The sequence below is a fragment of the Akebia trifoliata genome, chromosome 4 (genome assembly GCF_017979445.1).
Source record: "Akebia trifoliata isolate Shusen 1 chromosome 4, ASM1797944v1, whole genome shotgun sequence".
NCBI classification, from domain to species: domain Eukaryota; kingdom Viridiplantae; phylum Streptophyta; class Magnoliopsida; order Ranunculales; family Lardizabalaceae; genus Akebia; species Akebia trifoliata.
The window spans coordinates 45399493-45543671 of NC_141378.1; the positions used below are offsets into that span (position 1 = coordinate 45399493).

The 144179-nt window shown below is 35.5% G+C and overlaps 5 protein-coding genes and 2 long non-coding RNA genes across 19 annotated transcripts in view; 4 read left to right on the plus strand and 3 right to left on the minus strand.

Moving 5' to 3' along the window:
- The first annotated feature begins 9346 nt into the window (after positions 1-9346).
- LOC147405270 (uncharacterized) lies at positions 9347-21192 on the plus strand. 4 transcript variants are annotated; one of them, XR_015178124.1, is made up of 4 exons: positions 9347-10112; positions 10213-10350; positions 10522-11314; positions 17542-21192. It is a non-coding gene; the product is annotated as an uncharacterized LOC147405270 (long non-coding RNA). The 4 variants fall into 4 exon arrangements; XR_015178125.1 differs by lacking the exon at positions 17542-21192 and having other exon boundaries at positions 9358-10112; positions 10522-10726; positions 11147-11928; XR_015178126.1 differs by lacking the exon at positions 17542-21192 and having other exon boundaries at positions 9360-9825; positions 10044-10112; positions 10522-11928.
- Positions 21193-21719: 527 nt separating this feature from the next.
- LOC147405271 (MATH domain and coiled-coil domain-containing protein At1g31390-like) lies at positions 21720-27546 on the plus strand. 2 transcript variants are annotated; one of them, XR_015178127.1, is made up of 5 exons: positions 21720-23805; positions 23918-24087; positions 24419-24480; positions 26221-26287; positions 26746-27546. XR_015178127.1 is itself a non-coding variant. In XM_086441511.1 (3 exons), the coding sequence occupies exons 1-3, from the start codon at positions 23552-23554 to the stop codon at positions 24421-24423; spliced, it is 429 nt and encodes a 142-aa protein (XP_086297637.1). In that variant the 5' UTR covers positions 21720-23551; the 3' UTR covers positions 24424-24738. The 2 variants fall into 2 exon arrangements, 1 of the variants encoding a protein (XP_086297637.1); XM_086441511.1 differs by lacking the exons at positions 26221-26287; positions 26746-27546 and having other exon boundaries at positions 24419-24738.
- A 17715-nt stretch (positions 27547-45261) lies between these two features.
- On the minus strand, positions 45262-57212 carry LOC147405272 (2-dehydro-3-deoxyphosphooctonate aldolase). Of its 5 annotated transcripts, none has more exons than XM_086441515.1 (15): positions 57006-57212; positions 56646-56787; positions 56457-56554; positions 56234-56330; positions 55741-55806; positions 54608-54667; positions 54362-54436; positions 52514-52598; positions 50435-50493; positions 49686-49730; positions 48844-48942; positions 47610-47657; positions 47414-47461; positions 46576-46653; positions 45262-45481 (listed from the first exon to the last, which is right to left on the minus strand). In XM_086441515.1, the coding sequence occupies exons 2-14, from the start codon at positions 56688-56690 to the stop codon at positions 46588-46590; spliced, it is 891 nt and encodes a 296-aa protein (XP_086297641.1). In that variant the 5' UTR covers positions 56691-56787; positions 57006-57212; the 3' UTR covers positions 45262-45481; positions 46576-46587. The 5 variants fall into 5 exon arrangements, with proteins under 5 accessions (XP_086297641.1, XP_086297642.1, XP_086297640.1 ...); XM_086441516.1 differs by lacking the exon at positions 45262-45481 and adding an exon at positions 46392-46450; XM_086441514.1 differs by lacking the exon at positions 45262-45481 and having other exon boundaries at positions 46392-46653; positions 56646-56782; positions 57019-57211.
- A 3808-nt stretch (positions 57213-61020) lies between these two features.
- LOC147405273 (ankyrin repeat protein SKIP35-like) lies at positions 61021-73122 on the minus strand. The gene is made up of 3 exons (XM_086441517.1): positions 71954-73122; positions 62360-62792; positions 61021-62148 (listed from the first exon to the last, which is right to left on the minus strand). The coding sequence occupies exons 1-3, from the start codon at positions 72610-72612 to the stop codon at positions 61333-61335; spliced, it is 1908 nt and encodes a 635-aa protein (XP_086297643.1). The 5' UTR covers positions 72613-73122; the 3' UTR covers positions 61021-61332.
- Positions 73123-76779: 3657 nt separating this feature from the next.
- On the minus strand, positions 76780-106534 carry LOC147405274 (MLO-like protein 1). Of its 2 annotated transcripts, XM_086441518.1 has the most exons (15): positions 106307-106534; positions 106104-106161; positions 105769-106004; positions 105519-105635; positions 105370-105430; positions 105105-105196; positions 102289-102363; positions 102080-102168; positions 101844-101893; positions 101389-101429; positions 87729-87938; positions 87567-87634; positions 87399-87459; positions 87110-87310; positions 76780-77061 (listed from the first exon to the last, which is right to left on the minus strand). In XM_086441518.1, exons 1-15 carry the CDS (start codon positions 106439-106441, stop codon positions 77020-77022), a joined length of 1536 nt encoding a protein of 511 aa, XP_086297644.1. In that variant the 5' UTR covers positions 106442-106534; the 3' UTR covers positions 76780-77019. The 2 variants fall into 2 exon arrangements, with proteins under 2 accessions (XP_086297644.1, XP_086297645.1); XM_086441519.1 differs by lacking the exons at positions 76780-77061; positions 87110-87310; positions 87399-87459 and having other exon boundaries at positions 87563-87634.
- Positions 106535-111671: 5137 nt separating this feature from the next.
- Positions 111672-118667, plus strand: LOC147405275 (BNR/Asp-box repeat family protein). Of its 2 annotated transcripts, none has more exons than XM_086441521.1 (9): positions 111672-112055; positions 112344-112512; positions 112605-112691; positions 113108-113235; positions 116954-117050; positions 117176-117253; positions 117381-117606; positions 117695-117918; positions 118417-118667. In XM_086441521.1, the coding sequence occupies exons 2-9, from the start codon at positions 112387-112389 to the stop codon at positions 118438-118440; spliced, it is 990 nt and encodes a 329-aa protein (XP_086297647.1). In that variant the 5' UTR covers positions 111672-112055; positions 112344-112386; the 3' UTR covers positions 118441-118667. The 2 variants fall into 2 exon arrangements, with proteins under 2 accessions (XP_086297647.1, XP_086297646.1); XM_086441520.1 differs by having other exon boundaries at positions 111676-112099.
- Positions 118668-134017: 15350 nt separating this feature from the next.
- Positions 134018-144179, plus strand: part of LOC147405276 (uncharacterized) — a 10570-nt gene continuing 408 nt past the window's right edge. Inside the window, exons 1-7 of one of the 3 annotated variants that reach the window (XR_015178131.1) lie at positions 134019-134295; positions 138182-138888; positions 139410-139572; positions 139696-139824; positions 141215-141364; positions 142562-142792; positions 143752-143859. This is a non-coding gene — a long non-coding RNA (uncharacterized LOC147405276). Of the gene's footprint in view, positions 134296-138181; positions 138889-139409; positions 139573-139695; positions 139825-141214; positions 141365-142561; positions 142793-143751; positions 143860-144179 lie in introns of all 3 variants that reach the window. The other 2 variants (XR_015178133.1, XR_015178132.1) reach the window with 2 other exon arrangements.

A 144179-nucleotide genomic window follows, 5' to 3' on the forward strand; every position in this document is an offset into this window, starting at 1 on the left:
ATTTTGCCTCAAACTCGTATAATTTTGAAAAAATATAAGTCTTGTGATTATGAGCCCATTTTCATGGAATGAGAATGACCCAATTATTGATAACTTCAAAATGGTTTTAGGTCAGTACTGAGTTCTCCAATAGAGATTCGGTAGGATTGTTACTAATATAACTAAAAGGACTCAATAAGTTTCTACAATTTCCCAATTGCTAAGATCCTATTAAGTCCTTTTATATATATGTAGATTTAATAAGATCCTAATGAGTCATAATGAAGATTTTTAGCAGTCTCTACACACTTTCCAATTGACAAGATCCTAAATAAAAAGTTTCTTTCAAGGTGGTGCATTCAATACAAACGGTGTATGTAAATAGTCACTCCCAAAATGGTGTATTTGGGAAACCTAATTTCATTGGAGTTTTTGTTTTGAGTTTTGACGTAAAACAAGTCAACCGTCAGAGATTGTAAAACACCTCTCCTTAGAATTCTCTCTTGTTGCGTATTTCTAATTCCAAAAGAATCCTATTATAATTCTACCTCTTTCAGTTTAAATTACATACGTCACTAAAGTTCTAGTTAGATTAGAGTTTCTAATATAAGGTTGAAAAACAAACATAAGGCGAAATATATATATATATATAACAAGAGAGGTAAAAAAATAAGAAACGAGGGGTGATTTAGGAAAATTGTATCTCACAACAAAAACCTAGTATAACAAGCAGTCGCCTTTAACACTTAAGAGCAAAGCAAAAGTAGGAGAGAAAGAGAGAGGATATCGTTGGGTTTCGCTCTTGCTCGTCTAGACTTGAAAATAAAAAAGAAAATTGCTCTGAGGCACATAATAATTTACGTTGTCTTATAAACAACAGATGACCCACTCCGATTGAACACAAAGATGCAGATTGATTGCTGGCGAACTTATCTTCAAAATACAACAAAACCCAATTTTATAACAACCATATACTTCTTCAAAATTTGCACTATTTTGAGAAAATATGTTACATAGTATCTCGGATACACAAATGTCATTTTTGTAAAAAGTTTGAATTAAAATTAATTTTTTTTAACAGAATTGATCTTTATAAATAGAGAACAATTTCAAAAGTCACATCCATTCATAAATGGATTAATGAACTCAATAGTTATGAAACCTACTAGAACCAATAGGCACATATTCGAATCAAAAAGTCCGTTAGGCACCCTGTGGGTTCATTCGATACCTTTATTTCTCTCTCTCTCTCTTTTCTTTCTTATAATAATAATAATAATAATAATAATAAAATTATTAAAATTTTCATATAGCTAAAAGCCATTAGGAGCTCTCAAGGAGAGAGACTTTGGAATGAAGAAAGAGTTGAGAATAAGTTCTTATTTATAGGTTTAAAAATCCCTCCAAAAAAATTAGAAAGCAATATGAGATTTACAAATTATTTGAAAAAAGATTCAAAAAGTATTTTTACAATCTTCAATCCTTGTGAAAAGATATCAACCAATAGAAATACTCTAAATAAAAAATACTTACTTACTTTAAAAAAAAAATACACCAATCCTAAAGTAACTTTTAAATATCATTTTAAAACAAACTAAATTAATTTTATTCGAATCAATTCTAAATAAATATTAATCAACATTTATTTTAACATTAGAACCTTTAATTTGGATAAAAGGCTTGAGTTTTGAAGACTTAGGCCTCGCGGCCCGTTGACGGTTTTTTGGGTAAAAATCCACTTTGTTTCCCTTTTCAAGTAGGGGGCATTCGAATTGGGGTGTCCACACATACACACCCATGCATATTTGATAAGTGGACGTTTTATTAGAATAGGGTAGACTAAAACATTTTTTTTCCTTTGTAATAAATTGTAACACACAAAATTACAACAATCATTATGACTACTATGTAAAGTGATTTTTTAATTGATAAGCCTACTTTATAATGAATCAATAACTCAGTGATGGTAGGAAAAGATCCTAGGTCCATGATATCATAACCCATGGACTTTATCAACTAAGCCACCACTCCCTTTCGTATTCACGAAATCATAGGACCAATGCAAGTATAACAAATCTTATTATTTTTCTAGTACGTTTGAACTAGTTTTTTTCATGATATGAGTATTTAATTATTATATGATTCATTAGAAACTACACCATTACTTCTTTTGTGATCCACAAGCGTGTGAAGGTGGGTTTTAAACAATAGTCTATGGTATGGTATTACCAATCAATGATTGTACTAACTAATGACTGATGTTACCATTGGTAACATGTTTTTAAGAAAATCAATAACTAAAAGGTACAGTTGGTTTGAAACCAGGTTTTTGATATACACACTCGCAAAAAATTACCTACTTATGATACATGGCACTATCAGTTTGTTGGCATAATGTATGAATTTTCAATTATCACGCTCAAATCATCCACGATATTAAGTAATTAGTAATGCTAGAAATTTATGATTTATTAATTCTAGGTTTTTAATGTTATCCCCGTTTAATAATTTCTAAAAATAATTGTCACCTTTACCTTATTTCTTCATTTCATACGAAAATTTTATATTTGCCTTTAATACATCTAGCATGATCCAAGTCTTCTCTTCCTCTAATTCATGTTAACTTGTTCCTAGTACACAATTTGTTACATAGTATTATATGTTCTACTCTTAATTTCACTAACTATTTTTCAAGTGGCAAGATGAAACCCATATTCACTGGACTAATTGTTTTTAATGCGATCATTGCAATTGTGCATCATTTTTTGACGATGTGCTGACTAACCCCGACGTAGTTCACACTACAATTAGGTTTTGTTGTAGTATCACCTTCGGACAATGCTTTAGCATGAATTGTTGAAATATATGTTTATGATTCATGTTGTTGTTGTCATTGATTGTTATACTAGCTGTAAACCTAATACTCCCCCCCTCTACATTGGCTCTCGAAGATGAATGTTCAAAAATATCATAAGTTTGTCAAAAAAAGAATATCATTTGGTGAACGAAACTGAGAGTATAATGTTTTATTTTCATATGAAAGTTAAAGTCTTAACTAGAAAATCAATTGTAGACATGAGATATTCATCTTTGAACCTCAATGCTACGTTGTTTAGAGTCGCCACTATTCTTTTTTTAGAATAGGTGTGAATGGGTACCCGAATCAAATTTTTAGAAAAATTATTTTTCATGACATTATAGTGACTTTCATTAATGAAAAATGTATGGTTTACCTAAGATTTATGTAAATAGATTCGATTAGAAAATGGGGAAGGTATTAAGCACCCCATTATATTAACTTAAGGTGATTATCTTTTAAATTTGACCATTTTTTGAAAAGATTAACATAACAATAAGAATGCATGAGATGTATGAGGTGGGTGTGTGCATATGGTGAGCATGTACCTCCTTGAAAGAGGTTTTAAGTTAGTGTTGACATGAGAAATATTTTATGGAAGAGGATATCATATGGAGTCATCACATTTTACATGGTTGAAATGTTGGTTTAGAATTTTAGAGAAATTTCATGGATGTACCTTAATGTATGCATGTTTAGTTAAAAACTTAGTGTTTCAACCCTATCAAGAGAGATATACTTTTTTTTATCATGGCCAAACATGTATGGTATGTGTGCATAGTGTACATATGCTGCATGAGAGAAAATGGGTTAAAAATGACTTCAACCTCCATCATTTTGACTAAACCACCTCAAGTATTCCATGTCCAAGGTTGAAGTTCAATCTACTCGGGATGAAAAAATGTTCTCCATTACATCCTAAGGCTTCTAAAAAGAAAAAAAGAGATTTTAGAAAAAGAAGATGCAAATGTTAAAAATAGAATTAAAAAAAAACATAATCTATACCCACCTTGTTCCTTTGGTAGTCTTGAATGAACTTGAGCTTTGAGAGATGAGCTTGAAAGTTGAATAATATAGTTGAGGATTGAGTGAGTTGAAGGTTGGAAGATGAGAAAATGAGTATGGATTTTGATAGAGTTTTAGATTAAGAGATAGCGGCTTGAAAGCATGAATTGTTCATAGAAAATGAGGGTATTTATAAAAATTTTGAAGAACTTTTAAGGATAAAGTGGTCCAATCTAAAAAATAAAGAGAATGTATATGAGGTTTAGGTTATTTCTTTTAGATTTTCATTTGTATGAGGGTAAATATGACATTTGTGAAAAAAACCCAAAAAATATTCGTTGATATTTGGTTTTTTGAAAAAATTGAGGTGAGAAAATAAAAAACACTTTTGGAATGATGAGTAGGGGAGTGACATGTGTAAAGGTGAAGTGGTAGGTCAAAGGTAGACATTGGTTTATTTGTAAATAAATAAGGGTGGATGTATATTTTTTAAATGGACTAATGGGAGAACTCCTGTATGTACTTGAAGATTCCCATTTTTTGAAGGTATGATTAGAAGTTTTCTAAACTTTTGGATTATTATCAAAGACCAAAGAACTTTTTTTGTTTAACCACCATTTTGAAAAGGGTATTTTTGAATTTTTACAAGGGAGACTTGACTATCTAATTAGATAAAACATTGGGTATTGAGGACTTATGGGAGATCAACGTATGTCATCCTTTGAGAGGGTGTGAGAGAATGACTTAGAATGGGCTTAGAGGATGGACTTGGACTATAATTTCTGAGTCATGAAATGGATTTGATTTATGAATAATAAGTATTAGGGCTATGGACTTTGTTTATGGATAGTGGGTTGGAAGATGGGTTAAGGTCTTAGGGTGACTTGGCTTGATTAGGATATGAACTTTATTTATGGACTTGGATTAGGATATGAGTGATGGATCGATTAATGGAGGATGGAGAATGGATGTGGATTCGGATTGGATCATGGAAGTAGTATGAAATTGGAGTCATCACGGGAAAATTTGGATTTTCAAAAAGGGATTCATGCAAATTGGGGTGTCTACATCAATAAAGGTACTAGAAAATAATTTAGAAAAGTATAGTTGAAATTGAAAGTGATATAGCTCTTTTCATCATCAACAACAAAATCATGGTTGAAGCCTTACTCTACTGATTTGCGATTGGGTGAATTAGTTTTGTTACTCGGTTCTTTAATATCCAAAGCAATTTCTTGTCTTGATAGTGTGTTCATATCTACTTTCACTTCCTCAATCCTCATTCATTTTACTCTTTTTCATTATCATTTAGAACCTTAAGTTATATATTCGTTCAAATTGGGGTAATAATAAGCTTTCGTTGAATGTGTCCAAACCATCTTTATCGACTTTTTCTTAGTTTATCACCTGTTGGAGCTACTATTGCATTTTCTTGAATGTGTTCATTTCTAATTTTATTTTCTATAGCCTTTCTATTGATCCATATCTTCATTGTTATCTTTGATAGTTCAATATATAAAACATGATTAGAAAATAAAAATAGTTAATTTTCTAACATACTTATAATAAATTGTATACATGCATTTGATGTTGGATTTCATTTGTAAGATTTGTTTATTTGCGACAATTAGTTTTCGTATAAAATGTTTTTAGTAAACAAGCAATAATTTTTTTATATATAGAAATTGATTTTAACTTTTTATTAATAAAAAGATGAAAAAATACAATACAATTGAATGTTTTTATAAAAAATTATAATTAATTTATATGCCCTTATTTTGATGTAGGAATTTATTCTTGATGAAGAAATTCTATTCAACTTGTGAAAAATAGTTTTCAAGAATATAAATTTTTGTTTGTTAAAAAGAAAATTATTTTCATTTTCACTCCTCTCAAAAGACTACATGTTGCAAACCAAATAAAGTTGTATAATGTAAAATGTACAACACACACCAATCTACTTCGATAAATAAAAAGTTATTTATCATCATTTGATTAATAAATAGTAATGTATAACATGGGAAAAAAAAAGAAAACTTGAAGATAATTGTTAAAATATTTTTAAAAATATTTATGATTTATTATGGATGCATACATTAGGATGGATGAATTCATTTTTTAGGCAAGAATTTTTATTTGGTTGGCAACATCTTGGACTCGTGAATCCAAAGATGGTGTTATTTTAGAAAAAAAATTGAGTTGGGAACTTACTCGAGCAATTTAAAATTAATTTAGTGCTTGGTTTATGATGAGAAGGTAGGGATGGTCCAGCCTAACACAGTCGATTCAAGCTTCATCTGACCCATGTTGAACCCATATATTCTTTGGGAACATTCATTAACACATGACTAACCATAGAATAAAAGCTTTTATTAACACAAAAGGAGAATATAGAAAGAATGAAAGCTTTTGCCAACACAAGGTAAAGCAAAAGCTTTCCATTTTCCTTATAAAAACAACAAAAACTATCTGATTGTGGTAATGTGCGGGAAGACTATGAAGAATTCTCAATTTATTTTTAATGATGAAGAAGGTATTTTTATTTTTTTGTTTAATTTTGTATGTGGTCTCAAGAACCAATTTTGGGATCGAGTCGCCTGATTTGAGCAATGCTTTTCCTCAAGAGTTACGTGAACCCATGCCATCTATATATATGTATGCTAATGTTCAATGTTTCCTGAATTTGTTAGCATTGTTAGCTATTTCTATTTTTCAAAAAGATACTTGTTATTTTATCTTTCAATGTATGAAATAATTGTATTTTGTAAAATGCAAGAAAATTAGACTCGAAAAGTTGCCAACAATCCGATGGTATACAATACCAAATATTTCTTCCTTTATTTTTTAAATTGAGATGTATGCGCCTCTTAGAGCACCCGACTAATCCTCGGGACATGTGTAGCCCCCCCACTCAGATGCGCACCAAGTAATTTTTGGGATAAAACTTTAAGGGTGGCCCCTAAGTGGGGATTCAAACTCAAGATTTCCTCATTCAAAATCAAGATGCAACTTACGCATCTAATTTAATACTTTGCAAGAGTAACAAAATCATTTAGAGTTGCTCTACCAGCTCACTACACACTCAAAATTTAGTCATTTTCCTTACTCTCAAAGGCTTCCATAAAGAGATATGCACGGCTATTTTTTATGTTGGTGGCTACAATTGGTATAGGTTCTTATGTTCTTCTCATTTGACAATGACTGCTGACTAGCTTGTAGAACAATGATAACTTGTACTTTAGGAACTTGAGTGGATACCCAACCCAAGATCTCTTTTATGTGCCCTGTGGTACAGTTCTCCTTGCTAGCTGATAGATAGTAGGGCTACAATTCGGGCGAGTTGGGCCAGGTTGGTGGTCAACCCGTGCTTACGCCTGACTTGACCTTAGCATGAAAGGCTCAAATTTCTTTTACCTGATCTCTAGCTAACCACCAGGTTTAGGTTTGGCCAATCCAAGTTGCAACCCTAAAAGATGGATGTTCAACCCATTTTTTAGTTGACTTGTGCACCAATCATTTGTAAACTGAAAATACTAGATTGTGCACATATATCACAAGGCAAAAAAAGGTAGAAAAGTTCAATCCAATAGCTCACCAATCAAAGTTAGATTTAGGTGTGTAGATCGATCAAAGATTGGGATAAAGACTTACGAGAACCTTCCCAATTATGCGTAAAGTAAAGAAGACAATCAACTAAATAAATAAAATAAAACTACCAAACCAATATAAATAATCAAAACTTTTATATGTAGCAATTTATCAAACAGATAGTTTGTAAACTACAATATCAAGATTTACGTGGAAAACCATTCTAATAAAAGAGGAAAAACTATGGGGCAACTCTGAAAATATTACATTATTCCAAAATAAAAATAAAAATTGTACAATGATTTCTAGCTTTTCAAGTTCTACCAAAATCTTGAGCTATTACAAAAAAGAATAGGGATTACTTCTTCTAACTTCAACAAGAAACAAAATCTCACAACTAGGCACTTTCCATTAAAGATAGAGAAGATCAATATCACCGAAGTGGAATCGAGTAGAGAAAATCTCTCACAAAACATTGTTATTCAATAGCAATGGAATCCCCAAAGAAAAGTCCTAACTCTTTTTTTTTTTTTTTTTTTTTCATTTTTGTTGTCTTGAGAATGCACTATAAGAGAGCTCTCTCTATTCTCTAGTGAATCCCACTCATTGGGGTCATGGGAGTTTGAACGTTACAAAGTGGACATGGGGTTGGCAAATACCTAGGTACATGATTCAGGTTTCTGCATAGGGTCGCTCTATTTGCATTTACCATTTGGCGTAAGTGCACCCCCTTAAACAAAATAAAATTCCTTCATGTCCCCCAAATTTCAATAAGTGCACCACCACTTTCAAACATAAAGCCTTAACCTCCCTAACGTGAATCCCATGTCGAAGACGAAATAAAAATCACAATTCTTACATTTTTGATCAATTCCTTCATTTTAAACACTCAAAAACCCAAATTTCAACAGATTGCATCAAAGTGTATGTGTCTTTTTCAAACTTTTTTTTAATGCATTCACCGTTGAACTCAATGATTTCAATAAAAATGGAATGATGAATTTAAATAACTCCAAACAAACTCAATTAACTAATGAGGTTAAAAAAAAACCCCACAGTCTAGAAAAGAAAAATGATCACTCAATGAAACTTTTTTTTTTTTTTTTTTGTCTCTTTCTACTTGTCAACACTAGTCTGTTGACATAAAATAGGCATGTACCAATATTGTGGATTCAGGTATAAGATCTGAAGAAGCTAAATAACACTTAGTTCGGTTATTGTGCTTAAATAATTTTTCTTATTTTTAAAATAAGAAATCAAATGAATGATGGAGAAACTTCATGAAAGAAACATTAATGATTCATATAAATCACTGCAGGGCAAATGCCTTGAATAAATCCAACATGACTTTATCTATATCGACATGGCCCGTATCGACACAATTAAAAACTTGACACTTCTCTATGTTGATAGCCTCCTGTTGACATGACTTGGTCCATGTTGATACGAGACATATAAAAAAACAATGAAAATTTTCAATTATTTTTTAAAACTGGTAAAATCGAAAGTAGTAGAGAGAAACAAGAAGGAAGAAGAGAAACCTTAAAATCTGATTTCAAATGAAAAGTGGCCATACTATGGCTTATCAACTGTCTGAACAGAACTCGGTGATTCATTACAAATCTCAAGGTTATGTAACAAATCTCGAGGTTCTGTTTCGAATGTGGATGAGCCTTAAGTAAGACAATTTTTCCTTTTTTCCTTAGCAAAGTCAGTAAGGTTAGTGGGACTCTTTCGTAATTAACGTGAACCTACAACCATTAAGTTAGTTATGCTAACCTGACTCGTAACGTTATTTGCCCGTTGAAGACAACATGATACATCTTGCGTATCTTACTTACAGCTGGCTCACAGATGTTACCGTTATTTGATCGTTTAAAGTTTAAAATGGTGTTTCTAGCTCTTGCGCACCCTCACATAAGCAAGTATTTATTATATGCGAGTGTGTCAGACTCTTTTCATTAATTTCTCAGAAACCTGTGTGTCTGGTTCACATCACAGGAGAGCGAACAGGGGAGGAGAGTGTTTCAGTGGTGAGGAAGAAATTATCAGAGGTTTGTAGAGAGTGAGTGAGGAGAGAAGGAAGGATAGATGAATGACTTTCCAAGCTATAATAGGGCTTCATCTTCAGAAGAGACGCTCTTGATCCATTTAGATACAATTTCTGTCGATGTTGAAGCAATTGTTACAAGCATTCTTGATTCTTTAGAAGAGGATTGTCCTTCTTATAGAGGGAGACACCGTCGATCCATTTGGGTTTAATTTCTGGATGTTGTGGTTATATTAGGCTTTTGGAATTCTCCCTTAGACTCTCTCACTCTATCCGATTGGTCTGTCAATGGTGATCTCTCTCTCTCTCTCTCTTCCTTAAGTCGTAACTCCCATGAGCCTCCCAGGTTTGTTTCCACAATTTTCCCATTTTCTCCCCTATTTTGATTGTTTGTGTCCACAATGTTATGGAAACCACTCTTTCACTGTGTGAATTTAATTGTAATTTAGGGCATTATCATCGTATTTTCAAAATTCGATCGTATTCTCTAATTTTAATTTTCACACATTGTCCTTTTCCCCCCCTGCTGTTTCATCCGAATTACCATTAACACCACCAACACAGTCTCTCCACTGGGTCTCATTCTTCCTTCATCTTCATCCAATCGAAGTAGTCCTGAATCCCTTCAAGGAGGTACCTCACCAACTTAATTCGATAACAATTAAGTTACCTAACATTGAATCAAGGGTCTTGAATTATGTAGTGTTTTTTGCTGTTTTGTGTTTATTTGTAGAAAATTATGTGAGTCCTGCCACAACTGTTTCTCTATAGCTTCAGCAGACAGTGAGTGTGAATGGCAACAACATAGAAAAGTTTAGTGGGGAAAATAATGGCAATGGGGGAATGGAGATGACTGCAACTTCCATAATAGGTAAGAATGGAAGGGATGTCACCCTTCTCTCACTCCAAAACAGTAAATGCTGGAAAACAGGGAGTTTTACCAGATATGGCAAACACCAGATGTTGCTTTAAATTTCCCATGTTAGTTTGTTTGTGTTCCTCTGCTTGATGATTTGTTTCCTCTAATTTTATCTATTAGCAGAGTTGAGCACCATCTTCCTGATAGTCCCTTTGCATCACCAACCAAATCTAGTGGAGACCCTTCTTCCTTCTTCACCAATATAGCACATGCCAAGAGGAGCGCCCCCACGGCTTCCATCTCTTCTTCATCATCATCTTCCTCCATTAGTAGTAACAATAATCTTGTTGCCAACCACTTCTACTCTGGACATTGCTTCTTTTACCAGGTATGATTATTCAATTTGTGTCTTTCTAGGTCTTGTGTCTGTTCTATATAAACAAGAGCCTCCTTCTGCCTTCTGGTACCTCTCTCTCTCTCTCTAATGGGAAGTTCAGGAGTTTAGGACAGCAATAACAAACCAAAATTGATTGTGAAAGCTTAATTTAGCTCATCCCACAATTATAACTAGGGAAGTATTTGGTATGGTGGACTCTACATCAACATAAACAACCAATTTCTGTTTAATGCGCATCAAGTTCAAGGTTACTGCAATAGCAGTTCCAAATGCTGCCCAAGTTATAATTGCTGTGACACTCATAGCTACATCTCTAGTTCAATTATTTTCTAATAATTGGTGTACCTCACAACAGTAGTTTGTTCATGTAGTTGATGTATAGCACTAGAATTATTTTGGGTCTCGTGGCAGATACCCAACCTACATTCAGTTGTGGCTGAAGCTTTTGAAGAAATCATTGCAAATGCAGGAGAGATGGGAGATGATGAAAGTGAATTCACTTTCAAGAACATGGAACGCATACATGTACTGGATGATGATTGTGCGGTATCTGGTTTATATCATCGAGAAGTACAGAGGGTGTGAGACTTCTAACTTGATAATATTTCTCAACTGATTAACTTGTATTCTCTGTTTAATTATAAATCTTAGGCACAATTTGGTTCTTAATTGTTTGTCTTTCTATTGAATCTAGGAAATTGTATAGGATTTGTTTCTTGATTTATGATTTATTAATTCTAGGTTTTTAGTGGACTAACTTCTTTTAACATGATCATCCAGTTTGATTCAAGAACCCTTGCCTACTTCTCACTGTCACTGCAATTGTGAATCATTTCTTGACGATACCCTGACTAACCCTAACGTTGTTCCCACTACAATTAGGCTTTGTTGCAACATCACCTTCGGGCAATGCCTTAGCATGAACTGTTGAAATATATGTTTATGATTCATGTTGTTGTGGTCATTGATTCATGTTGTGGTCATTGATTGTTGTACTAGCTGTAAGCCTAACACAATCCCCTCTACATTGGCTCTCAAAGATGTATGGAATTGGGTGTATTTGAATGTTCAAAAATATCATAAGTTTGTCAAAAAAGGTAGGTATCATTTGGAGATTGAAATCAAGGGTGTAGTGTTTTATTTTCATATGAAATTTGAAGCCCTTAACAAGAAAATCAATAAAGGTATTAGAAAATAATCATCATCATCAAAATCATGGTCGAAGCCTTACTCCACTGATTTGGGATTGGGTGAATGAGTTTCGTTCATCTATTCCTTAATATCCAAGGCAATTTCTAGTCTTGATAGTGTGTTCGTATCCACTTTCACTTTCTCCATCCTTATTCATTTTGCTCTTCTTCATGCTCATTTATAACCTTCAAGTTATATATTCGTTCAAATTGGCGTGATAATCAGCTTTCATTGAATGTTTCCAAACCATCTTTATCGACATTTTCCTAGTTTATCACCTATTGGAGCTGTTCTTGCATTTTCTTGAATATGTTCATTTCTAATTTTATTTTTTATAGTCTTTCAATATTGATCCATATCTTCATTGTTATCTTTGGTAGCTCAATCTATAAACTTGATTCTTATTGACCATCCAAGATTTAATTTCATAAAACATAATTAGAAAATAAGAATTAGTTAATTTGCGACAATTAGTTTCATATAAAATGTTTTTAGTAAGCGAACAAGAAAATAATTTTTTCATAGAACCAGTTTTAACTTTTGATTAATAAAAAAAATGAAAAAATTAGAACACAACAGAATATATATTTTTTAAATTTATAATTAATTTTATATGCCTTTATTTTGATGTAGTAGTTTATTCGTGAATAAACAAATTCTATTCAGTTTGTGGTAAATACTGTTCACAGATAGCAATTTTTGTATGTTAACAATAAATACTTTTCATTTTCACACTACTCTCAAAAGACTATATATTGCAAACCAAATAAAGTTAATGCAAAATGTAGAACACACACCAGTCCACTTTGATATATAAAAAGTTATTCATCATCATCATTTCATTAATAAATAGTAATGTATACATGGAAAAAAAAGAAAACTTGAAGATAATTGTTAAAATATTTATGATTAATTAAAGATGCATACAATATGATGGATGAATTCATCTTTTAGGCAAGAATTTTTATTTGGTTGGCAACATCTTGTTTGCATGGAAAGTCTTTTTTTAGGTGAACGGAATTTATTTTCTTATTTCACACTTTTCTTAAAAAAAAAAATCTACATGTTGCAAACCAAATAGAGTTCTATACTGCAAGATATACAACACATGTACACCAACTAGTTTAAGTGATTAACAGAACAAGTAAATTATTTTCCTATTTCACACTTCTCATAAAAACTTACATCGATAGGACAATACAATAGTAAATATATAACGGGGGGGGGGGGGGGGGGGATCATGGGATATAAGTTAAAAACATATGTAAAAACAATGATTTTTCAAAATATCGGTTAGAAGTTTCAGATTGAGATGATTTTTTGTGAGGATGAGAAATCGACGGTCCACATTCTAAATCCCTTTTGATGGGGTTAGAAATTTCAGATTGGGCTGATTTTTTTTAGGATGATCTTCTCATTGTAGAGATCACCCTCACAAAAAATCAGCCCAATCCGAAACTTCAAAATATCAGTTAGAAGTTTCAGATTGAGCTGATTTTTTGTGAGGATGAGAAATCGACGGTCCACATTCTAAATCCCTTTTGATGGGGTTAGAAATTTCAGATTGGGCTGATTTTTTTTAGGATGATCTTCTCATTGTAGAGATCACCCTCACAAAAAATCAGCCCAATCCGAAACTTCAAAATATCAGTTAGAAGTTTCAGATTGAGCTGATTTTTTGTGAGGATGAGAAATCAACGGTCCACATTCTAAATCCCTTTTGATGGGGTTAGAAATTTCAGATTGGGCTGATTTTTTTTAGGATGATCTTCTCATTGTAGAGGTCACCCTCACAAAAAATCAGCCCAATCCGAAACTTCTAACCCATATTTTGAAAAATTATTGTTATTACATTGTTTTTACTTATGTCCCATGATCCACCCCCATATATATAACACATACATAAAACCACTTGCGAAATATTAAACTTAAGTTTCATTATTTGATTAACAAAAATCTAGAAAATGTTAGTCCACTTTTTCTTAATCGTGAGTTGTGGAACAAATTTAACATAATCAGTTGAATGCAAATTAAAAATACAATTTATAAATCAGAATTTAAAATCTTAAATTTTTTTAAGTCATTGGCTCATTATAATTAGTGTTGAGATCATCCCTTGATATATGGGGTTGAAGATTCTCCTTTCTGATACTTGTTCCCTAAGGAAAATGAGCTTTAGTGATTTCGCCCATAGGTGAGTTAACACTTTCTCGATTCCGAGGTCGAATTATGTTATAAGAATCTAGAGCTGTTGAGTGTATGGGTTAAATCTCTTTGAATCTCAATTGATAGTCTCTTTACTACTCTTCAATTAGAGGGTGATTCAACTAGTAAGTCTTTGATGATCATAGTGCACCCCTGTCTATTGCAGTTTTTATCACTATAGGATCCTATATGCATCCTTTGATCGAACTTCCTTGATTATTTCCTTATGGGTTGAGATGTAGAAAAAATGATTGTTTATAATTAGTGTGAAAGTTGCCATTGGTATTAATGTGCCCTTGGAAAAGGCTGGTTTATTATCAGCTTTGGGTTGAAAAATGATTATACTTGAAGTTCAAAAGTATGAAGCCCATCACGTTGCATAAGGATTGAAAAAGCTTATCCCCCGAAAATCTTAATGCAAAATCATAAAAAGGAGGACGAGAAAAAAGTGAAAAAAAGAAAATGAAGCCCAAAAAGAAAAACAAAGAAATGATACATTAATGTGAAAGCTGCCATTGGAAAAGACTGCCACATAATCAATTTTAGGTTGAAAAATGATGATACCCTGAAGTTTAAAAGTGTGAAAGTATAAGAGGGCTAAAAATATATATATGCTCCGAAAATCTTAATGCAAAATCATAAAAAAAGGATATGAAAAAGAACCAACATGAGTGGTTGAACGGCTTGGGTTTGCTCCCCAAAGTCGTGAGATTGAGTCTCCCTACCCGTGATATTACTCTATAAAATAAAAAGGAATCACCCGAGTGGTGGAGCAATGGTTGAGCAACCTGGGTTTGCTCCCCAAGGTCATGAGATTATTGAGTCTACCCACTCGCGATTTTGTTTTGCAAAATTAAAATGAACCACCCGAATGGTGAAGCGGTGGTTGAGTGGCTTGGGTTTGCTCCCCAGGGTCGTAAGATTGAGTCTCCCTACCCGCGATTTTACATTATAAAATTAAAACAAACCACCCAAGTGGTGGAGTAGTGGTTGAGCGGCTTGGGGTTTCTTTCCAGGGTCGTGAGATTGAGTTTCCTTACCTATGATTTTACTTGATATGCCTGTTTTTGTGGTGGTAGGGCGTATCGCATCAAAGAAAGAAAAAAAGAGACGTCAAAAAAGATAAAATGCATCTCCTTTGGACACTGGCTAGGTTTTATCTTTCACCTAGTTGCATTTAGTTTTCATAGTGATCCAACTTGCATATTTGCCTTATATCTGAACCTAGTCTAGAATAGTCCAATTGACCATTTCACCAAATGATAAAAAACGTTGAATATTCTTCTAATGGATGAGTAATAAAAGTGTTTGTGTCAATTATTCATTGGCTTTAAAACATTCACTGTTGGTTTCATGGTCTTTTTTGCCTTTGTCTACTATTTCTTAGGGTAGTGTTATGATCCATACTCGTAAGGGATTTTTAAGTATGTTATATCATTTGTGTGGGTTTCATTGATAAGGAGAGATGTTATGTGAAAATTAGTGATTGAAAGAAGCTTCGTTAGGTTTTCTACAACTAGCTTTAGTTAATGAGAAGTATTTTTTTGTAGAAAACAAAATTATTCTCCTATTTCACATTTTTCTAAAATAAATCATAAACATTGCAAAGAAAACATAGCTAGTAAAATATTTGAATAATAGCTAAAATATAAATATTGCCAATGAAAATAAATAAAATTGGAACATAGTGATTAATTGGTTTTTAACTTGCTTATCGACATATCCAACCACAATCAATGCAAACTTTTGTATAATCGTTTGATGCATAAGTTGACATAAACAAACAAACACTAGTTGGTTTGCAAATGTAAGTTTTCATAGAAAATGCTTTACAAGCAAGGAAGAATGCATTAACTTAGAAAATTGTGAAAAACTAGCCTATATATTTTTTTAATTTACTTGTGATTTGTGAAAAAACTTTTACAAATTTCACAAATACAAATTCAATTTACAAATTTTAAATGTTAGAAAATTTTAAGTCGTTGTCCCACTATAATTGGTATTGTGTACTTGCTATGTACTCTTATCGATTGCAATATACTTTAATATGATCACCATCACTTGCATTGCCATCATTAAATGAATCATCAATTGCTTCAACATATTTTTGCTGTTCTATTTTTTTGTTATGGAATCTCATTTGTATAGCATCCGCATCTAATTGTTATGCTTCTTCTTGTATGTCCTCGTCTTCTAATGCTTGGTCTTGTCCGCCATTGGGCTTAGTTCGTCCTCCTTTGGCTTGAACTTTTTCTGGGTGACGACCAAATACTTCCTTACCAACTTCAGCCCATGTTAGGTTATGCACTTCGAACGCTTGTTGTTCACTAGGTTCTTTCTTGCTATGTTGTTCATATCAATTATTTCACTTTGGATTTAGGAGCAATTGTTGTGACTTGATTCTTGATCCCATCATATACATGATGTGTTGTGCCATGAAAGACTTGCCTGACTTACATAGCTACACAATTCACTAATAGAGGTTCCAAATACCATATTTTAGATTAGTAAACCATTTGCAGCATTGATATAAGTGAGGGTTTGGGATAAAGAGTTTGCGATTCTTGAATAAAGCCCTCCATAGGATATAGATGAGGAAAAACTATATCATTTGGGGATAAAACTTATTCTTTCAATGTATTGTAGTGGAGTTGCGTTCGACCCTTATGGATGAATTAAATATATAAAGACATCTTGTCTTGTAGTGATTTCTTGCTGCTGTAGAAGTGTTCTGGCAGCAACACAAATATAATTCCGTCATCTACTAAATTAAGAATTTATGTGTATAGGGATAGTTGTCCCCTTTTCTTGATCCTTTAACAAACTCAACTTGCTAATTTATGCAAAAGAAAAACTACTAGCTAAAATTTCCACTACATTGAAGTTCCTTCATTTAAGAAACTCTCTAAAGACTAGATTATTATGTTTTGACTAATTCCTTGCACTTATTGGGTGCAGTTCGTTGTAAGATCCACCTAGAGTTGTACAAGCAAAGAATCTCTCTCATATATAACATTTATTTGATTCCAATGCTGCATGGGGCCTTCGAAGAGGTTGAAAGTGGGTGGGAACATGGGCCTATTAATGCTATCATTGCCCCCTAGATGGGTTGGATATAATTTTCAAGTAACTGATTTCTTAGGAATGTCAAAAATAGTATAATATAAAAAGGTACTGATGAAAAAATTCTTTGCAATATTACCAGTTTCATGACATATTTGGCATTATTTAGACTTTTGCTAATTTAAGAACAGTATGAAATCCAAAAGACAAATTGATATTGATGACTCATTGCCTCTCAGTCTCTCACCTTTATTTCTCTTGGGAAGTTAACTAACGTTGGTGATCCCTGACTCCATGTTGATTAATAGCACTAACATTCATATTTTAATATATGCATCTCATGGCAGGAAAACAAGATACATTCAATTGTAGCTGAAAGTTTAGCAGCAATCACTGCACAGGCAAGAAGGATGGAAGATGATGATAGCAGATTCACTTTCATCTGTTGCAAAATCACAGGAACAGGTAATGCTTGCCGTTGTTTGCATACACATACCAAGGAGGATGGCCAGAAAAGGGTGGCAACCTATGTTTGTATAACATGGGATTAGCTAGGCCTTTTATCAATTTTGATGCGGTTCGAGTTTGTTTCTTCAAGAGGTACAAAGGGTGTAAGGTTTATACCTTGATTATATTTCTTAAATTGATTCACTTATATTCTAATTTTGGTTAGAGATTTTCTTTCTTGATTTATAATAGTTTACATGTCCAAGTTGTGTTTATTTTTTATTTTTTTTGTTAATCATGTTCCCCAAAACTAATAGGCTGGATTAGATTCTAAACTTCATATTCTTTTGGTGGAGACACTAATTGGGTTTTTAGGATATCTATATAAGCTGCAAACAATAAACAAATTGTGTTGGGTTACATGTCACTGTTGTTTATCTATATGAAACCATAGGAGTTAATTTTTGGATATTGCATTTAGTTACGACTTGCTGGGTGGATAGTCATAGTTTTGCTTTAATATTTGATATGCAAATGAAACTCAACCGGAAATTGATTGTTAGACATTATGGCTGAAAATTTGTCTTAGGATTTCTCTTAGTTCAAAATCAATTGAATGGTGGCTCAAACTCTGTTGATGTGCACCTTGTTGACATTTTTGATTTGGGTTGGGAATGGTTGTCATCTGACAAAGTCATAACTATGACACAATCAATCAAAGCTTTCAACAAGAATTGGCTCGAATCCACTTACAAGAAATCCTTGTATAATCATTTGCAGATTTAGGTCCACAAAAAAGTGAAGAACATTCAATGACTTGAGTCCCTCACTCACTACTTAACATTGTATTCCCTTTTAAGTTTGCTCTTTCTTCGTAAAATTTTCACTTATCAAAGAAAAAAATCATTCAATTATCTTGTTCCTTTACATCAAGAAAATGATAAATAATTAGTGCAAACCTATGTAACAAAGACATAGTCTCGTGTGTCTATCTAATGCTCTGATGCTATAGAACTACTAATCCTTGAACTAAAACAGCCATATATATGTGATGTAGTACTACCCCTACCATACTAACGAAACTAAATACAGAACTCACAAATAACCTGTTGGCCCACTATGAGCTATATGAACATGAAAAAATCCCATATGATAAGCTAGCTGTGGGGCTGGGCCCATCCGATTAACTTAGAGAGATGGTTCTCAATCTGGTTGGAAAGTTTTAGCCCCTTGGGCTGATTTTATATAGCTTTCCTGAACATGTATTAGGACGATGATAATTGATAAGAAACATGTGCCTAAATTTTTTGCACATCAGATCTTGGAAGTTTCCTCACTTATCCAAAATAAAAATAAAAATAAAAATCATAGAAGTTTCCTCACCATTTTTTGGGTATCCCTTAACTTTTCTTGGTCAAATATTGATGTTGTGTACTTGTGCTAAATTTTATAAAACTATAGTTAATATTGTTGGTTGTCATGGTTGTTATAGGGCGATTGCAAGCATAAAATCTATTGTATGTTTAGAAAAAATTTTCTTTCCAAGAAATTTGTCTCATGTATAACTAATTAACTATATTGGCTATATTGAGGATTCCAATCTTAGTCATATTCTTATATTATAACAATCCAAGCCCACAATAATACAATATTGTTTGCTTTGTGGTCTTGGGCATTACAAATGGAATCAGAGCCAAGGACGACCCTTCCTGGTTGGTGAGGAGGTTGTCATAGCCTCGCCGGTGCGCCACTGGTTGGACGTGGAAAGGGCTACGTAGACCGCGTGATCAAAATGGAGCCTTATGTTGCGAGGTGAAATGATAGGAAGGAGTGTGAAACTTAGTTCTAAATCGGGCAAGAGAATATTCAGATCCTGGTTTATAAGGAAAAATCAGATCCTACATAATGCAACGTGTTTTAAATTCATGTAGGGTTCAATCCAAAATGGAAAATATTGTACTATTGTGGGCCTATGTGTTACAAATAAAAAAATTGAAGAAGTTTATCAGACAACCGTACAACCATCTCAGACCACCAAGGTGAGCTAAGAATAATCTTCTACAGAGATGGTCCACGAATTGAATTAGGGGATCATCAATCTTAATCACGCTCTGATACCATTTGTAACTCCCTATATCCATAATAGCACAATATTGTCCACTTTAGGCCAAAGCCCGCACGACTTTAAAATGCGTTGTACGTAGGGTCTGATTTGTCCTCATAGACCAGGATTTGAATGTTCTCCTGTCCATTGTGGGACTAAGTGTCACACTTATCCCTGCTATTCCACCCCGTAACGTGACGGCTCCACTTTGACCATATGGTCTCCACAACCCTTTCGACATTTAGTTAGTGGCGCACCGTTGAGGTTGTAATAAACTCCCCAGCAAGCAGGAAGAATCGTCCTCGGCTCTGATACCATTTGTAAAGTTTTAGGACTACAAAGCGAACAATATTGTATTATTGTGGGCTTGGGGTATTACAAATTGTATCAAAGCCAAGGAAGACTCTTCTTGTTTGGTGGGGAGATTGTCACGGCCTTGCCGATGCACCATTGGTTGGACTTGGAAAGGCTTGCGGAGACTAAGGGGTCGAAGTGGAACCATCAAGTGGCAAAATGGAATGGCAGGGAGGAGTGTGATTACTCCCACATTGGATAGGAGAACATTCAGATCCTAGTCTAAAAGGACAAACCATATCTTACATAGTACAACGCGTTTTAAAGCCGTGCGGGCTTCGGCCCAAAGTGGACAATATTGTACAATTGTGGGCTTGGGGTGTTACAAATGATATCAAATCCGAGGACGACTCTTCTTGTTTAGTGGGGGGACGTTGCCACAACTTCGTTGGTGCACCACTGATTGGACATGGAAAGGACTGCGGAGATTGTGTGGTCGAAGTGGAGCTATCACGTTACGGAGTGAAATGATAGGGAGGAGTGTGAAACTTAGTCCCCACATCGGATATGAGAACGTTCAGATTCTGGTCTATATGGACAAACTGGACCTTACATATAGTACAACGCGTTTTAAAATAGTGCGAGCTTTTCAGCCCAAAGAGGCAATATTGTACTATTGTGGGCCTAGGTGTTATATATATCAACTTAGTAAGCAACTACTATCCTAATTTGAGTAGAATATTTGGATATGTGCTCAATTTTCGTGAAGAAAGTTTCAAGTGTAAAATTGACTCTGAGTCTAACTTGATCGTTTTGAGCTTTTTTGGAGGAATCAATAGAAAGATCCTCATCAAGATCCAATTAAAAATAAAGAAAATAAGTGAATGGTTGGGAATAATTAAAAGTTTGGGTGCTAATAGAAGCTCTCTTGTTTTTTTTTGCTACGTTTTTATTTTTTGGGTTTATGATTTTATATGCTATTGAAATTGTTTGAACAAAGTGTTATAATGTTTCGTAATGTTGAGATTATAATTTGAGCCAAACCTTGGTAATGCTTGAAGAGTGTATTTTAATCTTTAATTGGGGTGTGGTAAATAATTTAAGAAATTGAGGGGTAATTGTAAAATCTTGAAGATCTCGTCTCTTTCCACAATGGCACAATCTTGAAGGGGGGGGGGGGGGGGACACTTGGCATGTCCTAAGGATCCTAGATTAGTAGGGAAATTACACTTTTACCCTTTGTAAAATCTTGAAGATCTCATCCCTTTCCGCAATGGCACAATCTTGAAGAGGGGGGAGGGGGGGCACTTGGCATGTCCTAAGGATCCTAGATTAGCTCTATATGATTGCATCAAGGGAAATTACCCTTTTACCCCTTGTAAAATCTTGAAGATCTCGCAATGGCACAATCTTGAAGAGAAATTACCCTTTATGATTGCATCAAGGGAAATTACCCTTTTACCCCTTGTAAAATCTTGAAGATCTCGCAATGGCACAATCTTGAAGAGGGGGGGGGGGGGCACTTGGCATGTCCTAAGGATTTTAGATTAGCTCTATATGATTGCATCAAGGAAATTACCCTTTTACCCCTTGTAAAATCTTGAAGATCTCATCCCTTTCCACAATGGCACAATCTTGAAGAGGGGGGGGGGGGGGGTGCACTTGGCATGTCCTAAGGATCCTAGATTAGCTCTATATGATTGCATCAAGGGAAATTACCCTTTTAATCCATTTGGTAATTTGCTTATCATTTATGCTTGCAAACAACCCAAGGTGGAAGGGAAGGAGGTGCCCCTAACACATCCCTTTCCACAATGGCACTTAGCATGTCCTAAGGATCCTAGATTAGCTCCATATGATTGCACCTAACACATCCCTTTCCACAATGACACAATCTTGAAGAGGGAGGGGGGACACTTGGCATGTCCTAAGGATCCTAGATTAGCTCTATATGATTGCATCAAGGGAAATTACCCTTTTAATCCATTTGGTAATTTGCTTATCATTTATGCTTGCAAACAACCCAAGGTGGAAGGGAAGGAGGTGCCCCTAACACATCCCTTTCCACAATGGCACAATCTTGAAGAGGGAGGGGGGACACTTGACATGTCCTAAGGATCCTAGATTAGCTCTATATGATTGCATCAAGGGAAACTATCCTTTTAATCCATTTGGTAATTTGCTTATCATTCATGCTTGCAAACAACCCAAGGTGGAAGGGAAGGAGGTGCCTAACACATTCTCTCTTCTTTAACCGAGCCTCCTTACCCAAAATTTAGGAGTGGACCAAACCCTTTTACATGGAGTTACTAAGTTTCATAGAAAAGCTAATCTCTTGGAAAAACAATCCAGCTGATCAATCACACCCAATTTCAGACCATAAATGGCGGTGACTCCAAACCCATGTGGCAATGAGATTTTCCATGGTAAAAAAATTGAGTACAAATACCTTACTCTTGTTATGTTGTTTCGAGGCAGTTTTTGGGCTTCATTTAAACCTTAACAAGAGTAAGGTATTTGTAGCCACTCAATTTTTTTATGCTTCATGATTTTCCTCGAGTAATCCCACAAAACTTTGCCATTGGAAAAATCACTGCAAAAGACTACAAACTTTAGCATTTTGCGGGCAATGCAATAATTGATCTTTGGTTTTGTGCCATTTTCTAAATTGTGAGACTATCATTGGCTTCCTTTATGAATAATGAATTTGTTTTAAGTATCCTATTAGTTCACTTTATTGTGATACTAATGGATAATATTTCCCTCTTTTGGACACTGAATTATATTCTAAAACTTTTCATAACAGAGAAAGAGCCTTGAACTCTTTGGCTCAAGTTTTGTGACAATTTATCTAATGTGTTTTCTTTGGAAGAAATATGCCAAAATTGATTCGTGAATCATGGTCAGAGGCCCAAAAATCTACCTTTCCATGTCTCCACTTATAATGTGTAAATGGTGATTGATCCAACTTCAGATTGTTGTTTATTAATTAACTGTAGAGTGCTTGAGGGCCATATCCGTATGCAAAGAAAGTGCTAGCTTTAAGAAAATTGGAAAGAGGATAAGGTACATTTTTATTTTAAGTTTGTTTGGTGAAAAATCATATATCTGTTAACGAAAATAGTATATTAGTACTATAATTAGGAGTAAATGTATATTTGGGCTATGAAAGTAGAGAATTAGAACTAAAAATTTGGTAGTAATATGGTATGTTTTCATTGTCATCTATACTATATAATATTGGTATGTTGTACCATGCTGACATGCTTCAAACCCCTGGAACATAGCAACTGAGTTGCTTCTATTCTACCCCTGGAACAAGCTGACATGCTGGCTGAAATGCGAAAAGAATAACCTGACACTTGCACTCTAGAGGGGCCTCTTCATATATAACTCATAATATATAACCTGATGATGTGCTTTGCTTCTCTTGGAGATATCCTTTTGATGTCTGTCTGTAATCAGTATTACTTTGCCTAGATATCAAGGAGACAGGAAGACGCTCCCATGGGATGAAGACTGAATGGGGTTTCGACCTATTCATTGCTCTTCAAACTTTCAATGATCCTTCTAATGGATACCTTGTTGATGACGTATGCATGTTTGGAGCGGAAGTGTTTGTCTGCAAGGACAGAAGCATAGGTCTTTCGATGATAAATGGAGCTATTACTTGTGAGCACACTTGGAAGGTTGATAACATTTTAGGTGAAAAAAGTTTGAAGGAATGTTTGGAGTCTGAAACATTCATGGCTGGAATTCGCAAATGGTATGTATACATACTAGTTGGTACCTTCTAAACTGGTTAGTCTTCAATTTCTTGGTTTAACTTATTAATTAAGTGTTAATTATTACCTACGTTTTCAATTGTTATATTGTAGGAAGATTCAACTCTATCCAAATGGAAGTGGTGAAGAAAAGGGAAGAAGTGGTGTTTCTTTGTATTTAGCTCTGGTTGATTCTACAACACTTTCTCCTGTTCAGAAACTGCATGTGGATTTCACCTTGAGACTTGTAGACCAAAACCAAAAAAAGCGAGGGGAACTTAGCAGTGAGTTATATATATTACAGACCATACCTAATCTTGACTTTCCTAGTTTAAAAAAATCATAATTGATAATATTATATATATATGGGGACATCTACAACTTACAACTATTTTTACCCAACCACCCGGATGCCATCCATTTTTTTTTAATGTTTTCTACAACACCTCCGGATGCAGTTGGATCTTGTAAAATGAATGATATCTGAGTGATGTGAAAATAGTTATTACTTGTAGATGTCCCCCGAACGCAACCCATATGTTTCATCTATTGTACTATAAAGATCTTTTTAAAACTCTGTGAATCTAATTTTCTATTTGGTTGGACAATCTTAAGTGTGAAACATGGAAGATATCAAAAACGTGTCGACAGTAACAAATGGGGTCGTAAAGCCAAAGGTAAGACCATGGTGTTCAGTTCAATTTTTTCTTGCATCACATAAGTATATGACGCCATGATCCTCATTGAGCTCTTGAATGAAATTAGCATTCGAGCAGCAAATGTTTAAGAGTTGGACTTATACTCTTATCTGAAAAAAAAATTATTGTGTATACTTTATTAGTCACAAGTTTCGATGCAAATTCACTAGTGGAACATTTCAAATGAACCTTTTGCCATTGGAAAAATGTTATCTGTTGAAATACAACATGAAAATTCCATGGTTTGACTCATGCCAGGAAATGCATAATTTAGATTATGAATATTTAAGTGTACAGAATTTCAGTGCTTTTTCTCATATTTTTTTCAATTTTAATTTTTTTAACATTTCCTTAAGAACAATGAATTTTTCTAAACCAGAAAATTTGTGATTTCTGAGCAAATATTCACATGCTATTTGTTGAAGAGAATTTGGTATGCATATTTTCATATTCATATATTGTCTTAAATACAATGCCAGAAAAATTATACTTTAAAGGAAGGAAACCAATTAAGATGACTCTCTCTCTCTCTCTCTCTCTCTCTCTCTCTCTCTCATTGGTGTTACCCTTCTCCATATGACGCCATGACCCTTCTCTATACGACACCATGACCCTTGTCGATGTAAAATTAGATTTTTGAGGAAGGAAACCAATTAAGATGACTCTCTCTTTCTCTCATTGGTGTTACCCTTTTCTATATGACACCATGACCCTTGTAGATGTCCCTTGAATGCAATCCGTATATGTTCATCTATTGTAGTATAAAGATCTTGTAAAAATTGTGAATCTAATTTCTATTTGGTTGGATAGCCTTAACTGTGAATCATGGAAGCTATAAAAAATACGTCGACATTAACAAATGGTTGTAAAGCCATAGGTCAGACCACGGTGTATACTTCTATTTTTCTTGCATCACATATCTATACGACGCCATGACCCTCATCTCTCGTGCAACAAATGTTTAAGAGTAGGACTTATACTCTTTTTGAAATAATTTTATTCTTTATACTTTATTAGTCATAGGTTTTTATGAAAATTCACTAAGGGAACATTTCAAATGTACCTTTTACCATTGGAAAATTTTTATTTGTTGAAATATAGAGTGAAAATTCCGTGGAAACAAGAATTCCTTGATTAATGCCAGGAAATGCATAATGTCGATTCTGGATATTTGAAGTGTACCAAATTTCTGTGCATGTTCTCATATCTTTTTATTTTTTTAAACATTTCCTTTAGAACAATGAATTTTTCTAAACCAGAAAATTTTATACTATTTCTCTTAGGTTCTTGCATGTATTAAGTATTATTATTTTGACAATATTTATTGGTTTTTTGAGAGAGGTGGAAGATTAATAGTTTGGATGTTATCGTCACTCTTAGAGTTACTTGTTTTTAAGCCGATGCCTCTAACTAAATATTCACATTCTATTTGTTGAAGTGAATTAGGTATGTATATTTCCATGTTCATATACCGTCTTAAATACAATGCCAAAAAAATTATATTTTAGAAGAAGGAAACGAATTAAGATGACGCGCACACATACACACACACACACACACACACTCTTTCTCTCTCTCTCCTTTTTGGTGTTACCCTTCTCTATACAATGCCATGACCCTTGTAGATGTCCCCTGAACGCAACCCATATATGTTTCATCTATTGTACTATAAAGATCTTGTAAAAACTTTGTGAATCTAATTTCTATTTGGTTGGACAGCCTTAAGTGTGAATCATTGAAGATATCAGAAACACGTTGACCGTAACAAATGGTTGTAAAGCCATAGGTAAGACCACGTTGTTCACTTCTATTTTTCTTACATCCTATATCTATACGATGCCATGACTCTCAGCTCTCGAGCAGCAAATGTTTAAAGGTCGGACTTATACTCTTTCTAAAATAATTTTGTTCTGTATACTTTATTAGTCACAAGTTTTTATGCAATTTTCCTCTAGGAACATTTCAAATGGACCTCTTTTAGCATTGGAATTTTTTTCTGGTTAAATACAGAGTTAAAAATCCTTGGAAACAAGAATTCCTTGACTAATGCTAGGAAATGCAAAATGAAGATTCTGAATATTTTATGTGTACTGAATTTCGGTGCTTTTTCTCATATCTTTTTTTTGTAACATTTCCTTAAGAACAATGGATTTTTCTAAACCAAAAAATCCCATACTATTTCTCTTAGGTTCTTACATGTATCAAGTATTATTATTCTGTCAATGTTTATTGGTTTTTTGACAGAGGACATCTCAATCCTTGTTTTTGGGGAGAGGATCTTCCAGGGATGAGGAAGACTAATGGTTGGGATGTTATTGTCACTCTTAGAGTTACTTGTTTTCAAGTCGATCTTGTGATTTATAAGTAAATATTCACATTCGATTTGTTTAAGTGAATTTGGTATGCACGTCCATGTTCATATACTGTCTTAAATACAATGCCAGAAAAAATGACATTTTAGAGGAAGGAAACCAATTAAGAGGGCACTCTCTCTCGCTCTCTGTATGGTGTTACTCTTCTCTATACGATGCCATGATCCTTGTAGATGACCCCCGAACGCAAACCCATGTATCTTTCATCTATTGTATTGTAAAGATCTTGTTAAAACTTTGTGAATCTAATTTGTATTTAGTTGGAAAGCCTTAAGTGTGAATCATGGAAGGTATCAAAAACACGTCGGCGGTAACGAATGGTTGTAAAGCCACGGGTAAGACCACGGTGTTGATTTCTACCTTTCATGCATCACATACCTATACGATGCCATGGCCTTCATCTCTTGAATGCGATTAACGTTTGAGCGGCAAATGTTTAAGAGTCGGACTTATACTCTGTATGAAATAATTTTATTCTGTATACTTTATTAGTCACAAGTTTTTGCGCAAATTCACTTTGGCGAACATTTCACATAAACCTTTTGCCATTGGAAAAAATTTATTTGTTGAAATACAGAGTGAAAATTTTTTGGAAACTAGAATTGCCAAGGAATGCATAATGTAGATTTTGAATATTTTAAGTGTACTTGATTTCGGTGCTTTTTCTCATATATATATATATATATATATATATATATATATTTAAATTTTTTATTAGTTTTAACATTTCTTTAAGAACGATGAATTTTTCTAAACTAGAAAATTCCATATTATTTCTCTTAGGTTCTTATATTTATTAAGTATTATTATTCTGACAAGCGTTAATGTTTTTTTGGGAAAGGCTCACAATCCTTGTTTGTAGGGAGAGGCTCTTCTCTCTTCTAGGGAGGAGGAAAGATTAATGGTTGGGATGTTATTGTCACTCTCAAAGTTACTTGCTTTCAAGCCAATGCTTGTGATTTATGAACAAATGTTAACATTATATTTGTTGAGAATTTGGTATGCATATTTCCATGTTCGTATACTATCTTAGATACAATGTCAAAAAATGATATTTTAGAGCAAGGAAACCAATTAAGATGACACTACCTCTCTCCTTATTGGTGTTACACTTCTCTAAACGACACTTTGACCCTTGTAGATGTCCCCTGAATGCAAACCCATATATGTTTCATCTATTGTATTATAAAGATCTTGCTAAAACTTTGTGAATCTAATTTCTCTTTGATTGGACAACCTTAAGTGTGTATCATGGAAGATATCAAAAACACGTCGACAATAACAAATGATTGTAAAGCCACAGGTAAGACCACAATGTTCACTTCTATTTTTCTTCTATCAAATATCTATATGACGCCATGACCCTCAACTCTTTAATGCAATTAGCATTCAAGCGGCAAGTGCTTAAGAGTTGGATTTATTCTCTTTATGAAATAATTTTGTTATGTGTACTTTATTATTCACAAGATTTTTTTTTTTTTTTTTTCAAATTCACTAGGGGAACATTTCAAATGAACCTTTTACCATTGGAAAAAATGTTATATGTTGAAATACAGAGTGAAAATTCCATGGAAACTAGAATTCCTTGACTCATGCCAGAAAATGTGTAATGTAGATTTTGAATATTTTAAGGTACTGAATTTCGGTGCTTTTTCCCATATCTTTTTTATTGTAATTTTTTTTAATATTTCCTTGAGAACAATGATTTTTTCTGAACCAGAAAATTTTATATTTGTTGGAATATTTGATATTTATTAGGCAGATTATATTTTATTCTATAATCCCTTAGAGTTGGGAATTAATTAGTTAAGTTTTTATTACTGATTTTGTACCTGATTTAGTTGCTATGTTAGTGCTGATATGGGAGATTTTATTTCCTCTTTTTCCCCCTAAGAATAGTATGTAATCTGCTATAAATACCTATGGTATTTTATCAATGAAAATAAATCAGAGGATTGTCTTCTACCTCTGCTCACATGGTATCAGAGCCAGCACTTTGGCCTGATTTACAATGAGTTACAAGGCGGCTTTTATGAAGCAAAGCAACCACCCCAGGAGGACCCTTCATACAAAACTTGGAGAGCAGAGAATCGCACGGTTATGACATGGTTGCTTGGATCTATGGAGCCCAACATCAGTCAAAACTTTTTATTCTACAACACGATAGAGGAGCTTTGGAATGCTGTCAAGACCACCTATTCTGATATTGAAAATACTGCAGAGCAATTTTCCTTGGAAGGTGCCCTCATCGACCTTAAACAAGGAAACCTTGATGTCACGGAATATTACAACAAACTGTCCTGGTATTGGCAGCAACTTGATGCCTTTGATGATCTCGATTGGTGCTGTTCAAATGGAAGGCAAAAATATAGGAGTATTGTGGAAAAAAGGAGAATTTTTGCCTTCCTCAATGGTCTCAACAAATACCTCGATCCTGTTCGTGGTAGGCTAATCTCTACAAAACCTCTCTTACCCATAACAGAGGTGTTCTCGGAGGTTCGCAGGGAGGAGAGTCGACTCAAAGTAATGTGCAAAGAAGATTGCAACCCCAGCCCTCAAGTGCCTGATAGTTCAGCCCTTATGACGCATGGCTCAAGCCTTTCGCGAGGAGAAGGACGTGGACGGGGCAAGTGGACCAGGTGTGATCACTGCAGTAAGCCGGGGCATACAAAAGACACGTGTTGGAAACTACATGGCAAGCCTGCCAACTGGAAACCAAGCCAACGGGCATATCATACAGTGGAACAATCTCCCTCCACTGCATTTAGCCAGGATCAACTTGATCAACTCCAACACCTCTTCTCTCAATTCCAGCAAAAAGCTACTCCATCTAATGATGCTCTTAATTGTGCCATAGCAATGAAAGGTAATTTCAAGCCCTTACTACTAAACGTACTATTATGGACCCATGGATCATTGATTCCAGTGCCTCGGATCACATGACCAGCAGCTCTCATCTATTTGTTACTTACACTCCATACTCGGGTAATACAAAAATCAAAATTGCTGATGGGACTTTGACACCAGTGGCTGGGAGTGGTACAATAAAAATATCAAGAGAAATTATGTTAAAATCGGTCTTACATGTGCCTAAATTGTCTTGTAACTTAGTTTCTATTTCTAAGTTAACTCGTGATCTTAAGTGTGTGGCTAAATTCTTCCCTTCTCATTGTGAGTTTCAGGAAACGCTTTCCGGGAGGACGATTGGCAATGCTAGGGCATGTGATGGGCTATACTACTTCGATGTTGAAACTCCCTTGTATGGACAAGCTCAGAAATCTAGTTTAGATTGTGAATCTTCTAGTTTTCAAGAAATAATGTTGTGGCATAAAAGACTCGGCCACCCCAGTTTTCCGTATTTACAAAAATTGTTTCTCTCTTTGTTTCAAAATAAAAGTTTAAGTTCATTTCAGTGTGAAGTGTGTCAATTAGCAAAACATACTCGTGTTCCTTATCCTTTACAACCCTATAAACCATCCTCTCAATTCTATCTTATTCATAGTGATGTGTGGGGTCCATCTCGGGTTACTTCTTTAACGGGTAAAAAATGGTTCGTAACTTTTATTGATGATCATACTTGTGCTTGCTGGATTTATCTCCTAAAAGAAAAATCAGAAGTTGAAATTGTCTTTAAACAATTCCATGCCTTTATACAAACCCAATTTCAAACACCGATTCAAGTCCTTCGCACCGATAATGGTCGAGAATACTATAACTCTATTTTAGGAGAATACTTAAGTAAAAATGGGATTTTTCACCAAAGTTCTTGTCCCGGAACCCCTCAACAAAATGGCATAGCAGAACGGAAAAACAAACACCTTTTAGAAGTTGCTAGAGCCCTCATGATTAATAATTTCATTCCTAAACAATATTGGGGGGATGCCGTTCTTACAGTCTCATATCTCATCAACCGCCTCCCTACCAAAATCCTCAACTATCTCACACCACTTGATGCCCTTCATTCCTTCTTTCCAGCCCTTCGGATCTTTACCTCTCTACCTCTAAAAACCTTTGGCAGCACATGTTTCGTCCACACTCCAGCACACACTCGTAGTAAGTTCGATCCTAGAGCCATTAGATGCATATTTCTTGGCTATTCTGCCCACCAAAAGGGGTATAAGTGCTACTGTCCATCCACCAAGAAGTTATTTGTTACCTTAGATGTTACATTCTTTGAGTCTGAATCGTACTACCCCCAACATTTCCTTCAGGGGGAGTCAACACCTCATAATTCTACCTTGGAAGGAAATTTTTGGTGGGTCCCTAGTTCCATTGATACTAGTCCTCCTACACAATTCCCAAGCCCTCAAATTGAGTCTAGTCCACCTTCCCAAGAAGCTGAAACCTTCATACCACCTGAAACCAGGAAAATAGTGGAAGAACCACACACTGAGTTACATGTCTATACAAGGAGAGAAAAAAATCAGGTAGTATCACCTATCACATCTCGACAGCATGGCCATGAATCCAACCCGAGAGTGGAAAATCCTGTGACTCCGCGGGAGAACCTAGCATCACCAAATAAAGGAGTTGAAGAAGACCAAATTAATTCTGATTTGCCTATTGCTAAAAGAAAAGGAGTAAGGTCTTGCACATTGCATCCCATCTCCAACTTTTGCTCACACTCAAATCTGTCATCTTCATTCCGAGCCTTTGTGACAAAGATTGAAGAACTTGAGATCCCAAGCACTATACAATCAGCCTTGCAAGATCCAAAGTGGAAGGAAGCAGTCTTTGAAGAAATGAAGGCCTTAAAAAAGAATCAAACCTGGGAGTTAGCGAAATTGCCAGAAGGGAAGAATACGGTAGGCTGCAAATGGGTTTTTACGGTGAAGTACAAATCTGATGGAAATGTTGAAAGATATAAGGCACGGTTGGTTGCAAAGGGCTTCACTCAGACTTACGGTATTGACTACATGGAGACCTTTGCACCGGTTGCCAAGCTAAACACTGTGCGTGTGCTTATTTCCTTAGTGGCTAATCTTGACTGGCCTTTACACCAACTCGACGTAAAAAATGCATTCCTCAACGGAGATTTGAATGAGGAAGTGTACATGGATGTCCCATCAGGATTCGAACATCTCTATGAGAAAGGTGAGGTTTGCCGATTGAAGAAATCACTTTACGGGCTGAAACAGTCACCAAGGGCATGGTTTAACCGTATTTCAAAGTCAATACAAAGACATGGATATGATCAAGCAGAAACAGATCATACTATGTTCTTCAAGCATTCATCAGAAGGTAAAGTAACTATCCTAATAGTGTATGTTGACGACATAATTGTTACTGGGAATGATGAAGTAGAGATTGACCGATTAAAACGAAGTCTTGCAAAGGAGTTTGAAGTCAAGGAGCTGGGTGAGTTGAAGTATTTTCTGGGCATGGAGATTGCAAGGAGCAAAAAAGGTATTTCAGTGTCACAAAAGAAATATACTCTTGATCTGTTGAAAGAGACAGGTATGCTTGGCTGCAAACCTGCTGAAACACCTGTTGATCCGTAGAATAAGTTGGGCAAAAGTGAAGTAGGAAGTCCGGTAGATAGGGGGAGATACCAAAGATTGGTTGGTAAGTTGATCTAACTATCGCATACAAGGCCAGATATTGCCTTCGCTGTGAGCACTGTCAGTCAACATATGCATTCTCCATATGAGGTTCATTTGGACGCTGTGTATAGGATACTTAGGTATCTAAAAATGACTCCAGGATAAGGGCTGTTTTTTAAAAAAAGGCGTGAAGCGAAGTATAGAAGCCTTTACTGATGCTGATTGGGCTGGCTCAATAGAAGATAGAAGATCTACCTCAGGTTACTGTACAATGGTGTGGGGAAACTTGGTAACTTGGAGGAGCAAAAAACAAAATGTTGTAGCAAGAAGTAGTGCTGAAGCTGAGTTTAGGGCTCTTGCTCATGGTATATGTGAACTAATGTGGTTGAGAAGGCTAATGACAGAATTGAAACTTTGGAGTGAGGGTCCTATGAAATTGTATAGCGATAGCAAGGCTGCTATTAGCATTGCACATAATCCAGTCCACCATGACCGTACCAAGCACGTGGAGGTGGATAAACATTTCATAAAAGAGAAAGTTGAGGAAGGAATAATTTGCATGGCTTATATTCCTACAAATCAGCAAACAGCAGATGTGTTTACTAAAGGATTGTCAAGACAAGCTTTTGAGGAGCTGAGAAGTAAACTGGGCATGATCAACATCTTTGCTCCAGCTTGAGGGGGAGTGTTGGAATATTTGATATTTATTAGGCAGATTATATTTTATTCTATAATCCCTTAGAGTTGGGAATTAATTAGTTAAGTTTTTTATTACTGATTTTGTACCTGATTTAGTTGCTATTTTAGTGACTGATATGGGAGATTTTATTTCCTCTTTTTTTCCCTAAGAATAGTATGTAATCTGCTATAAATACCTATGGTATTTTATCAATGAAAATAAATCAGAGGATTGTCTTCTACCTCTGCTCACAATATTATTTCTTTTAGGTTCTTACATTTATTAAGTATTATTAATCTGACTATGTTTATTGGTTTTTTGGGAAGGACATCTAAATCCTTGTTTGTGGGGAAAGGATTTACCAGGGACGAGGAAAGATTAATGGTTGGGATGTTATTGTCACTTTCAGAGTTACTTGCTGTCAAGCTGATACTTTTGATTTTTTAGCAAATATTCACATTCTATTTGTTGAAGTGAATTTGGTATGCATATTTCCATTTTCATATACTGTCTTAAATACAATGCTAGAAAAATTATATTTTAGAGGAAGGAAACCAATTAAGATTACACACACTCTCTCTCCTTATTTATTTTACCCATCTCTATATGACGCCACGACCCTTGTAGATGTCCCCCAAACGCAACCCATATATGTTTCATCTATTGTAGTATAAAGATTTTGTTAAAACTTATTGAATCTAATATCAGAAACTTGTCGACAAGAACAAATGGTTCTAAGGCCACGGTATTCACTTCTATTTTTCTTGCATCACATATCTATATGATGCCATGACCACTATTCTGTTTAAACTTTTCAATTCAAAAACAACCCAAGAACCCGAACCAAAAGAAAACGAACAAGTTGAATCAATAATAGAAAAACCAGACGGTTAAATCTAAATAAACTTCACTAGGCAAGACACTGATTCTTATCTAGTGTCAAGACCCTCAACCTCTAGGCCCTCTACATCTTTAGATCCAAATCCCAAATCATTAGATAACAGAACGTACATAACTGTCCCTTCTCATATTTCTTATCTAGTATATTCAACTGATAAGAATAGAGAAACCGAATATAATCCTATAGAATCAGATTTTGGAAGTCCAACAAAACAAATCAATGTATTAATACTGATAGAACATGAGCTAGAACAATTCCAAATAGATAAATGAAGGTGGTCGAGGTTGCAGCGGAAATCAGAGAAGTTTTTCGAATCTATTCTTCATAGAAGAAGTAAGGTATTTATAGAAATCTGAGAAGGTTGTAGAAGGTTTGAAAAGAAAACGTGTCAGGCAAAGACTCGACTGACACTTTTGGGCACGTGAAGTGTACACATGACACTATTTCATTTGACCGACACTTATGAATCGTAAAAATAGGTGTCCTTATAATATTGGACCAGCATTTTAACAGGAATATTACAATTATTGAGAAGCTTTGACGGCCTTTGACATTTTTGACGGCTTTGACAGATTTTGATACGAACTTTTGACAAACTTTGAAGCTGGGTTCAAGTTAGAACCAAAATTTTCTTTATCTTTGTTAGGAAAAGGAGTAGGTGAATTTGAGTAGGCTGAGAACCCTTGAATGGATATGGTTTGTTTGATTGTAGTGATTTCTTGAGATAAGTTTTTGATGGCTTGCAAGATTTGGGAGGTTTCATTAGAATCTTTTGCTTTTAATGATGAAGGGAGTAAATTTTCTTTGAAATTTTTTTAAGGAGCCTTTGGTTGGGGAGTTTTTGGTAATGGCGGAAAATATTGAGGAGTTTGAGATTTTTGAATGTCAAATTTGTCCCACCATTTTATGTAGACTTATCTATATAAAGTGGGAACAGATTCATAGATTTGTTTTGAATAACTCTATTTCATGATTCAAGGAAAATTAGTTTGGGAGAAAAATATCATGTTTTCGTAAGTAGGATCATTAATATTTAGTTTGTGGTTTTGATAAAGGTTTGAAGTTGTAATAGGAAATCTTGAGGAAGGATGCTTGACATGGAGCCAAAGGTTAGTCACCAATTGGTGAAAAACCAATTTGAAATTTGTTGTGGTTTGTTGGTGCAAAATTGGAGGAACCAAGAATGACCTCCTTCGGAATTTTGGAATAGGAGAACATGACTCCAAGCGTTCATATAATCCCAATAATTGTAAGAGTGATTATATATTTCATTTGATTTGATTTTTGGAATATCCTAGTTTTTGAGAGATTGAGTTATATCTTCAAAGATAAATTCTTCTGTATTTTTGAGAGATATTGTTTGAACTGTGTTTTCTTTTGATGGATCTTCTGATTTTTTCTTAAGTTTTTGCAAAAATTTGTTCATCATTTTTATCTTTCTTAGAAAACTCTGAATTAATTAGTGGTTGGTCAACAACTTACTGCTAGATTTATCTAACAAGTACTAACCTTACTGTGCGACTAGGAAACCTTGGACCTAATTTCAAAAGAGTTTAGAAAGAAATCTAAATTGTTTTCAAATTCTTTCAAAGTCACAAGAAAAATCAAAGAAATCGAACAGTAAAGAAACAGTGCAAATAGTGAATAGTAATTTTGACTTTTTGAATAGTGTATAATCAAGGAGAGAAACCAGGAAGCCAAAATTTATACTAACATATAGAAAGTCGGAATAATGCACAACTCTTAGTCCCACGGTGAGGAATCCCTATGTTCTCAATCTTTGACCATGCAAAGTACAGTAATAGAGGTGTGCATGTGTGTGTGGGTATTTTGAGAAAAGAAAGCATATATATTGATATGGAAATATTACAGTAGTTATACCTTGGCAGGCTTTGTACATTACTTTGGTTGGAACAGTTGTTCCTTGAACAAGACTTTGACTATTATAACCAAACTTAGACTATTATTACCCGACTTTAAACAGGACTTTGGCTCTGATACCAGACTCTAGTCGGAGACAGAAGATGGTCGAAGATTGTAGAAGAAATCAGAGAAGTTATTCGAATGCCTTATTCATAGAAGAAGTAAGGTATTTATATAATTTTGAGAAGGTCTTAGAAGGTTTGAGAAGAAACGTGTCAGGCTTTGGGTATGTGAAGTGTACATGTGGCACTATTTCATTTGACTAGCACTTTTGAATAGTTAAAAAAATTTCCTTATAATATTGGACCGGCATTTTAACAGTACTATTACAATTATTGAGAAGCTTTGATAGTTTTCATGCGAACTTTTCATGAACTTTGATGCGAACTTTTGATGGACTTTGAGGCTAGGTTCAAGTTAGAACCCAAAATCTTCATCTTCGTCAGAAGAGGAGTTGGTGAATTTGAGTGGGTTAAGGACCCTTAAATGGATATGGTTTGTTTGATTGTAGTGATTTTTTAAGCTAATTTTTTGATGGCTTGTAATATTTTGAAGGTTTCATTAGAATCTTTTACTTTTGATGATGAAGGGAGTAAACTTTCTTTGAAAGTTTTTGAAGGAGCCTTTGGTTGGGGGGTTTTTGGTAGTGGCGAAAAATTTTGAGGAGTTTGAGATTTTTGAATGTCAAATTTATCCCACCATTTTACGTAGACGTATCTATATAAAGTGGGAATAGACTCATAGGTTTGTTTGAATAACTCTTTCATGATCCAAGGAAAACCAGTTTGGGAGAAAAGTATCATGTTTTCATAAGCAGGATCATCAACTTTTCCCCCTAAGGTTAGTTTGGAAAAAGTTCGCATCAAAGTTCATCAAAAGTTCGCATCAAAACCGTCAAAGACGTCAAAACCATCAAAAACATCAAAGCAGTCAAAAACGTCAAAGCCAGTAAAAGCCGTCAAAGCTTCTCAATAATTGTAATATTACTGTTAAAATGTCGGTCCAATATTATAAGGATACCTGTTTTTACTATTTAAAGTGTCGGTCAAATGAAATAGTGCCATGTGTACACTTTACGTGCCCAAAAGTGTCGGTCGAGTCTTTGCCTGACACGTTTTCTTCTCAAACCTTTTACGACCTTCTCAGATTTTTATAAATACCTTACTTCTTCTATGAAGAAGTCATTCGAAAAACTTATCTGATTTCCTCTGCAATCTCCAACCACCTTTTCTAACAAAATCAAGAATTAGAAAAAATAGGTTGAGATACAAGAAGCATAATTATTGGATGTGGATGCCATACAAATGAGATTCCATAACGAAAATAGAAGAAAAACGAACATATGTTGAAGCAGTTGATGATTCATATGATAATGGCAATGCAAGTAATGATGATAATAATTATACAAGTAAAAGTACAATCGATTATGGTGAGCTAACGACTTGAAATTTTCTAAGGTTTAAATTTTAAATTTGTATTTGTACATAATTATATGTAAAAAAATCTGCCCATATCACGAGTAAATTAACAAAAATAGGTTAGTTTTTCAAACTTTTGAGTTTATACATTCTTAAATACTTAAAAAACAATTTTTACGAAAACTAACATTTGCAAACCAAATAGAGTTTGTTTATTACACATGAATTTATGCATCAAATGATTATACAAAAGATTGTATTTATCATGGTTGGATAAGTCTTGAATATAAACACATACACACAATTTATTATAAACAAATTAAAAACCAATTAATCATTGTGTTCTAATTTTATTTCTTTGGGGAGGGTTTGATTGACAAAGTAAGGGGGATGAATGGTGTCCTAATGATCCATGCCGCAGATCATGCTCGAACAACCCATATATGTTGAATCTATTGTACTATAAAGATCTTGTTAAAACTTATTGAATCTAATATTAGAAACATGTCGACAAGAACAAATGGTTGTAAAAACATAGGTAAGGCCACGGTATTCACTTCTATTTTTCTTGCATCACATATCTATATGACACCATGACCCTCATCTCTTAAACTAAATTAGCATTCGAGTGGCAAATGTTTAAGAGTCGTACTTATACTCTTTCTGAAATAAATTTATTCTGTATACTTTATTAGTCACAAGTTTTTATGCAAATTCAGTACGGGAAATTTCAAATGAACCTTTTACCATTGGAAAAATGTTATCTGTTGAAATAGAGAGTGAAAATTCCGTGGAAACTAGAAATCCTTGACTAATGCCAGGAAATGCATGATGTAGATTTTGAATATTTTAAGTGTACTGAATTTCGGTGTTTTTTTTTTTTCATATGTTTTTAATTTTTAATTTTTGTTAACATTTCCTTAAAAACAATAAAATTTTCTAAATCACAAAATTTCATACTATTTCTCTTGGGTTCTTACATCTATTAAGTATTATTATTCTGACAATGTTTATTGATTTTTTGAGAAAGGAAAGATTAATGGTCGGGATGTTATTGTCACTCTTAGAGTTACTTTCTTTCAAGCCGATGCTTGTGATTTCTAAGCAAATATTCACATTCTAGTTTTTGAAGTGAATTTGGTATCCATATTTCCATGTTCATATACTGTCTTAAATACAATGCCAAAACATTATATTTTAGAGGAAGGAACCCATTTAGATGATACATCGATAAAAAAAAAAAAAAATTAAGATGATACTCTCTCTTTCTCTCTCTCCTTAGTGGTGTTACTCTCTTTATACGATGCCATGACCCTTGTAGATGTCCCCCATACGCAAGCCATATTTGTTTCACCTATTGTACTATAAAGATCTTGTTAAAACTTTGTGAATCTAATTTCTAGTTGGTTGGACAGCCTTAAGTGCGATTTATGGAAGATATAAAAAACAACTAGTTGTAAAGCCACAGGTAAGACCATGGCATTTGCTTCTATTTTTCTTGCATCACATATCTATACAACGCCATGACCATCATCTCTTGAATGAAATTAGCATTCATGTGGCAAATTTTTAAGAGTTTGGTGTATACTCTTTCTGAAATAATATTATTATGTATACTTTATTAGTCACAAGTTTTTATGCAAATTCACTAGGGGAACATTTCAAATGATACTTTTACCATTTGAAGATGTTATCTTTTGAAATACAGAGTGAAAATTCCGAGGAAACTATAATTCCTTGACTCGGTGCCAGGAATTGCATAATGTAAATTTTGAATATGTTAAGTGTACTGAATCTCAGTGCTTTTTCTCATATCTTTTTAATTTTTTATCATTATTATTAACATTTCATTGAGAACAATGAATTTTTCTAAACCAGAAAATTTCATACTATTTCTCTTAGGTTTTTATTTTTATTAAGTATTATTATTCTGAAATGTTTATTGGTTTGTTGGGAGAGGACACCTCAATCATGGCTTTTTGGGGAAGACTCTTCCCAGGAGGAAGAAAGGCTAATGAGTTGGGATGTTATTGTCACTCTCAAAGTTATGTGCTTTCAAGCCTATACTTATTTTTGAGCATTTTTTTTTTTTTTAATTTATCGCTAAAGATAATTTTTGAGCAAATATTCACATTCTATTTGTTGAAGTGAATTTGGTATGCATATTTCCATGTTCATATAATGTTTTAAATACAATGCCAGAAAAATTATATTTTAGAGGAAGGAAACCAGTTAAGATGACTCTCTCTCTCTCTCTCTCCTTATTGGTGGTACCGTTCTCTATATGATGCCAAGCCCCCTGTAGATGGCCCTCGTATGCAACCCATATATGTTTCATCTTTGCACTATAAAGATCTTTCTAAAAATTTGTGAATCTAATTTCTATTTGGTTGGACAGCCTTAAGTGTGAATCATGGAAGATATCAAAAACACGTCGATAGTAACAAGTGGTTTGTAAGCCACAGGTAAGATCACAGAGTTCACTTCTATTTTCTTGCATCACATATCTATATGATGCCATGACCCTCCTCTCTTGAATGAAATTACGATTCAAGCGGCAAATGTTTAAGAGTCGGACTTATACTCTTTTTGAAATAATTTTATTCTGTATACTTTATTAGTCACAAGTTTTTATGCAAATTCATTACGGGAACATTTCAAATGATCCTTTTATCATTGGAAAAATGTTATCTGTTGAAATACAAAGTGAAAATTCCATAGAACCTAGAATTTCTTACTCATGCTAGGAAATGATAATGTATATTCTGAATATTTTAGGTGTACTGAATTTCAATGCCTTTTCTCATTTATCTTTTAAATTTTTTTTAACGTTTCATTGAGAATAATGAATTTTTCTAAGCCAGAAAATTTCATACTATTTGTCTTAGGTTCTTACATTCATTAAGTATTATTATTTTGACAATATTTATTGGTTTTTTGGGAGAGGACATCTCAATATTTGTTTGTGAGGAGAGGCTCTTCCAGGGAGGAAAGATTAATGGATGGGATGTTATTGTCACTCTCATAGTTACTTGCTTTCAAGTCGAGGCTTGTGATTTCTGAGCAAATATTCACATTCTATTTGTTGTAGTGAATTTGGTCTGGATATTTTCATGTTTATATATTGTCTTAATAAATACAATGCCAGAAAAATTATATTTTAGAGTAAGGAAACCAATTAAGATGGCTCTCTCTCTCATTGGTGTTACCCTTCTCTATACGACACCATGACCCTTGTGGATGTAAAATTAGATTTTAAAGGAAGGAAACCAATTAAGATGACTCTCTCTCTCTCTCTCTCTCTCTCTCTCTCTCATTGGTGTTACCCTTCTCCATATGACGCCATGACCCTTCTCTATACGACACCATGACCCTTGTCGATGTAAAATTAGATTTTTGAGGAAGGAAACCAATTAAGATGACTCTCTCTTTCTCTCATTGGTGTTACCCTTCTCTATATGACGCCATGACCCTTGTAGATGTCCCCCGAACGCAACCCATATATGTTTCTTGAACACAACCCATATATGTTTCATCTATTGTACTATAAAGATCTTTTTAAAACTTTGTGAATCAAATTTCTATTTGGTTGGACAGCCTTAAGTGTGAATCATGGAAGATATCAAAAGCACGTTGGTAGTAACAAATAGTTGTAAAGCCACAGGTAAGACCACAGTGCCACTTCTAATTTTCTTGCATCACATATCTATGTGATGCCATGGCCCTCATCTCTTGAATGAAATTAACATTCGAGCGGCAAATGTTTAAGAGTCAGACTTATACTTTGAAATAATACTATTCTGTATACTTAATTAGTCACAAATTTTTATGCAAATTCACTAGGGGAACATTTCAAATGAATCTTTTACCATTGGAAAAATGTTATGTTGAAATATAGAGTGAAAATTCTGTGGAAACTAGAATTCCTTGACTCATGCCAGGAAATTCATAATGTATGTTATGAATAGTTTTAAGTGTTTTGAATTTTGGTGTTTTTTCTCACATGTTTTTGTTTTTCTTAATTTTTTTATTTTTTTTTACTTTTTTGAACATTTCCTTAGGACAATGAATTTTCCTAAACCAGAAAATTTCATACTATTTCTCTTAGGTTCTTATATGTATTAAGTATTATTTATTTGACAATGTTATTGGTTTTTTGAGAGAGGACATCTCAATCTTTGTTTGTGAGGAGTGGAGTGGCTTTTCCAGGAAGGGAGGAAAGAGTAAGTGTTGGGATGTTATTGTAACTCTTGGAGTTACTTGCTTTCAAGCCAATGCTTGTGATTTCTGAGCAAATATTCACCTTTTATTTTTTGAAGTGAATTTGGTATGCATATTTCCATGTTCATATACTGTCTTAAATACAATGCCAAAAAATTTATATTTTAGAGGAAGGAGACCAATTAAGATTACATTCTCTCTCTCTCCCCCTTATTGGTGTTACCCTTCTTTGTTGCTTCTCCATCTCCATTAGAACTTGTTTCACAGAAGATAGTAGTCCTGATACGTGTTCAACAACAGAATGAAAACAAACCACTCCATTCATCAATGGGTCTCCTTAAAGAATCCCATCACTGTCATGCCCTCTGATTTCAAGATCTCAAAACTCAACTGTGCAGGAGATACAGACAACTTCTTGCACTCCTCCATGAATGTGATAACTGCAGCTGATTTCCAAGGCCTCCTCTCTACACTCTCCGGATCTCCATTGCAAGAACTGACTTGGGTGTGGATGGTGTGGTTTTTCCTCATTCTCATCTGAGAGATTCGAAGTTGTTGTATGTGAGCAATGGGGTTTTGATTGTGGCATTCATTGACACAGGGAATGTGGTGTTCCAGAAGAGAATTGGAGTGGGAGAAGTGTTTTTGTTTCCGCGAGGATTGCTTCATTTCTGTTTCAATGCAGGGCTTGATATGGCCACCACCTTCTAGTGTTCAACAGCCAGAAGACAGGTGTGATGAGCATCGCAGGTTCCATGAATAATAACATGAGTCGTAGTATCATAGGATGTCAGCTTGTATTGAAAGAAGGTCCTTATTGAATGATTTAATGGTGGCATACCTACTTTATCTATTTTATCGAGTTGAGTGAGGAGTTAAAGGACTGAGAGCCTACTATTCCCACCCTACCCCGGGGCACTATAACTACTCTTGAGTGATCCAACTCTATATAAACTAACTACCGTATAGTTGGTGCATTGATTGAAAGTGTCAAACGAGAGTACAACTGGTAGATAAAAGGATCCTTATTCCTTAGTAAAGAAATTGGGAAGGATGGGAGTTAGTGATTAGGCTTGGAAGGGTTGATGTGCCTACTTTACTTTATTCATTCAGATCAAACACAGATGAAGTGGAATTGGGGCTTCGTACGTCTGCTTTTTTGTTTTCATCTTTAAGTTAGTGCATGGGGGTGGTCCTTATGTTTAAGCACTGACCTTATTATTTTATACTGATCAACTGCCCTCACTCGCTCGTGCCCTCTCTTTTGGGCCTGGACTACCCAACCACCCTGGCCTCTGCTAATGCTGACGCTGATGCTAACGCTAATGCAGCACAAGCTGCTTCAGTTGAAGCGTATGTTGCTTCTATTCGTTTATCCAAGTGATAGCACTTGAAGGAGGGACCAATTGAAAAACTTCAAAAGAGATTCCCCCGCGTTGAGAGAGATTGATTGACCTGAGGGGATTGATGCTCCTGCGTTAACTTTTCGAGCAGTAGTCAAGAGCGGAACGAAAGAGAGAGCAGATGTTGATTGACTCTGCGAACGTTCAGTTGGAGGCAGGTTTAGGAGCAGGTGACTTTCTTTCCTATCTTTGCTTGCAATCGGCTAAAGGCTTGATGCTCTGGTGAATTGACCTCTTACTCGTAGCTAGTAGGGGCGCTAACAGCTCAAAGGAAAGGTGCATTAACTGCTTTCTTCTCTTACAGGTATTAGTGCTTTCTGCTTTTTCTGTTACTTCTTTCTTCTCTTTCAGTTAGGGAGTGCTTATAAGTAACCTAATAGGAGGTGGCTCCCTTGGGTAGAATCCACGGCTAAGGACTTGTCCATTCACACGACAATGATCAACCTATTTTAGTTCATTCTCCTCTCCTTACCTCTTGCTTGATTAATATAAATTATACTTTATGTGCTGTATAAACTAAATCATATCTTTTCTTCTATATTCAAAATGGAGTGAAGCCCCTCCCATAGAGATCTAAGCTACAACAACTTCTTTTCCAAAATCCTTCCACTTCGCTCTACTCTTGAAAGCAGTCAACCTTTCCCTCTCCCCCTCCTAGCCTACAATCAAAAGGATCAACTGCAGGGGTGAATGAATGTGTTCTTCCCGAATCAGATTAGTACGAGAACAGGCCGAAAAAGAGATGCGGAATGGGACGGAGCACAGGAAATCCACACTAAAGAAACCTAGAGAAGGATAAATAGCGTGTGAGAGTTCCAGTATTAGGGCTAAAAATCAGCACAGATCTAACTTTTGATTTTCTTTTACATATTCCATGTATACCATGAATAATAACATGAGTCTTGATAATCTAACTCGAAAAAATGTAATCGTTCTGTAAGCAGTTGACGTGGTAAGTGCATAGAACCATAGATCTTTTTCTTTGGGATACAAGCCGTGCTTCTGTGCACTTGCCACGTCAATTGTGTACAAGCCGTGTATGTTTTAGAGTAATTTTTTCAGAATGTAAAATATTAAGTAATGCATTTTTTAAGAGTCATGCTGGAGTGACCTCAAGCTGGAACGCAATTCTTGACACGAAAGTGGATAGGAACCATAGATGCTTTTTCACTCGTATCTCGATGAACACATATATGGTTCTCATCCACTTTCACATTAAGAAGTGCTATACGAGGTTCCAACCTGAGGTCACTTCAGCATTATTCTTTTTAAAATGACATAATTAAAGGATATTTTGTAAATTTGAAAAACACTACACATTTGTGGAATTATAATTTTATATTGAAACGCCATTTTTGTAATTTAAGACATAAATTAAATGGATTATTATTTTTAAGATGATAAAATAAAAGGATGTTTTTGTAATATTAGAAAACTAATTAACATGATTCTTGGTGTTGGGCAATTATGATTCTATTTTTTGATCGGTGTGCGATTATAATTCTAATCAATTTAATAAAAAGTGCTCTTGATAACAGGCATTTTAGGTCTACTAAATTTTGGTGCTGAACCACTTATAATAATAAAGATTTTTAAGCATAAAAAATGAAATAACTTGGGTGAGTCAACTTGGTATTGATTAGATTAGACCATACCAAACACTTACTAAGTTAGTCAGGATATTTCTTGATTGCATCACTTTGTCGCATCCAAAATCATGATCCAATACCACAGGATCGAGGAGGACAATTACAAGGTGGCATTTGCAAGCACACATGTATCTAAAAGAGCTTATTTATAATTTAAAATATTAGTTAAAAATGTGATTTGAATTCAAGAACTATGTACTGTTTGTTGACTAGTTTTCAAAATTACATGGATTTTTTCCAAATCGTATGTTTATGGTGTTTTTACTCATTTCTTACCTATGGTACAAAATTTGTTATCCACCACCATTCAAATTCTTCCGTTGGTGGTAGAGGCAAATTTTGTGACAATCATTATAAAAATAACTTTAAGCATCCTCTATATTTTATCAAATTTGAAAAAATAAATGAATTATGAAAAAGTAATACAAAATTCTAATAAAAAAATGAGTAATTTTAAAAATCCTTAAATATTGTTGATATTTGAGATACTTCCTATGTTTTATTAATTAAAATGACACCTTGTGTCAAAACGGGTCAAGCAGATTGACATCCCCAACTTAGACCCATTTAATAAACATGTTAGACAGGTCAACACTATTGTAACCCTGACCCACACCCACACCCACTAATTTTGTGTCATTTTTGAGTTGTGTTTAGATTGCCACCCTAGGTTGTTGAGTTTCCATTGTGCATAATGACATATCATAGAAACTAAAACTTCATGAGTGACTTCCGCCATGACTCTTGACTTAACTTGGTAGTTGGGATCAGATGCTCTGACTTGCATTGGTTGACTAAACTGGGAGTTGGCATCAGAATATCACGTCCTGAAATCACCATGCATTGTCCCCAGAACTGCATTTGCAGCACCCTATGTAGCCCAGAGAATTGAGGAAAGATCAATATTTTGGATAGAAATTACAAGATAGATATCAGCAATGAGTTAGTAGGGAATGACTTATAAAGAGATGTGAGATGATCCTCAAAGGGCTTAAAAGTCTGGAATACCATCCCAAGAAGCATCCATCACAGATGTGTTCAACTGTACCAACACCCCCTTGTGACTACAAATGCAGTGATTGTTTCATTTGACATGAAGTTGGAGCAATGAATAATTTGATGATAATCTAATGAAATTTATTATTTACTTTTGATAACGCATGTACAATTTGCATCAAGGAGACACTATTCTTATCGGTCTTTAAGTTGCCCAAAATCAGAAGGGAGGGGGGCGCAATGATCTTAGGTGGTGGCCAGAGGAAGACTATAAATGGAGTCCCTACCCTTGGTCTCCTATGATCACATAGATGTTGGGAAACAAGTCTAGACAAATTGTCATTTTTGTGATGACTTAAATCATTGGATCAAGGTAGTTTTTGGTGAAGCCAGTCTCCCCAGTGAGGTCCAATGACGAGACACTCCAGATCAACACTAATGTAAAGAGGCAGTATCATACGTACCGTAGTAGCTGAATGAGAATTTCTAGGTGTGTCTAACAGGCAACTATTCAGACAAATTAAAAAAAGAAGAGGATGGATGATGGTTAGGTACTTAGGTTAACTTCCCCTCCTCTTGGGATTCTCAGGGGATGCTGAGACCTGACCCTGTATGTGTATGTCATGTGGCAAACACCCAAGCAAGGGATATCTCTGCCTGCCACCTTTTGATCCAAAATATTCCCTACATTTTTCCAGCACGAACAGTTTGTTTGTTTGCCTCCAAACAGAAACCATTTTCCGAACTGTGGGCACAAATCACAAATAGTGTCTGGCAAGGATGTATGAGAGTGTCAGCGCCTCAATTACATACTGGATTATTTGTGTTCCGCAAAAGTATTAACCTGTCTTGAGGTATGTTTTCATCACATCAAATAAACATATAAATGAATAAACACCAAAGGAAGTTCAATCAATCAACAGGTTGGGTTCAATACAGTTTCAGTGTCCTCCCTTTCTGCTAGCTTACCCTTTGTGACTTTCAAGAGTCTTCAGCACGAAATGGTGAGAGATCTATTTTGAACGGTTGTTTCCCCTTGCTGACCCTCTTTGAGATACCAAGAAAATAAAATAAAATCAATGTAAGTATTAAAATCTGAAATGATTTAAGGTTAAATTACTGTTTAGATGAGTATTAGCATTAGGACGGAAGCTCTCCCCTTGCTTGTCCTATACACGTGGGACACAAAAGGCAAGGAGTTGAGAAAAATAATTTTTTACTCTCCCACCAAAGTGATCACCCGGGCCAATTCAACTCATTTTGCTCCAACTATTAGATTGCATTAAAAAATTGTGGATGGTTTGGGAGGGGGAACATGGTGAACTAGTCTTCCAAAATTCTATAGATCAGATGGTTGAAGTCATTGATAACTATTGTCTTACAAGATCTCCCTGGTGAGAAGAAGAATGCAGATCAGATGGTTACCAAGATCTTTCACCCCAATGCATTACAAGTCAACCAACTGCAGCAAGGGTTCGCTGAATGACTAAGGTTCCCCATGTTGATGATGGCTAAACTATACCAAACCTATCATATAAAAAAACACCTTAACATGTTTCCTTCCAAAATGAAACTTTTATGTTCTCTAAAGGATTAAAGCTTATACTATATATATACCATCAATCAGAGGGTTCAGCAAATTGATGAACCCCTACTATTCACATCGACAACATACTGCACCAAGAGAAAACATAGCCTGCATGTGTGCCTTGTGAATGTCATGGGTAGGGACAGAGCTTCTTCCCATCCTGATGCAACTATGCATCCAAATTTTATCTTTAAAATGTTTAGGGTGCCCTGAACTTACAGCAATTGCGATGAGTTCTTCCAGTAGCTCCTCCAAATTGCGTAGAGGCTATGAAACAAGCAGGTTCGTCAATGAATATTATTGACTTTTTTTTTTCCCAAGAATGGAAGCACCAATTTCCAAGATAGAAGAAAACTCTTGTTTATACAAAAAAAAGCCCATGAATTTTAACCAAAAACATGCAAATTAAACTCACCCATTGTGTGGGACCATCAACAGGCGCACGCAGAGGATCATCATGCACCTAACCATCCAAAAAAATCTCAGTAACTTATAAGAGAAAATAAAAGAACAAAGAAACAAAATGTGATCGTCTAAGATATGTTTTCTAGTAAAAAAATCGAAGGGTCTGAAGGAGCTAGCTCTTTGAGAAATATGAATCTGGAAACTGAAGGAATCACACATATCTATCATTTTGTATTTTTGTGTGGATGGGTGGGTGTGTTGGAGGTGGAAAGAAGAGTTGAGATTGAACCTGCAACTTCATGGCAGTATGTCAAGCCAATTGAGCTAAGAGTTCAAGCCCATATCAGGGCTTTGAAAGGAATCATACATATGGATACTTAAAACAGTGCTTAGATAGCAAAAAGGCTAGAACTTAGACATTTTCAATTAAATGAATGGACATTAACCCCATCCCACACATGTTCCTTACCTACAAAGAGTGTAACTACCGACTGAGAATCTACAGTGATAAAGATTGTAAAGAATGTTTTAGGCTGTGCAGCTCACCATGAGAGTCTTAGAAAGAGGACACATAGTTGTAAGTGTCAGCCAAGAACAACTTGGTCATCTCGGCCTCGGCAGGAAGAGAGGAAGAGGGTTCACACTGGATTGAACTTATCTCAGGTTGACTAATAAGATGATTTTGGCTCTCATTTGTCTCCTCAAATGTCAATTGGGTAGTACTTGATGTCATCTGGTGGATTTGAGGGAGAGAATGGCATGGATATTCAGGTCCAATGTGGATTGGGTATACCCTAACGTCAACTAGTAGGTAAGAGGGGGAAATTATGACATGGAGATTCAGGACTTGTGTGGTGAAAAATATGGTTTGACTCCAACATATTTTAAATCAAGAATAATTGGAAAGCCAAACTAAGTTGAGTTGGAAGAGTTCTGAGTCAGCTGATGAAATTATACTTCATCCCTTCCCTGTCGAGCCGGTGACATATTGCAGGTTCTCATCAATTTTCTTTGGAAGAACTTATTTGCAGTTTTATTTAATGTTCCATTGTTCGACATTTTCAGCTATTTACATGTATGGTTATGATCAATCCAATATATCATGCATGAAGTACTGTTGTAACTTCAATTTTTCCTTGCAAATATTTTGTATATGCACCCAACCAAAAGAAGCAGCATGTGGTGCTGAGAGGACCCAGTAAAGAATATTAGTTACATAGAGGTTCTGAATTCTGATTATGTACCTCCATGAAGATTCCATCCACTCCCACAGCAACTGATGTTCTTGCAATACATGGTATCAATTCACGAAGGCCTCCACTGGCAACACCTACACCTTCCAGCTAATTGAGAAAGTAGTACCTTTAGCTCTCTTTTACTCAAAAATAATAATAACAATAGTAAAAGAAAATATTTTTCTAAACCTAGAAATGGTATTAGAAATGAGAAAAGGGCAAACTTATTGATAAAGAAAAACGGAAGAGGTTGTGATGACCTTCAAAATATAAACAGAAAAAACAAACTAAACGTGGACTTTACAAACTATTGCAGAAATTGAAGAAAAAAGCTTAAGTGACTTGGCCCCAATACTTAAAGATCTTGACAGCACCAAACTCTCACTCTGCAATAAATATTCTTACACAGCAAGATCAAGAAATTGAAAGATGAAAAGTTTAGATCTATTCACGCATTCAAAGTAAATGGCAGGTTTACTTCCATGTCTAAAATGATCATGAAAATCTCACAAAATAAATCCTGCCAAATATTGCTATACTTTTGCATAGTTGCTTCATTTGATCGATAAGGATATGTCTCAAAATTTTGTATCATCTCATAATGCCTTGACTGAGATGTCTTGGTCTTGATGGTGATCTGAATGAGAGACATTGGAGGAATTTCTTGGGTTTGTTTCAGTTTGTTTTGGCTTTGTCTCAGATTATCTTGTAATGTAATGCTTGAGGTGGTCTTGGCTTTTCCCTGACAGAGACAATGCCTAAAGACAAGATTTTAAATAATGGACGTAATGATAATGATACCCAATTCTTAATTGTAACTATGAAACAAGAGGGGATTAACTGGTGAGTACCTTTCTCCCAGCAGGTTGTTGTAATGAATGTGTAACATCTGCTACCTGCAGTGAAGCAATATATCTTTCAGATAGGCAGACATCTGACACAACCATGGTTATTAAGAATGTTGATGGCAAAAGAAATTAAGAGGAGAAATTCAAGAAATTTGGAGAAAATTAAAATATATCCAGGTGAAAGCCTCATCATATACATATCTTATCACTGTAAGTATGATTGAAAATTTTAAAGCCACACACTGATACTAGCAACACTGAGACCCCTTTATCAATTAGGACTCATTAAGAAATAATATTCATTAAGGTCTCTAATCTTAATATACATAATCATTTTATCAGGACAGAAAAGTTGAATACATTTCTACACCAAAATTAACCACAGCATCTGCTAAGCATTTGGCTTCCTATTTTTTTTTTTTATTCAGAAAAAAGGATAATTTTGTCAAGGGGAAACCAACAAAAATTACAAGGGAAAAGATCAGTGAGAGAAACTCACTGAAAAAACAAAGCCAAACAATAAGCACCATGAAGTTGTCATTTCAAAAGGAAGAAAAAAAAAGATATTATGGGAGGTTGATATAGAAGTGACCATGGGATGCATTAGTGCAATGTGCAAATGAACAATGAAAGATGAACATGTTCTTAAATGGAAGCACGGAATTATGATTTAGAAACTAAGAACATTCCACTTCAATTAGAAATAAAATGCAACACAAAGAAGCAGAAATAGCAATCAGTACTCTACTCACGATTGGGCAATTTGCTTCCCTCATCCACTCCAAGTTGCGTGGATCAACAATCAAATCACCTACAAACAAAAACCAGGATATTGACACAAATTCACAGAATTGGATGATGATATTCAATGAAGAATGGATAGTTTCACTCCTAATTAGCTTAAAGCAGCTACATCTTACCCTTTGATGTCCATGCTATTTAAACAAAATACTTTTATCAGTCTTAATGGTTATACATATTTTTTTGGTGAGATCGAAATATTATTATTCCCAAAATCATTGAATTCATGCATCATTACTACTAAATAATAAAGCAAAGCACTTTTTCCAGAATGCTCGAATGCATAAATGATGCAGGAGCATCTATGAATCAAGGCACCCACGCTACACCAAAGTAAAGCTCTCAAAAGAAAATAAAAAATGAGGTCACCAAAGAAGAAAGAAGAGAAATGCTAGGAGTCTTCAACAAGAATATTATTTTACTATTTATCATAAACTATGTTTTTACAGTGTATGGTAATACATTATACTTTTTTTTTCCAACAAGTGAAATTTTATTGCAACAAAAGGATGAGGTCAAGGAGACATACCTCACATCAACACAATATAAAAGAAGACTCAAACACTCAGCACAATGAAACCTATTACCCATTATACACATCTTCCCATTTCCATAATAAATCTTCAAAGAACACACACCCCTTGCAATTCTTTGAACACTTTACTTACTCCAATAAAATAAAATCCCCACAAAACTAATTATCACCGCCTGCCTCACGTACTTAATCCCCTCGACATCCTACAGTTTCTATCCTCCATATTCCCTGACACACAGAAAATGGAATCAAACTTCAAAGGATTCTCTTCCAAGACAAAAAGGCAGCAAGATACTTGGAATAGGGATAAGAAATGCCCCCAACCATCATGGACTAGTTGCACCATCAAATCCTTATCCCAAAGATAGTAATATTGTTTTACTATTAATACTAAATCATGAGACTTTTTTTGGTGGGTAAACTAGACCTGAACCCATGACCTCAACATTGCGCTACAATATATGTCAACGAACTGTGATATGGGTCCAAGCCCCAAATCACGAGCTTACTATATATAATAATTTCTATTTTACTGATTTTAATAAAATTCATAATTGAAATTTTTAGCAAATTAGTATTTTTTAAGTACAACGTGATAATAGCGTTGTATTTTCTTTAGGAAAGTTTCGAATATCTATTAGCAATATGGCAAGCATTACGAGACATCATCTGGTGATATCCATTTCTTTTGGCAAAGTTTGACACCGTAGTCTATTAAAAAATACACAACCTGTATTTGACATCGTTGGATGGAGTCAAGGTATCTTCTCATTCCCTTATATTTTCTTACACATCATGTGGTCTATTACATTACAAGGGCGCATTTCTGAGGATATTTAGCACCTCCAATCACCAATCTAATGACATTTAAAGAATGGACTTCAATTTCCAATGGATGGATTGACAAATTTGAGTACCTTCAAGTATAGAGCTTTGATCTCCGTTTCATTGGAATCAACCATTCCTATGAGAATAAATAAATTTAAAGTAAAAGAAAACTAAAAGTTTCCCCACAGTCATTTCAGACAAAATTATTGAAGCTGACTGGGCTTATGAAGTTGTAAGCTCTACGGTCAAAGTACAGCTTAATGCCCCCAACTTCTTATCTTCATGAGGGGTGCATCTTTTCCTTCTACCATTATATGTGATATTGCTCTGATTGCTCAACAAATTCCCAATCTCACAGATCTCCTTCAGAATGTGAAGATATTTCCCAAAAATATCGTAACAGAATTGCAAAATCCTCTGAACTTTGTTTTAAAGAATTCTTTTACTATGTTTTTTTCAAACTCCCATCAAAAGGTGCGAGAGTATCTTCCACAAAACAAGTTTCTTGTAAATCCAAAGCGAAGTTTGGTATATATTATCACATTCATCACCTCTAGGATTATTAGTTTAGAAACCTAATGGGGTCCCAATAGAAAAAACTTGCATGCCACTATTTAGCAAAATGAAATAGCCTTTTTCTAAAATTAATGGATGTGGAATGACTTACTATAGCCAAACATGGTGCCTCGCTCACAAACCATCACATTTGGGTTCCCAGCAAGTCTAACTTTTTCAGCAGAGTTTACCATGACCTGTCAAACAAGCATTGGTATCCATATATAATTAACCCATTATTTGTTAAAAACCACAAGGAAACATATTAAGTCCAAAAGATCATAACCCCAATCTTGTACAGTGAATCAGTACCAATGGTGGGGGCACCCGAAGCACACTGACATGTAATGCGTATAAATGCTCCATATGAAAGAATGCAATGACAGTTTTCTTGAGGAAGGAGATTACTCATTATCTTCCTTAACAAAAAGAAATCCTCCCAAAGTTACAGATTCAAAATCCATAGAATTTGTGAATCAAGATATAAAACTTATTCTCACATCTCTGGGTACCATTGGACAATATGACTAGGATAAGGTTGGCTTAAAATCTCCAAGGAGCTTAATCTAGTGCTTTCATTGTTGAAAGGGACTATAACAAATACAATTTTTTTTGGCTTCCAGGAAAAAGATTTGAGTCATGAACGTTAACACATAATCAGGGTCTGTTTGGCTGCTACTAAAATCATTTTACATATCCTGAATTGAATTTTCCTTGACCTTGTGCTGGTAATCTTAAGCCAGATTAGCTTTCATGTTGTTTGTCTAACATTAATTCTGATATGGGTTTGGTCTACAAGTTGTTTGTGTGACACTGATGCAAATCTATTATGATCCAAACTTAAATTTAATATTAAATTATAAATCAAAATAAATATGACAAAATTATAACTGAAAGTTAGTAATATTTCTTCATAATTTAAAGAGTATGCTGCTCATGGCATAAATCATATTTTGAAAAGAAAAAAAAATGCCAAAAAATCTTGACAGAGGTGGCATTTTTTGTTGGAAGTTCTTGAAATTTCAATATCTACATTCCTTTGGCATTCAATCTAATTTTAGGATGTCATAAAGTGCGGACGGAAATATTTCTTGACTGGGTGAAATTGTCTAGTTTTAAATTATATATATATATATATATATATATATATATATATATATATATATATATATATATATATTGAAACACAACTAATGTCTATTCTAAAATCAAAATGATTTTTTTATGGAATTATAATTGAAACCTACAGAAATTGGAAATGACAAAGAAGCTCAAGTGAACGTGTTCGAGACTTTCAAAAAAAATCTTAATTTTGAAAATAATAATTTGGACGGATTAGTGTGAGAAAATTGAGCTTAGCACGGTAGAGTAGAAACACTTTCCTTACTAACTTGAAATCTTACCAAGGACTGTTGAGCTCAAATGGATTACCAAATTGGCAATCCAACACTACATCCCTCTAGATTTCATTAAAAAGCTCATATCTAAAAAACTAAAATTCAAAAAATTATTTGCTTTGGCTTCTTCCAAGGTTTTCAAAATGGATGGCTATTGAATTCCCAAATTTAAAATTAAAATTTTAACGGTGAAAAGTAAGTTTTTACCAATTTGGTAAATTAATACCCTTTTTTTCCCTTTCACATCCCTTTGTGCAATTGACCATCACCACATGGCATGACACAGTTCATGTGCATGGTTATGGCCATGATTAATGCACACGTGAACATTTTTATTTATTTTTGATCAGCACAACATGAACAATATAAAAAAGAAAGTTTTGTTTAACTTCCTAGAAGAGGAATCATTGATAGAATACTATCAAATGATACTCAGGGCTACAATGGTAATCAAGGTAAATAAGTGAAGTCCCACCTACAACATAATAAAGTGAACACAACCTTTAAAGAATAGAACATATTTCATTATGAGAGAAAAAAACACAGAACAAAACAAAACTTACAGAAGGAGCACAAAATTGGCCTTTCTTAATATTGATAATTTTCCCAGTCTTGGCAGCTGCAACTAGAAGATCTGTCTGTCATAATAAAAAACTTATGTAGATGAATAGAGGTGGTACAAAAGCAGATCATTTACATAGAAACATGGAATTTTTTGGTTATGTAATAGAAGCATCAATTTAGAGACTAAAAAATACTAGGAAGAAACTGATGAGATAATATCAGAAAACAGTAACACCAATAAAAACCTGACGGCAAAGGAAAGCTGGAATCTGAATGATGTCTGCAACTCTACCAACAGATTCACACTGAAAGGAAATGAACCATGTTAGAAACAATACCGACTTTATTTTCGTATCTTATGCAATTAGTTCTACAAATGTAACTTCAAAACTATTCCTTGAGACAAAATAGAAGTATAGCATAATTTTTTTTTATTGGGTTGCTAGGTCAATGTTTTGATAGCGTCAAGAAATCCAACCTCATTAGTTTTTTTGTTTTTTATTTATTCCGATTGTATCTACCCACCACCCATTTTATGACTAGCATTTGCTGTTGCAGAATAAACCAATTTAAAAATGGGATAACATGCTCGATAAAGCATGAGTTATAGTATCATAAGTGTTTCTTAGTAGGAACACCCACGAATCTGATCAATTTCTCTTTGCATTTTATGAGCAAGCATACGTATATGCTGACCTAAAGCGTATACTTCTACATCCGAGGTCCCCTTTATCATAAGGTTCACCTCCCCCCAATGAATGATGAGCACCTAGATTCACTTTGATGTTAATGACGAGATCTATTATCAGTTTGGCATTAACATTTTCAACATGAAGAATGACCTAAAATTATTTGAAATCTGGTCAATATCTGTTGTTGGTATCCCAAATGATGTAACCAACTTTGACGGCATTTTCAAATGAACTCTACATCTTGAAGAGAGAATCAGGGTCAGTGTTGTCAAATGCGGTCGCATACCCCAAAAATATGCTATCTGCCAATGTGCAATGGCATATTGTCCAACAGTCAGATTTTTTTTCACAGCACATGCCACTGCATATGCGATGTGCGAATAGCATGTGCTGGTTGAATATGTTATTTAACAACATCGATCGGGGTTATAGGTTTCTTGCCATCTTAGGACATGTAATTCTCTACATGAGCAGGTTGTTATTTTGGTGAAGATATCATAGAGTGCATGACGTTCATAACTACTTGCTCATGGTTACGTTGCTTTACTTCCCAACTGTTTCTAGTTTAGTAAAGATCTGGTTCAGAATTGTGAAACAAACCCACCTTAATCTGATGGAAATAATGGTTTATCTCATGTGGAGCGCATGAAAAAGTGGAGTTCCGAAAGAGGAAATTAGAGAGTTACCTGGCTAATCTCATGGACATCAGTCACAATGGGGATGTCATATGCTATTTTAACTTTTTCAAGGATCTGCATTTGGAAAAAAAGAGTAATAAGAATAGTTGCAAAATGTAGGAACCAAGGCATTGGCACATGATTTGTAAATTTATAGTAATTGAAACGATGTTAAGTAAAAAAAATAAAAATAAAGGAATGAACATGAACACATATAAAGCAAGCAAGAATTGATAACATAGGGAAGAGTAACTGAAGTTCAATCATATATTTCTTTTAGTGAAATCTGAGAAGTGAGGAAAATTAGTTGTTACTGAAGGTGAGTATCAGAAACAACTGTTAGTATGAAGTAGAAATAGATTTGATCTGATAATTGCTTCAAAGCAAGGCAAGGCAAGATGAACATCATCAATATACAACTAACTGTTTGATTTGATTTGATTTTATTGTAAGTTGCATTGGTATTAAAAAAAATGAGATAAGAAGGAAGCAATCCTCAAACCTTCAAGCCTTCATCAAGACCAGGACCACGGAATGATTTGGCAGATGTACGGTTTGCTTTATCGAAGCTAGACTTGAAGACCAATGGCAACCCAAGTCTAGAAAAGAGAGAGATTCAGAAATGTATATGTTGTTTAATAGTAGTTGACGGAGGCATTCATTCATTGGCGTTGCATTGGTACAGAAAAAGAGTGTAATAGAAGTAGTAGTAGTAGTAGAAGTACTTGGAAGTGATAGCCTTGATATGTTTGGCCATTCGTAGAATATGTTCCTCGGATTCGATCACATTGGGACCCGCTAATACGAAAAATGGTTCTGCATCCTGATTCAATTCCATTCCATTTCATTTCAGGCACTAATGATATAAGTTAAAACTACTTCATCAATTAATAAAATAAATAAATAAATCGAACCTTTAGTTGGTTAAACAAGAGGGAAGAGGAAGAGAAGGAAGCCATCTCTAATCTATAGATCTCAACCTTATTGTGAACTAACTTCCTTAGATCAGATCAGATCAGACCAGATCAAGTTGTACCACGAAAACCCTGGCCTGGCCTACAGTGAACAGAAATCTCAATCAAGAACAAGAAGAAGAGATACATCTTTAATTAGAAATCAACTAATGTCAATTGATCTCAACATCCTCACACTTCATTGTTACCAATCAACCAATTAAATGAGAATGCCATTGCTCTTAGATGGTTAAAAGAGAAAAAAAAAACCCTAACATGATGGAAATTTAAATAAAAATGATTAGGAATAGAAGAACTCACTGGACGGACGGACGTGAGGGAAGGGAGAGCTTCAATGGAGGGTTTCCTGTACAGAGAGACTCATGAGAGAGAAGGATTTTTGTGTCTGTAGAAAGAGACTCAAGATAGGGATTTTAGTTTTAATAAAAGAAATGATGGAAGGAGTTCTTTGCAAATAACTTTATTTTAAAAGCAAACGATGGGGTTCAGCTGGAATGCATGTTCTCCCCATAAAAGGAGATCTAGCCGATAAGAGGCGCCAGATCCAACAGCTCTTGTGCATTGTTTTTTAAGATGGTTTTGGGTCTGTCCCTTTCATGTTACATGACTTTGAAGTCATGCAACCTATATGTTTAGTTAGTTCATAAATTTGAATGTGGAGGTTGGCATTTGAACCTCATTGGAAATTTCTTTTTGTCTTGATAAATTATGAAGCTTTTAATTTGATGAAAGATTGAGTATTTGTATCTCATTAATATTGTTAAATTTTGATGGGTTCATTGACTTCTCGTGTATATAATGTTGATTTTTTCAGGTATTGTTCATAGGACAAAGGACGAAAATATTTACAACATGGGAGGAATATTACATATATATATATATATATATATATATATCCAGTGGCTACAATGGAGCCTGTTTCAAGTCATTTGAATCATACAGGAAAGCCGAAAGACAATTTATGAAAGATCAACATAATCACTTTGTAGTTGAAGATGAACTCCTTAAAGTGAAACTTGTGGATTTCAACAATAAATGGACTGGATGCAAGAGGCTACAATACTATATTCTTTTTTCTTTTTTTTTCAGTTTTGTTTGTCTTCTCACTATTCCTAATTAAATTTATATTTTAGGTACCAAAAGCAAAAAAACCCTACTTGTGTATTAGGGATTTTTTGAAATCCAACTTCTCGATTAAACAATTTTCTGGATTTTATTGGTGCAATGATGTACATGTTAACAATGTTCAAGCCTTATTCGCGTGCAAAGTCTGAAGAGGTACCTTGAGTACAAAGTTTTGTGCAATCTGGAGGGTATTTTTTTTTTTGGAAATAAAAAACTCTATTGGCATTCATAGCAAAGGAGCTCTATAGACACATTAACGTGTAAATAAAGGGTCTTCTTTATAAAGAGCTGCTATTGACAACCCAACTTTTACTTATTGCACTTGAATTAAAAATAAAAGCTCCTTGTTTGCTAATTTTTTTATTTTTGGGGTTTATGAAATTGTTTGAATGAGTGATATAATTTTTTGCAATGTTGATTTAGCCAAACTTTTGTAACATTTGAAAAGTGTGTTTTAATCTTTAATTGGATTGATAAATAATTTAAGAAAATTGGAGTGTGATAAGTAAAAGTTGGGGGGTGCTAATAGCAGGTCTCCTTTATAAATCATAGATGGCATACCATCACATGTCAGTTGATTTTTTTACATTTTACTGGGATATAAATTTTGAAAGATCTATTGACAAGATTTTATTGTGTGCACAATACTATTATTACTAGTTTGCCTCATCTCCTCACTGGTTTTGATGCCAAATGTTATTTTAGTCATAACCAATGGCAATCATATATCATTAGCTTTTATGTTGTTTGCTGTCTTAAGATTGGTGATGGTATCGAGGACTCTTTATACTTCTATATGAACTATGGTATTGTATGTGGTTGTTCTCCTTATGATGAGTTCCTACTCAAATCTTTTTTCTTTTAATAGAGCAATGTTGTAGGTTTGGCCATATTACTTAGTGATCTCACCTGTTGAAATAACCTTGAGGAGACCACTAAGGAGGAGCTTCGGTCCACAACCATAGAGTCTTAAGTTAAGGCAATGGTCATTCAGTGCAGAGAAAATGGAAAACAATGTCTAATAATTCACATTCCCATGAAATTAAAGCCCCTAATTATCCACAAAAGTTAAAAGGAAGAGTTAATCAACAACCACAAGATGTGGTAACTCCTGTGACAAGTTGATGGTTCCCAAAAACAAAATGACCCAAATTTACATTCACTGTTCAATCTGTCCAAGAAGGAAGAATCGTCCAAGCAATTAGTCTTCCTCTTGACCCCATTCTCGAACAATGTTGGAAGCCATTCACGCACATTATGCTTCTTTAAGGATCTACATTCAGAAAGGAATTCATAAATACCCTAAGGTTTTAATAAAAAATTGCAAAATTAAGATTTGTTGTCCTCTTGAGAGAGGAGGATTAAGAGAGAGAGAAAGAGAGACTTGTATATTTTGGAAGAGTACAACCGTCATAGTGAGAGATAGAGATTGACAATTTAAATCATTATGACGGACTTTTGATTCAATTGGTTCATTTATAAAATAGTCCCTACCAAACAATTTTCTCTTCAATAAAACCATTCACAAACATCATCCAAAGCTAAAACCCAACAAAAATTAAAAAAAAAATTAATAGAATTAGCTGTGATAGATAAAATATAAAATATAAAATACAAGGGGCACGTAGTAGGATAGATATCATATCACACCTCACACCACGCTGGCCTTCATGTTGATATGGAGTTTGTTTCATGCATGCCTTGTATTATATATATTTATCCCCAAAGGAACAAAACAAGTACTTCTTAGAGGAAACCTTTCAAAGGTGGCTTATTCCATTACTTCAGCTTTATGCTAAAATGATGTCCTTGTATTACTAATGAGAGAAAAATATTCCTTTTCATGTAAGATGTCTTGCATTATTGTTTGGGATTGTGCTTTAAGAGGCAAAATCAAAGGGGTCCATTTATGTTGGGTCTAGGAGCAGTCATGGTTTTTAAACTCGGCCAAGACCGAGACGTATCGCCCAAGTTAATTCGATATCGAAATTGAACGAGATCAACTCACAAAGTATTTTGAGACGACCGCGTATAGTGAGATAAGCAAGTCGTCTTAAACGATATTTTTCAATATCTCGGACGATACAAACAAACAGCACAGAAAATGATTAACTCACGAGTTAAACGAGAAGTATCAGACGATATTTTCAAAATCTCGTCCTAGTTAATTGAGACAAATGAGTTAAAGCCTCAACCCTCTATTCTTGCACCCCCAAATCGATTTTTTTGTGTTCATTTTTTAATAGGGATCATTTTTAAATTTTTTCAGATTTTTTAAATGGTTAAAGACCATTGTCACAATGTCGAACGAGACGAGACGTATCATCCGAGTCAACTCGGTATCGAAGATGAACGAGACGAGACGTGATATTGAGTTTAAAAACCATGGGAGCAGTGCAAGGCAAATTCTATTCTTTTGGGGTTTGTTTTTTTTTTTTATTTTTTTTATTTTAAACTTTGGGAAAGGGCATTTAGGATTTTGCATTAATTTGTGAGAGAAGTACCAAGTCAAGCAGAAACATCATTAGTTTTCAAACCTAGGGCATCTCAAATATTCACCAAAATGTATGAGGGGCGTCTAAATCACCTTAAAAATTGATGGGATGGAGCAACAAATACATAGGGTAGGGGTATCTATAATGACAAATATTCACCAAGACGTAAACGGGCATCTAAATCCCATAACAAACAATATTGGGATGGGGGTAAATAATTACCAAAATGAGGGGTGATATAGAAATTTCAAAAAGGGTGTTTCAACAATAACCTTTTTTAGGGTGGGTTGATTTCGTACCAAATGTTAAAAGTGTAACAATTTAAATTGAATTTTTTGTATCCATAGTGGTAATTGGCGGGGTTTGCCAATATGTAGCACATAAAATACTAATATCTACTTTAGTTGTGGGACAACATAGTCAAAGGGGGTAAGTAATCAATTTAAAAAACATCAATGTAACAGTCTGACTTGGTTGAGATGTCGTACAAACAAGTTCCAGGGCCTTAGATAACTCTAATTCAACGTAATCCAGCCAACTTGGCAGAGATTTAAGTTTTTAGAGGCTAGTCCATCATGCTTTAGGTTCATTGGATGAACCTTTGTAAAGAAGATGAACACAGTTTCTATAAAAATGATTTACCAATCTGATCGATCACTAGGAGCTTAAAAAACAGAAATGGCGAGCGAAAAAGATGGACAAGAATGTAGTATTTATGCATGTGTAAGTACAAGGGTGGGTGAATGACCAAAGCACAACATACTCTCTCCTCTCAATCCAACTGAAATTACTCTTATATATACAAAATAGGCACATGCATGCATTGACCAATAGAGTAATGGCGTAGTGAACAGTTAGATGAACTAGCCAAACCACATAATGGGAACCACTTCATAAGCTATATAACATTCTAAAGATTATCATTCTTTATGACATGATGACATTTGTATGTAAATCGAGAGAGAGAGAGAATTGAAAATCTAATAGATGATACTAAATTGGCCCCACTAAGAAGAAACGTTATTAGTTGATGATCCAAGTAAAAACGGTGGAAGATGATGCTCCAAAATGGCCAGGAGCTCCCTCCCATGGCTTGTCTCGTCTACAGGCCCATTTCCGAGCCTTCTTGCTGCTTCCACGAGTTGTCCCCTTAGTCGTTGTGATAACAAGCTACCACCCATATCTGCACATTCCCTGTAGAGTGGCAAATAGGCTATGGTTGTCCTCAAGGGTGCAGGGAGATCACTCAAACATATAGCAGACTCGCCCCACCTCAAGATCCTCATCACATTCACATAATGGTCCTGTTCAAACATCAAGCCATCCAAGAAGGCTGCCTCTGACCAATGCTCCCGCAGGAATTCCCTTAGTTCGGGAGCAACAGCCTCATCATCTGACCTAGCAATGCTGTCTGCAACAGAGTAGGTGGCAGCTGGGTCCCCAAGAAAGTCAGAGCAAAGGAGGAAGGCAACACCATCAAGGGAACCACCACTTCGTTCACCAGCCGCTTTGAGAATCTCGATGCTCAGAGCAGCAAGGACATGCTGGGGGACGTGTGGGAGGAGGTAAGCAGCAATCTCGACTTGGCTGCTGGAGGTGGCAGCGGTAAGGGCAAGACAGAGCTCCATGTCCTGGCATCCCCTTTGAACAAACCATTGAACAACTTGCATGCATCCCCTCTCTGCAGCTCTCATCAAAGGACCTAAAAAGGCAACGGCATTACCCTCTTCCACCAGACACTCCATTGTACCAATCTTGCAGTAGTGGGAAGCAAAACCCAAAGCCAGGTCCACATCAATGTCCAAACTGTTCCTTTGAGCAATCTAAACCACAAATTCCATCATCAAAAGAAAAGGAGGAATAAGGAAATCCAGCAGGTCAGGAAAGAAAAACATTGGTACTAAATATATTGACCTCGAGTGTGTGTTCCCAAACTAATCTTCTTCTAAATATTAGTTTTATTTTATTTTATTTATTTATATGAGTATAAATATTAGTTATTTATACAATGAAACATTCCAAATTGGAAGTTACCTGCAGTAAAATGCGAACAAGCTCTGTGCTCCCAAAACGTGATGCTTCAAGAAAGCATTGGTTGACATTGTCAGCACCCCCTTCTACCAACATTCCCAACAAACCCTGGATTGCAGTTGTTGAAATCCCTGATGCCCAACCGGGATCAAAAGAGCTAGAGAAGAGTGTGAGAGGGAAGCATGCTGCATCAAAGGCCTCTGTGAAGTCCTTTCCTGTAAGCTGATTACCAGCAAGATCTAGGAATGCCTTGAACGCAGACAATTGGAGTTGGATTTCAACTGCTGAGCTCTGATTTACCCTATCCCTATTCCCCTGACAACGCGAATGGAAACCTATGCATTTCAATGCCCACTCCGTAAATTTCTGGACCTTGGCACCAGCTTCTGCTTTCAATACCTCATCCCCATTGCATTCTTGCAGCCGCTCATGCAACCTGTTAAGAAGTAATGGTTAAACAAATAGAACATAAGCATTGCATTGCAGAAGTAGGTAACATCAATAGTAACTAAAACTAACAAATATAGAAATAACTGTTTTTTAAGTTTATCTTACTAGAGGATGAGCTAGTACCAACTTATGTTTACAGTCTAATTTTTCAAATATTATTGCTATATATGCTTAAAAACAAACACACATCCATGAGCAGATATCATACTTAAAAGCAATAATTGAGACAATTAAGCAATAAAAAAATAAAAAAAAATTTATTTGATACCAACAAATGCTAAAACTCGTTCCCTTTCCTGAAAATGAAGTGACGCCCAACTGCAAACAGATTATAGTGATAGTTGCTACATGATTGCTAATGCTATTTCTGGTCAATAAAGTACATATGTCATCGATAGGTCATTATGCCATTGCATACTTTTGTATGCAATGACAAACTTTAAGATGCATTCACATATTGCTGGGAAAAAGTTAATGTTTTTTAATCTACTTCTATAAATACCCCATCAATGTTGAGGATTACCTAGTTGGAGCAGTCCTATTATTTGCAAATGTATAGGGAATAAATCATTTCAGGTCTTGACAGTGGCATGGCCCAACCAACAACACCCTCATGAACAGGAGGGGTTGGATGACATTATATAGTAGCATTTCCCTTAGTGTACAGATGGGGTTTCAATATTATGTTTTCTTTCGACAGACATGGTAGCAGAGTCACAAGGAGCAAGAGAGCATTCTATGAATGTATGACAAAAAATCTTTTAATGGATCTTCCTTCTTTTTTTTTCTGATAAATATTAAGATTTTATAAATACCAAAAGGAGATAAACGAAAAAATGGAGGCCGGGCAAGCCCCCAAGCAGAAAAACAATAAAACAAAAACAAAAGAAAAGACTACTAGTTACATACACCATCCCATCTAAAAACGAAGTCTTCGAAAGAGATCCCATCGAAATTCTTGATTAACTTAGCCTAAAAAAACAGCAGCCCTAAAATCTCCATGTACACCATATGCGATTTGCACTCCTTGCCCTGGAACACCCTATTGTTTCTCTCTATCCAAAGGCCCCAAGCAATGGCCGCTGGAAGAATAGCCCAAAGATGTCTTTTTCTATTAGAGAAGATGTTGTAAGCTCACCCTTCAAGCATCTAGGGAAAATTGTTGGGGAAAACCCAAAACATATGAAACAATGAAAGAAATGATCTCCAAATAGTACTAGAAAAGAGCAATAAAGAAGAGTGTGGTCCACAGATTCACCATCATTCATATAGAGGGGACAAAAATTTGGAGTGATTCACCCGAGATATCAGATTGTCCAAAGTAAGAGTCCTCCCAAAGGGAGGCAAGCCAAACGAAGAAGGATACCTTAAAGGGAACAAGAGATGACCAGATAAGAAAAATAGGAAAATAGTTTCTGAACTAGGACTTAAGGCTTTGAAGAAAGAATGCACAACTAAGACGATTCAATCCTGCGCAGACTAGACACTAACTTAATCAAAAGGTTTAGGAAGAGCTCTTTGCTAATCTGCTTCTATCAGTCATTCAAAAAATGATATTGGATCATTTTCCTTTGAAACCAGGTTGTGGGTACTGATCTACTTGCCATATTCCATCCATTTTCGAGAACATGTGGCTCAAGGATCCAAATTTCAAGGACAAGATTAAAGCTTGGTGGGAATTCTTAAGATAGAGAATCACCCAAGGTAATAGATTAAGTAAAGACTAATTGAGGAAGAGGAGATTTGGAATTCAACTAACGTGTTGGAAGGGGATACAACTCTAGGTCCCAAGGATTACTATTTTTCTTTTTTTCCCTTTCGTTTTCCCCCCTTTTTAAGGCAATCGTTGAGACATCGTAATTAGTGATTTTTAGGAGGTGGTGCAAGAAAAGGTCCATTTGGGCTACTATTTCCAACAATATTTTTATCACTTTGATCTCCAAGAAGCAAGGGATCATCAACATGTGGACTTGAGGCCCATCATTCTCACGAGGAGTGTGTACAAGACTATTGCCAAAACTTTAGCACCTAGATCATGGTCTATATCCTTTCCTCCGTGTTGTCTCAAGAACAAGGAATGTCTATTAGAGGTCATCAAAATCTAAATGGGGTCCTAATTAACAATGACATTGTGAAAGCATAGGCTCTAGAGGTAGATGAGATGCCCTTGGAATAGTGTAGGATCAATATGGAAAAGGCCATCGTATAAATTAGAATTTACTAGCTTATGTCCTAGGGAGAATTGGAATTTGGAGATAAATTGCGGCGATAGATTAAAAATTGCATTTCTTCCCCTACTTTTTTCTCTTTTGATGCATGGGTCACCTTCTAGTTATTTTACAAGTTCCAGAGATTTGAGATAAAAATATCTTTTGTTGCATTTCTTGTTCATCATAATCATTAAGGTTTTAGATAGGATAGTAGAGAATAGTAGTTTGGAAGTTTTCTAGGGATAAAGGTAGATGATTGATATATAATCTTTCTTGGAAGCCAATGATAATATTTTTTGTTAGCTCTTCCACATATCAGGTGCAATACTTTAGAAGGCTTGTTATGTTGTTTTGAAGCGGGTTCGAAAATTCTTTTTTATAAGTAAATTTTCTTTTTTATTGAGAAAGAGTGATGCATGACTATGAACTAATTAAAATGATGGTTATGAGATTATGAAAAAAATTATCAATGACAAGGAATATTACAAGCTACCAGATTCTATCACAAAAAAATAAGAAAAGTCTAGTAAATAACTAACAAATAATTCTAGACAATATTTTAAGTCCCACCGATCTGAATCTAAAATATTAAATTAAGGGATCTTATGGAAGGCGGAACTTCCAACTAGCCTAGGGTATTAATCTAACAATGTCTAAGAAGATCTAGAGAATTGATGTTCCTAAAGGTTAGATCTAGGGTTGGAATAAGGTTAGATGAATAAAAATAAGAATTTAGGATGGTCTAAGCTTGCTGTAAATAATTGAGTAGCAAATAGGGATGAATTTTGGTTGATTTTGGTCGATTTTGGACTGGTTTGGGCTAGGGCTGGGTAGCAACATGGTAATTTTGAGAGGGGTTTTGGTAGGTTCTAGTATGTGTAGGATATCTAAAAAAAATGTTGGTAAGGGCTCACCTAGGGTCTCGTAAGAGAAAAAAATCATAGAAAACTATGGAAAGAAGAAGAAAATTAAACTATACTTGCAAACCAAGAAAAAAATAAAAGAGATAAATGATTCTACTCACTAAGATGAATGCCCCAACATTCATGATAGGAAAACGAAAAATTCTGTAAATTATATTAAAAACAGCCTCCATAAAATAACATAAAGATGTCCTTAAATAGTAAAACATAACCCTAAAGAGAAAAGACCTAAACTACCCTTAAGTAAAAGATAAATTACAAAAAATATCTAATTTTCGTAACTTTTTCTCTCCTAAAATTTCAAACCTTAAAAACTTAAATAAAAGACAACCTAAAGTACGAAACTACCCCCAAAAATTTATATTATGACCATGGGCCAATAAAATATAAAAATAAGCCCAAAACATTAAAAAATAATAATAATTAAAATAAAGTCCAAAATAGAAAATGAAATAAATCCTAAGTATTCTAGCACTATGGTCACATGTTGGTCATTCTAATTCAATCAAAAAGTCCTCCTCGATCCAAATGCAACCCATATGCACTTTCCAATGTACTCTTCAAAAGATCTTGCACATGGGGGATCTTCAAGTCCTCTCCGTAGCTATCACCAACCAATCCACAAGGAAGCTCGTGATTCCCTTCTCTTATGGTAATAGTTAAAGAGTAATAATCTGATATCCCCATCAAAGAGAAATGTGGCTGAGATAACTAGCCAAAGAACAAAGGAGAACTAGAATTTACAACATTACATCGAGTACAAAGACTCCCATCTTAAAACAAACTCCTCAAAAAAAAATACCCATCTAAAATCTGGATCTAGCTCACTCCAATAGAATAGCAGCTCTGAGATTCACAAGTTCAACTCACGAAAATTATTGACCACTCCTTGGAAAACTCTTCAATTTCTTTCCCTTCAAGTGGCCTCGCAGAAAGCGAAACTTCAACTCTTGGTGAGCACTCTAGGAGACAACATTGATTCCATACCTTTTACTAAACTAGGTCATCCCCTTAGAAGCAATCTATAGATAGAAAGCCTTGTGTGACCTAATGATTGACAGTCTCAATTGGAAGTTTAAGTACTTTTCCAAAGAGGCTAAGATGATTTTGATTAAAAACACCCTTAGCAACTTATAGGTTTCTTTTGTGTCCACATTTTTAATGCCGAACTCAGTGGCACATTTGCTAGATAAATAATTAGAGATATCTTATGGAATTATTAGTTTTTTTCATTAATTGAGGAAAAGGTCGAGATGCTCCTCCCCAAGAAACACCCCCCCCCCCTCCAAAAAAAAAAAAAACAACTTAGGGATTTCAATACTACAAATGTTCTCTCACCAGTCAAAAAAGTCCTCACAAAAAAAAAAAATCCTTTTAAACTCTTTAAAGATTTTGCACCAAAAGAATAAGAGCCCAAGAATTGAAATAATCAACTCTTGAGCCGATTGCGCATTTCCTTGAAAAGTTCACGCATTTCTTTCTGTCCAAATTCCCCAAAAGACCACAAATGGGGTTAAACCTCAAATCAACTTCTTGGCATGGCAAAAGTTCAATCCCAATTGAAACCATTCCCCAAGGACACCTCTAACTTAACCCGGAACACAAAAATCCACCCCAAACAAGGATAAGAAATGAGCTCACACCACCTTTGCCACCTCACAATGAACGAGTAAATGATTGGCGGATTCCTCGCTTGACAAACACATGCAACACCCGTTCGAGCCACAAAAACCCCTTTTCCTTAAAGATCTTGCGTTTCAATTCTTTCCTATACGATCGTCCAAACAAAACAAACTACCTTCAATGACAACCTCGGACCCCAAACCACGACATGAGGAAAAGTCGGATCCCCATTCCTACATAGATCTTTATAGAAGTCCCTAACCAAAAATAACCCTTTTTTATTGGGTGCCCGCAATCACACATCTTCCTCCTAAACACCTCTTGACAGACTATCCAGGTAACCAATCAACTTAGAAACCTCTAACATCACCTAATCGGTCAACAACCTCCTTAGAACCAAGTCCCAACCTATAGTCCCACTATCCAACACCCGGAAGATTACTACAAGGTGGTTCTTTTTACTGATAACGCATATAACACAAGACATCTCTACCTAAAAGAGCCCCCCCCCCCCCCCAAGTGTCCCAAAATCCAACTTTGTTCCCCCTCCCCACCTAAAAAGTGACCATTTTTTTAATTGAGGCAAAATCTTTAAAATACCCTGCCACACCCCACAACCATACAGACTTTTAGCATCGCCACTCACCCAACCCATAGGATCCTCCCCAAATTTTGCCAATATCACCTTCCGCCACAATCCTTCCTATTCTACGCCGAATCTCCAAAGTCACTTTCCTAACAAAACCCCATTCAAAATCCCCATTTTCCTGAAGCCAAGATCGCTCCAAACTTTTGACAGAACACACATTCCTCCAACTGACCAAGAGAAGCATGGCATTCTTGGTAGAATATTTTCAAGTATCATTTGGTTAGTTGGAAGACCATCACTTTCCAAAAGTTCAGGGAGGCCTGGGAATCAAAACTTTCAAAACCATGGATTAGTTTCTCCCTCAATTTATTTATTTATTTTTGAAATAGCAGGATGTCTCCATACCCTTTGGGATGGGAATAGTCCTTATGGTCACAATTCCCGACCCCACGTAAATTTCTCAACATGCAATAGAGTAACTTAGGAACCACCCAATTTTGAACATACAACTAAAGGGAGTAAACCCCATCACTAGTTTTATCATTGAGCCAACCCCTTAGGGTTTAAAATTGTTTTCCTCAATAAGCAACTAAGGGTATTTAGGGAGGACCACTTGTCTTTGTGGAGGTAGAACATTAAGGAGAAATATGAATAGAGAAATTTGAGAAGAGGATCAGTTCTCTTAGAAATTCTAACAATTGTGGCATCTGGAAAGGTATCCCCAAAGTATAGTTAAAGTTCTAGAGAGAGATTACATTTCTATTTGTTAATGGAGACGGAGTTCACTTATGGGAGGACTTACGGTATGCCATATCCCCTGTCCAAGTTTCATTCTGACTTCTATATATCTTGTTTCTCATGAAAAGTGGAAGACTTTGCCATCTGGGATGGTGAAAAGCTTTGCATTAAACCTTGGATTTAAATGGAATCTTAATGATTGGAAATTGTTTCACTTAATTATAGCATTTGTGGATTCATTGGCACTTAGGTTTGGATTAGAGATGGTGCCTTATAAAGATCTTTGACATAAAGCAAGAAGATCTTTGGTCATTGACCATTTTTGCCATTTGTTGGGGTATTTGGTTGGAGTGGAATTGTAAGAACCTTGAAGTGAAGGGGTAATATGGAGAGAAGAGATTTGGGTGGTATAGTAACGAGCCCACAGGGATTTACGGATGTAGTGTGTGGAGGGGTATAATGAAGGTTGTCGAGGAGTTTGAAAGGGAAGTCAGATACAAAGTAGGGATGGGGGACAAGGTCAGATTTTGGGAGGATCTATGGTGCGGAACTTCAACTCTATCTACTCAATTCCCATCCTTGTACGCTTGCTCGTTGAAAAAACATAACTCAGTAAGGCAATGTCTGATTCGGGATGGTAACACGGACTCTTGGAATCTGGGATTTAGGAGGAATTTCAACGATTGGGAATTGACAAATGTTACATCTCTGCTAAATCTCATAAGTTCAATTCAATTAAGAGAGAACGAGCCAGATAGAAGGGAATGGGTCAAGGCCAAGGATAAGAAGTTCTCTGTTAAGTCATTCTATTATTGTTTGTTGCCGGCGGGTGAGGTCTCTTTCTATCCATCCATTGTTTGGTCTGCTCCTGTTCCTTCGAAGGTGTCCTTCTTTCTTTGGCTTGCTTCTTTAGGAAGAATCCTCACCTTGGATAATTTGATCTATCGAGGGTGGATAACCCCAAATTTTTGCTTTCTTTGCTTTCGGGATGGGGAGTCTATTAACCACATTCTAATTCATTGTCCTTTTTCTCGAGGTATTTGGATGTTTTTCTTATCCCGTTTTCAGGTGGATTGGGTACTTCCTTCATCTTTTTGGGCGCTTTTGGAGGGTTGGAATTTAAATATCTTCGATGCTAGAAAGAGATATCTTTGGACTATCCTACCGTTCGCAATTGCTTGGGGTCTTTGGAGAGAACGCAATAACAGGGTGTTCCATAGCAAGGAGAGCTCGTCTCACACGGTGACCTTAGAGATCTTGGGTTTGCTTTTCCTTTGGTCTAAGTTGAGCAAAAACTTTGAGGGAACTTGTTTCCAAGACTTTGTTTTTAATTGGGATAGCATTTGTGATTTGTAGTCCCTTGTAGGGCTTGTTCTTTTTGTACTTTTTATGTCTTTTCCTTTCTTGTTGGTTAGCTTCTTTTGTAGTTTGGGGGCTATCTCAGCCTCCCTTCTTTCTTTTAATTTATAAAATTTATATTTATAAAAAAAAAAGAACCTTGAAGTGAAGGAGCATACCATGTACGAGGTTCTCATATCTATTACTAGTTTAATCTTCTCTTAGAATTAGAGCTTTAGGGAATGTAGAGAAGCTTTCTTGAGGATTTTTTGTTTCTATTAGGCTTATCATGTGGGGCTTGAGAGTATTGTAATCTGCTTGCTTTTTTTCTCTTTTGTTCGTTTATTTTCTATTGTATTTGTTGGAGGTTTTTCTTCTTCAATAAATTTTTTACCTGTAAAAAAAAAATCGTTGACTGCATGTACCACCAATACTTATCTGAGCTTCTTTGTTTTCATGGTCAATGATTCCTTCTAAGATATTCTATTTCCTGTGCAACACATCCTTGTAAGATATCCTTATAGTTGATCTTAAAGATCTAGAAGTGATGTAGGAAAACCTAGATTTGTTCGATTCTAAGGTTGTTCTACTTTAGAAAGATAGTACCTTGGAATTACACCAAGATGGATGACCTCTAATCATTGGAAGAACTGCAAAATTCCTTTTTTATTCCATTAATTTCTAAAAACTAATTACAGTTGCAATATATATAAGTTAGACTCAAAACCATAATCCTATAATTAGTTGAAAATTGATTCTTTTGACCTTGAGAAGTCAATCTCGTGTAGGATTGACACCCCATTAGTATTTTGACCATAACTTTATCAAAACTCACCAGAATTGCGAAATCTTAGGCTCGTTGGATAGGTAATTGAATAACCTATCAAATGGCACAAAAATTGACTCAATATGACAAGTTTTGACCCCCCTCAAAATAAGGCCTAAAGAAATTTTAAAAAAAAACGTGAATAGTACCTAAACTCTTACATGACTTCTAAAAAAATTAAAAGACATCTAGAAAATAATCTAATCCAAAACTAATCTCAATAAAATAAAATGGATAAAAATAATTCTAGATCCAAACAAGCTACCACCCAAATAACTGCAAAATTTCCATTGGAACCTATGACCGCTGGCTTGATTTATGTCCCACGTGTAGAAGACTACCCATTGTTGTTACATGTGTAAATCAAGTGGACCATCTATGAACCATTTGCTGGCCCAAGATATTTAGAAGTATTTATTTGATCAATTTGGGGCCATATTGACAATGATCGGGTTTGAGTTCTAAGTTTGTGATAGATGGCATTTTTCCTCCGTTTCTTCAAGAGAGTGCCTTCTTAGGAAAATGCTTCTGCTTGCTATTTGTTTGGGTTTTGGGGAGGAAGGAAATCATAGGGATTTTAAAGGAAAGTATGAAGAAATACAAATTACTATCATCAACAGCAAAGCATTTTAGTTTAAATGGTCTTTTCTTTTAAGGAGCACAAAGGTTTGTTCACTGGGGATGAAGTATTTAGACGGGATCTTATCAGCAGAGAAGGACCTTAGCCTTCGTTGTTTTCTATTATCTACAGGAAGGTCATCTCGACTTATTTGGAATGTTGTTTCCATGTATCTATGTGTTTCCCTTTTCTTTACTAATAGAAAAAAATATATATACATATCATGATGATTGCGAAGCAAAAGATTAATAGGAGATACAAATTGGAGCGATAAGTTTTACCTTTGCGCCATGAGAGTCACTGTATCTGCCAAACTCATTGTTCGGCTCTGGCATGCAGAGACGCATGAAGCAAGAAACGAAGTTCTAAGAGCCGCTCTTGTAAAGTCATAAGCACCATTAAAAATGATCTTCTTGATCAAGCTCGTTATCCCATGTAGCTCTTGTTGTGTACTTAAGAACCAGATGGAATCCAAAGAGATGCACAAGGCATCATTAAGAGTTTGTGGGTCTGCCAACAGGATCAGACTCTCCGCGAGCTCCCATTCGTGAGAGCTAACAGCATTCTGAAATGCACGGCCCAAATCAATCCTATCTTGTTTGCTGAGCTTCTTTTCATGCCGATGATTATTGTCCTTCTTTTGAAGTTCAACTGTCATCCTTGATTTGAGCTTCTTGGGATTGTTGCAACTACAACCCCCACCCCCAGATGTTCTTGGGTCTTTGTTGAGAAGTGGTGCTTGTGCTTCTCTAGAAAAAACCATGTTACTTCCCTCGCCCTCACTTCCTTCCAATGTTAAAGCTTTTTCGCAATCAGTTCTGTTTTCTTCAGTTTCCATTTCTGCAGCACACAAGGTCAAGGTGGGATCTTTGGAATTGGTCCCATCTTCCAAATGTAAACCACCGTCCCTTTCTTCCTTAAAAATGATCTCCTCTTCCATTCTCTTCCACCCAAACCAAAGGTTTCAATCTTCTCTCTCAAATCAATCACTCTCAATTTCTACAAAATTGCAAAAATGACTGAATCCAAGCCACCCCCCTCGGTCGGATGAGAGAAATATAACAACTAAGGATGATTGATCGGTTTTGTTAACTCCCTGAAATGATGCTTAATGCAGAAATAGAAGACAAATGCCAAGTTTTTTTTGTAGGGCAAACAAGGGAAGTAGCAGAAACCCAGATCAAATCAAATAAGACAGATTAACACAACCAATTGAAATCCAACACCAAGATTAATATGAGAAAGTGGAACGAACAACAACTCGACTATTCTAATTTCTATAGGAAATATTCAATTCGCCTATTAATTCCTAAACAACACCTAGATTGCAAACCTATTTTTAACAATCATCAAAGAAACAAAAACTCGTCATGGAATTACAACTTCCCTCTAAACCTATCCAAGAAATTTCGATTCAACCAAAACCCAATCCCTCCCTCCCTCCCTCAACAGAAAGGAACGCTAGGAATACGCACCGAGATTACAACCCAATTTCATCAACATATATACTACAAAATCAAACCCAGAAAAAAAAAATCTTTTTTTTTTCGGTCTACAATAGCATTAATCGAAATTATAAAAGGAAAAAAAAAAAAAAAACAAAGTAAGAGAAATCACGAAAGAAGATGTCGGATAAAATAAAGAGGAAAGAGTAACAAAACCCGATTTAATAGGAGACGGACAGAGAGGAGAGAGTTTGGGAAATCAGGAGCCAGTCCTGAGAATTGTGGACTCAAATATGAGCTTTTGTTTTTGTTATAAATTTTATTTTTTTTCCTCATGGGATGGGAGAGAGAGGGCATGGACAGATGACATTATTGGAGGAAATAAAAAATGGGATTCACTGATGAATGCCATCACACCCACACGAAAGCAATACTCTACGGTGGATCTCCCGTTCCTTTTTCTTTTTGTATTTTATTATTATTATTCTTATTATATTCTTTTTTTTTTTTTACCAACATACCTCCCTAGATAATAAGGTATATAGTACAAACCTCATTTAATTTCGAAAATTTTACTTAATAACCATAATGTAGGGTTTTTCCACTAAATGACCCCTAAATTTTTGGACTAATTAGTTCAAATTAGTAATTATTTTCAACTAATGACGTATTTCCTAAAATAAGTCTTATACGTCATATATAGAGTATTTTTTTTTTCAATCATCAACACCCTAGATCATAAATGGAAATAGGTTATTTTTTTCACTAAATGACTTATTTTTAATGAGTTCAATAATTTGATTTGACAGGATTTTAACTCAAAATCCTAATATCATCACCCAGAGACTTTACCACATTAATTAGTTGACACCTATTTTTTCAATCATAATTTGTAGATTTTTTATTATTTTCTATTAACCTCCTCCTATAATCAATTACATGATTTTTGAAATCTATAATTATTCATTTTTGGGATTAGCTCCAGCAATTATTCTTGTGGACCTATATTCTTTGTCTAACGTAAATGTCAAAATTGGTTTTTTTTTTTCCTTGGTCATTAAAATAATGATTACTTTTGAAAAATATTGTAGACCTATTAATTAAATGATTTCTATCAAAGATTGTTTCATATTTGTCAATTCAATTCTGATTTACACAATTTCAAATAGATAAAACTATTACAATAGCTTTGCCTATCAATCGAGTAGGTGACATTGGATTAACTCTTGGGATTTCAGGTCATTTTCCTCTCTTTCAAACAATAGACTATGGAACCATTTTTGCTCGTGCAAAGCATAATTATTATGAAAATTTTGGACACTCATTCATTTGCTTGGTCAGTGATTCGAATAACAATGTTGTTTAATACTTTTTTTTTTTTGTTTAATGCCTATGTTTAGTTGGAGTTTTGTTGTTTAATACCTATTTATTACATTATTTGTTATCATGATAAAAATTGTTGTATCATAAAATTAGAGAGTTACTATCGGCACCCCAATTTCCTAAATTATTTATCACACCTCAATTAAAGATTAAACACACCATTTAAACATTGAAAAGGTTTGGCTCAAATTATTATCTCAACATTACAACACTCGTTCAAACAATTTCAATAGTTGTTTAGGATTATGATTAGGCTCATATAAAATCTTAACAAAAGTAAAAAAATGAGAGAGAACTTCTATTTGTACCCCAACAACCATTTAGTTATTTTCTTTACTTTTAATGGGAAATGTTCAGCACCAAACATTTTGACAAACATTTTGGCAAAACATTTTTCAAAACATGGGTTAGAAGTTTTGGAATGGGCTGATTTTTGGTGAGGATGATCTCTACGGTGAGGAGATCATCATCACCAAAAATCAGCCCATTCCAAAACTTCTAACCCCATCAAAAATGATTTACAAAGAATGAACGATCTACGATTTTTCAACTTGTAAACATGGGGCTAGAAGTTTTGGAATGGGCTGATTTTTGGTGAGGATGATCTCCTCACCGTAGAGATCATCCTCACCAAAAATCAGTCAATTCCAAAACTTCTAACCCATGTAGGACAAAAATGGTTGGCTAAAATGTTGGCCAAAATGTTTGGTGCTGAACGGGACCAATTTTTAATTGGAGTGTAATAAGTAAAAGTTGGGGTGCCAATAGTGGCTCTCTGAAATTATTGCATTTGCATAAGACACAAAATAAGAAAATAACCCTTACAGAGCCTCGCACGAGGTCTAACTAAGAGTAAGCTTTGATCTCCCCGCATGCTCAGAAGCCCTCAATGTGGCTGGTGTCGAAAGAGACCATGATAACATGCATTAGGGATAAGCAACTACAAGAATACATGCAGATAAAACAATCATATGTACTTTATGGTTTAATTGTACGACACACTCTTATTCTCTCATTTTTATTCGATTTGAAAGCTCTGAATCATGGTTATTCTTATCATTGAAAGGCGATGAAGATGGAAATCAGTGACCTCCATAGGAGAAAAATGTGATGGTCACTTATAATCTGATGACCATAAATGCACTTCTTTAGTTTCTTCATTGACTTTTGTAGATAATATATATATATGGGAAATGTTCAGCAACAAACATTTTGGCAAAACATGGGTTAGAGGTTTTGGAATAGGCTGATTTTTGATAAGGATGATCTCTACGGTGAGGAGATCATCATCACCAAAAATCAGCCCATTCCAAAACTTCTAACCCCATCAAAAATGGTTTACAAAAAATGGACGGTCCATAATTTTTCAACTTGTAAATATGGGTTAGAAGTTTTGGAATGGGCTGATTTTTGGTGAGGATGATCTCCTCACCTTAGAGATCATCCTCACCAAAAATCAGCCCATTCCAAAACCTCTAACCCATGTTTTGAAAAATGTTTTGCCAAAATGTTTGGTGCTGAACATTTCCCTATATCTAACCCATGTTTTGAAAAATGTTTTGCCAAAATGTTTGGTGCTGAACATTTCCCTATATATATATATATATATATATATAGGGTCCCGTTCGGCACCCTAAGTTTTACCACACACTTTAGCAAACGCGTTTTGTCCTACATGGGTTAGAAGTTTCGGAATGGGCTGATTTTTGGTGAGGATGATCTCTATGGTGAGGAGATCATCCTCACCAAAAATCAGTTCATTCCAAAACTTCTAACCCCATCAAAAATGATTTACAAAAAATGGACGGTCCACGATTTTTCAACTTGTAAACATGGGGCTAAACATTTCGGAATTGGCTGATTTTTGGGGAGGATGATCTTCTAATCATAGAGATCATCCTCACCAAAAATCAGCCCATTCCAAAACTTCTAACCCATGTAAGACAAAAAACGTTTGTTAAAGTGTGTGGTAAAACTTAGGGTGTTGAACATTTCCCATATATATGTATATATAGGGAAATGTTCAGCACCAAACATTTTGGCAAAACATTTTTCAAAACATGGGTGAGAAATTTTGGCATGGGCTGATTTTTGGTGAGGATGATGTCACCAAATTTTATATAAACAGAGAGATATCCTCAAATTTTACTCACCCACAAGTGAAAAACACTAAATCTTTCTTTTAATATAGTATTTTTGGTGCTTTAGTCATGGATTGGATAGATGTGCTGCTTAAAATGAATTATCAAGCAGCAAACAAAGTGTGACCCAACAACTCATCAGCAAGACAGACCCAAGATTAATTCATTTCCCATATATCATGTTACAGAACCATACATATTTTAAGATTAGTTTTAAAAAAAACTTTGCCCTGAACAACCATCATCACCTGCTCTGTAATGTGGCTAAAAAAAAAGAGTAAGGGCAAGGAACAAGAAAGTACACACTCCAATACACTTAATATATATGATTAACAAGTGAGTGAGTGAGTGAGAGAGAGAGAGATCATGACTCATGATCTAGCTAGGTTGAATAGCATTCCCTTCTTCCTTTGCAGAAAGAGATTCTGCCACGCCCCAAAAACTCAACCCGAATCCTCATGATTCCCAAGTTGAATCCCGAGGCATGATATAAAACCCGTATCATGATAATCAATTCATAAACGTAAACGGCAAATAATATAACTATATGTCATACCTGATCATTTCTCAACAGAACAGACACGTATCCTCAAACATCAAAAACACTTGACATATATACATAAAACAGTAATGACATACTATAGTGTTCATAATTACATAACCAAAAACGATAGCTAAAGACTTAAACCTAACTCTAGTTTAAGACTTATAACTAGTAATACCCATGCTCCACTCCTGGAAGCTTGGACTGATCATCTATAAGGCCCTGGCACTGAGCCTCCTCGGAAGGATCACCTAAACCAGGTGCGCCTGAAATTTGATGTCGTAGGGGTGAGTAACAGGGGAGTTACCCAATAGGGGAATCTTACAATTCTAAATAACAGCATCCTATATGCAGTTTAAACATTCTAAGAATTCATAAATCATGCATATTTGATATTCAACACAATTAAAAATAATTGAACTCCGATGTCATAAAACTTAGTAGGAAATTAAAACACTTAAAAATCTGAAGAAAACAATTGTTCATAATATAACATCAAATAATAGAGTACTATAATAGAGAGTTGAGGGTCACGACTGATGTGAACATCTCAGTCAAAATACGATTATTCCAATACTTCACCAGTGTGGAACCCCACCGTTAGTTCCTGATTCTATGGCCAGCCTCTGCCACAATTTGGGTAACTGTTTTCCGGCTCAGGTTGGCCGTTGACCAAGGCCTTAAGAAACGGGCCAAATCAAGTAGGTCATTCTTTCTTGACTACTCTAGACTATTAATGATCATTAACTAGCCATCTTCATCTATGCCAATCTGGCGTGCATGTGATCCTCGATATTCTCTATCAATTATACAACTATCTACATCTTGTTCTCTATTAAAGATAGAAAAGAAACTCCCGGATTCCTGTTGTGATGTTGTGTTCTTATGCATCCCATAATACATAAGAACTCAAACAACGCAACTGTTATCCTAGAATAACACGTCATTCCGGAAATATCACAACATGTTATTCTTTATAGGTTTTCACAATCTCTTTAATAAATCACTAAAATACTACATATAAGTATTTATTTTCTTTTCAAAATGTAATGAAAAATAAAACATACACGTGTTTTAAATATCCAGTCCACTCTTAAATGTACAGTCTTATCTCTCTTTTCTTTTTCTTTCTTTCGTGTCTTACACGACCCTTAGTCGAAGCATTTCACTCATTCGTGTCTTACACAGTCTATGACTGAAGCATCACTTCATATTTTCTCTCCTTTTCGTGTCTTATACGGCATACGCCGAAGCATCTCACTAACTGGATATTTTAAAAGCACGACATTCAATTGAGAACTCGTTCTCATATTCATTTTAATAAATTACTTTTCTACCCAACTTTTAATTAGAAACATTTCTTGGAAATCCATCACTAAAATGATTAAAGTAAACTGTCCACCAGTTTAACTTATTCAAAAATCATGTATGTTTATAACAATGTGAACAAAATATGTATTGTGTAAAAAAAAACAGCAACTTATATAGTTGCTGTATTTTCTTTTTGACAAGTACAAAATACGTATAAAATACGTATTAAGTACTTATAAAATACGTATAAATTAACAAATATTTTTTTAGCATGAAACTAAAGTAAACATAGTAATATATTATATAAAAACAGCAACTTTTATAGTTGCTGTATTTTATATTTAATACGTATAAATACGTATAACGTACGTATAAACACGTATAACGTACGTATAAAGCAACCATTTTTTTTTATATTCTATCCAACAATCATGGTGTCAATTTAATACAAAAATAGCAACTTTCATAGTTGCTGTATTTTGTTTTTAGTATATATAATTACGTATAAACATGTATAAATCAATTACAAACATGTAAGAATTCTTTTTAAACAAAATACCAAATACTAGCATGCTTTAAAATCATAAAAACAATAATATAAATATGTATAAATAATATGCATGTTGTTAAAAATTTACAAAACAATTTTAACTTTAAAATTTCTAAATCAAAATTATTTAAAAAAAAACAAAACAAATTCAATTTTTTATAACTATAAAATCAGCAATATACATATATATATACATACATATATTTTACTAAAACCATTATAAATAGTTGTAAGGGCCTACCTTATTTCTTTTCCTTTCCTTCTTTTCTTTCTCTTCTTTCTTTCTTTCTCTTCCTTCTTTTCTTCTTACTTTTCTCTTCTTTCTTTGTGTAAAGAAAATGAAACAACAATTAAAAAATCAGCTAATATCTCTATTTGATATTTTTTTTAAAAATATCTAGATATTTTAAATATCTAGATATTACAAAATTCTAATTCTTTTAGAATTTCTTACAAATATCTTAGTTAATTTGACTTAGTCAAAGTTGTTTGACTAGTCAACAATAATTGACTTGACTTGACTTGAGTCAATCATAGTTGACTTGACTTGAGTCAACCTTAGTTGACTTAGTCAACATTTTTTTTTTTTTTTTTCTAAACACTACAACCTCCCCTCCTAAAAAGAAAATTTCGTCCTCGAAATTAAGAATGTACCTTATTCGATGAATAATTCCGGATATCGAGTCTGTATATCCGATTCCTTTTCCCACGTTGATTCTTCCACATTATGATGTCTCCAAAGTACCTTTACTAAGGGAATAACACGTGATCGCAACATTTTCTCTTTCCTACCAATGATCTGCACTGGCCCTTCTTCATAAGATACATCTTCTTCTAATTGTAAAGATTGCCAATCTAAGATATGCGAAGGATCTGGTTCATACTTTCTTAGCATCGATACATGGAACACATTATGAATTTGAGCTAGTTGAGAAGGTAAGACTAGCCTGTAAGCAACTTGGCCAACTCGTTCTGTAATCTCGAACGGTCCTACATATCGGGGTTTCAGCTTACCCTTCAAACCAAACCTGGATATCCCTCTCTTCGGCGAGATCTTCAAAAATACCATATCTCCAACCTCAAACTCCAAAGGTCTCCGCCGTTTATCAGCATAGTTCTTCTGTCTGCTCTGAGCTGCCTTTATCCTTTCCTGAACCATTCTGATCTTCTCTGTAGTCTCCTCAACCAATTCTGGTCCCATGAGAATTGTATCCCCAACTTCTGTCCAACATATAGGCGATCGACATGGTCTGCCATAAAGTGCTTCAAATGGAGCCATACCTATACTGGACTGGAAGCTATTGTTGTATGAAAACTCAACTAAGGGTAGATGAGTCTTCCATTGACCTCCAAAGTCTAGTACACATGCTCGAAGCATATCTTCCAAAATCTGGATTACCCTCTCTGATTGTCCATCAGTCTGCGGATGGAATGCAGTACTAAATTTCAACTGAGTACCTAAAGCTGATTGTAAACTCTTCCAGAACTGTGAAGTGAATCGGGGATCTCGATCTGAAACTATTGACACTGGTATTCCGTGTAGCCTTACAATTTCTGCTATATATAATCTACTCAACCTATCAACTGTATGCGTCATCTTGATCGGTAAGAAATGAGCTGATTTTGTCAATCTGTCGACTATCACCCAGATCGCATCTAGACCGTCACTAGCCTTAGGTAACCCGGTTACAAAGTCCATGGTTACATGTTCCCATTTCCATTCAGCTACAGGAAGTGGTTGAAGAAGGCCTGCTGGTCTTTGATGTTCAGCTTTGACTTGCTGACAAGTCATACAACGATTCACATACTGAGCGATATGTTTCTTCATCCCAGGCCACCAGAAGTGTTTTCGTAAGTCTCTGTACATCTTTGTACCTCCTGGGTGAATTGAATAACGGGATCGATGTGCTTCACCTAATATGTCTTTCCTTAACTGTTCATCTGTCGGTATCCACAATCTGTTTTGGAACCTGATACTGCCATCTGCATGAATGTTCCACTCGTGATTCTCTGAATCCCCTGCTTTCAAACAATGCTCCACAACATCTGCATCCAAATTCTGAGACTCGACAATTCTCTGTGTTAATGTATTATGAAGTCTCAATGGTGCCAGATAACTGTGTTGCCTATCTTCATTCTTCGGGCTATCAAACACGAACTCTATAACTGACTCCAACATGTGCCATTCACTCAACATCATTTGAGCGAGAACACTTTCTTTTCTACGGCTTAGTGCATCAGCTACTACGTTCGCTTTACCAGGGTGGTAATGTAGCGTAAAATCGTAGTCTTTTAGATACTCCATCCAACGTCTTTGCCGCATGTTCAGCTCTTTTTGGGAGAATATGTATTTGAGGCTCTTATGATCAGAAAAGAGCTCAAACTTCTCACCATATAAGTAATGTCTCCATATTTTCAGGGAGAAAACAATGGATGCCAACTCAAGATCGTGAGCTGGATAATTCTTCTCGTGTGTTTTCAACTTTCTGGAAGCATAAGCGATTACCTTTCCATTCTGCATTAAAACACAACCCAAACCTATGCCTGAAGCATCTGTATATATCACTAAGCTTTCTCCTGGAACTGGTGCTATCAATACTGGCGCAGTAGTCAAACGAGTTTTCAACTCTTGAAACGCTGCTTCACATCTATCATCCCACTCGTATTTGACATTCTTCTGGGTTAACCGGGTCAAGGGTGATGCAATCATAGAGAATCCCTCGACAAACCTTCGGTAATACCCTGCCAGTCCTAAGAAGCTTCTGATCTCTGCAACTGATGTGGGCTGTTTCCAACTAGTCACTGCTTCAATTTTCGATGGGTCTACTGAAACTCCTTTACTTGACACGACATGACCGAGGAATTTAACTTCTTTCAACCAGAATTCACACTTACTAAACTTTGCATACAATTGGTGGTCTTGCAATGTTTGTAAGGTGATCTTCAGATGCTCCTCATGCTCCTTCTCTGATTTTGAATAGATAAGAATATCATCGATGAACACAATCACAAACTTATCTAGATATTCCCAAAAGACTCGATTCATCAAGTCCATGAACGCGGCTGGTGCATTAGTAAGACCAAATGGCATTACTAGGTACTCGTAGTGCCCTAGCCTGGTCCTAAAAGCAGTCTTTGGAATATCATCTTCTTTAATCTTCAACTGATGGTACCCAGATCTAAGATCGATCTTGGAGAAATACTGAGCACCTTGAAGCTGATCGAACAAGTCCTCTATGCGTGGAAGAGGGTATTTGTTCTTGATGGTGACTTGATTTAATCGCCGATAATCGATACACAAACGGAAGGATCCATCTTTCTTCTTCACGAATAAAACCGGAGCTCCCCAAGGTGAAAAGCTCGGTCTAATGAATCCTAGGTGCGTCAACTCATCAATCTGAGATTTCAGTTCTCTTGTTTCTGCTGGTGCCATCCGATACGGAGTGATCGATATCGGAGCTGTACCTGGAATAAGATCAATAGAGAATTCTATTGCTCTAATTGGTGGCAAACCCGGCAATTCTTCTGGAAATAAACTTTTGAAATCTCTAACCACCGGTATCTCTGCCAACTCTGGTACTGCTTTCTCCTCCGTTGTTAAATTGTTTAGCTTACTCTTCAAATATTTTTCAACCCGGTTCTTGAAACCCATAAATTTCAGTATTGGCCTACCAGGTATTTTGAACGTGACTATTCTAGAATAACAGTCGACGTGGGCATGGTTTCTAACTAACCAGTCCATACCTAGTATTACATCAAAATCATTGAGTTCTAGAAGTATCAAGTCAGTTGATAATTCTTGATCAACTAACCGTATTACACAGTTCTTACATATAGACTTAGGAATTGTATTGTCTCCTAAAGGTGTTGAAAGAGATAAAAATTTTCCTGTGTTTTCGACATCTAGTTCTAACATACTAGCAAGTCTAGTAGAAATAAATGAATTGGAAGAACCTGTATCAATTAATACATGCACTTGCATATTAGATAAAATCAGGTTACCTTCCATAACTTCATGAGATGGCTGATATTCCTCATGGGTCAAAGCATAAACTCGACCTTGTGGCCTCTGGGAAGCAGATGCTGATCCCCCTGCTGATTGTCCCAACCTTGGGCAATTCCTCTTCATGTGTCCCGCTTCACCGCATCCATAGCATGTCAGTGGTCCTGCCTGTATGAGTCTTTGTGAGGCGGGTGATCTCGGAATCTGTCTGGTTAGTCCCCTTGGCCCTGTTGGCCTCACTGGAACCCCAACTAGTCCATAACTCGATGGTGTAGGAGTTTGGTACTGTGAATACGTGGGTACAGAGGCACTTGGTCTCGAATACATCGGCCTCTTGGCCGGATCAGCCCTAGGAGGAAAAGAAGCCTGGGGTCTACTAGTCAGTCTCCTCGAAGTCTGCAACTCCATATCCTCCCGCTCAACCCTCTGAGCTCGACTCACCGTGTCTCTATAGTTGGTGGTCTCAATCACTGACATCTTGGCCCTTAGGTAGGGTCGCAGTCCTCTGAAAAATCTACGGGCCTTTTGTAGATCGGTTGGAATGAGCTCGAGTGCATATCGTGACAATCTAGTGAACCTCAGCTCGTAATCTGTAACAGTTAGATTGCCTTGCACCATTCCTGAAAATTCCTGTTGCTTGATCTCTCGGGCCGTCTCGGATATGAATCGGTCTAGGAACATCCTCTCAAAGTCGGCCCACTCCAAAGGTCCATCCCCCAAAACATTCCTCTCGGAACGCCACCAATGGCTGGCATCCCCGTCAAACTGGAATGCAGCCACCGGTACCCACTGGTCTCTCGGACACTGCATGGTAATCAAAATCTCTCTGGTCCTCAAAACCCACTCCTCGACCACAGCTGGGTCGGAAGAACCTCCAAACCTTGGTGGACGTAGTCGCTGGAAGTTCTGTAGCCACATCCCCGGATCTGTCTGTGCATGGGATGGGGGAGTTCTTGCGGCCCTCAACGGTACAACCTGTGGCCGTGGCCCCTGAGGTGGCTCTGGGGTTGGAATAGGGTCGGCCTCTTGTGATGAAGCCTGACGCTCCCTCAATTCAGCCATTTCTACGGCTAGTCTAGCCTGTGACTCTAGCATCTCCTCTCTAAACTTACTCTGCGACTCAGCCATCTGTCTCGTAAATGACATTAGCTGTGCTATCGGATCGGGGGTCTGATCCGATGCATGTCCCGCCTCCACTGAACTTCGGCCTCTCCTTCGACCTCTGCCTCTGTCTTGTCCGCTCATCTCGTTTCTGTTAATCAACAACAATGCATTTATTATCATAAGGCTAAGGTCATTCTTATGGAAGACTTAATCGGTATCTTAAGCAGAGATTTAGTAATGAATACCATTTTCATTACTAACAGAACGAACCTAGAGTTCTATTTTATCCTTACTAGGCTCTATGGACTCTAGACACGGAAGAGCTCGTAATCCCGATATGGAACTAATAGTGAGCTCTGATACCACGTTGTCACGCCCCAAAAACTCAACCCGAATCCTCATGATTCCCAAGTTGAATCCCGAGGCATGATATAAAACCCGTATCATGATAATCAATTCATAAACGTAAACGGCAAATAATATAACTATATGTCATACCTGATCATTTCTCAACAGAACAGACACGTATCCTCAAACATCAAAAACACTTGACATATATACATAAAACAGTAATGACATACTATAGTGTTCATAATTACATAACCAAAAACGATAGCTAAAGACTTAAACCTAACTCTAGTTTAAGACTTATAACTAGTAATACCCATGCTCCACTCCTGGAAGCTTGGACTGATCATCTATAAGGCCCTGGCACTGAGCCTCCTCGGAAGGATCACCTAAACCAGGTGCGCCTGAAATTTGATGTCGTAGGGGTGAGTAACAGGGGAGTTACCCAATAGGGGAATCTTACAATTCTAAATAACAGCATCCTATATGCAGTTTAAACATTCTAAGAATTCATAAATCATGCATATTTGATATTCAACACAATTAAAAATAATTGAACTCCGATGTCATAAAACTTAGTAGGAAATTAAAACACTTAAAAATCTGAAGAAAACAATTGTTCATAATATAACATCAAATAATAGAGTACTATAATAGAGAGTTGAGGGTCACGACTGATGTGAACATCTCAGTCAAAATACGATTATTCCAATACTTCACCAGTGTGGAACCCCACCGTTAGTTCCTGATTCTATGGCCAGCCTCTGCCACAATTTGGGTAACTGTTTTCCGGCTCAGGTTGGCCGTTGACCAAGGCCTTAAGAAACGGGCCAAATCAAGTAGGTCATTCTTTCTTGACTACTCTAGACTATTAATGATCATTAACTAGCCATCTTCATCTATGCCAATCTGGCGTGCATGTGATCCTCGATATTCTCTATCAATTATACAACTATCTACATCTTGTTCTCTATTAAAGATAGAAAAGAAACTCCCGGATTCCTGTTGTGATGTTGTGTTCTTATGCATCCCATAATACATAAGAACTCAAACAACGCAACTGTTATCCTAGAATAACACGTCATTCCGGAAATATCACAACATGTTATTCTTTATAGGTTTTCACAATCTCTTTAATAAATCACTAAAATACTACATATAAGTATTTATTTTCTTTTCAAAATGTAATGAAAAATAAAACATACACGTGTTTTAAATACCCAGTCCACTCTTAAATGTACAGTCTTATCTCTCTTTTCTTTTTCTTTCTTTCGTGTCTTACACGACCCTTAGTCGAAGCATTTCACTCATTCGTGTCTTACACAGTCTATGACTGAAGCATCACTTCATATTTTCTCTCCTTTTCGTGTCTTATACGGCATACGCCGAAGCATCTCACTAACTGGATATTTTAAAAGCACGACATTCAATTGAGAACTCGTTCTCATATTCATTTTAATAAATTACTTTTCTACCCAACTTTTAATTAGAAACATTTCTTGGAAATCCATCACTAAAATGATTAAAGTAAACTGTCCACCAGTTTAACTTATTCAAAAATCATGTATGTTTATAACAATGTGAACAAAATATGTATTGTGTAAAAAAAAACAGCAACTTATATAGTTGCTGTATTTTCTTTTTGACAAGTACAAAATACGTATAAAATACGTATTAAGTACTTATAAAATACGTATAAATTAACAAATATTTTTTTAGCATGAAACTAAAGTAAACATAGTAATATATTATATAAAAACAGCAACTTTTATAGTTGCTGTATTTTATATTTAATACGTATAAATACGTATAACGTACGTATAAACACGTATAACGTACGTATAAAGCAACCATTTTTTTTTATATTCTATCCAACAATCATGGTGTCAATTTAATACAAAAATAGCAACTTTCATAGTTGCTGTATTTTGTTTTTAGTATATATAATTACGTATAAACATGTATAAATCAATTACAAACATGTAAGAATTCTTTTAAACAAAATACCAAATACTAGCATGCTTTAAAATCATAAAAAAATAATATAAATATGTATAAATAATATGCATGTTGTTAAAAATTTACAAAACAATTTTAACTTTAAAATTTCTAAATCAAAATTGTTTAAAAAAAAAAAACAAAACAAATTCAATTTTTTTATAATTATAAAATCAGCAATATACATATATATATACATACATATATTTTACTAAAACCATTATAAATAGTTGTAAGGGCCTACCTTATTTCTTTTCCTTTCCTTCTTTTCTTTCTCTTCTTTCTTTCTTTCTCTTCCTTCTTTTCTTCTTACTTTTCTCTTCTTTCTTTGTGTAAAGAAAATGAAACAACAATTAAAAAAATCAGCTAATATCTCTATTTGATATTTTTTTTAAAAATATCTAGATATTTTAAATATCTAGATATTACAAAATTCTAATTCTTTTAGAATTTCTTACAAATATCTTAGTTAATTTGACTTAGTCAAAGTTATTTGACTAGTCAACAATAATTGACTTGACTTGACTTGAGTCAATCATAGTTGACTTGACTTGAGTCAACCTTAGTTGACTTAGTCAACATCTTTTTTTTTTTTTTTTCTAAACACTACAGATTCTTTCTGTCCCACCTTCCCCAACTGAATAGCCCCCACGCTAGGACTTGGACTAGGGCCATCTTTCAAACCCACTTGCACTTGGGATGGGTCATTATTAACCCCTTGGAGTCCGTTCTTCCTTGCTTTCTGAGCCCAGCCAACTAGGCCCTCTTGTACATGCTCTTCAAATATAGCACTTTTGAATGAACTTCCCATCTTCATAAATAAAAAATCAAGAAAATTCCTGTCATCAACCTTATTCAAAACTTCCAACGGATAAGTTTTAGGTGAAAATGCAACTCACCTGTGCGACAATGGCATACAGTGGTAGGGTGCTATAACTGCAGAGTACCTGAATGAACACTCTTAAGAAGAAAAAAGAAAAAAAAAAAAACATCATGTCAGACTGTGAATTGTTATGTTTACAGACTAAAAGTATATATATATAGCGGGGGAAGTAGAGATTTTCTACCCAATTACGAGTCTTGGAATAATATAACCAACTTTTCCCATGATGCAGGAGTCGAAGCCATATTGAAACTACATTTGAATGAATGAGGCATCAGATTTTGAAAGCTACTGCAACCAAATTGAAAATAAATAACCGTCCTTGATTGAAATATTCACTACTTACCAATATCCAGAAGAAAAATGCAATCTCGAAAGCATTTTGGAAGAGGATGAAATGAATCAAGTAGAGGATAATTCGGGGGCGATGGAACCAGAAGTGATCATCTGAAGGCTGTACTACCAAATCCCCTTCTATGGCTATATGTTTTTCAGCAACCTCATGGGCCAACTGAGTAATTACATGCTCCAGCTTAGTGCCCACAGCAAGTAGAAGCTGTGAGATTAATAGTGCATCAGTTTCTTAGTCAAACTTGACATGATTCATCATCTATGATGGACATGTTCGTAGACTTATAAGACTGAACACTAAAAATAAATAAATAACAAATAAAAATACAAAGTAAAGTTGCACAATAGTGTCTCTTTGTGCATAACTGGTTGGGAAACCAAGCGAATGCTTTGTGTTTGTATGAAGACATGTCCTTGGAGCACTATCATACAATGGTGTGTGCATTCACTCTCTATGTATGTTTAGAAGTCTACAAGTTGAATTGTGGACCGACAGTTTTTACCCTTAATTTGTAAACCACTTTTGATGGGGCTAGAAGTTTCGGAATGGGCTGATTTTTATGCGAGGATGATCTCCTCACCATAGAGATCATCCTTACCAATATCAGCCCATTCCGAAACTTCTAGCCCATATAGGACAAAACATGTTGACTATGTTATTGGCTCTTGAACCTGACTATATATATACATACAGTTTTTGTTTGGCCCACTTTATTGCCTTTACTCTCCACCCCCTCTAACTATACAATATTTCCTCTTTTACTCCTTCTAACGCACTCTATTGTTTTTCATCTTTTAATACTCCCTAACTTTATTTTTTTCCACCTTTACCCCCTTAATCCCAAAGAGGATGTCCATGCCATAGGCACGGGCGAATTCTAGTAAATATATAACTAGAGTGGCCATATTGCCTAAGTATAAATAAGGTAAATGCAATTAAGCCATACCAAGGAAAATGATAAGTATGCCCTTTTCCCAACACTCCCCTACAAATTGGGGCTTAGATAGTTGACATGCCCAACTTGTATGACATCTCACATAATAAATCCTTGGAAACTCCTTTGGTAAAGATATTTGCCACTTGGTTTTCTGACTTCAAAAATGGTGAACAGATCTGGTCTGTCTGTCTTCAACTTTTCTCTGATAAAATGTTGATCATCATCAATATTTTCACGGTAATCATGTTGAATTGGAATATGTGCGATACTGAATACTGATAACATCCTTATTATCATAAAGAGACTTATCGAACTTGGTGTATCCAAACCAAGTCTGGACAATAGCTTTCTCAACCAAATAATCTCACATACACCATGTCCTATAAAATGATACTCTGCCTCATAACTAGATCTTGCAACCATAGTCTTATTCTTACTTGTCCAGGCTACAAGATTACCACCAACAAATGTACAGTAGCACGATGTAGATCTTAGATGTGTAGCTGAACCAACCCAATCTACATCTATGGAAGCCTCTACCCTCAAATGTCCATGATTGAAGAATAATAAACCACTACATGGTGACAATTTCAGATATGAAAGTATCCTATAAGCAGCTTCGAGATGAGTCATCTTAGGTGAATACATACACTAGCTAATAACACTGACATCAAATGCGATATTTGGATGAGTGACATCTATTAAACGTCCTACTAACAACTCAAAATCCTCAGTAGTGATCTGAGCTTGTCCATTTTGATCATTTAGACCATGACTACTTAATCGGAATCTCGACAGGTTTAGCTCCAAGTTTCCCAATTTCCTAAAGAAGTTCTAGTACATACTTTCACTTAGAGAAAAATATTTCCTTCTTTGATCTACCAACTTCAATTCCTAAAAAGCATTTCAACGTACCAAGATCTTTTATTTCGAACTTCTTTCCGAAGTATTTCTTGAGAAATGGATACTTTTTTATGATTCTTAGAGAACTAAGCAAACTTATTCACATTGCCTACTCTTCAAATTAAGGTGCTTCTACACTTCTATTTTGTATGCCTTGAGTTTTTCAAGGCACTCAACTTTGGTCTTCAAAAGTAGACATGTGCATATGTTGAAGCACCATCAACAAAATTAACACAGAACATAAAATACATCTCACAAATATCAATGGGAACTAGCTCTAAAGGGTTGGGGTTAGGCTCCTCAACCAACTATATTACTAATAAAAAATACCATTGCGGTGAGTACATCTCAATGCAACCTCATACATTTTTCCCCAAATCATCAAAGAATGGTGGATACAAGACAATCAATTCAAACGAGGAACACGATGAAGCTAATTTATCTGCTGCTGAATAAACTCATGAAGAGCATGAATAATAGAGAATGCATTTTTTCCCAAGTGAATAATTTTGGTAATCAATGTTTGTTTTATGCGCCCCAAGTAGGATTAGATGATTCTTAAAAGAGAATTTTGGGAAACAATGGAAAATTTGTCTCGAGCAATTCCTAGAGGATAAATGATACTTATAGGAGATGACTTAAATCGACGTGAAAGAAAAGGTAATATAGGATGTGAAAGGATACATAGGCAACATGGTTTTAGAGAATGATTGGGCGCGGAAGGACAAAAGGACATAGGGGATATAATTCTTAAGTTTTTTCATGGAATATTTCTTGACTTTATAAATAAATATATTGAAAAGATAATGAAAACTCAAACAAAACAAAAAAAAACATTTTCAGATAGTTTTTACCTCTAAAAGGGAAAAACTTTCGAAATGGAGATTGTTAAGTTATCTTAGGGAGAGTCTAACTACGCAACATAGCATAGTGGTTGTCGATGTTCACAATAAGAGGGGAAAGAAAAGGAGTAAAAAAAAAATATGCTCCAAACGTAGGTAGTGGGATTGGAATTTAATGTCTTTGCAAAAGATTATGAGCGTTGAAATGGAAAAAATGCCTAGGATTAGTGAGGTTTTTTTTTTCAGGCATTAGTGGAGAAATTTCAAGAGAAGATGGATAATCTACATACTATTATTATTGAATTAGAAAAAGCATATAATAAAGTCCTTAGAAGGTCAAATGGTGGGTTTTTAGGTTAAATGGGATTCAAAGTGAGTACAATGACGTTATTAAGAATGGATATATGTTATAATTGTAACTACTTTTAGAACAACTAGTGTTGGCTATCTTATTATCTTCTCGAAGGCTTCAAAGAAATCTTTATCCTGTATAAACGAATTTCTTGAGGCTTATGAGTTAGCTGCAGGTCAAAAGGTTAATATTGGGAAAAGTAAGTTCTTTATCTCGAAGAAAGTTGATGTACATTGCATAGAGAAGATTCAAGAAGTTACAGGGTTTGGAAAATGATCTCTTTCTTTCAACTATTTGGGAGTTCCTCTCCTCAAAGGCCATGTTACAACAGAGATGTGCCAAGACCTGGTTAATAAGATTTCAAGGATGGTTGAGGGATGGAAATCTAAGTTTTTACATGCAGGGAGGCTTACTCTTCTTAATCATGTGTTGTTTTCGGTCCTCATTTATCTATTATCTACTCTCCCTATTCCAAAAGTAATAACTTCACAATTGAAAAAAGTGCTTGTCGAAAAAAAAAAAATTCTTTCTGGGGAGAAGATGATGAAGGTAAGAAAAAATACTTAGTTAGTTAGAGAAAAATCACTAAACCAATGGAAGAAGGTAGCTTGGGCGTCCAAACGATCCAAGACTCTCATTTGACTAGAATGACTAAAGCTTGCTAGAAAATTCTTTCAAGTACTGGATTATGGATTGATTTATTTTTATTTTTTTGAAAACCAAATATATTACTGATGGAGACTAGTGATTAACTTCTAATTAATGAAAAGGTCCAACGATTTGGAACGTTGTGGCGGGAAGTATGAAACACATTATTCGGCTATTGAAGCAACTTATTAAAAATGGGAAGAATTCTTCTTTAATGCTCCAAATTTGAGTGGGAGAGTGACATCCCCCTTATTGAGTTATTCCCTGAAGCAAATAGGAAAATATTTATTGGTCAGGTTTGGAAAATAGGTGCTGGAATTATTCCCTTCTAAATAGTCTTTTGGGGTAGGAGATGACAAGTTATCTCTCCTCGATTGATCTTCCTCAAGGCACATCTGATAGACTTGTGTGGATGCATCTCCCTCGGGTAATTTTTTTTTTATGGGCAAAGCAAGAATTTTATTACAAAGGAATAAATGAGTGATCGAGGTGGCCACAATACAAAAAAGAAAAGAAAAGAAACAACAAAACTCAAACAAATCCAAAGAAACCATCTCAATCACCACAGAAAATACCCCATCTAAATAAAACATCTTAGAAAGAACTCCCTCTAAACTCAATGAACTATTTAGCCCAAAAGAACAAAAGCCCTGAAATAGAAATCAACACTTCTTGCATGATATTCTCCTTACCATCGAACATTTATGATTCGTTCCAACTAGATGCCCCAACAAATAGCAAATGGGATCAAAGACCACAAACTTTTTCTCTTTTCAGGGAGGTTTTGAACCAACCAACTCTCAAACAAAACAAGGATTGAAGGAGGGGTACACCACTTAAAACCAAAAAATGACAAAAAATGCCCCCAAACTTCTCTAGCAAAAGGACAATGAATAAGAACATGTGTTGAATAACTCTTATTTTATTAGTTCTACAAATATTTTGTCCTTTTTAGTCTTTTCACTTATTAGACCATGTAATTCTCTTTAAAGCCTAATTAGGGCTTAGTAATGGATACATTTTACTGTTTTCTTATTTTAACTTAGTATCAGAGCCATCTCCTCTCCTTCCTCCTTGCTACAACCTAATCGCTCAACCCTTCCTAAATCTACGTCACAACCTCTCGGTTCGGTGTAAATAATCACCCCCACCGGGGTTGTTTTACTCCATCCCTAATCGCAACATGGGATAGGGTTGTTAAAACTCATTGAAACGTTACAACAACAGCTGGGTTGCTATTCTTAAGACAACTAATGGCTCTAGAGGCTTGCCACAATAGGTTCTAGATCGTTTTGGAACTCACGATCACAGCAGGGCTGCTGTTTGGAGTCGTTTGGGACCTACGAAGACAATAAGGTTGCTGTTCGAAACCCATGACCACAGTAGACCATCGTTTGAGGCTTGCGATCACTATAGGAGACCTGGTTTGAACTTGCGACCACAACAGGGCCATCGTTTGAGGCCTGCGATCACTATAAGAGACTTGGTTTGAACCTGCGACCACAACAGGGCCATCGTTTAAAGCCTACGATCAGCACAGAGGCTGTTGAAGACTCGTCTGAGGTCGACGATCAGCACAGAGGCTGTTGAAGACTCGTTTGAGGTCAACGATCAGCACAGAGGCTGTTGTTTGGACCTGCGACCACTACAGGGACCTTGTTTGAAACCTACGATCAACACAGAGGCTGTTGAAGACTCGTTTGAGATCAACGATCAACACAGAGGCTGTTTTTTGGAGTCTGTACTCACAGCAAGGGTGCTGTTTGGTTCTGTTTGGAGACTTGTCTAAGGCCTACGATCAACACAAGGGCTATTTGGAGCCTGTACTTACAGCAAAGTCGTTGTTAAGAGTCATCAAGTGGCTTTTCTCTTACTCAACCGACTTTCCAGGAATTCAAATTACCACCGTGAAATTAGATGGCCGTAATTATCTTCTTTGGGCACGATCAGTTGAAATGTTTATTGATGGAAAATGGAAGATTGGTTAACTCACGAGAGCGGACAAACAACCTACACAGACCAGCCCTTCTTACTCACACTGGTTTGCTAATGATTCTATGATCCGTTCTTGGTTGGTTACATCTATGCAACCACAAATTGCGACTGGGTTTATGTTCTCCTCGACAGCAAAATAGATATGGGACTCCGCAAGGAGCATTTACTCACAACGTCAAAACAACGTTCGGATTTTTAACCTAGAGCGTGAGATTTCCCGTCTTTCGCAAGGTGATTCTTCAGTTACCACCTATATATCACAGCTACGTGCTCAGTGGGAAGAGTTGACCTTCTATTCCTCGTCCTACGCCTGGAAGGATCCGCTTGATGAAACATTATATTCGTCGATTCTGGATAAGAATCGAGTTTTTCAGTTCTTAGCTGTTTACGAGAGGAGTTTGAGTATGCAAGAGTTCACTTATTGGGTATGGATCCCTTTTTGTCCCTACAGACTACGTATTCTTATGTCTTGGCTGATGAAAGTCGTCGCGCAGCTGTCCTACCTCATTCTTCGGGAGACCACTCTGCTATGCTTACTCGACTACCTTCTCCACAGCCTCCTAGTGGGTCTTTGTCTACCCGTCAGCGACATAAGTGTGATCATTGTGGGAAGTTGGGTCACGTGAAGGCTCGTTGTTATGCACTCCATGGTCGTCCTAATCATCAACGTCAACAGTCTCAACAATCTTCAGCTCATGTAGTTTCTCAGCCAACTACTGATTCAGCACCTCCTTCAGCTACTACATCCTCATCGGATTCAGTATCTCTATCTCAGGCTGAGCTTGACAAGTTCAGAAAATTCTTCAATCAGATGGAGACTTCATATCGGCCGGTCTCTATTTTCGCTCACTCAGATACTTTTGCATCTACACACAGTGTTTCCACCACTTCTTCACCATGGATCATTGATTCTGGTGCCTCCGATAACATGACCGGTACATCCTCTTTTTTCAAAACCTATAGTGTTTATTCTGGTCATCGCAAGGTTCGCCTAGTCGATGGTTATTTGACTTCTATAGCTGGTCAAGGTCATTTTCCTGTTACATCTTCTTTATCCTTAACTAACACACTGCATGTTCCTCAACTCACTACTAATCTTATATCTGTTAGTAGCATTACAAAAAATTTGAATTGCAGTGTAATTTTTTATCCCTTTATTGTGTCTTTCAGGATCTGAAGTCGAAGAGGACGATTGGCACTGGACATGAAGTGAATGACTTGTATCTCTTGGACATACCTTGTTTACCTAGCACCCATTCTGCTACCCAGATTAGTAGTAGTCAGTCTAATAAGGCTATTGTAATACGTTGGCACTTACGCTTAGGCCTTATTTCTTTCGGATATTTAGAACACATGTTCCCTGCTTTATTTAATAATAGCAATTTGATTAATTTTTCTGGTGAAACTTGCCAATTAACTAAACATGTGCGTTCTTCTTATCCTATTAGTATGAATACTATTGCACCTGCTATGTTTGACCTAATCCATTCTGATGTGTGGGGTCCTTCTCCTGTCATGTCAACTCTTGGTTTTCGTTATTTTGTCTTGTTCATCGATGACCACAGTCGTACCACTTGGGTCTATCTTATGAAACACAAGAGTAAAGTTTTTGGGATTTTTAAGCAATTTCTTGCTATGGTTCGTACTCAGTTTGGTCGTACCGTCAAGACCTTCCGTTCTGATCATGGTATTGAGTACACTTACAGTGAAGTCTTGAAACTTTGTTTAGAGTTTGGATATTTGAGCATCAAATGTCCAATGTTAAGACTCCTCAGCAGAATGGTCGATCAGAAAGAAAAAATCGCTATATTCTAGAGTTAGCCCGTGCCTTCTCTATTGGCATGAACGTGCCTCAATCCTATTGGGCCGATGCAGTTCTTACTACGATTTACCTTATTAATCGGACTCCCTCTCGGATTCTTCAGTTTGCCACGCCTTTCTTTCAGCTTTATCCAGATCGTCCCTTGTTTCCACTTCCTCCCCGTGTATTTGGGTGTGTCTGCTTCGTTCAAATTCTTGATCAAACTTGTACAAAACTTGATACTAAGGCAGTCAAATGTATCTTTTTGGGTTATTCCTCTACCTAGAAAGGATACCGTTGTTACCACCCTCTTTCTCGACGACGTTTCATTTCTCGAGATGTTTCCCTTTTTTAGCATACCCCTTACTTCAATGGGTCCGTTGGCATTCAATCTGAGTGGTTTCCTCTAGATTCACCTGATGATCCTTCTACTATCTTTCTTCCTCTTCCCATGCCTGCTCCTCCTTCTCCATCCCCTGTCAGTTCATCACCTCTTCCTCTGTAGGTTTACTCGCATCGTCCTAGTAATACTGCCAGACCAACTCGCCTCCTCGCATCTAGCTCCGCCTCCTGTCGCATGTGATGATCGTCCTATTGTCACTCGTAAGGGTAAGCGCACTTGTACTTATCCTATTGCTAATTATATATCTGATTCTGCCTTCTCACCCTCCTATCGGAGTTTTCTTGCATATGTTTCCGCTATTTCTCCTCCTACTACTGTTGCAGATGCTATTACCCATCCTGAGTGGCGAGCAGCTATGATTGATGAGTTGAATGCTCTTGAAAAGACTCAGACTTAGGAACTTGTACCTCTTCCACCTAGTAGGAAAGCTGTGGGATGTCACTGGATTTTCACTCTGAAACACAATCTAGATGGCTCTATTGCTCGTTATAAGGCCCGGTTAGTGGCCAAGGGTTATGCTCAGACTTATGGGATTGATTATCAAGAGACATTTTCCCCTGTTGCCAAGATGACCACCATTCGTGTTCTGTTTTCTGTTGCCGCTATCAACAGGTGGCCTCTTTTTCAGTTAGATGTCAAGAATACATTTCTCAATGGTGATCTTCAAGAAGAAGTCTATATGGTCCAACCTCCTGGGTTTCTCACATCTGCTTCTCCTACCCATGTCTGTCGTCTTCGTCGTTCTCTTTATGGATTGAAGCAGTTTCCTCGTGCATGGTCTAAACGCTTTACTAAGGCTATGCATCAGTTTGGTTTCCACCAGAGTTCTGCTGATCACTCTTTTCTTGCATCACTCCCAGGATAAAACTGTCGCTCTGATTGTTTATGTAAACGATATTGTTCTTATTGGAGATGATGATGTTGGCATTGCTGAGGTCAAAACTTACTTAGGACGTCAATTTAAAATTAAGGACCTTGGGCATCTTCGTTATTTTCTGGGTATTGAGGTTGCGAGGTCTCAATTTGGTATATTTATTTCTCAACGTAAGTATGTTCTTGATTTACTCAGTGGCTATGGTCAGCTTGGTTCTCGTCCTGCTGATACTCCTATTGAGTAGAATCACAGGTTGACTGATTCTGAGGGGGAGTGTTTGGAGGATATTGGTCAATATCAACGTCTTGTGGGAAAACTGATTTACTTGTCTATGACTCGTCCTGATATTGCTTATGCTGTTAGTGTTGTAAGTCAGTTTATGCACTCACCTCGAACATCTCATCTTACTGCTGTCTATCGTATCCTTAGATACCTTAAGGGATGTCCTGGTCGAGGTATCTTGTCAGTAATCATGGTCATCTTCGCATTGAGGCATGGACAATGCAGATTATGTTGGCTCAGTGACTGATAGACGGTCTACTTCGGGGTATTGTACTAAGGTTGGTGGCAACTTGGTCACTTGGCGCAGTAAGAAGCAAATGTGGTTTCTCGCTCCAGTGCTGAGTCAGAATACCGAGCTATGACACTTGGAGTGTGTGAGTTGTTGTGGCTCAAGATCTTATTAGTTGATTGTGTATTCCAGTGACAACTCCCTTTTCATTATATTGTGACAATAAGTCAGCTATTAACATAGCTGCAAATCCGATTCAGTATGACAAAACGAAGCATATTGAAGTTGATCGACATTTCATTAGAGAAAAGATTGTTTCTGGGCAGATTTGTACCCCCTTTGTTCCTACATCTCAACAACTTGCTGATATTCTTACTAAAGGTGTCAACAAAGTTGCCTTTGAAGGTGTCTTGTCCAAGTTGGGCGTTGCCGACATCCACGCACCAACTTGAGGGGGAGTGTTGAATAACTCTTATTTTATTAGTTCTACATATTTTTTGTCCTTTTTAGTCTTTTCACTTATTAGACCATGTAATTCTTTTAAAGCCTAATTAGGGCTTAGTAATGAGATACTTTTTACTGTTCTCTTATTTTAACTACATGATTGGCCGATTTCCTATCTAACTTGCCAAGGAAACAAAAGATCACAAAAATACAACCCTAGCCATTAATTGATTCAAAGTTAAAATTTTACCTAGGGCTCCAAACCAAATGAAGAAGGAAATTCTAGAAGGAACCATGGACCCCCAAATTGCCGGAGTTGGAAAGAATGATGTATAGACATTAGCCAAAGAATTGAAACAAGATTTCACATAGACGACCTTGCCCTTCCTAGCTTTACACTCCCTTTCGTCCTCTCTCATGCAATCAACATGAAATTGAGAGATACAACCAAGAAGATTGGCCACCTCTTGGACCTCCCAATCATTAAAGCCTCTTCTAATCCCTAGGTTCCGAGAAAAGTGGACTTCGAAAGGGACTAAGAAATCAGATATTGGCAACTCTTTTTTATCGAGAAATTGAATATAGGTATGGAAAATGTTTTTTGAGGGGTGAGCCACCAATCCATCGATCTTCCTGAATCTAATCCTAATCCCTTCCCCACTCAAAAAATGATCCTCTTCATCATTTCACTCCAATTCTTGAATATCCCCTTCCAACAACCACACCCATGAGCATCTATAATTGTCTTACTTCCCCAACCGAACCTATCAACCCCATACTTCTCCTTGATGACATCCTTCCAAAGACACTTGACTTTCCTCTCCAAATCTCCACAACCACTTCCCCAAATGAGCCACATTCAACAACCACACCTTTTTGAAACCTAGGCCCCTGTTCTTTTTTGTTAAACAAATTTGACTTCACTTTACCAAATGAAACTTCATTTTCCCTTCCCTATCACTACATAGGAAATCCCTCAAGAGCTTTCAATTTTCAATTCAACAATTTAAGGCATAGTAAAGAGGGAGAGGAAATAAAAAGGGATGTTTGCCAGCGTACTTTTGATAAACGTCACCTTCTCTCCTTTGATAAATAAATTGACTTCCAAGATCCTATTTTTCTCACACTATGCTCAATGATTGGATCCCAAATTGCCTTACTCTTGTAGCTCACTCCTAGCGGGGACTCAGATAGGATGAAGGAAAGTGATCCTCTTGATGAACCAAATGTTTTGAGGACGAACCCCAAAGATGCTGCCAACAAAGGGAAATTTGGGGATGACCCAACCCCAAAATTTTTGCTCTTTCTTAGGTTTATTGAGAGACACTGGACCGCCTCAAAACAAACTAACACCCCTCTAAATAATCTGATATGCCTTAAAGATCATCGAGAAATGGATTCAATTCGAGAGGAGGAGAATTTAAGAAGCGGTGGAGGGGTTATGGAGAGCTAATATACCCACCAATAAAAGCATTTGGTTAGAAGTTTTTCCTTGGGTTGGTTCAGGTGGATTCCTTTAGAATTTTTTTTGGAATTTTAGCTTTGCTTCTTGATGTGCTTTATGCAAAAAGAATGAAGAAAAAGTCCTTCGTCTTTTCTTCGAATGTTTGTTTGCGATGGAATTTTGACAATTTTTCAATGTCTACTTGAGAAATAATACAAGTAATTGCCATTCAATTGACAATATGCCGTAATGGTGTCGCCCAAAGAAAAACTCCCAGTATGATCTAGTTGCAAACTCATCCCCTTAGGTAATCCTCTGGATTATTTTGCTTGCAAGAAATATTGTCATTTTCGAAAGAAAGAAGCCTTCAGTGAGCTCAACAAGAACTAGAATTATCCATTGGTTAAAGGAGCTCGACTGTATTAACAAAGCAAAAAAGCGCTTGGATTCAGAGAAGATTGAGATTCTTCGTTACATTGGGATTCAGCCCAAGGAGGTTACTCTGCAAATATGCCAAACAGTTTCTTGGAGGAAGCCTGAAAATGGTTGGCTGAAAATCAATTAACAGGGCTAGTAAAGGTAATCTAGTCCCAGGTGGAGGTGGATGTATCATTATAGACAATTATGGTAACCTGATAAAAGCTACTCATCGGTCAATTGATTGCCATCCTGACAACCAAGTCAAATGTAGAGCTCTAATAGAGGGTTTGAAGATTATTGATCTAAATGATCTTCAAATCATGATTGAGTTGTATTCCATGTTGTTGGTGAGAGACCTAAAAGGATCTAAAAGCTTCCTTGGGCTATCGACTCAATGATTCAAAACATTGTGATCTCTTTATCAAATCTTTCTTGGAGAATCTCCCAGTTTGGAGACGAGGAAATTCAATAGCCAATGCCTTGGTTCAATTAGGAGTAGAAGGAAGGAGATTTCAATGCTTTAACCGATTTGAAGAATTTCCTAGTATTGTCAAAAAAGCTTTTATAGGAGATCAGCTCTCATTGCCTATTATTAAGTTTGTAAACCAAGGGTTATCTATTGTACAATATATTTTTCTAATATTAATACACATTCTTGCTTGATTAGCATATATATAGGGTCAGGATCCAGTGACAATCTTTAGTTGACAATCCTTTGTCTTATAAGGTTAGAAGTTTTGAAATGTGCTGATTTTTTACGAAGATGATCTCTATGGTGAGGAGACCATCCTCATAACAAATCAACACATTCTAAAACTTTTAACCCCATCAAAAGTGGTTTACAAGTTAATGGTAAAAATCGACGGTCTACAATTCTTCAACTTGTAAACCACTTTTGATAGGGTTAGAAGTTTCAGATTGGGCTGATTAGAGGTCATCCTCACAAAACCAATCCGACACTTTTAACCCATATAAGACAAATTTTGGCTCCCAATGTGGTCTCTCTAATGTGGGTTGTCGAAGATGTTCCATATATATGGGGAACGCTAATGTCCAAAATCACATGGGGACGTTAGCATTCTCCACCACATTTTTTTTTCAATAATACCTACCCATTTTGTCTTTTAGTGAAAAAGATAAGGGTATATTGGTCTTTTACATAATAAATGTTTGTTTGCATTGATTGTCAAAGCATTTATTGCAAACAGACATTTAAATTCAAAAATGTCCTCAGCATTTATTATGTAAAAGATCAATATACCCATGTCTTTTCACTAAAAGACAAAATGGGTAAAGTATATTAGAAAAAAATGTGGTGGAGAACACTAACATACCCATGAGGTATTGGACATTATAAATAAATTTTGTAATTTACAAAGCCTATTTAATGCAAATATATATACAAACTTCATTTGCATTAAACAAACTTTGTAAATTACAAAATTCATTTAATCTCACAAAAGACTTTTACAGCATTTATATATGCATCAAATGCAACGTTTCAAGATTCTAAGTTTGTTTCAGAATATTTCGAAGCATTTTATTACGTGGCATTGTAAAAATAATATTACTTTTAGTTATAACTTTTATTTTAAACACTTAAAGAACAGTTTTCTATATTTATTTATGAACATAAACTAAGTTTTAATGACTTAAAAGAATGTTTCAGAACATTTCGAATGTTACGGTTTTTGGAAAAAGCTAGACAATGAAATGATACGGGATTTTATACCTTGGTCTTCACCAACTTTTTAAGCTGGTACCCTCAACGTGCATTGTTTGTGTCAAGGCAATCCTCAATTGGCATATTTTAATCCCACTATTCATGGTTGCAATAACTTTCGAAATGTCATCTTTTTATGCAATTCTCCCTACCATGTTTTGTATACAGATGTTAGAGTTTCTTTGGGCAAGTGGGGGTGGCAAACTACAACTGCGAGATTTTAGAAACCAAAACCCAAAACTGCTTGAAAGTTCAGACAAATTCTTGTGCATGTATATGCAGTGTCTGCATTGAGAAATAACAATGCTTATCTGAATATCAAGAAGCAAAACATAAGAGTGGTTCATGCATACTTACAATAACGGGAATGAAAGCTATCCAAAAGTATGTATGCCAACCTGCACAGGGAAAAGAATGCAACCTCCTTTAAGGTCAATGATCTTAACCTAGCTGACAAAGAAACAAAAGAAAAAACAAGCCTATGGAATGACATCCAAAGCAAATACATTTATGGAATATGTAAAGTGATTTTATAGCAGGGTTGAACCAAGACTTTGAAATAGATTGAATTTCTATATTGTTATATTCCTTGCCACCCTCATGATGACCAAAAAATAATTATTATTATTATTATTAGATATCACGAAAAACTAAGGGTTGTCAGAACATTTCTTTCTGCATCCCTTTAATGACTTTCAAGCTGTAAAATTGAATTGAGCTCAAAAAAAATCTAAAACTAACAATACTTGGTCATCAAAAATCAAAATGGTCTCTAAAACTTCATCAATTGACTAGCTTGAGATTTAGCTTACCATTAACGTTCAGCAACAAGAATATGACCACAAATATCCATAGGTACCAACTACAACAGAAGAAATTAGAAATTGATTAAGTATACAGAAGAATTTCAAACAATTAAAAAGAGGTCATATTACAACGCTTCAAGCTTTGAAATTTCTGGTCAGTATGCCTAGTAACAAATACAATGTGCTAAATTAAGCTTTAGCTTTTGTGTGTGTGGGTCATTGTCCTATGAGACATTAATTACCTTATACCAACGACTTTCTTAAAATCAGCTTCAAGGGTACGATTCATGTACTTGTAAAAATTAAACTTTGGGTTTCCCCTGCAATGAGTCTACAGCAAAGAAAGCTTCAACAAGAAGGCAATGGCCTAGGAAAAGGGGATAAAAGGACAGCAACAATTAAAGCAAACAAATTGATTTGACCATCTCAACCTTCAAATATAATAGATTACCATGATGAATCCCAACCGCAGTGTGATGTAATCTGATTTGGTCACAGATGCATAAAATTGCTTGACGAAAGAATGCTGAAAAGAAAACCATGTATAATTGGATTAGAAAAACAATCAATATCTTCAATCAGACGTGTTCTTGGGACAATTTCACAAGTTACAAGATCTCAACTTGTCCCATTGTCCAACAAGCATGATCACTCTATAGTCCAGAGCATTTGTTTGTTTATTGTTTGCTTTTGGGATAAGTGGACTGGAGCATGTCATCGAGGAAGGGAAATCATAGAGTGGGTAAAAATGGATATAAACACTTATATTTGAAGGAATCAATGCCCATTGCCTCCTCCATAGGCACACATCTCATGTCCTTGGTTTTTAGAATAATTGAAGAATAAGAAAAAAGAAATTAAACCTATGGGACTAGAACTATTATCAGCAAAGGCACATTTCAACCAAAACTTAAGTCTGTCATTCTTCTGTCCAATACAACATAACATATAATTTTAATAACTGTTACTTATGATTGTTTCCATAGGAAAGCTTCTACTTGGAAGATATAGCATTATGGTAATGTATGATCTAATTGCTCGACATACCATCATGAAATGAAAGATCAAGATTCATGTAAGGAGCTGACGAAGTTTTTCCACTGACTGCCAACCTGATATAACCTTTCCATCTTTATGCAGGATTGGGACTGGATATGAAGTACAAACAACACACCATACAAGAGGAATTTTGGTAAGAATATAAGATAAACAATTATTTTTCCAATTATGCTACTTGAAATGACTATTACTTTTTTTTATGTTGTCTAAAATACTCTAGTAAATAAACAACCCCACTGGAGTTTTCCTACATACTACCCTATACGATGACACAACAATGACATGGATGAAGTGTTGGGTGCATTGACCCCACAAGCCCAATACATCGACACGTCAGTATAGTTTACTGACTTAATGTTTTAATTTTTGATGGGTAAGCTGGACATGAACCAACAACCATGGTCCAACTCTATTCCATATGTTGTGCTACACTTTTTTGTAGAGTAACTGTTGTATACACTTAACAATTCCAACAGAGGGATTCTTAGAAAAACGGAGTATCCTTGTTAAACAGTACACAGCCATGTTGGGCATCCAAAAATTTATGCATGTGCCAGAGCAAAATAGATCCTATGTAAAATGAAATAGCCACAATTTTATTAGAGGGCATTCTTATTTTCATACACACGTACTACATACATAAGTTCTCTCATGAGGGTAACATACCATGCAGCACTCAATCCTAGAATCTCAAAGTAAAATAAATAAATGTGTTTTTTTTTTATCAGTCAGTTTAAAGAAGTTATCGAAATCATTGAGTCAATTCAACCAACCCTAATAGTTGGGATCAGACATAGAAGATGAAGCCAAATAAGGAATTTCGATTAGTATTTCAAATGTTACTGTTGAAAATACTCTTTAACAACCAGAGCATACAACAAGGTCTGTGCTCTTGAATATGAGAAGTTACTAGCGCAAACACAATACATACTTCAAGCCGATCCTTGTTGTATACCACTTATAATTGGGAACTCACTCATCACCTCTCCATTTTCCCTCACCCTAGACACAACCCCCACATACATGTTAATTATGTCAATATATCCTTTTGGGACTCTCTTTTTTCTCTCAACGCTCACTAAATTAGCTTTTGAGGTATTTTGTCACCCCACTTCTGTGATTTGGTCCTCCAAAGTGCCTACAAGAATGTCTTTCTTTATATGGTTGCTGCTTTGAAGAAACTTCCTACAGTCGATCTTCTCAAGTTATGGCTTTGTAGATTGGCGTGAGTGTTTCTAGCGGAGCTTTTATGATGGAGTCTACTGTATCTTGTTTCTGTTGGTCATTCAATGTAGTGTATACATTACCTATCAGGAAAAAAAAAATTACTGAATCTTTTTCTTCTTTTATAAAATCCCTAGCTTGTTTAGCAAAAAAAAGAAATAAACATTACCAAATAGGACTAATGATTTTTTAAAGAATTTGAATATAAGGTCTCCAGTTTGAAAGAGGAATGACAGGCAAAGAACTGCCATCAATTGCCAATAACCATGGGTGCACTTCCACTCTTCATCAATAACATGGAGGGATGCTCCCACTGACGATGAGATTATATAGCTCTAAAGATCTTACATATAAAACAACTCACTTAAGAAATGTAGCCACGTGAGATTCTATCCCCATGAGTTATGGCTTAAGGTACACGATATCTCAAGGACACTTTTTTTTTTTTTTTGATGACGAGGGTTCCGGACCTGTAGGCCCGACTAGCAGGGACAATTCATATGGCCTCTTAGAGCACGATATCTAGCCCAAATCCCCCGGGTATATGCAATACCCCAGAAGCCACACATACCAAGTAAGCAAGGATAAATCCCTGTAGGCGGGGGCTTGAACGCTATTACAATGGACCAAAATGAGCAAGCGGAATCAATACTTCTACGTAATACAACTAAGGCTTCCTATTTGTGCATTATATACAGCACTAGCAAGTCAAACTCAGAATCTAGGTGATCTGACTTGAATGTGGAAGGTAGACTTTCTTTCATCATAGATGTTAGATGGTTCTAGCCTAGGCCTATGCTGCAATTTGGACGGATGTAATTAAACCCTCGGGTGCTCATTACTGATGGGATGCACTTTATTTCTCTAAGACATACATGCTTCAAAATTTCTTTGACATAATCAAATAAAAGAACAAGTTTGAAAAGGAGATATATTTTCTGTTGAAGCAATTTTAATCATGAAAGCTGTAATGACTTGACTTACCAACCAACCTAGTAGAGCTGAGTTTTGCCCAATACCCAGAAAGTGGTCTTTGATAAAAGCATGTTGATGGACATGAGTAACCTTATTCAGAACTGCAACAAAATGTTGTTCCCATGCATATTAATTAGAATAATAATTGGAAAAAAAATGGAAGTAGAAGAATGAATGCTTCATCCATTCCATATTCATAGTCTTAGCAAAATGATATATATATAAAATTGAAGAAGATAGAATTAATAAAATGTAATTGAAGAAGCATTATTACACTTATTTGTATCATATTTATCTTTTGCAATAGAATCCTCCCAATGTTTCCACTGACGTATCTAAAATAAAAATTAAAAAAATATTAACAAACAAACAACATTGCAAAGAGTAGAGGGGTCGAAGACAGTAGTGTAATAGAAAAAATACCTTTGCTCCCCCAAAAAGAATAGTGAGAGCACAGAAAGTAACGTGGACGACAGCGAGAACAAAGATAAAGATGTGCAGATGATGCAATGCTTCAGTAGACAACAATGGGACCTTCCCCTGAATTAAAAAATAAGAAAGAAGTTTGTAAATTGTAAATTTGTAAATTTGTAAAAGAAGAGAAGAATGATGAACAAGATAAATAAATAAGGGGCTGGGGCCGGGGATTATTATTTAATTTCATTTCATTTACCTTTTGAGCACAGTAACCAGTTTCTTCAGCGAGGAGACGCCTCCCATTTCCCCCGGAAATGAAAGAAGGGAAGAAGGAAGCAATTTGGTTATGAAGAAGAGTATGTTGTTCTACTACTCGTTCCTTTTTGTTACAAGGAAGTAGATGATTTGTTAAACGCTTTGGGATGCAGATTTTAGCAATCCGGGTTTGGGACACCGTTAAAAGGAGTGAAATGAACCCCAACAGCATCAACTCTATCCAACAATGGACAACCAACCACATTCTCATTAATTCCTTCTTCAATTAAATATTCAAAATTTTAATCTTTAATAGAAAGACAGAGAGAGAGAGACCTTCTTTAACTTTCTGTAGGGCTTCAAAGAGAGGTTTCTGATTCTTCTTCTTCAAGTACTGGACAAATCAATCAATCATCTCATCAACAATATGTAATTAATAAAAATAAGAATTCATTCCTTAATCCTTAATCCTTAATCCTTATCCTAATCAAGTGTAAAATTAAACAGATAGAGAGACTGAGAGAGAGTATTAATTTTGCCTTTCCAACGAAGTGAAGCATCCTCTCCACAGAAAGAGAAATGAAAACGATAACTGTGCACACAACAGCTACCACCCATGTCGGAGTGTATTCCAACGTTGTCTCACTCTCTGTTCCTCCTCCTCCTCCACTCATTGCAGTCTTCAACTCTCTCCTCTTTGCAAGACAAGAAAAATATACAAAGAAATATATCTTAAAACGCGTGAGATCATCAGTATCAGATGTGAAAGAGAAAGACTATCCCAGTAAAGTAAGATCCACTTGTTAGGACTAATGACTATCTGTGACTGTGAGACCTGATAATAAATAATGGGACAACTCAACTTTTGTCATATTCACTTCTGACAGAGATGGATTTACATACACCTTCTTGCTTTCGGTGAATTAATTAATTAATTAATTAAACGTACAATGACGTAAACGCCCTAATCCTTCAACTTCTTCTTTCTAAACTCCCCCCTTTCACAAAACTCCACCCTCACTAAATGGAGGAAATTAAATTTTATTTTTCAAGTATTCTAACTTATTTCCGATGCTCTTAAACTTTTCTGAAATAATATCTTTGCATTTTTTCTTTTGACTTAGGACTCATTATTCGTATTTTTTAAGTAGAGTTTGAAGAAGAGAGAGGAATTGGCTGTGCTGGAGAAAAATCCAAGTTGTAGAAGATGAGGGTATTTAGGTAAGTTCGTATCAAAAACTTTCAAAAAGTAAAAAGGACTATAGGTAATTATAACATTAATTTGAAAACAATACCGGGCATCCCTAACTAAAGTTTATAGGGGAAAAAATAAACTCGGTCTCAGATAAGAAGAAACCGGGTTTAATTTATTTAAACAAACAAAAATCGTGAGAGTGATAAGAGGTTACATTTGCGCTGAATTTATCTCATCAAACCCAACTACTACTACGCGGGAAACATGCCCAACATGCTTACACACAATAGTCAAAAAACAATGATATTTGTCTTCGCAATCTCGAATTTCTCCATCAAACTCATGGATACCTATTGGATAAAACTTCGGTTTTATTTTATACCCGACTCTAATTAGTTCCAATAAAAAGGAATCTAGAATCGAGGTATTCGATTTCAGTTAAATAGACACCGGACCAAACTCGTATCCATAGACCATGGTCTTGTCTAATTACTAGTCCGAGGGAATTGTAATAGTTGTTTTACAGTCCCCCATACTAAATATTATGATCAAGGATAACTTTATCAATCCCCATCTACTTCAGATATAGCACATCACACGCACCAAGTAAGTGAAAGTGCACTCTTGGGTGCCTCTTAACCTTCTCCAAACGTTTATACATACTTCTTCTACATCTATGATGATGAGTTACACTTACTAGGTATGCATGTTATAAAAAAATAATGTTATTATTATTTTCTACCAAGAAAATTCTAAATAATAAAATATGAGAGATGTTATTAACCCCAACTTTTACTTGTTACACTCCTATTAAAATATAAATAAATCAATGGTGGAGAATAAGTAAAAATTGTCGTGCAAATGGGAACTCTCTCTCTCTCTCTTTGTCTTGATTTTGATTTATTGGATTTAGGATTTTACATGCGCCTAATACCAATTGTAAACAAACTTAGATTAGGGAAAATTTTACAAAAATAACTCATCATTCACACAATAATCTAGATCAATATTAGGTAATTTTTTTTTTTTTTTTAAATAAACAAGTATCCTTGTGGACAAGGGACCGGGCAAAGTCCATAGACCACGGTCTTGTCTAAGAACTAGTCTCAAGGGACGTGCAATGCCCACACATCACATGCACCAAGTAAGTGAGGGTGCGCCCTTGCAGGTGGTTCCTGAGGAATTAATGCTCATACTGGGTATTGAACTCACGACCTACAGACATTAATCGCTTATCAGTTCGAAATTGCCATTGAGACAACCACATTGACTTATCCTCGAGGTAAGTATCACTGATATGTTTATTATCAGAACAATTGGATTTTGTATTTACATGATTGACTTCATATATTTTTTTCATGTGTTAATCGATTCTGGTCTTTTAACTTTAGCAAATAATAGTTTGTAAATAATAAATGTTTAAGGAATTAGTAAAACTTTAATTGAATACATTATCTACTAGAGTAGTACTTTTTATAGATGAGGTGGAGGGAATCTAGTTGGGTGCTCCACTTTCTATTGGATTACATATGATAATTTCCAATTATTTGTGATATTGTGAGATTTGTTTGAGCCATTTTTTATTAGACATGGGATCTAATTTAAGTAAAAGCTTAGTAATCCATATTACAATCTTGAGATTCATTAATAGATGGATCATATCTAAAAGTAGCTTCATTAAATTTTTATTTTTTGTTTCTCTTCTTTGACTATTTGTTTGAGTCCCAAATTGATTAGAGAGTAGAGTCATAAGATTTATGATTAGTGTTTGGATGTATTTTATTTTTCATGGGTATAGGTGTAAAAATACAATCAAACACATGAAAAATGATTTTTCACTAAAATTTCCATGTGCTATCAAACATACCCACTTTCATTCAATTGAGATTATTTTTGTTTTCATTAGTCAAATATGGTATATGCCTTGGTGTATTTTCTTCATGATTATCTTTGCTTCCTTGGGCCTCAAAAACTTGAAGAGGAGATACCATATAACATGCAATACCACTTTTTGTCCACTAAGGTATTCCTAAGAACCTTGTACTGCATCGCCGAGTTGCCCTCTTATCCTCAAGAAAGACCTTGCTCTTCAAATAGTTGACATACTCATCCATCTAACATAGCTTCTAGTCCACTTGACCCATTCTCTTCCTATATCCATGTCGATGCTTAGTTTTGACTAGTGTTGAATCAATATCACCCGTGTAGAGATATGTATATTTATGATCTAATAAGTTTCTTATCAAATTTGTATCAATTTGATTGCAAACCCAATCAATTGAAAGTCTTTGGAGGAAAAGTATTGTCAATTAGATTGAAAATCCAAGGGGATAGTGATCATGGTTTAGAAAGTGGTTTCTAAAGCCCTAATTACATAGACTTTATGAGTAAATTATATAGTAAATATCTTATTAGATATAATTTATTGTTAGTTCATAATAATTATTGATTTCAATAAAATGATGTATTTTGGAACTAATTATAGTTATTTTCGTATAACAAAAAAAATCATAAATTTTTAAAAATAAATCAGAAAATATCCGAAGCATTCATTGCAATTACTGATTCGAACAAAGTCAACTGACTAAGACCCAGACCAATTAGGCCCACATGGACTGCGTCGCCCAGGTTAGGTAGGGCAACACGGTGAACAAAACATGGAATTCCTCAAGATTTGTACAATGTGTTGGTGACTGAAGATACTAAAAAGCTTTTAAACCTTAGAAACCCTAATCTGATATCTATAAATAAGAGATCAGAGTAGAGCCAAAGGATATCATCTCTTTTGAGATCATTTTCTCTAGTTTTCTTCTATTCTTTTAGTTTTAGCTTTAGTTTAGTTTAGGTATATAATTTGAAATATTGTAATGAAAGATGATCTAGTTAATGTTCAAACTCAAGATCAATGAAGAAGTCCTTTTATTTTTCTCACCTCTCTTCTCTAATTTATTTTCTTATTTGTTGTTTTTGGTGATGATCACCGGCTAAATCCTCCATTAGAGAGGTCAATGAAGCAAAGACAATATTTTCTCTCATAGTTATTACCTTATGCTTCATAGTTTTCATTGTGAGAATTTTTAAGTAGGAATTATTAGGTTAAGTGTTTGATTTTCTAATTTTAATGGTTTATTCTTAGATAAACTCAAGCTAAACCATGTTTCATAAAAAACATCAAATATAAATCCTTTAATTTCATTTTATCGATTTATTCATAAACATTGAGATTTTCATTTTGGATTTAATCATTCGATCTTCCGATCCATCGGCATTAATTTTGTTTAGAGGATTGGGATAAGTAAATAACAAATTAATCTAAGGAGAGGATTTGCTTAGGTGGATTTGAACGATCTAAGATTTACATTGCATTTTTATTTATTGTTTTGCTTTTAGTTAATTAGTGATACTATTTATTGTTTCTTAAATTAATCTTTGTTGGTTTTGAGTTAAAAGAATTGTCGGATCAACGTTGTCTCTATGGATAGATCCTTACTTGCCAATGTTTATTTTGTTCATTATTTTATTGATAATCTGCACCGAATAGGTAGCATCTGTTGGGATGATGCACGCCAATATACTAAATAGGAAGTGAGTTGAACGAGGTTTGATCTTAGGTCGTGGGATCAACACTCCACATGCCTTTACCAACTTACCAAAGTTTGGCACCTTCCAGGATGTATTCATATATGTTGTCTACTTTTCACTGTTTATTTAAGCATATGACGCTATGTTGATTAGCCAATTAAAAATTGAAGTCACAAATATCATATTTTTGTTCCATCAACCTTAGTTTTCTTTTATTGGTAGTGTCTTCATTGTATGTCGTTTATTATGGCCAATAGATGGTATCACATGTATTGGAAGGTATGATTTGGTATATGGGAGCATAGAAGGGCACAAGAAAACTTCGAAAAAAACAGAGAAAACGGGAAAGAAACAAGAAAAAATTGGGAAAAAATGAGATATATATTAAAAATTATGAAAAAAATGTATTTATAATGTAAAGTATAATACATTAGGCATTTATTCTAAGTTTACAAAATATTTTTGGCCGAAAAAAATATAATTGAATATTTATGTATGATAACATGTTCCTACACATAATTATACATTTTATGATGATAAAAAAAAAAAAAATTTAACGTGAATATATCTTTTGTGCAAAATAACACACTATTAAAAACAATTCATAGCATTAAGTATTATCATCAAATCCTACATTAAACAATGAATCAAAGTATAGACAACCATAAGGTTAACCATAGAACTGCAATAAATGAGTTATTTTGGTTTTTATTTTATTTTAATAAAAAAACATATTTAAAACATAGAACACGTTTTTTTTTTTTTGTTGTTGTTGAAAAAGTTGAGTTTTTATTTATTTTTAATTATTAACGGTACGGAATGTGTTTTAAATGAGTCTTATATATATATATATATATAAAGAGTTTTTTTGTTATTATGTATGGGAGCGTGGACCACAAATCTTAGGATAAGGTTTCGATGATATGATGGAGAATCTTGACTCTTGTGGATTGATTCAATTTGAGGGGAATAGAAAGAGTTGAAGTTATGATGTTGTGGAGATTTTCACAACTTTGAAAGCATCTAAATAATGTTTACTCTATATTTTATTTTATAAAGAGGATGTTCGGACTTATAACCGATTAGGGAGACCGGATGAGCCAGGGCTGGAATCATGGTATATGGGAGCCTCCCCCGAGCACGGGGTGCCCGGACTAGTTGCTTGGCGCCTTGTTTGGATGTTTGTACGTTTGAATAGAATCTAGTCGCGGTGTAAAATTGAAAAATCATAACCAAGACAATAGAAGGAATGGGCTCTTTCATATTTGAGTCGTGCTGGGGTGACATAGGCTCTTTTCATATTTAGGATGCATTTCAATGTCTCCTTGTGTTTGTCTTATTGGGATCAAGGATTAATGGTGGTTTAGGGAATAATCCTTCACTTAAGTAGTTGAAGTTATTAAATCGTTGGACACTGGGTGGGTCAAAAAATGACTATCCTTCCAGTTCGAGGGAGCAACGTTGACTAAAAAAACAGTATTAAACTGAGCTCAAATTTCAGATCTATGTAGGTAGGTATCATCTCCATCTCGATCGAGAAGAAGAAGAAGAAGAGGTATATTTTAATATTTATTATATAACTATGAATTAAAGAGTTGAGTAAATTAGGGGTCATTTGTTGGGTTGCAGTGACCTGTCCACACGCATTCTCTCTCTCTCAAAATCAATCTAAGAAGAAGAAGAAGAAGAAGAAGAAGAAAAAGAAGAGTTTGAGTAGTGGAGATGTGGAAATCAGTGGCAGGTCTCTTTTTGTTATTGTTGTTAATTTTATCTTCTTTTTATTGCATTCTTGTACGCAGCAAAGTTGCCGGAGTAGGAGGATTTGCAAACTCCGACAGTAAGATGAAAGATGAGTACTGGGGCCGCCATGGCATCATTAATAAAGACCCAGTGTTAATAAAAGAGGAGTTCACTTTTCCCGCAAATTCTGTTCCTTTCAATAGCTGTCATGCTTCCACCATTGTTGAGGTCATCCTTCTTTACTTAATTACTTTCCTTTCCTTTCCTTTTCTTTCCTCAACTGAAAATTAATCAATCAATCAATCAAATGGATTTTATAGGTTGAAAAAGATCATTTTTTGGTAGCTTATTTTGGTGGTACTTCAGAGGGAGCACCCGACGTCAAAATTTGGTCTCAGATGTACAAGGTAAGTCCAACCCCTATCTCTAAATTTTTACATATAATGACATAAAATCCCCCTTCAGGTTGACTACTAACTCTTGCTTTCCTAGCCAAGAAAAAAACAAAGCTTTTCATTTTTTTACCCTGAAATGCATTCTCAATTTATTTATTTTACGTTGATTACAACATGGTGTCAACAATTTACTTCTCCAACTAACGATGTGAGGGAAAGTTCTTGATTTTTCTTCTCATTTTTTTTTGGGTGGATAAGCTAAAATTAGATTGACACCCATTTGAGCTACACTCTCATATGCTCAAATTTGGTTGGCACCAATGCTTCCAAACTGTTACCCTCTTCACTGTTTCAATTGCATTTAATGACTGACAATGCAGATTATGAGGGCTCAATTTCTCCCATTTATGTTGAAATATATTGTGCAGGATGGCTGTTGGCACTCTCCTATTGTAGTTGATGAAGAACCTGATGTTCCAATGTGGAATCCGGTATTATTTAAGGTTTCATCTACTGAGCTCCTTATCTTCTATAAAATTGGTCAAGAGGTCCAAAAGTGAGTTATTAACCCTTCATTGTATTCCAAACTATTCCTTTGTTCTACAAAATGCTTGTCACAAACCCTTTGATATTTTACACCAGTGACAATGTCTTCTGTTATGAAGTTTGAATTAAGAACATTGTATAAACTACTTGCTAGCCAGTTGAACTCATTTATTTAATTCAACCATCTGGTCTAGGCATTTATGAGATGAGTTTTTTTTCACCTTATCATGCATTCTCAACAATAGCAAGGGCTGTAGTCAATGAGGATTTGTGTCAAGGTAGGCAGGGGCGGAGCCAGGATTTTCTTGTAGTGGGGGCAAAGTATGATTAGTTGCATGGTTGAAGAACTTCAATGGAGGGAGGTGAGGGTGTGGGGGCAAATGGGGAGGGAGGTGAGGGTGTGGGGGCAAATGGGGCATGTAATTAGTTGAAAATATAGGAGTGTCAAAGTTCTGCGGGGGCAATTGCCCCCACCAGCTCCTTACTAGTTCCGCCCCTGAAGGTAGGTAACTCTCATCATCTCCCACTTACAATGAGTGGATGAACACTTTGGTTTTCCTTGATGTGTCGAGTGATTAATTGAGGTTTCTTAGTGGTATTATTTGTTGTTTTGGGGAGGTGTCTAGGACCCTTTCATAGTGATCAATTGAGGATCCTACACACTAAGACCATATCCAAACCATTTTATGCCCTAGGACCCTTTCCTTCATACCCATGTCTTCCCTTGTGGTTGGCTTACAATAATAAGGTTATCTAGAATCCTGTCATAAGAAAGGGTGGGAAGACACTGGCTCTTGGAAGCTCTTGGAAGTTGAGCTACCTTTTGGATAGGGAAATTGACAATAATCAAAAGCTGTCTTGCTAGCATTCTAGTTTATTTTATGTCATTATTTAAAATGCCTAGGAATGTGGAACATAGTTGGATAAGCTTGAAAATTTTGGGGTTCGAACTCAAAACCAATTGGCAATGAGTGGAGAGGCCTAGGAGCTTATGAGGAGAGAGACAAGGCAATTTGTGTCTGATGTGGGACTAAACTCAACACGCCCCTGCACGTGTGGGCTGGACTGGGCCAAAGCACGTGGAGATATGAACTGGGTGACGTGGAGAAAAGAAAGGCCTGCTCTGATACCATGATAATTCTGAGGGTCCAACTAAAAACCAATTGACAATGAGTGGAGAGGCCCAGGAGCTTATAAGGAGAGAGACAAGGCAATTTGTGTCCGATGTGGGACTAAACTCAACAAAGCTCTTTCGCAATGTTCTGTGGCATGAAAAAGAGATTCTTCCTGGCACAAATTTCCATACAATCTTTGACCTACTAAGTTCTAATTAGTCGGATAACATAACATAATATAACTCTGCCATTCAACTCAATTAGATTCTTCATGAGTTCTGTGGTCAATCAGGTCCACAAACTCTTATAAGGTGTCGCTTTCTTATATAAATCCAAACTGAATCAGGCAAAGACACCTATGAGTTCAAAGCATATTCAGCTTCATGGAAGCTAAGCTTTCAGTCAATTGTCTTCCACACATAATATAAAGACTGCTGGGCATAGAATGTGATCCTACTATAGATGAATTTCAGAAGAAGACCACAAATCGGATACCCGGGATCCTCCATTATGCTGCTGGTATTGAATTGCCAAAATCAACTCTTCTTTCATGTGTTTTGGCTTGGTATGATTGCTTGGGGTTGTCAAAAGCAACAAATGCTATAATAGAAAGCAACATCAAGTCATTCATCTCATCAGGGGTTTAAATGAAGAATATTAGGTGGATCAAAAATACAAACACAAGGTAGATGGAGGTCTACGACTTAGGAAGGTCAAAGACTATCACAAAGAAGCCATCCTGAAACATTTGTAAACTCATTCTAGGTAATTTGAGTCCATCACTTGACTAGAAATGACAAAGGTACCTAAAAGACGAATCTTTTAGGATCATTCGAATCCTTCTTGATTGTTCATGGGATGGGGGATGTATGCTTAAGGCCATGAAATGTTGAGTGCAAAATTCACCTCATTAGTAATGGCAAACATACCCTCTCACGGAAAGACCCATAGCTCAATGTGATCCACACTAGATTTTGTTCCCATGTAAGTTTTTTCCTGGACATTACAGAAGATGCCAAAGATGAACTCATGGTCTTGAACAAGTCTTAGAACTCCCCTCCTGCAGCACTTGAGCTTATAGAGATTTCAAGAGGTAAATTACCTCCATAGTCCTTTGGAATCCCTTGGAGGATTCCATTTTCTACAATCAAACAATTGATGACAAATACATAATGAAACCACTAGGAACTATATTGGATATCCATTTTAGCCCCTTCTGTGGACCAAGATCACTTGGGAGAATGACAGCACCTCTGCCTGCCTTCGTTGTCTAGTTGGCATCTAAGAAAAAGGTAATTATGCAAGTGTTCCTTTTTTGAATAGGGAAACCAGAATATCTAATTGCTACTTTTGTAGCACATCAAGAGAAAACATTGAGCATTTATTTTCAAATGCCCCTTTCCAGAAAAAATTGGTTTCATGAAACTTGATATTGAAAGAAGCATAATATAATTTTGAATGATTGGAAAGGCTATAGTTCCAAATCCCATGGTTTGAAAAAAACAAAGATCCTTCTGATGGGCTACTTCATCCCAAAAAAAAATTGCTTAAACTCATTATCTTTGATGATGTAAAATATTATCTTGTCTCCAACGAGCCTGATCCACGAGTGGTTGCAGTTTTCATCATTTTGATGTGCGTCTAAGCTCAAAACCTTCTTCTATAATCAGTTGGGCCTTGTGGCATCCTTCTACTCATCATTGGGTTCTCAGTTGTTAAGCTTCATTACTTGTTAGCCGTGCCTCTTATGGAAGCATTTTTAAATATTCGAGAAAAACCTTTCTGCTTGCATGTGGATGGTCATGCCAGAGAAACTTAATTGACCTAATCAGGATCTTTCACACTCTCCAAGGTCTTCATAGCAACTTAAAATCTGGAGGCCTTCATATAGCAACTAAATATCTGGTGGTTGACAAGGAAAACATTTCTTACTCAAAATATGCAGCCCAAGTCATCGCAACTAAAATTCAGAATCTTGTCTTGAGGTAATGTTTCAGTCAGGAGAAAATCTGAAGTTGTCTCGACTGAAACATTCCAAGACAAACAAAAAAATTCTAGAAATATTCAATGTTTCCTTCCGGTCTTGGCTGAAACATTCCAAGACAGTACAAAACTTGAAACCATGATCTTAAGCAAGTTGATCCTACATGGAATGTCTTCACATAGTCAGCAATTCAGGGGTCCGTTATCTCACAAACCTGGAGCATTTCTCATTCTTTGAGAAGGAAACAAGGAAATTTATTTTCTTGTCTCAGTATGCGATATGCTATCCGTCTGTACTTTTTCTCATTGTTTTTCTAGTGATTTACAAAAACTTATTGAAGATGATATCAGTGCATGTAAATATCCTAGATCAAAATTTTATTATCTTTCATTAATGAGACACCTGGTAGGGGTGCCAGATGCAAGCTATAAAATACCCTTATCACCTAAGATTGGATGCAGTCATCCTGTACTTGGTCCAACTAAACATCTAGACTATATTTTCACGACTAATACTTATTGTTTGAGAATGATTATTTGTCTTAAGCTTGCAATGGTGATGCTTAGTTGTAACTTCTGACCAGTGTTTTGTCATTTGGCTATGTTTACATATGGTTTATCAAACCATAGATGGAGTGGATGCATGAAACGGTCATTCAATGGAGGTGCCACTTGGACAGATAGAGAACAACTTCCACCAGGAATAATAGGACCAAGCAAGAATAAGGTACGACACAAGTTATGTTAAATTTTTCTGAAAGCGCAGCTTTACTTGCTATTTTATTATGTTCGAACTTAAAATTTTGGTTTGTTAATGTTCATGCCCATTTATGTTTCTCTTTTTCTTTTCAGCCTATCTTGCTTGAAAATGGACACTTGCTTTGTGGATCCTCCGTGGAAAGTTGGAATTCTTGGGGAGCATGGATGGAGGTAAACCATTGCAGCAATTAAACTAATCCAAGCAATTTCATTCATCCAAATCATGACAGAAGAAACTGAAGCGAACATTTACATAGAAAGTTGACATTTTCATGTACTGTTGGCTCACATTTCATAGGTCACAACAGATTCAGGACAATCATGGAGTAAATATGGGCCAATATTCATTGAAGGTAAATCATTGAGTGTGATTCAACCTGTTCCCTACCAGACTGCCAATGGAACATTACGTGTTCTACTGAGATCCTTTGAAGGAATAGGAAAGGTTTGCATGTCAGAATCTCATGATGGTGGCTTGGGCTGGAGTAATGCAAAACCTACGGAACTTCCTAACCCAAACTCAGGTTTAGCATCAAAACTTCACTTTTTCCATGCAACAAATGCTTGCTCTTCTCTATTTGGGAATGACATGCTATGAGGTATATTTATTAGGGATTGATGGAGTTAAAATGAGTGATGGCCGACTCATACTTGCATACAACACTATCTCAAGAGGTGTGCTCAAAGTTGCTGTCTCCACTGACGATGGTGACTCATGGCATGATTTGATGACCCTGGAGGAGAAATTGGGGATGGAATTCTCATATCCTGCCGTGATCCAGGCCAGCGATGACTGTATTCACATTACCTACACATATAACAGGACCCAAATTAAGGTAATCAACTTGATTCAATGGGATATTTCTGAGGGACATTGCAATTAGGGAGACCCTGTAATTTCTTCTTTTTTTCCGCATCTTTTTAAGAAAAGGTATGACTGGGGAGTCACTGGGGACTTTTTGTATCACATAGAATGTTAATGTGGAAAACCCAATTGGGCATGTGGATGCCACTCTCATACCCATACTCTATTACGTATTACTATTGAACAAACCAAGCCCATTTTGAAACTTGTCTAAAGGCAATTGAGCCTAAATATGCCAAACAGAGGAGATAAGGTGGTCTGACATGTAGATGACATTAATCATGCCTTAGCTGCCCGTTAAAATTCAAAACCCTGCTTTTACAAGGAGCAAAGTCTGTTTGTGTCAGCTCTATGTGGCACGTCTAATATCATGCTCTTCCATTTCTTCTTGATCCAAGTTAGTATCTCTTTATCAGCTTATGTTGTCTTGTAATATGGCCTAATCTCCTCCCATTAATTTGTCTCACAGCATGTTGTGCTGGAACTCAACTGAGGTGACTAGCCCTGCTGGGGAAACTGAGGGAAGGAAGGGAGATCCAACTCAATCTCCTATTTTATATCAGGAGCTATCACCGATTCAAGCTTACTTGGGCTAAATGGGAACACTTTATGGAAAGTAACAACAGATGAATTTGGTATAATTATTTCAAGAGAGTTGTTTGTAATTAAACAAATTGTAAAATAGAGATTCATTATAAAGATGTTAAATTCTGTTTCTTCTTTCTTTGTCTTTAATAAAGAATCCCAGGACATCTCATAAATGCTTCCGTCTGTTCTATATCTTTCTTTTTAAACAGTATAAGCATTACTTACAGGCAAAAATTGAGGATGGCTATGGCCATCAGACATTTTGTGGGTTTCCATAGGAATGGAGAACAAAAGAGGTATTTCATGCCTTCATTTGGTGGAAGAAGGTTCAATGTTGTAGACAAGCCAATGAATAAGCATCCAGGGCATCATTTTTGTAACATGACATGGCTACATGGTAATAGTGCATTAGGACCTCTTCCACCGTGGAGTTCATGGAAATATTCAGCCTAGGACATATTGTAGGACATATTGTATGAAACTCAAATCATATTTTTAGCATAGAAGCGTTGAGAAACTAGTGCATCCAGGTATCTTAACATCAATGCATCTTTCATCATCTGGAAAAACAAGAGATAAGAGAAGTATTACATGAGCAATGTGACAAACCAGGTGTGTTTTCATGTGTAACTATAGTTTCAACGAAAGTTGGGCCAGAAAAATCCAAGAAAAGTAAAGAAAAAAAGACACCATGACACTATGTTATTAACAAGCTGGAGAAGGAAAAAAAATTATAAAAAAAGGTTAGAAAAATATGAAAAATACCTAATCATCTGATGAGTTGGATCTCATCTCTCTCTATGCCATGTGCATGGGATAATTAGCCATTGGTGCCCTCATAGAATCATGTCTGAATGTGTTGGCCTGTAAAAAAGATACAGAATCAAGAGATGGGAGTAACAAATTGCTATCTAGTGTCAGGTGTGGGACCCACTTAAGCAGTTCAGCAATCAAAAAGCATGGATCAATTGCAAGATGGATAATTAGAATATATGGTATTACCACATATTGTTAGTGCCAACTAGAATAAAGTAATTGTTTGTGCATATTTATTCATCAAACTGTGTTAATTGTTAAAGAAGTGTGGAGGTAGGTTAGGTATACTGCTCACCACTACCAATTAACATGAACATTCTTATGAAGAAAATTAAGAAAATTAAGAAAATAAATAAATTGAGAAGGTATAATAGACTTAAAGGAAAGAGAGAGAAAAAAAAGAATGTAAATGGGAATGGTGAAGGCATATATGAATTCACTTTCAATATCAAAATAAGTTAATCTGAGTACAATGGAATAAAAGAACAAAATTCATTTGATCGAACCCCAAATCTTTTGAATAAGTAATAATATATAAAGAAACTGAAAATCCTTAAAAATACGAGAAAAAAATGAAGATAGGGATAATGGAACAATCCATGACATGGATCTCACATGAGCCATTGACCTTAAAGCTAACTGGCCCCCTCGTACAATTCGATTTGGAAAATAAACGAAGTCTTAATTGGTGGTCCTAATACTTTATAGACTTCCTATCATTAGATGGATCAAACAATATTAATGTGTTATGAGTGGGTATGTTGAAGATGACTGGAATCAGATGGAGGTGCAAACAAGAGAAAAAGTGAGAAAACAATTGCCAGAAAGCAAGCCTATTAGAAAAGGGAAATGTTCGGCACCCTACGCTTTACCCTACACTTTACCCTATGTCTTTTGTCCTACATGAGTTAGAAGTTTTGGAATGGGCTGATTTTTGGTGAGGATAATCTCTACGGTTAGAGGATCCTCCTCACCAAAAATTTTAGCCCCATGTTTACAATTTGAAAAATCGTGGACCGTCCATTTTTGGTAAATCATTTTTGATGGGGTTAGAAGTTTTGAAATGAGCTGATTACATCAGTAAACCAACCAGATAATCTTGGGGATGATCTAGAAGATGTCATGGAGACCTTGCCCCCGGAGTCTCAGACACCTCTAGACTTTACTCCTGATGATGCTGATGAGTTAGGGGATGATGCTACAGCTACTGTACCCCCACCCACAGATCCTGTTCGACGCAGAAGTGGCGATACTCTACAATCTCAGGGTCGTAGGCAGAAGATGACTCCTGCTATGCTAATTGGCCAATCATTGGTGAAGCTCGTAGATGCAGTTAACAATCAGACATCTGCTTCTATCAATCAGACATCTGTTAAGAAAGGCACTATTCAAGAGTCAATCGACCTCTTAGACCAGCTAACAGATATAACCCCCAACAGTGATCTCTATCATTTTGCATTGAAGATGTTTATGAAAAACAAGCAATTCAGAGAGATTTTTTGTGGGTTACGATCAACAGATATTCGTCTTAGGTGGTTAGAGAGCGAGATTACTGATTATCTAGCTGGGAGAGATTGTTAGACATTTTTTCATGTTTTTTTATATTATGTTGGTTTTGGGATGCACCTATAGGGTGCAATATACTTGGTTACTTTTATATTTATGTTGGTTTGATGATGCACCTATAGGGTGCAATATACATTGGTTACTTTTTGCATTACTATGATGTAATATACTCTGTTAGATGGATATGTTAATTTTTGTTAGACATACATTATATTTTCCTATAGATGGATGTTATTTACACTATTGAATGTTTATTGTGATTAATATTGTGGATAATGAGTTTTGTTGTATGTGGTGGATATCATTTTATTGTGTATTGTAAGTTGGGTGTATATACAACTAATATGGATCCATAAACAGGTCAAATGGATTCAGATGTTGATAGCACAAATACTGTTGATACTACTGATACTATGGATTCAAATGATGATACCAATAATACTGTTGGGTCAAGTGTTTTAAATATAGGCACGAGAGGAGCCATCCTAGGTTCTTTATTTTATTGTGCGAATGTCTTAGATAGGGAGGAACATAGTAATTGTCCGTTCAAGGGGATTGATTTTGTGTGGAAAACACTGAATGATAATACGACGTGCCACTCATTGTTTAGAATGGAAAGTCATGTATTTGTGAATCTATGTTCCATTTTGGAGGAACGGGGTCTGCTAAAGATGCAACGATATGTTACTATTCAGGAACAAGTAGCGATGTTCCTATTGATAATAGGACATAATCAAGGACAAAGAGTAATTGCAGATCGTTTTGTTCATTCACTTGAAACGGTTAGCAAGTACTTCAACATAGTTCTTTTGGCGATTGTGAACTTGTCAATGTCCTTGATTGTACCTCCCGACTTCAATGAAGTCTCTCCGCACATCCGTAACAATCCTCGTTTTTTGCCATATTTTAAGGTAATTTCTCATATACATACACTTTAAATATATTTGTTTTATTAATGTTTATAGATTAATATAATTAAAAAAATATGTAGGATTGTATTGGAGCGATAGATGGAACACATGTTAGTGCATTTGTACCAATAGCAGATCAAATGCAATATCGATGACATAAGGGACTCACGCAAAATATAATGGCAACATGTTCGTTTGACATGTTGTTCACTCATGTTGTGGTTGGTTGGGAAGGATCGGCGAATGATTCACGGGTCTTCCTTGAGACATTGAATACTCCCAATTTAAATTTTCCATATCCTCCACCAGGTCTGTATTTAAAAATTTGTCAATTATATATATTTATATTCAAGATTAGGCAATATAAATTTTTTTTGGATAATAGGTAAATACTATCTGGTAGATGCTGGGTACCCGCTCATGGAAGGTTATCTCGCACCTTACCGAGGTGTTCGATACCATCTACAAGACTATCGGAGGTCACGGGCAAATGGTCGACAAGAAATGTTCAATCATTTACATTCTTCACTTCGGAATGTGATTGAACGAACCTTTGGGGTTTTGAAGGCAAAATGGCCTATTTTGAAGATGATGCGTTCTTATAATTTGGATAAACAACGAAACATTGTTGTGGCCTGCATGGCATTGCACAATTTTATCAGAAAACATGCGATTGCCGATGAAGAATTTATTCGATTCGAGGAAGAAAGAGCAATGGAAGAGGAAGAAGACGGGATCATTGATCAAGAGTATCCAGTTCCCCCATCAGTAGGTCGTCAGAGTCAACAAACAATGAAAATGCATAGGGATTCAATAGCTGATGCCATTTTTACTGGTAATCATTGATGCATTTTCATATTAGTTTTTTTTACTTTGTATTGTAATTATAAATACTGTTCTTCGATGTTGAAATAAAGATTATACTGTTTTTAATTATATTTCGAAGATTCTATGCTTATTTATTTATGTTATTTGTGTATGATGAATAGCATTGATGGCAAATTATACGTATCCACCATGTTGTTCATGTGGTCGAGTGATGACATTAATCACAGCTAAAACAAAAGAAAATTATGGGAGGATGTTTTATAGGTGTCCATCTTGACAGGTAATATGATATTGATATTAATGTTGGGCGCATATTTATATTTGGTGAGACTGATATTAATTCATGTGTTATTTTACTTTATAGAGACATGCAGGGTCTTTTGTGTGGGCAGATGAAGTTGACATTATCAATGATAATGTTCATCAAGATAAAGTAACGGAGTCAAATAAGAAGAATGAAAAATATATTTTATATGCATTTGTTGGATGTATATTTTTCATGTTTTTATTTATTTCAATTTTACTTATTATATTAACTATGATTATTATGTTTAAATGATGTCGGAATGTAAATTAGAAGTTATGTGGATGTGTTATGTATATATGATGTGATGTGGATATGTTATGTATATATGATGTAATGTGAATGTTGAATTACATTTTATGCAGGTATTTTGTTTATCAGGAAAATTTTATATGTCCATTTTTAAGAGGAGATGCTGCCGAAATTTCTGTAGAATTATAAAATTTTCTATAATTTTTTTTTGAATTATAAATATTTTAAAATTAATACAATTATTTTTAAAAATTTTTATATAATTTTATTATATTTATATATATTTAGTGTAATTATATATTTATAAGGGTATTCTGATAATTTTTTATGCATTTTGAGTGTTCTATCAACCTTAAGGGTATTCTGGTCATTTTACCCTAAACAGCAGATTCTAGAAGCTGTATCAAACAATAATTACCAGATTCTGGTCAACAGCACATCACTTTTACGAAGCTGTAACAAACAAGCTTTTCAGTGTTTCAGCTTCTGACAGCAGATTCTGACAGCTGAATCAAACGGGGCCTATATTTTCCAAATACGAAACGACTCCTTCGCTGACTCTATGATCATCAGATGGTGGCAAGTTCACCACTGCAATAAGAACAATTATAGTTACCTACGGAAAGCTTTCACGGCATCGACAATGAGAGATCAACACCATCTTGAAGATGTTTCATGTGCAGATGCTTTCTCACGTAGATCTCTTTCAAAGATTTTGGGATTTTAAATGAAATTGTACCATTGTCAACCCAGCCCTAACATACTCTGGATGTTCATTCAGATGTCTGCACAACATGAAACATAAGAACATGTCAGGAAAAAGCAGGAAAGCCATTATTTTCTTAGATGACGCTAAGATGACCTACTTCTTAATCACTTCGTCATTTCTATTTCAATTGATGATCTGGGAAATAAAAAATTAAACTATTTTCCGCGCACGTACGCATTAAGGTTTTCGGACCGATGGATCCAAATTCCAATTGGAACCTTGGGTTTTCCTCTTGGGCTCCTGTGTGCATGCGTGAGCCCACCCACTACTTCTATCCACTTTAAAACTATTAGAAGCACAACTATTTAAGAATTGCAAATAAATTTTTCTCCTAGTCGATGTGGAACTAAAATTACTCAAGACAAAAACAAAACTATCAACTAAACTAAAATCAATAAAATAAACAGCATAAAGCATAAAACAAACATGGGATTGAATTACCCTATGGTTAATAGATTGATTTACCATATGATTATAACTAATTGAATATTAAAAGATTTTCAAATTCAACCCTCTAAATTCTAACACCAACTTCCCTTATTTGTTCTCGAAGAACTATTTAAACTAAATAGAGTAGATGGGAAACCTTCCTCAAGTTCTTTGACGAGAGAAATTTTCAGTTATATTGAGAATATATTTGGTGAGATTGATCATCTACTTGGTCTGTTTCAATATTGCTTCACTTGTATTTTAAAAGAAGAATCAAGATGGGTGGCACAAAAAGATGATGTGGACTTAGATCATAAAAAATGGCCTGCTCCAATTGAAGAAAGACAGCTGGCACACACAGTAGAGCTTTTAGAAGCAGGCGTTGAGTTTAAGACGAGAAAGGATTGCGAACTTCTTGAAATGAAATTTAAGGAGGGTGTGTTTGAAATCCCACCTTTAATTGTAATTGGTTATACAATCCCTCTCTTCCTAAACCTTCTGGTGATTTGGAGAGGGATCAGAAAATTGATTGGCGAATTTTGGAGGTGGGATCGACATGGACAAAAGCACTAGATTTTTTTTAGTGTGAATATCCACTCTTCAAAAATTCTACACACACCTACGTGGACTGAGCCAACTTGGTCAATTGAGTTGACTCGATGGTCTGAGTCAACTCGGTCACTGAGTTAACTTGTTTGGTTGAATCGACCAGGACACTAAGTCGACTCAGTAGACTGTGTTGACTCTATGGACTGGGTCGACTCGATCACCGAGTTAACTCTTTTGATCGAGTCAACGCACTGGGTTGAGTCAACTCAACTGTTAAGTTGGCTCGATCGACCGAGTCAACTCGATCATGGGATTGACTTGTTTAGAGTGTACTCGACCATTGGGTTGACTTATTTTACCAAGTCAACTTGATCAAATGACTCAACCACTGAGTTGATTTGGTGGATGGAGTCAACTCGGTGATTCGATCAGCTTGTTTTATTAATGAGGGCATGCTTTTGGAGTGTGGAAAAGATGTACATTTGACCGCTTGGCCATAGACGATGACGAACATGCACGAAAGTGTGAAAAAGCAACTAACGGCTAAAATTTTACTAACATTCCTATACTCAGTGGCATTTCCACATAATAGTGACCGACAAAGAGGATTTGCAATTGCAATTGAATGAAGAATTGTTGACCTCAAGAATTGAATTATAAATAATGAGAATTGGTAATGATGAGAATGTGCACTGTTTTTTGTTGTTGTTGTTGTTGTTGTTGTAAAATATCCAATTTGATGATTATGTTATAGTATTTGCATGTAATGTAATTAGTTGTGTCGACGGGAGAAATCGTGGAAACGCTCGGGTTAAGGAATTGGATGGCAAATCTGCTTCAATGACAATCTCACCTGATTACTTTAGGGTCCTTTAACCCTAGCTTTGGAGGCGCAAGAGCAGGACGAACATACAATACCATTGCATTGAATCCCATACCCCATTGGCCCATTGTATACTTTAATCATAATATGTTCACTTAATAGATCATATGGGGATTGAAGGAGGTTCTGATTGGCATGAGGGTTGGAGGTAAGCTCTGCAGTCCTAAACGGGTTTCAGGATTTTCATAACCACCTCTATGTATCAATTAGTTTATGTGCTCAAATTCAGGCCTCTAAAATTGATGGCCACACACTGTATCTTTGCCACCTTTAGGTGAAATCATAATCCTGAAACTGCTCACACTGTATCCAAAAGAGTCCTCAATCAAATTCAGGTAGATTTTCCATGGGTCATTATTCCACACTATCCAGTGACTTCAGCTAGGAAAATATTTTCTGTAAAACATAAAACTGGCTAGTCAAAATAAATATGACTCACATTTTCCTATTTTATATCTTGTGCCTTTGTTTGTGAGAAGTTACTAAAATGACTTGGCCCCCCTCTCCGAGTTATTTGCAGGGAAGAAGAGAGCACTAACACCCCTTTCAGTGGATACATAAATTTAAATTTGAAACCGATTCCTGATGAGGTTTTTTTCCCTTTCCTTTTTATCTACTACTTTTTATAAGTATTGAGTAGCATACCGTAATATACTCAGCAAATTCATATACCTCTACATATACAAAAGTACACCTTATGAGAATGCTAACCAACTATTTTTCTTATAAAAACCATTAATTTTTGTCTTCTTTTTCTTGCTTTTGGTTAGATAGGTTGGCCATCGACGGTATATTCTTTCTCAAGCAAATGAGCCATTAGTATTTGAAGTACAGTTCTTAAAGGTATTATGAGTTCTAACACACCAATTTATTTATAATGTAGGGATTTTCGTCAAAATGTGGGCAACTTATGTCTAAATTCCGATTTCAATACACTGCTCATTTTAATTCCCAAAACATGTTTTTCCCGTGAATTCCTCACTTTTATAATTAACGCGATCATTGATAAGGCAAAATTGTTGGTATTTTATCAACAAATTTGTAGATTATAAAAGTGATGAATTCACTGTAAAAGCATGTTTTGGGAATTAAAATGAACAGTGTATCGAAATCGGAATTTCGAAATGAAGATTCACTCTAATCATTATGAAGGGATTGGTGTGTTGTAAGTAAAAGTCGGTGTGCCAATATAATCTCTCTTACAAAAGCATAAATTCTGCTATGTTTAAGCTAAAAGATATTGTCTCCATGTATAACATACATGGAATCATTGCTTCTTCTTTTTTTTTGTATTTAAACAAAATAACAAAAAAAATAAATATTAGAGGCACGGGCATAGCACCTCCTAAAGGCTCTGCCTTGCTTATCCGTTTGTGGTTATTCTGTTAGAATGGAAGCCTATTCATTCCAAAACCTCATTCAATTTAAATGCTTCTCCAGATCTCGAAAGTAAGCACCTTATTCTCCTTTGCGTATTTTTCTTTTTTGCTAGAAAAATATTACTTTGCACAACACCAAGTTCTAGGTCGAACGCCAGCAATCACATTTCTTCAAATAGTATGTATGTATGTATGCACATATGTATTTATGTGTACAATTGCACATACAGCTTCATGTATGTTGCTGTGTTTTTCTACTTTTACAATTGAGTTATCAGACATAGATACTGAAACTTGTTGGAAATAATTATGAATCTGATTTATTGAAACAATGAATTATAAACAATATTATAATGTAAATAATTCGATGAAATTGGAAGAACTTATTGGTGACTGAGGCACGGAGAAGCCGCTGTCCTTCACAATTGTAGTCCAAAACGGTAAATAAACAAATCAATGGTTGGACATACATCGTAGGCGTACATGCGCACTAAGGGTTTCTGACGGGTTGGCCCCAAACTCAATGGGCTGCAGTCCCACAGTGCCTTGGTGTAACGGCCACATCATCTGTTACCTAGAGTTAGGTGTAAGCTCACCCCGGAGCTACCCGGGAGCACCCATGTAATATCATGTAAGGCTCGTTATGAAGCCATGTCAGCCCCCGTACCAGGGCATATCTGTTAGCTTAGGGTACATGTCAGCCCCGTGCCAGGGCACACTTGTTAGCTTAGTGGCATTTTCGTAATAAGGGAGTATGACCGGCCTCCACTTTTGATGTTTCATTCTGGAAACCTGGGAAAGACTTAGCATACACTTTGTTGGAAGGGTGTCAGTGCTATCCCAATCCCCGGCCTACACCCACGTTGTTGAACCCTTGAAGCCCCAGGTCCATGGAAGTCCTGCGTGTCATAGGATCATCATTTGCTTGTAACGCATCTATTGCTTTTGTAACGCGTTGCACCGTGTAATTTAATATTATATCAACAAAGTTGCCTCCGAGCTTTACCTCGTGTTGCCTCGTTTACTTGTTTGCTAGCTACGTGTGTGTGGTGTACGATCATTTTACAGGCTTGCAAGTGGATTTGACCCCCTTGCACCGCACGACCCTGCTTCGACTTGGGCCCCCGTGTGCGCGCGAGGCCCAGTCTCTATCTCTCACATACTCAAGCATTAAAGAGAGAGGGAATATAAATAAGTTGAGAACTTTCCTTGTATTTACCCGGTGTGGGACTAAAGAAATAAGAGATGTTTTTACAACTTTTAAAACCAATAAAGTAAAGTAAAACAAAAAAGGAAAAAGAAAAGAATTCTTTTATGTTTCACCAAAAAAGGAAAATACTACTTTTTACAATAACACACTCAAGAGGTCTTGAGTTCAAAACTTATTCTCAACATTAAATGAATGAAATATTATATGAATAATTAAACTATGAATTTTACAAAAAAACTCATGTTGAAGAATGAAGGGGTTGGTGTAACATGAGATATCTACTTTTTTTTCTTGGACATTTTGTGTTTACATACATATTTCTTTAGATGTTGGTGCAGTATAAATGTACAATCCAATCTAATGGTAACTTCCCATTTCAAATAAATCATTGTCTACCAAAACATGTTGAAAAATTAAGATCAGTAGCTTCCTCATCGTAACATATGTGTGCATACAATGGCATATTGCAACAATGAAGGAGTGTGTATGTGTGTTTTGGCATATTTTCACTGTGCTATCTTTTTCTAACCTTATTGTTGAGTTATCAGACATAGATACTGACACTCATATTGAATGTATTGGTGTAACATTAGATATCTTCTTACATAAGTATGTCCATAGACATTTTGTTGTTTATATGCATGTTTCTTTGGATGATGTAACAATACAATCTAATGGAAAATTCCCCTCTTTCAACAAATTTAATGAAACATAGTCAAACTAAAAATGTTGAAATATTATGATTGGTGGCTATCATCGTAGCAAATGTTCAACAAATCTATGTTAAAATATTACTAGCATTCCAATAATCAGTGGCATTTCCTCCTAATAGTGAGCTACGAAGAGAATTTGTCGACCTTAAATCACAAATTATGGGAATTCGAAAGGATGAAAATGTTGATTGGATATTTTTCCTTCTTCTTGTTTTTATATCCAATTTGATGACTATGTTGTCGCATTTGCATGTAACCAATTGTGTGGATAAGCGAAAATGTGGAAAGGCTTGGGTTAAGGAATTAGATAGCAAATTCGCTTTAAGGAGAGTCTGCAGTTCTTCAAGGAGGATTGTTTTAGAGTTTGTGAGATTCAATGCAATGGCATTGTATGGTTGTTCTGCTCTTGCGGCTCCAATGCCAAAGATGAAGGATCCTGAAGTAATCAAGTGAGATCTTATATGTGGTTTTTTCGTTCTTGCATGCCTAAAATATCTTAAAGGAACAAATGAATATGTCAAGCTTTCCTTGTTTTTTGACACTTGGTTATCAGTTCTTATGAATTATGGGTATTTGGAATTTGAAGCATCCAGGACTCTAAAGATGCTCACTGGGGTGAGGGTTCAAGGTTAAGCTTCATATTGTATCAAAAAATGATTGCAGAGAAGTATTGAATTTGTTTTTCTTTTCCTTATATAAAAAAACTTTGATCCCTTCTTAACTATTAGAAAAAATAATAAAGGGAATAGTGGTTATTGCTCTAAGTTTCTTTTTTCACATAGATATTTTTTCTATGGTTTTATCATTTATCTTCTGTCGTTGTTGGGTTTGTATTGACTCTAGTATTAGCCTCTTAGTTTTATTGCATAAGTGGGGAAATTTTCTATGAGTTGATTTGTTTTACAGCCTAAAACTCATGACCAATCATACCACAACTCTAAAATCAAATACCAAAATGTTTTCTACAAATCTCTCTCTCTATATATATATAGGGTAGTGATCTTTTGACAAAATCCTAGGCAACATTCTAGACAAAGCATTTTGTCATATACGGGCTAAAATTTCGGAATGGGCTGTTCTCTATGGTGAGAAAATCATCCTCACAAAAAATCAGCAAATTCTAAAATTTCAAACCCTAGTTTATAAGTTGAAGAATCGTGAACCATCAATTTTTTACTGTTAGTTTGTAACCACTTTTCATGCGGTTAGCAGTTTCAGAATTGGCTAATTTTTTGTAAGGATGATCTACTCACTATAGAGATCATCCTCACAAAAAACCAGCCAATTCCAAAACTTTTTAGCCATATAAGACAAACTTTGTCTAGAATGTCGTCTAGGATTTTTTCAAAAGAACGCCACCCATATATATATTTTAAACAATCTTATTTCAATTAACTACTTTTCCTTGCACAAGAACTTAGGCTAAATACAACTAAAGGAAATAAGACTAGCGTTACATGGGTATTTCTCTCGACATGAGACTAACTTTCTTAATTTTTATTTGAAGATATTATTGAAGGGGAAGGCCTATAAGCTCATGAAGGGAACTTGGTTGAAGTTAATTATGTTTGCAGGCGTTTAAATGGATATTTTATTCATAGGTAAAACATTCATGTTTAATATTTGTGTTTTCATATGCGGCATTGATATTTTGTTTCCAGTACCGTTCTACTTCTGTTTGATTGCTTTTTGAACTATCGAATCTTTCAATTTATATTGTAAATAGAGAAATTAAGATTCCTATTATATTTCATTGTAGCACTGTGGATTAATTTAGTGGAGAAATGTGGTTAGTTTTGTTTTTGTTCTTATTATTGAAACATTGACAAATGTGGAATATGTTGGTGCTGAGTTTTCAAATTTATTTTTCTTTTCTAATACTTACAAAAGGTCTCCAATTAACATTAAAACAAGCATAAGATAATGGAGAATTGTTAATATCACTTTATTATTATAATAATATATGTGAAGTAAGGAAGGTAAGTACTTGAACTAAGTCCATTGAATCTATAAACTTAAGTATCGAAAAATTGTGTCTTTATTCTTGTAATCTCGCATTAGTTGGTCAGAACACCCCATAGTATACTTAATCATAAGGTGTTCCTCGTAACAGATCATTAGGGGACTGAAGGAGGTTTTGATTGGCATTAGGGTTGGAGGTAAGCTCTGCAGTCACAGATTTCAGGATTGTGATAAATGTCTCTATGTACCTTCAAGGCTTGCTAAACTTTTAGGTGGAGTGTAATCCTGGAAGAGATCATGCAGTGTGATTTTTTTCCATCATACAAAGAGTGCTCAATCAACTTGATGATAGTTTGGATCAATGGCACATCCAATATATAACATAAAATTGACCAGTCAAAATCAATGTGGTTTTTAGTCAGATTTTCCTGTTTTATATGTTGTTTCCTTATTTGTGAGAAGTTACTAAAATGATGTGCACCTCTTGGTGTTATTTGCAGGGAAGAGGAGAACACTAAGACCACCTTCGGTTGGATACATAAATGAGAATTTGAAATCCGATTCCTGACAAGATTCTTACCTTTCATTTTTATATGTTTTCTTTTACCTTAATAAATTGCGTAAATCCATGTACCCAACTTGTATAAAAACACACTATATGAGAATGCTAAACAACTGATTTCCTATAAGCATCACTTATTCATTTTGTTTTTGGTTGTAGTTTGACCCTCGACGGAGTCTTTTATCTCATGCAAATGAGCCATTAGTATTTGAGGTACATCTCTTGAAGATATTATGAGTTTTCTTCTGCTTCTACAGTCAAAAATTGGTTTTGTAAGATTAGTCTATATATATGGTTCTTGTTTGTATCCTAGGTCAAATAAAGAAGTTTCAAAACATAGCATTTGTTTTGAAAGAAACATGATAGTTACCTATAGTTGTTGGTTGAAAAATATGTATTATCCTTTCCTATCTAAGCTAATATGCAAACAGTTTCTCTTCCCTTGTTGTTGACATGTTGTTATATGTTGCAGTAACTTGTTAATTTGTCCATGTCTTTTAAAAGGAACCTTATTAAGAGAATGGCTATGATATTTTACTAGAAGATATACTGATATCTTACTTGAGAATTTTGCTGAGCATCAGCTACCTTTTAAGCTGCATCCAAACAAAACAAACAGCTAAGAAAAAACAACTAGTTTGGAATGCTAGTTGTGTACATTTAAATTCTTCCTCTAGAGGATACATCCAAGGACTATTATAGGATACATTTCTTACTTTAATAACTCCATTTCCAGATCCCGTTAAACTCTTTTGGGTATAAAACACACAAGAAAGAGATGATCAATGTCGTCGAAAATAAATATGTATATATTAAAAAGGTATGCATCAGCAACATATTAGATGAGTTTAAAGTAGAAAAACAATGCCCAGACCAACAAAATTGAAATCCCAACTAAGAAAAAAATGTTACTAATCAAATCTAAAACAAGGTTGGATAAGCAGAGAAACTCCTAAGAATGGTGGAGTGGATTCATAAAAATCACCTGAAAAAATTGAGATTTTGTATAATTTTATAAAAATAATTAATTTTTTTTTAGAATTTAAGCATTATTATCTAAATAAAATATCTTTTTACAGTAAAACATCTTTTAATCTACCTTACTTTTTCTTTTTTTGATAACTGGGTATCCCAATAGATAGTGGATTGGGCCCGTATATGGGCTTTGTCCAGTCCATAGACCAGGTCTTGTCTAAGGATTAGTTCGGGGCATGTGCAACACCCGCACATCACACACATCAGGTAAGTGAGGGTGCGCCATCGGTGGTGGCCCTTGAGGAATTAATGCTCATATTGGTAGGTATCGAACTCACAACCTATGAGCATTAACCGCTTATCGGTTTGAAATTGCCATTAAGCCAATCCCTCAAGGTTAAAATGACGTCAACCTTACTTTATAGATAAAAAAAAATTATAATTATTTTCATATAAATAATTATAAAGCGAATTAAATGATTTATCCCATACAAGATATGTTGGGTTGATTTTGAAAGGTAGGCAAATGGTTAGTCTTAACATTGGGAGTGGTAGGAGCGGGTATGGTGATTTTTCTTTGCTCGATAAGGTCTTGGATAGTATGGCGGAGGGTAATGCATCTATCAAGAATATGGCCGGGCATCTAATGGAATTCATAAAATTTCAAAACAGGAAAGTCCCTGAAGTGCCCCAGCGACCATCCCCATCTAGTATGAGGAAGGCTTCTTCCACAACGAAATTTGGTGATGACCTTACTTCAATATTTGAGGTGACAAGAAACCTTAAACCCTAGTTAACTCTTGAAGTTCAACTAGACAGATGACAAGATGACAAGAAACCTTAAATCCTAAATTCTTGAATTTCAACTCTCATAGTTAACTCTTGAAGTTCAACTCTCACAATGAACTCTCCCTTTACAAACACACCCTAGGTATTTTGATCTTCTTTGATACTAGTTGACTTGGAGTTATCAATGAGTTTGTAGGGTTTTAGCTACATATGTAAAAGTAGTAGAAGAATAATCTTATCGACACATCCTTTTGATGGATAAAGATACATTCATCTGTCTTGCTTAGCATAAATCTAAGAAATCGTCAAGTGCATTAATTTGTGCCACGTTTCACACTTTTAGGACTCTGGCTGGATCGACTTATGCCACGTCGTTTATCTTGTAAGATTCTTCAAATGTGATATATCATGTATATTCATTTCAATCTCAAATGAGATTTAAAACCATGGGTCGAGGTGGCATTAAGAAATAAATTAGGATGGAAGATGAATTTATCTAGAAAATAGAATTTCTTGAGTGTTTAATTCAATTTTTAAGATGATGAAAATCAAATTTTTATTTTTTATTTTGTCAAATGACATTCCCACCCGAGCGGGCATGTGTTTCTTGGGAATCCTGACGTCCCAACGGTCATGTTGACGGAGGTCCTCCAGTATTTTAATAAAAATTTATTCTCCTTGGCCCTGCCCTAGGGTTTCAGCGAGTTGCTAATCGAACCCAATCGTTTTCCGGCGATCTTCTCGGCTTCCCAGGCAATCTTCTCAGTACGAAAAATCTCAAGATTCCAAACCCGATCTTGCTGCCGGCTACGATTTCGATGACGTCGTACAAGCTTCCGCCGGAAATCCCGACCGCAAGAGAGGTGTGTTTCAGATCTCCAATCTCTCTCTCTAACAATATATATTTAAAAGACTTTTTTTGTTGTTTTTTGTCGATAATTAGGGATTCCATTGACAGAACATAGGCTTTTTCTTGCTAGGGTTACAGATAATTGGAAAAGGAGATTGAAGAGGAATTTCTAGAAGAAGAGCACCAGAAGATGAAGACGACACAGTTGGAGACATGAACCTAGAGCTCACGTCTCTGAATCGTGGCCGTCGAAGAGGATGAGGAGGAGCAATCGTCGTTGTGCTGCTGGTGGTCTGATCCACCTCCTCCTCTAGACCAATTTTCACCATTGTTTCTTTCTTTTTTTTTTTCCTCCTTCAGTTGAAAACCTAATTCTGTGGGGTTTCAACTTATACGAAGATTCCAATCAGACTTGATTTAGATGGATGAAATGACATATTGAGGAGGAAGAAGTTCAGGACGGACAGGGAAGATGAGCGAGAAATCGAGAGATAAGCTAGCCGTTGGCATAGAGAAAGATAACAACGGCTACAAACAAGTTTCAAAATGGGGCTTCCGGCACAATTACACCCTCTTTGGGGGAAAAAAAGAAAAAAGAAAAAACAAAGGGGTCAATTGAGTTGACTCGCTCATTGAGTCAAACTCGAACACTGAGTTAGCTCGTTTGACCGAGTCAACTCGATCACTGAGTCGCATCACTGAGTTGACTCGGTTGACTGTGTCAACTCGTTCACTGAGTTGCCTCGTTTGACCGAGTCTCAGTGGGTTGTGTCAACTCGATCACCGAGTCAACCCCGGTGGTCTGAGTCAACTCAGTCACTGAGGTGACCCGATGGACCACTGAGCCAACTCGTTTGACCGAGTCAACAAGCTGGTTGAGTCAACTGGGACGCTGTGTAGGCCCAGTGGGTTGTGTCAACTCAATCACCGAGTCAACTCAGCCACTGAGCTGACTCGACAAACCGAGTTAACTAAATCACTGAGTTGACTCGTTTGACCGAATCAACTCGGTCGACTGGGTTGACTCGGCCACTGAGTTGATTCGGTGGACTGAGTCGCCTCGATGGGTTGAGTCAACTCGTCCAATCGATCTGAAGGTTTTCGCGCTGGAGACTCCATCAGTGGGCCAACACATCTCACCGATGACAATGGGCACACCTGACCATATCCCATTTTGTTGAGAGCAGCAACTAATGTGTCCAAATTCCCATCGAATGCAGTGTAGTAGACATTTTGGCCATCTGTAAAAGAATGAGATGTCCAGTCAAAAAATGCGTTGTCTCGTAGGAAGTCTGAGTTCCCATATAGGCTTAGAAATGGGTAGATGTTGACTACAAACGGGGAATCGTTTGAGCCGAGGAAGGAGACAAGTTGAGTCATGATTTGTGCCAGTTCAGGACGGAAGGTTCCTTGAGAAGGAAGGGAAGACTTATAGGCATCGGCATTGCAAGGGACTACTAGCTTTACATAGCCTGCCAAATTTGCTCTTGCTAAAAACTGCTGTAGGTTGAGGAGTGCCGGTACAACTTAGGACTGGTACTGACCTGAGTAACTTGTAAGGAAGGGGTCATTCCCAACTGCGACGTACCTGTGGGACAAATTGCAAGCATTAACAACTTCAGTAAATCTTAGACTAGGAAGGTTTATTGTTAACTACCAACTACTTTATACTCGATATTCTGGTTATCAAACAGAATCTAAATAACCAATCCCAGACTTTTGGGATAAAGCTTTGACGATGTAGGTAATCAAAATCACAAACTAAGTCTTTAGTTCATAAATCAAAGACACATAAAAAGTTAACAAAGAACCAATTGTGAATCAAGTCTACCAACCAAGAATCAATGGTTCTATGCTTGATAGTCCCCATACAAGCAGATTCTAGAAACAAGATGGCAAAGTGAACTGAATTATAAGATTTCATACAAGCCATATCATACCATATGGCATCACCATCAACAAAGGTCATCATCCAATTCTACGATTTGTGTGGACTGTCATTAGACTCTTAAAGTATCGTCGTACTAATGAAAGCAAGTCAGGAACTGAGAACTTTTTTTTTTTTTGAAAGGTTTCCATTTAGAGTTTGGCAAAAGATAAAGTCAGCCCTTTAAGAAAACTAATTTTGAGTTGGGATCAATTTTTAAGCAGGTATGGACTGGAGAAGTTAAAAGGGTCAGTATAGGGAGTAATAGTAGTCACCTAATAATGATTGTGTATCAATTGTTCAGGTGATGGACAAAAAAAAATAAGGAAGTAAAACTGCAAGACGAATGGTAGTCCATTGTGGTGTCACTCAGGGGTAATAACATTTCATTTTGCCTCCCATAGCATATCACATAACTACTGACACGAGCAGAGTACAGATGAATGTGATAAAGATTGAGAACCATACATAAACAAGGTTATAGAGCAGCAATCCACCAGGCGAAGGATGTGGAAGCTATACAAATCTAGATCTTACTAGAAGTGAAAACATACAGAAATATTTCAACAAACTGGAGTAGGAAACCTCGATGAGAAGATTATAGATCAATAGGGACCTTATAGGCCCATACAGAGGGAAAGTGCTATGAGTTGACATATACAAACATTAACATATTGTTTGAAAGTGCAACGCCAAAGAGTGAGTTTGGAGAGAGATTTTTTGAATTTCTGTTAGGATGGAACCTAAATTGAAGTGTTGTGTAGTAAAGACGTGGTTGGAAGAAAATTCAGAGGAAAGGGCGGTAATTTTAATTTTGTAGAAGTCCCCCAACTAAATATCTCTACCGAGACTTTCTTCATCACTGTATAGATTTTCTTCACAAATTTTATATGTGTATTGAGCTAACTAAGCAGTTTCTAGATTTCACTCCATAGAGAGTCTAATAGGGCATTTTATTTTTCAAAATCCTCAAGTATATAAAACCTAAGCTACAATGAAAGTCTTCCAATGAGCAAGTTAAATGGTGAAACAACCATGGTTTTAAATCTTGTCTATGACCGAGACGACTCATCTGATATGTCTAGGTATCTTCCACCAATGAGACGGATAGACAAGTCAATGTATCGGACGAGATTTAAAACCCTTCATTTTTCTAATTGTTGAACGAGACGTCTCAAACTCATCCGAGATGACTCGGTTTCGTTCATGAAAGAGATGACTCAGTCTCGTTCACGGACAAGATGTAAAAACGAGTTTTAAAACCATGGAAATAACTGATTCTAATCTCCATCTTGGAGACAACCTATAAGGTTTCGATCCGATTTCTTATTGGGTAGGATCTGGATCAACCAAGTCCCGATCCGGAAAGGACCCGATCCGATAACATGTTAGAAAGTATATAAATTATATTATATATTTATTGAGATGTGTGAAGTTGATTTCGATTTTGCATAAAATGTTGGATTTGGCCCGATCCGATCCTTATTGGATCGGTACCAAATCAACCCTAATCTGATTCTGACCCAATCCATTAACAACCCTAGTAGATTGGGTTTAGACTAAGGTTTTATTTATTAATCCGGGCACAACCGATATTTAGATGATTTGGGATAGGGCTTGATTTATTATTATTTTTGCTTAAAAAGGCCTGGCCCATTTAAAGCCCAACCCAACTCTTTGGGGTGAGTTTGTCTTTTTGCTATAATCAAATGGAAATCACTATCGAGATTTTGGGTTTGGGGTGAGTTTATCTTTTTTACCTGGATAGTATGTTCATCCTTTTATAATAGATTTTCTAATGATTAACATGTAATTGATTCCCACCATGAATGATGCGTTAACCATATATGTAGTTGTGCAACTGCTCCAAGAACACTAAGGGAATCGATCTTGGCCTCAATATTGGAATTATGCTTGTGGCAGTCCATACTTTTAACTTATTCATTTTTTATTTATTTTATTTTTTTACTAGGATCTCAAGGTGCTACACATCATTTCCATGTCAAAAAAGTATCTATCATCATCAGCAGATCAACCACCACCATCATCACCACCGCTGCCATTGCATCACCATGTCAAATACAATGTGCAATATTTAACCGTTTGTTCTCTATTTGGATTTTGGATTACTAGTTATGAAAAAATATTCTAAAACAAATTATTTCTAATAAATTTTTTGATACAAAATAAATAAGAAAGGTGTTCGAAATAGGATTAGGTAAAGGAATAATTGCTGGAAAACAATCCAGCACTACAAGAAAGCAGTGAATCAGGAACAAAATTATAAAACGGATTTTATCTGTTTCTAATTAAAAATGGGTTTTTAACTGTTTTGCATTTAAAAACCGTTTTATCCGCATTTTATTTGACTCGATATCTATCTGTATAGTTGGACCGAAACTCTCTCTTAGTCGTCTCTCCCTCTCGAATCTCTCTCTCTCGATCTCTGTCGCTCTCACGTCTCTCTCTCTCTCTCGATTGTCTCTCTGGATCTCAGTCGCTCTCGCTCGATCTCATCTCTCTCTCGGTCGCTTTCCCTCGATCTCATCTTTCTCTCTTGCTCAGTCGCTCGTTCAATCGTCTCTCTCGCTCTATCGTCGCTCCCTCGATCTCAGTCGCTCTCCCTCGATCTCATCTCTCAATCGCTCAGTCGTTCGTTCGATCAATCTCTCAGGCTAGGTACTCTCTTTAATCCCTCTTTTCTTTATATAAATTGTATTAGGGATTTGGATTGAAGATTTAGATTTTTAGATGTGATTAAACATAATTTTGTTAGTTCTATTATTGGTTGAGTATAAATAAGCTTCACGAGCTTGAGCTCTTTAGCCATCTCCATCTGTAACCAAACAGCTTCTCGATCGATCTTTTTAGATCTGAATTCTTAATTTCGTGTTTCTTCAAATTTTTGTTTTTTATTTGTTGAATTTTTAGCTATTTATGGAAATTAATTGTTTGAAGAATCAAATATGGTGTGAATTGTTTGATGTTTGTGACATCTTTGAGGAATGAAGGATAGGAAAGCCGGATTTCAGTTTTGTTGTAGTGTGTGGTTGTTAGGACTTTAATTGCAGGAACTTATGGTGGTTTTTTTTAAAAGAAAAAGCTACTTTTATTCGGTTTGATTATCGATGTAATCAGAATTTTTAAATCTGTAAGTTATTTTGTACCCAAATACTTTCTCATTGTCTTTGCTTCATCAGGTTTCCATAATGCATACAAATGCTAGATCTTTGATGAACATAGTATTACAGACTTGAGGACGAAAATTAGAATCATTGTGGGATGAATATACATATTCCAAGCAGATAAAAACTCTCACACCTTCTATGGGGACATGTTTCAGCTACCATCTTGATTGATCAAGTAAGAACATGGGTTTTCTGTTTTATTTTTTCTCTTGTTATAGGTGTTATAATTAGTATAACATTAATATTGCGTTTGATTCTTATATATGCACATTAATAGAGTTATGCATTGTTATTTCAGGTACTATGGATAATTTAACTAGGCCTGTGCAACGACTTTCTCAGCTAGAATTTGAACATATAACAATTCTCAAGCAAAGGAAATCTGAAAACCTAAAGCATGGGATGAAGCTGCTGCAACCAACATGAGGTAAACATGTTTGTTGATTATTGTGTTATATGCTTATGCATTGAGTTTTAATTCCCCCACTTTTTCAATATCTATACAGTAAAAAGTTGGCTAAATATCCATTTGATGCCATATATGCCCTGTGTTGTGCATCTGTATCAATGGGTCAATAATAAGAATACTACATGGTCTATAAAAAATCTATGTTCCTAATGGTTTGGTCATCGAATCTGACTGATATATAAGATACAAGGTTTTTTCTAGATTACTAGTGGGATAGATCAGAATTTTATTCTATCAAAACACACACACACTCTGTCCTGTTATGTTTGCTGGAGGAATGAATGCAAGGCCTCACTTGACTAATGATCAAACCATTAGGAACATAGATTTTCTTGTATCTCAAAACAAATAATTAGCATTACTTTTAGGAAGATTTTGGCAAAACATCTTCAGAAGTTCTGATTTGTTGTGTGTCCATGGTTGGTAGGCCTTTTAATCTTTCAACTATTTTTTTTTCCTGTATTGTGTCTTATATAGCAATCCACATTTTATCCTAATTAGTAGGGAAAAATCTGAAGTCTTGAGTTGTGTAGACTATTAATAATGGTATTAAGATATCCCATATGGACATAGATATCCAGTTGGCGATCACGATTCTTATATTAGTGATTAAAAGAGAAGAGGAATGATTTTGTAGAAGCACCTCTGTTGAAAGCAAAGTTATCCTATGTTTTTGTTCATCTTACGATGTTGTGCCACTTTCTAGGATGTACAGGTCTTTTTAGAGAGCTTCTATTGCCACACCAACTTTTACTAATGGGGTTTTTTATTTTATTTTTTATGGGTATCGGCTGATCATTACCAATACATTACATTCCAATAGTGAGAGAGACCACACTAAGTGATAGTTGAAACCAGGAAATAAATGCCAAAGAGTCTCTAAGTGATAGAGGCCACACTAAGTGATGTAGATATACCAATCTACAAAATCTGTAATTTGGTTGTCTTTAAGCATGAGTTTCATGAGAGGCATCACATGATCGTTGTCGGCTGTCGTCCCTCCACTTGTGTTTATGCTCATTTGTCTTAAAAACAATTGAGACGGAGGGACTCGTGCAACTAACACGTGCGCATTGTGTTCTTCTGATTTTGTGCGGACTTCTCATCATTGAGCAGGGGTATCACTCCAAAATCCATTCAACTGAAATTTGAATGTGCTTAAAATAACTACTCAAACCAAACCAAACCAAATGAAGATGAGATTTTTTTAATTCTTATAGATTTTTCAATTTTTGTTTATGTTATATCCATCCTATTTGAGAATAATAGATCTTCTGTTTGTCGAATAATGTTATTATAGTGAATTATATCATCTGAGAAAATATACATCTGTTCTTGTATTTGATAGGAAGCGTGTTTACTCAACATAACAGATCAAGCTTGTGGAATTGCAGCATGAGAAGGAAGAAAAGGTATCCAAATGAGGTTGTAATCAACCTGGGTTTAATGCTATGTCAAATCTAGGCAAGCCCATAGTTGACATGGTACCGAAACAAAGGTGAGTTCCTAATCATGGGGGAACTGATGGGTTTTGTTAGCATTACTCTTTCGAAAATACTGATAATCTGTTTGATACAATGAAAATATTTCTGAATTGATATCTCATGGAACATCTCTATTATGTATCATTAGAATTATAATAATCTCTTATATTTTGGTAAAAATATCCTGTAATGATGTGATGAACTATTACATTAGGTGTTGTAATCCTGTTATTCAACTATATTGTTTATACATAATTCAATTCCTCGAACACCTAATTCAAATGAGTACCCAATTTTAGTTGGTTTACACTAGAGATGGACCTTGAGTCCACCGCTGCTTTAATTATAGATGGAAGTATCCTCAAGGGAGAGACTTTTCCTTCTGCACCCTTTTGATTTCTTTCTAATAAAATATTAGTTGTTCATTAAAACCATTGTTGTTATAAATTTGGGATAATTCAATGGAGAAATCTTGACCATTCCGGTTTGTACACAATATTAGTTGGAGTGGTTATTTTGGTTGTTACCATCTGTTTGAGTGGTAAGACATTCCTTTGGATTACATGGTTTATAGGGAAATGCTCTCTTTGAATGTTAAACGACTGTACATCCAAAAAAAAGCCTAGTGGTACTTTTTTTTATTTTTATTTTTTATAGAAAATGCTGAAATGCTCTATGTAGCTAAAATCAGCGGCTGGGGTTGAGGATATGTCACATCATCAAGATAGTCACATCCAATGGTTTAAATTTAGAAGTTTAGTGACCGCCCACATTCAAACATCAGATCTAACCAAGTCCTATTTGAGAAAGTCCAAGTCCTATTTGAGAAAGGAATATTATTACTTTTCAGTGCAATAGACATGATTCAAATAAGGTCATTTACATAATTTATTAAAACTAATTATGGTAGAAAAATAACCTGAGGGGTTGGCTTAGTGGCAATTTCATATCGATAAGCGGTTAATGCCTATAGGTCATGAGTTTGATACCCAGTATTAGTTGTTCACAATAAATTAGAAATGGTGACAATTGAGAAAAGAATTGGAGAGAAGAGTTGGAAAATATTAGTTGGGAATCTTTCTATACAAGATTGTGGGTGTAGTTTGCTAAGTAAAATATGATTCCTAGTTGTTATAAATTTCTTATTCTCCAATGACTAGGTGTATTTGGAGTTAAATTGCATCACTAATACTTCTTTTTTCTTCTTTCAGGTTCCAATTGAGACTGAAAGGTTAATCGATGATGATCGTGTCTTGGAATAGTATTTGTTACCTGCATCACCTGAGCTAGCTGGATTTCGCCTTGATGCTTTCAGTGCAATAAAGCCTCGAGTTATCCATGCACCTTCTTCAGATGTGAACATTTGGGATAATTCTTTAACTTGGCTAGAAGACAGGCACATATATCCACAAGTTTTGTTTCTCCAAGTATCAGCTCTTCAGGTCGTAAGAATTAAATCTAATTCGTTACTAGTACTGTTTCATTATGAGTTTCTCTATCTAATATAATTTTGTTCTTTTTGCTAAATCTGTCTCTGTTCCTCACAACTTATTATTTGATGAACCAACACATTGTTATTGTTAGACTTCCTTAGTACGTACGAAGACATGAGCCCCAATGATGATGTTTGGTTGTTTTACACCAACTTCATTTTTTTTTCTGTAAACTTAGATTCGTGTGAATTACAACAAATTGGCTTTTATATTGATGATTCCAAACTGCATGAAGGTTCTGTTAGGTTAATAAGCGTGAGAAAAGAGTAAAATTATCATTTCAGTCCTATGCATGTGGATTTTTAGAAACTTCATTTTAACTCCTATTTAGATTGAATTAAATTTAAGGACACCTATCTTGACCATTAGAGCATGTTCGTTTGCAATAGGGATTCTAGTGGAGTTTGATATACAAACAACTAATGTAGGTATTCTGAGAACTAAATAAACAATAATTATAGCAGAGTTGTGTACAATATGCTCACTTTGGGTGGTCTCTTGTCCACCAATCTTACTTAGTACCTCATCACTATACAGTTGTTTATTGAAGTTGCACTCATTGTTCTAATTGGTCTGACTTATTTTAACCTTTTCGGATTGCAAGGCATCCATCCATTGTTCTAGTTTTGCATTTATCCCATAGAGATATGTATGTATGTTCAACCGCTGTTGTAAAACCTACTATAGTTGGTAAAATGTTTGTGTAACCTCCAATTGTTTTCATGCTAGCTACAACTTCTCATGTGTTCTTATTTCTTTCTTAATAATCATCATATTAGATCTCTAGGAACTCCATTGCATGATTCCTTCTTGTCAATAAATCCATGTGAAAAATGTTGTTCATATTATTATTTTGGTGTATGTCACAATTCGTATTCATAATTGATTTTATCTTTGATTGTTTCTAGGGCTTGATAGCTTTGATATCCTTCAAGGACACTCGAAAGCTACCATGCTTTTGATATTAAACAATACAGCTTAGGGGATTTTGTCCTCATTTTTCTTCAAATATGCAGGTTAGATTGTTCTTCTTCAACTTTCTTATTCTTCACCAAATCTTTAAGTAGGATATATTGCATCATGTATCACGGACACTAAAATGAGAACAAAAAATTCCCATGTTAGACATCTTGAGAAAGTTGTAGGGGAAAATACTTAATAAATTTATCTTTTCTATTTTATTTTTATTGTTTATGCATTGTTGCTTTAGTTTTTACATACAACTTGCTAGTACACTCATTCTAAATCGGTGGCTTTTATGAACTAGTGTTCTATACATTTGTAAATATTTCTGGGTCCTTTATCTTAGGCACTTTTATTTGTATTTAATTTATTT

Excerpts from the sequence above, each read along its gene's own strand:
- LOC147405271 (XM_086441511.1), top strand. The coding sequence starts at position 23,552 with ATGAAGACTGAATGGGGTTTCGACCTATTCATTGCTCTTCAAACTTTC. Across the intron at positions 23,806-23,917 it reads ATGGCTGGAATTCGCAAATG|GAAGATTCAACTCTATCCAA; the intron begins GTATGTATACAT and ends GTTATATTGTAG.
- LOC147405272 (XM_086441515.1), bottom strand. The coding sequence starts at position 56,690 with ATGGCTTCCTTCTCTTCCTCTTCCCTCTTGTTTAACCAACTAAAG. Across the intron at positions 52,599-54,361 it reads GCCAATTTTGTGCTCCTTCT|GTCATGGTAAACTCTGCTGA; the intron begins GTAAGTTTTGTT and ends CTTGTTTGACAG. Across the intron at positions 49,731-50,434 it reads GGGAAGCAAATTGCCCAATC|GTAGCAGATGTTACACATTC; the intron begins GTGAGTAGAGTA and ends GCTTCACTGCAG.
- LOC147405274 (XM_086441518.1), bottom strand. The coding sequence starts at position 106,441 with ATGAGTGGAGGAGGAGGAGGAACAGAGAGTGAGACAACGTTGGAATAC. Across the intron at positions 106,005-106,103 it reads CCTACAGAAAGTTAAAGAAG|AGTTGATGCTGTTGGGGTTC; the intron begins GTCTCTCTCTCT and ends ATTGTTGGATAG. Across the intron at positions 105,636-105,768 it reads CTGGTTACTGTGCTCAAAAG|GGGAAGGTCCCATTGTTGTC; the intron begins GTAAATGAAATG and ends TTTTTAATTCAG.
- LOC147405275 (XM_086441521.1), top strand. The coding sequence starts at position 112,387 with ATGAAAGATGAGTACTGGGGCCGCCATGGCATCATTAATAAAGACCCA. Across the intron at positions 117,051-117,175 it reads TAGGACCAAGCAAGAATAAG|CCTATCTTGCTTGAAAATGG; the intron begins GTACGACACAAG and ends TTTTCTTTTCAG. Across the intron at positions 117,919-118,416 it reads ATAACAGGACCCAAATTAAG|CATGTTGTGCTGGAACTCAA; the intron begins GTAATCAACTTG and ends TTTGTCTCACAG.
- LOC147405273 (XM_086441517.1), bottom strand. The coding sequence starts at position 72,612 with ATGGAAGAGGAGATCATTTTTAAGGAAGAAAGGGACGGTGGTTTACAT. Across the intron at positions 62,793-71,953 it reads GTGACTCTCATGGCGCAAAG|GTTGCATGAGCGGCTGCAAG; the intron begins GTAAAACTTATC and ends ACTTCTTAACAG. Across the intron at positions 62,149-62,359 it reads TTGTTCGCATTTTACTGCAG|ATTGCTCAAAGGAACAGTTT; the intron begins GTAACTTCCAAT and ends TTTGTGGTTTAG.